Below are 144179 nucleotides of genomic sequence, written 5' to 3' on the forward strand. Positions count from 1 at the left end.
GTGAATGTGGAACTATGTAAGCTCAAGGATGTTTATGAGAAATCGCTCCTTCGGTCGTCTTATCACATTGATGCACCGCTGCTAGATATTCAACAGGGCTGTGATAATTTTAAAGGTCAAGGTCAACATCCAGTGACATATCGCTAGTTCATTGGTACGCTACTATGTAGAGCAGGTTAGAATAACAATAAAATGAACAGCATTTTTGTGCTCTGAAGCCCAAAGCACACGCTGTGTTGAATGTTACAAGCCAACCATAGAGGATGACAAGCGTTTATCACATCTGTATGACGTGTACAACATTTTACTTTAACGCTATTGTGGTTGCTCAGAGTATGCTAATATTTCATTCTGTGTAGCCCATCATGTAATTACACTGTTTGAATAGACATGTAATTCACACAAGTTGTGTCAAAACCACACATAGATCTGCAACTGTCATTACCTCACTATGACAGCTTGGCTTTCTGTGTATTAGTAAAGCCCCCTGGTTTTAGTTTTACCTAAAAATTATTTCAAAACAAAGAAAAAAAATGTTCTTACCAGTCAAACATCAAGGTTCCTGTATGTGTCTGGCTGTGCTGTAAAACTCACTGTGCTGTTATGTGTCAGTGACTCCTGTTGAAACAGTGAACCAGCCTTTTTCACTGCCTGTGACCAAAACACTCACTCAGGCCCACTGGGGTTCAGTCATATTTGGGTCAGAAGAACACGTGGGGCCAAGCGTCAGTATTAATGTGGTGCAGGTGACCCATGTATTCACCCATATTTTGCCACAATATCTACAATGAGAAAAACACTATCAAGTGAACCTCAGATCTACTGTTGGTGTATTTTGGCATATCACAGGGCTGATGCAATTTTTGTAGAATTTAATATAAGAGAAGAAACGACAAACACACTTAGAACAAGATGTCACTTTAACCTAATAACAAAGGAAAACACAAAAAAGAGAATATAATAAGGAAGGGAATGTGGAGGATTTTTCAGAAAATTATTTTGCTGTGCCAACCTTGATTTTTTTTTTTTTTTTTTAATTCCAGATCCATTGGTTCTTTTAAGGTAATTCTATGCAACATAGATGTGTTTGAATGCATTTGTTTTTGAATTAAATGTTATATCTGTAGTCTAAAATATGTCTTATTGAAAAATAACTTTAATTTGTACATCATTGAAAGAAAATATTAAAATATATTGATTTTTTACTGATTTTAATATATATTGATGTTAACAGCTGTTAACATCTACATGGAGCTTGTGCACTTTATTATTACATTGTTTATTTTCTTGTCCCATTTTAACTGTCATGACATACAAGATTATGTGTTTTGTGTTTCTGCACTGAAATGAACTGAATCATGGTGTATGTGGTGGCAGAAAATATTGTGGTGTGCATTTTGTATCTATGTGGCAAAAGAAAAACATGCAGACACGTTGGGGTTCCTAAACACAATGCACAATCTGGGGAAAAATCACCTCACTACATCGTGCTCATAGTCTACTTAACAGTCTGTGTACAAAGTACAGTAAATAAGACATATTCCCTAAAATGCTCAGTCATGACTGTTTATCCCCTGGTGTTTCATTAGACTTCCCTCAAGCTAAATACTGTTTGTTCGGATCAGCTGTTGCCTGTATTTGTGAAATCATCCATTTGTCGTTGTTCTGAGGGGTGTGAATGTGACTCAAGTCCTTTGACGTGTACATAAAGTGTTTATTTTCTACAAAGACTGAATGTTTCTATTGTCTGAAGTATGAGCATGTGAGTGTCGAAAAAAAATCACAAAAGACTTCTAAATGTACAGCAATGCGTGTCTATAGTTAAGGGGATTTGATTGTGTAATCAAAACGTGTGCTGTCAACCAATGACTATCTGTGCAACCACGTCCCGTAAACGGCTGAAACAACATAAAGGGGAAAAAAAAATCTATTCAACTTCAATAGTTGTCTGAGACTTTATGTTTTGGATGTTGCATGTTTTGTTGATGGTTTGTCAGTATATTTTGCCTACAGATTATGTTTAAAAAGAGAATATGTATAGATTTATCTGTATGCTGACTGTAAAGAAATATGCTTGTAAAATTGTCTTGTTTTTCACTCCGTGTAAAAACAAAGAATCTAATGTTATGGTTTTGTGGTTGTACACAGGATGTGTTGAGATATTATGCAAATTGTGCTGTAAAAAATCAGCTGTTTCCCCTGAGTCTAAAGAATAAATATTAAGAAGAGCCTATATTACATATGCAGAGTTGAGCTTGGTCTTGTTTTGAATTATAAAAAACAAAAAAACATTTTTTCCCTCTTGTATAAGAACTTAACAGTTTTTAAGTGATAATGAGCAGACATTTTGACTTCTCATAAGATGAAAAGCAACAAAGCAGTGCACACTGTTGTCAGTCACAGTGTCATTCTTGATACTACCACCAGATAGTGCCAAAGTGATAGATTTTCAAATCCTACAAATTATGGTTTTACTTTACATACTTTTGAAAGTAACCCATCCACAACACTTACTCACTTACTTACTTTCTGAGTAGTTTAATCATCACTTATTAATTAAGTCTGCTAAAGGACAAGTGCATTTCATTTTTGATCCTCTGCTTTGCAAGTGTCCACTGATGTGAAGTATGTACAAGTAGACAGTTAAGCACCAACAACTGCAAAAATGCACTGACTTGAAAACATGGATGTATTAGAAGAGCTGCATAGCAAATGGCCAGAACCAGCCTTGCTGCCAATTTTGTGGTGCTGTCCATAAGGTGCCACACATAATAACTTTTTTAAATCGAATTATGATTTATTCTCAGTAATACTGTAGAAATGTTTTTTCTCTTTTTGTTTTTTAGTTTTGTCTTTTAATTTTCTCTTTTGGGTGAAATTATCCTGTATATCACTATCTCTATCTGCTTTAACTAAAAAGACAAAATATTTATTACCTTGCATGCTTTTCTTTTTATTTAATTTATAGTCAGTGCATTTACTATTTAATATGAGCATTAGGAGCATGGCATGTCAATGTCAAAGACTTCATTTGTACTGTGCAATAACCATCATCATATCCATCATGCCTTTGATGGTTCATTCAGCTGTAATGTGATCACATGGCCTCTCAGAGGCAGTGTTGACTAAAACTAACATCTTGGATTGAGCAGCTGGACTGTTATAAAGAAGAGTTTCCTGGTTTTGACGGAAGTGGATGGTGATATCCTGACCTCTTTAAATATAACACTCATAATAAGAAAAGTAGACCTTAAGGTGTTTCTTTAGGAAATACCAACATGAATCAAAAGTTATTTTTTGACTGAGACATGTAATCTACATACACAACGGTTTAAGACTTAAATTGTTTAGCCACAAGCCACGCAAGCAAGTCAAGACAAAATCAGACAAAAAAACTCAAAACCAACGAGAAACTGACCACTGCAAAAAAAAAGGAAATCATTATTTGTAAATTGAAGCCTTTTGAAACTAACGCTAACCATTTTTTTCTGCAGATTTGAAATTTTATAAACTTGAACATTATAAAATATATATATTAACAATAAGTTAAATGCAAGTCATAAAATTGCATGGTGGATTGATGCAAAAGTTTTTAGTAATTAGCAAACTATCTAGCAATTAGACCCTATTATTGTGCAGCATTGTTATAAAATCTTGACCCCACCTGGAGTCAAGATCCTAGGGGCCAGTAAAAAGACATGAATGATGGACCATTCCTCCTCCTGAAACAATCTGCAGGTGACAGTGGTGGTAGGGTACATTCAATGGGCCCCCATCAGCAGAGAACAACGATGCATGCTTGGTAAAAAGGCTATATCCCCAATTAAAATTAACATTTTATAAAGGGACTCAGAATATATGGAAAACAACACCTCTGTATTAAAAAATGATTTACTTTTTAAACATTTATTTTGAAAACATCTCTAATAAAATACAGGGTACCATTTTAAATGTTTATTTCTCAAACACATCTGTAGTAAAAACATGGAACTTTTAACATTATGAGAATTAGCTGTTTTGAGTAGTCTTGTCAGGCAAGCGAGAAGCAAGATTGGGAAATAAAAGGAAAATTCTTTTGGCTGTGACTTTGTATCAGCTGATGCAGTTGTCACTGGCAATGTAGCATTTACTTGTTTTGAGGAGTTTTGTCAGCTTTGGGAAGACTGTGTCCACATCTTTTTCTTTAAGATGCATAAGCATTGCTTGGGCATTGCTGGTAGGGTGAGCATAAGAAGTGGAACACCACTCAAAAGGCTCTCTTCCAGATTCCATACCAGTTTCATGACAGGATTTTTAAAATGTTTTAACGTGCCTAGGCAGAGGTTTAAGTTCTATTGGGCATCCCCCTAATTGCTAATGGCTAATGCAAAAGTACCTTTACCTCTCTCATCTCCTCCCTTGCTGCCTCTAGCTGCATTTTGCAGATCCCTTTGTATTGTCTTCAATTTTCTGTCTCTTCTTAGGATTCTGTAATCATAGAGTACCCAATGTTAACCTCCCTTTCTACAAGTGCCAGTTAATCCAAGCTAAAGGGTTGTAAACACATTTTGAATAAAGAATACTATAACGATTTCCTTAAAGATTAAAGACTAAAGACTACATCACAAGGTTGATTTCCAGTTTGTACCAAATATTTCGTATAGAAGTGGCCATTTATGTATCTAGCTAGCTAGCTACTGTCTATCTAGCATATTGTTTAGCATGTTATACAGCTTTGGAAGGGTTTAAATATAAATCCAACTTAGAAGATACGTTCTACATACATTAGTAATGCATCCTTTAAAAAAAATTAATCCATACACTTGTTTTAATTGCAAAAAACCCTTTTTATGTGACCTACCTTACAAATTGTACTAGTATTGAGGTTATGGCCTAAACTGCACTGACCCAAACATTCTAAAGGGGGTGTGAATGAGAAAACTAGTGAGTAGTACTGAAGCAAAATCATATGAATGGAATAATGTCAGCTACAACAACTACAACATGTTTTTAAGGGTGTTTTATTTTGGTTAGCCTACATAAAGGAAACATTCATTTCTACCATAATGGCCAGTCTACTCCATCGTAAGGGCATCTTACAGGGCAAAGTATCTCATGTTATTCACTGGAAGTGCACCCTATAGGGCACTTTTTTCATTTAAAGGGCACCCAATTCTGCTCTTCAGTATATTAGGGGAACCCTAATTGCACCCATACAGAACTTCCAGCTCACCCCATTACGGCAACCTATAGGGCACTGCATTACATTCTCTTCATTTAAAGGGCACATCATGTTTTCTCACTTCTGGGGGCACCAATATTTTATCATACTGTGTTCCTCTAGGGAACTGGGGGTGGGGGGTAATGTAATGGGTCTGTTGATCTGTTAGTCTGTTGAATATGCTGCTGCCTGTCTGCCAACCAAAATTGGAGATCCTTAATTTTCCTTTATTACATGCTTTATCCAGAAAGGCCAATACCCACCAGGGTTAGACACTTAAAATACAAAGGGATAAACAATAATATGCTTGCAGTTCCTTTTTTTTTTAAATTTCATTTTATTTTGTGTACAACATGTACTGCACGACTGACAGTACTGGCAACTTCAATAGGACTTGTAATCAGAAAAAACATAATGACCACATATTCAAAGGATCTTTTATGAACAACCACCAAACTTAGATATCTAATGGAGTCTATAGCCCCTCTTCCTTTGTACCAAACTGAATTCATTATTTTATCTAATTGACAGTAACACATTTTAATACAAAGATTTTTAAATAACACTGGTGAGTGGGATTTCAGAGATGAGAGTGGGTGTTCAGTGCATAGTAGATAGTTTATGATATGTTTGGAATGATATTTTCCATTGCTTGTTCATGAAACAGTATGTTCAAATATGAATACATACTGTATAAGTACAACATACTGTATTTGTGTGTGGATATGGACATGTTTTATATTTTGTTTATGTTTGTAAAATGCCATGGATTACAATATTGTTATTGTACCTGCACCCTGCCTATACAGAAAAAGAAGAACAAACATGTTAAAGAACATGTGATAGCACAATTTGATGTGATAGCACACCTGGTTCACATCAAGGACCCCCAAACTGAGACAAATTAGACCATGGACCTCCATTTGATAAGATTTTTGCTTTTAGTTGTTTAATTACAGAAAGTGTATGAAACCCACGACCAAAAATAGTCATACTTTCTGTCATTGTTGTTACTTATGGATGGAATTATAGTGAAAATAAGTCATTCCCCTTTTTGCTCGAGACACCTGGATCCTCCTCAAGGACCCCTGGTGGTCCCCAGACCCCACTTTGAGAAACACTGCTCTGTTCTTGTGATTTTAAAGCATTGCCTCCAGATGGCAGTATCTTCTACCAAATAATCTCAAACTTTACTGATCTGTAACTAGTGGTGCTTTTACACATTATTGCATTAAGATCAATCATTACCAAAGACGGTTATCTCTAAAAGTGTTTCTCTTTTCTGAGGTCAAGATTAGCCTGTTAGACTGATATTATTATGTTTTTAAACATATTGAAACTTATTGTACGGGGAATTCCCATTTAAGAGTCAACAAACAAAGTTAATATTATGTAAAAAGTATAGCTGTTACATCATGAGCTTTAGTTTACTACAACTAAAATGAATGATCTAATAGTTGACAATTGCAGTGTCCAATGTAACTATATAGGCTCTCTGAGATATACAAGTATTGTCAATGATCTCAGGTTTAGACAAAAATATACTGTCTGTCTGTCTGTCTGACAGATGCCATTAGTTTTTATTGTGGACTTTTTCTAATCTATTTCTTAGACTCTGTGAAGAGAGATGTTGTTGGAGTGTAGCAGTGCAGGCATTAGTCTGACACCTCTTCCTATTCAGGATGTAGTGTGAGATGTTCCCAATTATTTATTTTTTTAAGTACTGAATGGAGATGTCTTCAGAGGAAGCCTCCACCTCTTCATCCTCTCCACACTGCTCCTTGCTATTATAGTCCTCCACTCCACCGCCACCTCTTCAGTTCTCACCATTCACTTACTTTTTCTCCATCCCTTCCCAGCAGGACTGGTGCATTGTCTTCCTTTGCTTGGGGAAATGAGTGTGAGAAAGGTAGTGAAGGGATGAAAATAGACGAGAAACTGAGGGAGGGAGCAAGCAACAGTGCAGTACAGTGAGAGTGTTGGGTGAGGTGGAGATGGGAGAGACAAAGAGAAGAAGGGGGGAAAAAGGAGGAGGGGAGCGTGAGAGGACGCGAGAGATGGTGTGTGGTTGCCAAGCAACGATTGGTAACCAAATCCCCAAGCATCCTGCTTATGCTGCCCTACCCTCCCTCCAGGCCTGAATCACACACACACACACACACACACACACACACACACACACACACACACACACACACACACACACACATACACACACACACACACACAGTAGGTGTGTGTTCTCACTTGTTATTCAATTATTCAATCAAAATGTTGATGCTATTTTGATTTAAAAATGCTAACAAAAACTGTGTGATTTGATATCAGATTGTGATGCAAGAGCTTGTATATATACAGTACATTCATGTTAGAATGCACAGCAGATAGCTGCAAATGCAATCTTATAAAACAGGTACTTGATTGATGGCACTGAGATTTATTGGGCTTTCACTGTTCTTGCTCATAAGATTTTACACTGTATGTGTGAAATCGATAGATCTGTCACTCTAGCACTGATTCCCATGTGGGACAGTTTCTCTGCTTGCTGCCACTCATGCAACCATGAAGGATGACTGATAGTCACTGGCAAAGATGGTGCTATCAAAGCCAGTAAATTCTTCCATCCCTGCAGGTTGTAGGCATTGAAAGGTTGTAGGGCATTTTAAAGAGCCAGACCTGCATCTGTATTCAGTGTGCGTGCACTTGTGTGTGTGTGTGTGTGTGGTACCTGTTGTCAGACCCTCCTTTTAGCAGGTGTTTCTTTATAGGGAAATGAGTTGTTTCTCCCAAAATGCAATGCTGTACACCTAAAAGAAACAGTGATGATTTTTGAACCAAAAACAAATATCAAAATTTCTTTTTAAATATATGACAGACATTTTTAACATTTGGTATATTTTGTTCCACCAACACTATTGGATGATATATAATATAAAGTCACTAATGAGCATCACACAGAAGTCCCACTGACAATATTTGAGGAGCATATGTTATTTTTTTCCCATTAGATTGAAAAGGGGGGGGGGGGGGGGGGGGGGGGGGGGGGGCAGAGAGAGAGAGAGACAGAGAGAGAGACAGAGATAGGGGGGGGGAGAGAGAGAGAGAGAGAGAGAGAGAGAGAGAGAGAGAGACTGAAATATCCAGCTCCAGTACCTGTTAGAGCGCTGGATGGCCGAGTGATCAGATTAGAGGTGTCAGGGTTCGTTAATCTGTAAGGGAGGGACAGACTGCCACTCACGCTGGTTCCGCAAACCGCTCCCATTCACCGGCGGCGGCAAAGGGGAGAGGAGCACATTTGGTGTTGACGCGCGTCGGGGAATTTCCCCCCATTTACAATGGATACCTGCAGGGTACGAGCCTGGGTGTTTCTAGTCCTGTTATGGCAGGACGGGTCTCTGGCATCGCAGTTTCCGACACAGCTCATGTAAGTATGGCTCCTATAATCCTATTTCGAGCACTTACTGTTACCTGTTTGTTTCAAGTGCTCGTCGTTTAGAGATAGTTATTATAAAGTGCAGTTACCCATTTAATGTGTGTGTGTGTTTGTGTGTGTGTGTGTGTGTGTGTGTGTGTAGTCCATAGCCTAAAATACGTGCACGCTTGGGGGGTGTGAGAGTGGGGTGGGCTGGTCGTTTCATTCATGCACCGGTGGTCATCTTGAGGAAAACACGTTTGGCGGTAGACAATATTTCAGCGTTCCTCTGGCTGCTCGCCTCCAGGCGGTGATTAATGTAGGTTACCATAATCAGCAGTTTGTCGCCTGGATGACTGTAGCCACGGAGCGCCGTGACAAGTTGTTGAGGAGTTACAGTGGTTTTCGTCTGGCCCTGTTCCTGTATGTAAAATGACAAAAGTTGCCCCTTGAGAGTTTGAAAAGAGCTAATCTGATTTAATAGTATCCTCTCCCTTCTTGGGACATAATCTAAAATAAAAATAATAATAACTCTATCGTTATGCAGAATAATGAGTTCCTCTACATTTTGAAGGTCAGTCCATATAAAGTTTTCTGAATCTGGGACCGTACAGAATTGAGGCCCAACCAGTATTTTTTTTTTTTTGGCCATATAAATTCGAAGTATAGCCTATTCACATGTAATGTCAGACTTGGAGTCATAGGTGAAAAATAACTTTAACAGCACCAGAAAAAGATTTAAATTGTTGTCTACAATTAATCTGAGAATTAAAAGACCTGTCAATCAATTTGGGAGTGACATCAGGTTTTATATTCTTTTTATTCCTGAGAATAATAACATGCCCGTTTATTGGATCAGTGGATGTGATGCAGATAACCACAAATAAATCTTTTATTATATTCATTTATTTAACCAGTAAGTCTCTTGAGATGTTTTTTTTTTTGTTTTTTTTTACAAGCAAGACCTAAGAGTAAAATGGTGAAAATACTAATTTGTTTGTTCTGATACCAGTTAAGTCTGCATGCTATCACATTTTAACACTATTTAGCTTAACACTAGATAACCTGTAACACTATTTTCACTTTTATTTATTAATTTATTTATTTTTACTTAAATTAAGAATTTGGTCATCAAGACCAGAATATTGGCATCTGTGAGACATTTCTAATATTTTGTCCACCCCATTCATGTACTGAGGGTAGACTACATATTAGAAATGCCTCTCAGTATAATGCAGTATAATTTCAAGCACTAACAGAATTCAGTTTTCTTGCTGATATTTGAACCCTGAAGTTACAAGTCACCAAGTCAACCCAAAGAGTGACCACTGCAGGTTGGATTGCCACAGCAGAAAACATATTTTTTTAGGCTGCCCTTTTGAATATGTCACACAATTAGTGACAGCAAAAATACCTGCATTTGTGCAACTTAAGCTACTCAACAGCTAACAGCCCCTTGTACTGAATCTGTTGGATGCTCAGTGTTAATTTGTGAAAGAGTGAGTCCAAAATGCATTCATCATTTTCCAAGTAAAATTGATTCACAAGGTATATACAGTGTACAATTAAGGGAATCTATAGGTTGTTGCATCAAGGCCTTAAATGTCTATTTTGGATTCAAGGGCTAGAAAACCTTGTAGGCCCTGCATCCATTCTGATTACATGTTATACTGGAAGCTGACAGTCTGCTTTGAGTTTGCTATAGTGATGGTGACCATTCAATATCGCCATCTTTATATTTCCATGGCCTCTTTTCTTTTTTGAAAGGTTGCTGAATTCAATTTCTATTAGGAGTGGGGGATGTTATGGAGGCCTCTTCTTTTGAATTCACAGCAGAGGAAAATCTACAGCCTGGATCATCTACCAGATGGTCCTCTCAAACATCTTTTTTCTCATCACTGTTGGAGTCCAGAAAAAAAAAGCATCTTGTCGAAAAAATATTCCCGAACTTATTGTTGAGAATATCAATAATGAGTAACAAGCAGTAAATATAAATATAAGCAATACATTACATGATTGCGTCCAAATTTATCCTTTAAGATATCTTTTAAGCTAGATAGTCCTCAACGATAAGAACGGAATATACTAATCATGGCTGTAATGTGTGTGTGTGTGTGTGTGTGGAAAATGTGTTTTGACTCATTTGGAGTGTTCATGATGATGAGAAGCAATGTTTGAACACAGACTAGAAAATAAGCCAAAAGAGATTAAAATGAACTGGATGAAACGCTCCATCCATCAAGTGCATTCTTACACTGATCAAATGGATGGCGAGAAAAATACCGATTAATGGTAATTTTGAAAACTGAAATAAGCTGCTTTTGTTTCTCTTTATCATCATATAGCTCTGTTGTTGTGGTAACCATTCTGAAGATGAAACACTTTCCACTACCTTAGATGTCTAGAGCAACATTTCAAAGTGAATAAAAAACAAGAATGGGACAAAACCCTTCCTTGAAAGTAAAACACCTTATCATGTGGATTTTTCTTTTGAACTTATAATCATGTTGGCTGTGCCAGAGATATTTCAGATAATTCTGCACTGCAGTTGCATCATTAATCATTCATTAATCAATTATATTTTCACTACAGATCATCAGCAAGCCTACCTGAATTACAAATTTATGCTGATTATTGTTTTAAGACAGACAGAGGATGCTGGGTTAGTCAGAGCTTGATCCAAAAGCCCTCCAGTTCATATCAAAGCACTTTTTAGTATCTGGGCCAGGCTGAAGAAGGACTGAATTGGCCACTTGGGTGTTAGTGTAAAGGCTACAGAACATGAGCAGAGCACTGCTGGTTGTTGTGGTGCATTACTGTTGGTGTTTTCATGCCTCATTCTGGATTGGACTGCTTCTGTCTTTACCTCTGTAATGAGTAATTAGATAAACTATGCGCCAGCTCATTACTCTCTCTAGTTCCAAAGTGATGGCATCATAACATCTGTCTCTCTCTTTCTTGTATTGTCTCTCCACGCCTATCTTTCTGGTTTGCTCCCATTTGCTCTTCCTGTGTCTGAAAAACAATGTAGGGCAGTGTCTGACCCAGTTGCCTTTTGTATGCATGTGTGTGTGTATGTGTGTGTGTGTTTAATTATCCAGTGTTGTACCAGAGGCTGCAGTAATCAAAGCCCAGCAACCAGAGCAGAAAAAAAATTGCCACCTCAGCTTAACAACAATTACTTTATTACTGTTTAGGCATCTCTGAAAAGCCATGTTATTTTAGCCATAGATAAATAATGATAACAAATGATGTGACATTAGCAGCAGTATACTTCACCTAACTTGTGTTTGTATGGAAACATCTAGAAGGATTGCAGAAGGTGAGCAGGCCTTACCTCATGGTATTTATGAAGCCTTGCCACTAAACTAGGTTGGGACCTCAAGGGATGGTTGAAAATGGATTATTTAAGGACTAGGAATTAATGTGCAGACATTTTCCATGCCTACATCTGATCGTCTAATGCTTATTTAACAAGAGGATTTGACTACGAATATTCATATAAAGCAACAGGCTTACGGCTTTGGGGAGTAGTGGCATAGCTCTCTATTTTATGGCCCTTTACTGTATGTAATGAGCCAAGTGAGCACTTTACAGACAAGACTTCTTTGTCTGCATATTGTAGTGTTCTGCATTTGCACGCACAGACACGCACAGACAGCAAACACACGTACACACAAGGAATTCAGGATCGTTTAAGGTTCGTAAGCTGAGCCATCCTGCTGCTTAGACATAGTAATTAAGCATTTGACAAAATTCCCTAAATAGATTCAGAAAAAACAAGTGCACAGAAAAAAGTACATGTCATCCATACTCGACGTGCAGACGAACACATACTGCACCACAGCGGTGTCTCATCTATTTGTCAGCACCTGAGAGTTTTTTTTATAGAGATTTACACTGGTAGCTGTAGATTTCACAGAATCGAAACTCCGGAGAGATGGCACTCTGAATGTCAAATCCCTGGAAGCACAAACACATACACGCACACATACACACATACACATAAACTCTAACTCAGAATTGACTTGTCAATGCTTCAGGCTTTAATAGCTCAGGGGTCCAAGGTCCACTAAAATACCTTACAACCAGTTTACTGTTAGTAGATTTGGGGATGAGGAAGTGTGGGACAAAGGACGGGATCAAGAGAAGAGAACGTAAAAGGAGAGAAATGAGTGAAAGAGAGGAGAGAAGAGGAAAAGAAAAGAAAGGTGTAAGAGATGACTGTAGTATACCAGTAAGCAGAAAAGAAAATGGAAGACTCATGGAAGATGGTGTGGCATCAGTCCAGTTGTGTCCTTTCCCTCAACCTGTTTTATGTTGGTTGTTTACTGCATCTTGTTTCAGTAACAATATGAAGGAAGAACTGCGGTAACTGATTTATATTGTGTGGTGGTCTCTCAACACATTACTGTTAACATTTACATTACCAGTGAGTATAACATGTTATTATAATATATTTAAAATAATTTAAAATTTGTCCCTGTACTATATCATACTTAACATAGTATGTTAACATTGAGGGGATTTGACTGATTGTGTTGCTCTCAAATGCTCATTGTATAGAGATAACTGTGTTAAATATGTTAACAGGCTAAAGATAAGATTAATGTACAGTACATGATAAGTATCGCAAAGATAAATGTACAGTAGAGCTGCAATGCTTAGTTCAATTAGTCAGTCCTCAGAAATTATGTACAACCATCACCAGACTGAAAAGACTTTTTGTACTGACAGTCATGGTTCCCAGATTGTTTATCCTAATGCTTTTAGGATAAACGATCTTAGGGAAACGATCCCCCCCCCCCCCCTCAGGATCTTAGGGATTCATATCAAAAATGTGATTTATTTAATGTATTTATGTAAAGAAATGAATATTGGCCGACATGTTATCAGATTTTTTTAAAACTCTCAAAGTTTATTAGCAACAGCCTCAGAAATCTGTCCAACCAAATGAAAAACAAATCTCAGGCTGCTCTTGTGGTTGCCAATTACCTGTTTGCCAGATCATGGTCATCCAACACCACTGGTTCCTTTTTATCTATTGGCAGCTGAAAGATGAGTACCCAAAAAAATACCATTTGGTGGCTCTAAATCACTGCAGCATACAGTGCAGTCGCTGGACATCTATGTTAGTTTTCCTTCACGTAGCCATAAGGCTCAGTCTGCAGTGCTGTCCACAACCCCTAAACCATCTGGCTTTGGGAATTAAGGGATAGCAGCTGAATTATGTCTGACCCTGCTCTAATATCTCCACCTACCCTCTCTTTTCCTAAACAATTTAACTGTGCTATCCCTTCTGGTATTCCCTCTGTTGCAAAGTTTCTCATCTTTCTCCCCTAGCATACTTGCTCTGAATTTTCTCCATACACTATGGATTTTGTGTTCTCGCTGCATCTTTCCTATTTCTTTTCTTGCTTCTTGATCTTCTGTACCTTTCTCTCCTTGTTTGCATCTTACCTCCTCCCTCTGCTGTATTGAGGGTAGATGTTTTGCACACATACTGTAACTTGCATGACACTCATTACACTCCTGCAATGACAGTTTTTTGGGGATATTTTTTTGGGTGTGCATAACTGTTTTTCTGTCGTTTATTCCAGTGTTTATATGCGAGTATATATTTGCAATTAGGGAGTATCACAGCTAGGTCTGTGTTACTGTGAATGCATGACAATGAGAGCATCTGTATCCCTTGCCAACCTGTTATCAATCTCATACAATATTAATGGCACTGTCTCAGGGTGTGTGTGTGTTTGTGTGTCTGTATGTGTGCATGCGTGGCAGCATATATGGTGATTTAATGCATCCACACGCACACAAGTATTTTGCTCCGGGAAGCCTCTCATACCAGGTGCACCTCTAGATGAGTCTGATTATTCGAACAAGTCACCGTGTCACTCAATGCATAATGCCTTAGGTCTTTGCCGTTCTCATCTAGCCTATCTTTATGCATGCCACTGTGTTCAGGAGGCATGGAGTTATAGTTTATGTCAGTATGATTGAGATAAGACAATATGATTGGAGGAGGATGAGAAAAAGGCTTATATCCATTGTGTGGCACCAGTAGGCTGGACCTGAATTCCCTGGAGCTCTTTCATATACAGAGAAGCACTTTGGTCCTGGCCACCTCCCACCTCTCGCTTGGCCACTCACATCACCGTCACCAGTCACAACACCAGCTGACACTTATCTGATTGGTTGACTGACTTCATGTTTGAACTCTCAGAAAGTAATCGTATTGGTTGACACCCAGTGACACGTGTTTGATTAGATGACATTGTATTTGTTCCCGGTGATTCCGGTTTGATTGGCTGACATTTTGCTTGACCTATCAGAGTGATTCTCTCTGGCCTTGTTTGTTTTGACGCCGTGTGACTGGATGGCCTTGTTAGATGATAGATGTAAGATAACTTGATTGACAGTTTAATTGCACTGTGAAATGCCTGTGATGTCTCTTCTAAACTGGTTACATCTGAGTTACAAGATTGGTTGTGTGTACTGCTTTGTCCCGTAGGATTAAAGAATGGGTTGATCAGATGCAGAAAGAGCTCGTCACCCTGGCAGACACAGCGACAGCTGGGAAGAGTCTCAATCAGGTATACACCCCTAAACATTACACACACATGCACAAAAATAGAGAACAATCCAAATTTAACGCAGCTATGGATCCCCTACATATCATGACATCAAGAAAGTTGTACTATCTCTTGTTTTCGGTTTCTATTAATTATTGTCAAGCAGAATTCTGCTTTTGAGTAAACTAAAAGAAATAAATGTCTGACACATCAGCATTATATCATCAATTACATGTGTGATTGTATGCAATCATTACTCTCTCTGTCTAGATTTTTCTGAGAAACCAACACCGGTACACTGTGGAGCAAAATGACGCAGAGGAGCTGGTGGCCAGAGCAGCCAGGAACATTGAACAGCTGCTGCGGAAGAGGTCTGCTGCCTTGGAGGTAAGACTCGCCACACTCAGAGGAACCAACTGTCAGTATGTAATTTTATGTAGGTTTTAAAGCTGTACAGGACTAAATCTTTTACTAACAAGGGCTACGACAGAGAAACGTTTTCCATCTGCTTCTTACTTAGACATTGTAGATTCGAGTTTGTATATAAAATAACCCAAGTATATATGGTGAACCATGTGTTCAGTTTAATTATAGTAATACTGTAGGTATTTGTGAAATGTTGACATTTGTGACATTTAATCTGACAAATTTAGTAGATGTATTAACATTATACATTAATATAAACACACATATTGATGAAATAAGTTGCCATGGTAACTTTTTTATTGAAAAAGAACAAGCTTAGTGCATTTAGTTTATACATGAATTTTGGTCGACAGACTACAATAACTGGATTTTGCATGTTTGATGGTATTGATGAGCATTCCAACCATGAGGCTCCTGGGCAGAATGAAAAGGGTAAAAGGAGATTTAAATGTTCAAACTTTCCACCAGAAATATGCCTGTTGTTCTTGGCAGTTTGACTGACAAAAAAGGACAGATCTAGACTGAACCCACAATGCTGAGCTGAACACTGATAGTTTTGTGTTATTGAGAAGATCAAATGAGAGGCATGTTCTGATACTGAAATCTAGGAAAAGCATTGAGATTTAATCCTTTTTAAAAATCTTTTAATTTTGTCTTTTCTAAATATGTATTTAAGATGCAAATATACCACTCAATCTGGAATAATCATTGCTACATTCAGATGTATGATCTTGAGTGGAATATTATTTAGATATGTTATGAACTTTAAAGTGCTTAATAAGAACGAGCAACATTATTTTTATAAATCCCCCTATATGCCAAATTGAACTATAAAAGTTGATAGAAAATAGTAATTATATAATGTATAATTATAATTATAATACATTTATGTAAACAGTAGCATCTTGTTACAGTTGCATTACCATCTGGCCATTTATTTATTTATTTAATCATTTGTCTGGTTTCACACTAGTTTACCAAGTGTGATTGTTGCGGATTTTATACTTTTCCAGGTGCAATCATCCTTTAAATGGAGCATGTCAGATTCAAAACATTTTAATAATCCTCTGGCAACAGGATCTCTGGTCCTCCTCCAAAAGGCTTCCTGTGTGGTAAACAAATATTAGGGATTTGCTGACATCTGCCCAGAATCTGCACAATTCTGAGGGGTTTACAGGCTGCACTGCTACCTTGTTGACATAAGCCATTACCTGAATGTTGTGTATTATTTGCCAAATTGTGGCCATTCTGTAACAGCACACTAATACTTTAGCGGTATGGTGATAAGTATAGGATAGATCTACATATTTACATATATACTTGTGTACAAAAGAGCAGAAAGCAGGGACTGAGTTTTTTCTGCAGGATTCAATGTGATAATTAGAGCTTTGACCCTGGGGAGTTTCTCTCTTTCTACCCCTCTGTATACCCCCCTGTTTTTTTACTCAGAACTGGGTCAGAGATGCTCATCTATATTGGGAGTTTGAACTGTTTTTATACATTCAGAGGGAGTTCATAACACCCTTTACCCTGCCTTTATAAGGCATCACCATTGTTGTCTTATTAGTAATGGAGAGGGAGTATTTATGAGCGTTCATAAACATATCTCCTGCCAAGTGTCTGCCTTGTTGCTGTTAAGTAAACATGCTAGTGTTCTTATCATTTTTCCAAGTACTAGTGCATTAAGATGCGTAAGCAGCAAGGAGAAAATTGGCTCCAGTGCATTATCCAAGTGATAGAAGAGAGAGGTGGTTAAAAGGTTGAGGTGCATTCATGTGTGTGTGTGTGTGTGTGTGCGTGCTAAGGGTAGGTGGTATATGAATTGTGGGGGGGTCATGATAGCCTGATGCTCACAATCCATCCAGCCTCCGGACATCGATCACTTCTCACTCTTTATTGCTTCTTTGTGTCTCATCCTCCCCTACGAGTAACCTCAAGGCACACTGATATTGGATTGTCTGTTCTAAGATGTGTGATTGGGGAGATAAATGGATGAATGGATGATGGGAAAGAAGAGCAAATGAATGAATATGATGGATGCATGAATTGATGGACAGATAGACTAAGCAGATAAAGATGGCTGTACGGGATGGTACAGTGAGAGCAGCTGTGAGAAAAAAAATAATGATTTGTTTGCTCTTGGTTTCCTATTTTGAGTGTTATTTCAGGTAAACAACAAAGTAGAATGACAACAAACACCAAATCAGAACTTTACACAGTACACTGTCCCAATAGAGGTTGTGCTTTGAGGTGAATTTTGCTGACAAGTCTTCTAAGTTAAACTTGGCTGTAAAGTTTATCAGACATAAAAAAGGAAGGGGATCTCTATTGCAGTTGGGAGTTCCTTTCTTGTTCAATGCCTTTGATATAAGGTTGGAAATGACTCTCAACGTCAGTATAATTGGAGATTGCCCAAGGCACTTGAGCCACTTTCGGTTAGTTGTCAACTGCTTTCAAACTTTCATCCTCCCTTTGCCTTTCTGTCTTCTCTCTCCCTTCCTCTCCGTCTCTCCGTCTCTGATCTCTAACTCTGCATGATGGATGACCTTTGAAAGGCCACAGTTTACCTAGCCACAGGTGTGCGAAACAAGTGTGTGTCTACTCATGCTTCCATAAATAAGTGTGTGGCAGAGTGTAACATGCATTATTAATGAGTACTTGGCTGCACACTGTTGGGCGAGATCACTTTGTCAAAGGTTTTACAATGTATACTCTGACTTGATATCAACAGGACACTGGGGTTGGGCAGTCGTTTCTATTTTCATATCGTCCAATTGTGGTTACTCGAGGTCGCTGATAGGTGATCCGATCGCCAGGGGATAGCAGGAGTAGGAGGGGGTGGGGGAAGGAGTTACGTCACAGCGCACGTCTGTGTATCTGTACTTGGTGTGACAATATCACACCATCATGTTCCATTTAACATTATTATCTTATCTTTAATATCAGAATCCAATTCACATCCATAATGTTCACCACTCTTATGGATCGCAGAGCGAAGTTTTGGTGAGCAGGCATATGGAGAACAGAGATGCAGGGTGTCAGACGGTAGGGCAAAGATTCTAGAGTTTGTTTTTTTTTTGCCATTGGAATTGGTCCAGTATTGAACGAGATCGCTCCAGCCAGCAGCCGCGAAACAGGCTGCAATGTAATCCTTGGGGGCAATTGTGTCCGTCAAAGTAGATACGTCCACTAAAAGTGCTTGTTTTGCCACTGACGGGCTTAGACTGTCATTATAAGTGTCTGACAACAAAGGTAAACACAGGAAGTAGCCACTTGTAGCAGCATTATGTCTAACTGCATAGGGATCTATACAGTGCTGTGTACACCCATACACACACGTAAACACATACATGAACATATGCTTGTTTATTAGTTTAGTAGTTGACCACATAGTGAAAGTGTGTGAAGTGCCTGAGGCTAGATCCAATCATTTCAATGCTTGTCTCCCTCCTCCATCACTGGGCTGTTCTCTCTTTGTCTTGCTGTCTGTGTACACTGTAATTAAAAACTTAATTATTGATGCTGCAGAACTGTTAAGGCAAAAGTGGAACTGATAAAATACAGAGGACAGACACGCACACGCACGCTTACACATTAAGTTATTATCCACAGTCCACCTTTCTTTCTTACTTACAACCAGAGGCCACATGTCAGCTGCAGCTGTTGTCTTTTGTTTGAACAATCTGCATGAGGTGAGTGTGTGTATACAGTATGTGTGCCTCTGTGCAATTCATTCTCCTGAGGTGAAGGGCTCTGTGCGGTGACTAATGAGCCAGTCTACAACATTACTTAGAGTAATACCTCAACCAGCACTACTAAAACTCTACAGGACACAGGTGGCCCAATGTGCCTGTGTATATGTAACTTGGTTTCTGTCTGTATCTATATGTGTGCAGGTTAAAGTGTGTTTTCAAAATCACATTTCCTCCTTTTCCACAACTGACATAATGATTACTGCCATGCAATTTAAGCTCATTTTTGAAAATTATTTGAATGATAGACTTTCATGATGCTGTCATTTGTTCTTTTGCTGGATGTAATCATTGTTGCAATGGAAAAAATGGTTATGTGAGTACTATTACTTAATAATGCCAGACTTCCACAAATAGATGCTTTGGTGATGTTTCCTATTAGATTAAATACAATGACAGCAGGAACTTGTTTTTGTGTGTGTTTGTGTATGTAGTACCAGACACTCTTTCCCCAGAAACTAGAAAGGTAAATGTAAAAAATATTCCAAACATACTTAGTCACATGAATTTGGCTAAAGAAAACGTCTGTGTCTACTGTACTTTCTGAAAGAGGAAACTATAGTTTTTACAAGCACCCTTTAAGCCTATGGGGAGAGTGTTTAATACAATCAAGCATTCATGAATATTGAAACCAATACATAAAAATCCCACACATACATTATCATATAGCTTGCTTATAGCTTCAGCTGCTGTACTCATCATCATGCCCTCAACATCATCAACAATAAACTATACTAAAAATTACTTACTAACAGTTATACTACTAACAATTAGTAAAAGTCACCATGGCTAAACAATTTTTATAAAGTATGCTAGATGATTAAGGGATTCGACTGTTAGTCACAGTTTTGACCTCTTTCCAAAAACTCATTATAACTGTGACTTTGAAATCCTGACAAGTGTATCTGCCCTCATAGTAGTCTCATTTATTTAAAATGCAGTGTGGTGCATATGTATTTTTAGCAATGGTAGATTTTTATGCCCAAGTGCCTTACTTCAGCATCAACCCACAACAAAAACGCTTTCACTGCAATGTTGAGTTCAGCCACATGTTTATGAACATTATACAGTCTGTCATAGGCACAGCATAGTTTCCCTCTATGTTGTCCTTTTTTCACTTTACTCAAGGTAACATCTCTAGGAATTTCTATGCTATTTAAAAGACGATCAGTATGTCTGGCATACTTGTGTAAAGTGTTGACATTATCACCTTCAGTAGATAATGCAGGTAAGGTTTCAACATTCACAGTCATTGCAACAGGTTTATGGTGCCCTTTCTGTAATAGATCTCAGTATTAACAAGTATAGCATGTGCATCAGATATACATGATCAGGCATGATATTATGTCACAGGCTTTACTGATATACAACATGTTAAACTGTTTGCATACAACATTTTACTCATGTTGTTTACTGATGTGACTCAGGTCATTTTACTCTCACTGCAAAATTTTGCAGTTTTCTGAAATCCACCATTAGATTAACACATATTTTGTCATTATCCTTAACAAATGAGTCAATAAAAGTTCATCTATTATACACCCTTCTGTCACAGATATACCCAATGTCAATGCAATTTGATCATACTTAATATTTATAAATATTGTCAGTAAGAACAGCTGATTCTCCAGCTCCATTAAACATTTTGTGTAATGACTTTAGGCTCACAGGATCTTGCTTGGCAAACATGTTTCTTGGATGCATATGTTGTCACAGTCACCAATAAGCCCTTCACAAAGAAACTTGTTTTAGTACCAACACTGTGCCCTACATGCACATCATATGACACAACCAGAATCATATTTGTCATCTTCCATCAGATTGCATGGCATTATTAGTATTCTATTCTTTCTTAGCCTTCTCGCAGCAATTTTCAACATTTACATGTGTTGCAGTTCCATGTAAACAACCCAATATGGCGTAGAGTAATTATTCCATCTCTATAAAAGAAGCATTTTTTGAAGAATTACATGAATTAGCTTAAATTTTGATGCACTGTAGGCTCCCTTCTTCATGATTCATAAATGCATGTGCTTGTCAGACACCAATTGCCTTTCAGAACACAAGATTCAGCAATCTTCTCTTTCAAATTGTACCCACGACTACAATATCCTCTAGTTATATTTATAATGTCATCATCTTCAAGATTCCCTATGTCATGTCTCATAACAGTTCCGTTATCCAGTTGCCTTTATTTAGAGGCGTGTGTTAAGTGTCCTGTGTGTTCTTTGTGCATGTGTTTAATGGAGTCTTTGTGCCCCAGGTGTTGAGCCATATTTTTATTAATCTGTCTCCTGCTGTCACGATGTTACAATAATGAGCACAAGATGTGACATTATGATGTTTTCATGTGTGTGTGTCTGTGTGTGTGCCAGTGTAACGCAGTAATGAGCAGAGGCTATGATACGATCAGAGATATTCCAGTCTCCAGAGCAGATGTTACTCAACCTCCCATCTCCGCTCTGATCATATTAAGCAGACAAGAGGTGTCTGTGTCTCTGTGTGTGTGTGTGTGTGCTTGCATTCGTGTTTTTTGTGTGTGACAGACAGAAAGAGAGAGAGACAGGGAGTGGGAGGGAACGGTGCAGATGGGGAATTCTAACTAGACTTATGGTAGGCTAGGGACAGGCGTCTAATACGTTCATTGAGAAGAAATCCAAACTGGATTGGTGGATCACAACATGCTCGCTTTAACATCTGAATATTTGGTTTGGAGACAGTTAAGACCCTTGACTGTGAAGAGATGTCATCTTCATATCTAATAACAACTGGCATTAATGAAATGTGTGACAAGCAGCACTTTTCAGAATCAATATGTGTATCATTATCAAGTTGATTGTGATACTGTTATAATTACAATAATCTTAATCTGACAAGATAATTAGTAGCCTCTATCGCACAGCATTTTGAGATACAGTAGCGTCACATGAACGTTGTTGCCTCTTGACACTGTTGCTACTACACTTCCATCATTACTCTCGCTAGAAAAACAGCACTCAGACTTCCAGTGAAATCTGATCAGGTGACACACTATATAAAATCTCTGATGTGGACAGTACGAGATATACACATCCCTGAGATACACGCATGAGAGCAAAAGAGCCAAAGAGAGCGAATGAGACAGGGAGCAGCTGTAGATTTACTGTTCCCATCGGAGGGTTTGGCCTCTGAGAGAAGCCATGTGGAGCAGCACAGCTCTCCCCTGGGCTCTCACAGCTGCAGATACCTCTGCTCTTTCTTTCTGTCTCATGCTCACTTTCTCTACTTAGTCATCTCACCTCCCTTTCCTTCGATCCTTGCATCTCTCCCTTTCTGTGTTCTTCTTTCTCCAGCCCATACTGTATCTCTCCTGTGTCAAGCTCCTGGCTTCTTGCCACAGTTCTCTGTCAGACTGGAATTTGAAATCAACCTTACTTTATCTCATCTGACCCCTGCTTCTCTCGTATCATGCTCCTTCCTTTGTCTCCCTCAGTGCAACTCTCCTTTTTACCTTTCTGTGCTCTTTTGTATTGCTCCTCTGTAAACCTTCCTCCTGTCTCCTTCTGTCCTTTTATTTGTCTCTCTGTCCATCTCCTCATTCTCCATGTCTTGTCTCTCTTAAGTCCCCTCTTGTTCCTTACTCCTCTTTTCCTTTTTATCTTTTTTTTTCTTCTGCTATCCCTGTTTACATACACCCACAATATATTTATTAGATATGCACACAGGAAGGTGCAGTTGTTTGTCCTTTTCCCAGGAAACAAACTAATGTATTGTCAGATAATGTCTCCACCATTCTTTACTGAACTAACTCCCCCCCATCCATCCCCACGTCTATCTCTTCATCATTCCACTGCTTATTCTCATAAGCTAAGTTTTAATGAGAACTTCGAACACTGTGATCATGCTGACTCTGAATATTGTTTTTTCTCTCTTTGGACTGTCCTCTCCGTTAATCCATCTGCTCATAATTTATGTCTTTCCCTCTTTTCAGACTCCTCTCTATTCCGCTTCTCATACTGACCCTCAGCGCCTCCCTTATTTTTACTTTCTTGCCGTCCCTTTGAGTTGGGACTCATTACAACAAATAGATAACATTCATGAATGTGGACATGTTGTCAGAAACGAGGAAGGGAGAACTAAGAGAGGATATGGGTGTTAATGATCTTTTACACCCTTACTACTCTTGTGAGTATTGCTTTGTTGTCTGAAGGAGAAAGCAGTTGTGCTCTGAATGGCCCATTGATTTCAGGCATGTGGAGCCTTTAGACACACACATACACAAACGCACGTGCACACACATGGGGAGTCTGGGAGGCTCTATGAGGTTTAGCAGAGCCTGTCTCATCTTCCCTGTCTATCCTTTAAGCTGTGCTCTTCTTTCTCACTAAATGCATGGCGGGCTGCTGGGCTGCCCTGGCAGAATGACAACTAAGACTGGTGAGAGCAGGGCAGAAATATCTCACTGTGGGGCTAGCAGGTAGGATTCTAGTGCAATCCAACACTCAGGGCATCTCAAGTCATTTCTGTGCTCTCAATTGCTGCAGCGAAATGATCTAATCAATTTGCCTGAAGTGAGAAATACTATGTGCCCGATTTGGCTACTGGATTATTGATAGGCACAACAGTTGCTGCAGTCATCATTAGGCCGTTTTTATGTTCAACTGGGATTAAGATATAGCTAACCAACGATGCTGCCCTCGGACAGTATTGAACATTTTTGCCTCATAGTATTAGATTTTATGATTCTTATGAATTTCTTCTCCTCTTTGGTCTTTTTTTCTCACTGAACCGCCTCATTCCTTCAACCACTCTGCCTCCCTACTTCCATAGATTTAAATCCCAGTCTCCTCGTGTTCATGCATCCCTCTTCCCCCATTAAGGCTGCAGGGGAGCAGTGGCTCTCCTTAGGTCTCCAGTGGTCATCCGGTGACAGAGTGGACTCATTATGGTGTGGAGCCAAGGTATCTATACTACAATAAGTGAGAGGGAGACTAATGAGCAGTTAGATCAAGCACGCTACAGGGAGTGTGTTACACACTCCCATTAACTAAACCGCTGTAGTGCTAAATTTGTGTGTTTCGACAGAGCAACGTTGGCTTCTAATCAACTGGCGAAGACGACAACTTGCAGTACCTCTGTAATGAACTGTTATGCCAGTTTAGAGTGGTTAGCTGTCACTCAGGGTGCGGTCTCATCAAATGAAGACTCTGTAGTTTACGGCAGATTTGATTGTGGTGTTGCTTTCTTTGGGTAGCCTGACAACCTCTGTGTGTGTATGTGTTTGATAAAGAGAGATATAGAGAGGGATACCGAGAAAAAGAGAGAAAAAGAGAAGGGTAATTAGGTATCTTTCCTCACACACCCCTCCTCACCCTCCCCCACATCTCCCAGAGGGGAGAGAAGCCTCGTCAAAGCCCTGTCATGAATTTTTAACAACCCTGTCGGTCTGCTCTCTTAGGAGGTGTGTGTGTGAGTGTGTGCGGATTTGCATGCGTATGTTTATATATATAGTAGGTGAGAGAAGGGTATTTTGACACATATGCACTGTAGACCTATATTCTCCATTAGTGTCACACAAATTGCCAGAGTATGATGCAAGATGTATCGCGTGTTGAACAGATGTTGCTTATATTCATGTATCATATAGCATACAACATCGTGCTGAGAGGGAATTCCAGGACCAAAGGAGAAATCTTCAATCAATATATTGTGGTCATGCACCTCAGTACAGTATGTGTGTGTTTTCTAGATGCATTTGCCATGATTCTAAACATATACATTTAGAACACTGAACATATTTTGAGAGATGGTTTTTGAGATTTGAGATGATAGAACTCAGATAGCTCAACTCATGTCATGTTCACTTAACATGATGTGACGTTACATTGACATTAGCTGACATTTGACATCAACCTAATGACAAGACATCCAGCACTTGGCCTTTTCAGCATGGATATGAACTGCTGCTACCATTCCCCCTCAGGTGGCACATTATTATAATAAATCTTTTTTTTTTTTTTTTTTTTTTTTTTCATGAAACACTTATGGAATGAAGAACCAGCTTTTTGGGTGTATTTTCTGCTGAAGTGTCACTGAATTGAATTATTATTAAGGAGGAATGGGTTTTTATAGGACTACCAAGTTCCACCTTGGTTCTCCTCGTATATTGTATTCTTAGAGCCTCTGTATACACTGTAAAACAATTTACTGATACTCGGTTTTGCAGGGTTAGCTCTTACTCATGCAAAGGTACCAATAACATTATATGGCTCCAATTAATTGTGAAATTGTTATAAGAGCTGTGGATTCAGATGTAAATCTCCAGATGGAAACACCGAGATAGTCAAAACATCATCAATGTCTGGTGGAAGAGAGCATCAGCAGCATCAAGCATTTGATGAACACAATTCATAAATGGAAAACATATGATTTAGTACATTATGCAGTGATGGAGTGTGTTATTTTTGAATATGATGAACACGGTGCGTAATAAATTCATGATCACTATTCTGTGTTTGTGTGTGTGTATGTGTTTATGGCTTGAATGGGGTGTATATTTAGCTGCTGACAGCCAGTGCAGAGGAGGTGGAGACGGGTCTGGAATAGAGCCCGAGACTGGAGGCCAAAGGGATGGGGCTGTTGATCAAGAATGGAACCATTGCCGACAGCAGACACATGGTCACAGACACACACATACACTTACATATCCCACACTCAGTATCAGCACAGAATCACATCTACTATAAGCACCTCATCCAGTTATTACTCATGCACAGATCAATGCCTGATGTTTTACTTTCCTACTTGCACAGGCTAACAGATGGATATCAGAGGAAGATTTGGCTGTGAATACAGATTATTTTCATAATCTGCAATTGCCATCATCAATTTAAAATACATCCCTACGTGGAGTGAGTTGCTCGGTGCTAGTGTTGTATCCTTGCTGCTGTGGAGGAAACCAGTTTGTCAGGATTTATTAAAGGGCAGTCCTTTCCTCGACAGGGTTGTCATTACCCAGTAAAGTCCAAACAGGGCAAGCAAGGGCCAGGCTAGGCTGTGGTTTGATCAGTGTGGATTTGCCTGGGTGAGCACAAACACAGCATTGTGCAATATAGTGCTTGTTTTGGTTTGGCCTCTCTGCCTGTTGCCTGTCGTATGATTTCACTGTTGTGACTTTTTCCATCTAGCTGTACAAGGTGTTAGTTGTGACACTGTGAGGTAGATGTACGCAGTAAAGGTTTCTCCCTCTTTCTCTCTGTGTCATTGTGTTCTTGTTAGTGTTGCTCTTGTTATTTTCCCTCAAAGAAAAGAAAGAGGATGGATTCAAACTGTGAAATATCATAATGAATGACTGTATTGTGTAATTGGAAAGCTATGTCTTAATGCTCACACAGTTTTAAGTGGAATTCCAAACTCATGATGTTTCAACAATAGATATATAGTGTACTTTCTGAGCATCCACAGAGTGGTTAAGGACGATATTTTGTTCCCAGTGTGATACATTGTGCTGTTTGGTTTGTGTTTGACCTTTTTTGTGTTCTGCACAGTGTCTTTATTGCCTCTACTATGTCCTCAATTTGTGAAAGAAAATTTTAGTGCAATAACCACTCATACTATTCTCTTTTTCCCTGTAACTTCTCATTGTCAGTGTGTCTATGTGTGTGCATGTTAGAGAGATGTGCGAGGTTAATTACATTTATATCCCCCTGTTATTTAGTAGTATCCGATTTGATTGACAGCCTCTCAGTTGGTAATCCATTTGCTCTTGACTTTATTCAGTGATCTGCTATTTCTTACACTGCTGACCCCCCCTCATCCCTTTTTTTTCCTCTTCATTTATCTCTCTCTATCTCATGCTCTCTCACACACATACACATACTCATACTACTCTCCCACAGTAAAAACCTTTTCATTCTGACATTATGACACTCTGTGGTGTGGCCTTTAGCAGATAGTGCTGTAAGACCTTGATAGCCCTGTGGTTTGAGCTCTGTGAGTGAGATCATAATAATTTCTCTGTCTCTGCGATGTTCTCCATCATGCTTTTTAACGTACTCTCTTTTGCTCAGGTTTTCTATAATTAGACTGACGCTGTGAAGGTGGCATACCTTGCAGTTTTCAATCTAAATCCCTGTCATAATTCACTCCCCAGAAACTGGCTACAGCTGCTGAGAACTTCCAGATGGAGCATCAGTGGAGAGACGAGTTTGAGGTAACAGAGGGACAGGAAAATACAGACACATACATACAGCACAAACACTAACAGGAATACATGAACAAATGCTTGTATTAAATATGTGTGAGTTTTATATGTGTGTTATATACCCTATGTGAGTTTGGACTCAAGAAAGCACTAGGAGATACGCAGACAAACGTGCATAAATGGTCACAAATGAAGTCTGGATTTACAGGCTATAAATTCTATTCATTATAAATAGGTTTAATCTGTTTGCATCTGTGTGTCATTGGCAGTGATTACAGTTCCATTAGTAAATAGGTTTATTGCACATTATACACAGCGTTATGACGCATTATGCCTCTCATTCCAGATGACAGATACCCTCCTGCTTTCCAAGAACCACAGCGGCAGGCAATTATAACACACAGTAAAGCAGTGGTCAGGAAAAATACTCGTCAGAGAGACAGTTATATACAGTATGTGTCTCAGGTGTGAATTACCATACAGCTTTCTCAATAGCCGGAAAATGCTTCCCTTGAGCCTTGCAAATGGCTGTAGGCACACAGACACAGATGTAAAAAGAGGAGCGTTTTGCACACTCAGCTTTACTCATACACTATTCATTCAAGTGGTAGCACAGACTAGAGTCTTCATTAACATAAAACTGGAGAATTAACTAATGGAGAACTGTTTAGAAACGGATTAAGCATTTTATGATGACATAAATATTACGCTTCTTTGTGCAACACCCTAGAGCATCCGCAGAGTCATATTGGTGCTTATGTATGACTTGTTTACAGGATGATGAAATCGCCTACTACAACGCAAAGGACAATGTGAGTGTGTTTTTTTTTTTTTCACCTTCCACCTATTTGCTCTCTTTCTGTTTAAGCTCCTGCAAACACACAGGTCACACTTAGATATGGGCCAGTAATATGGCTTTGCTACATGGCGCCCTTTCTTTCTTGTCCTCCCTTTCACCTTCTTATCTTTCCTACTCTCCTCCATTTTACTTCTTCTATTCACCACATTCATGTCTTTTTTTTCTTTTTTTTTTCATTTTGCCACAGCCCCTTTTCTGCAATCCCTCCTCTTTTGCCTCCTCTCCACGCTTTTCTTCCTGTGTAGCTTCCTCTCCTTCATCCCTCCTCCCACCCTCTCTCTCAGGTGAAGAGGTTTCTGCCATGTTTCTCCTCTAATTGACAGATGAGATGTATGAGCTGGCTACACTGTTGCTTTATTAGGAAGCAACTGTTCGCACACTCTCTCCCTCCCCCTCTTGCTTTCTCTCTCTTCACCTCACTATCCTCACTGCCTCTCTACCCCGCATTCTTTCCTCCATATCTCATCATGCTTTTCTCCATATATCTCCTTGTCTGTATTGCTCTCATTGATGTAAATTGGTGAATGCATAGAGTTATAAATATCCACAAGGGGCATAGACAATCTGGCTGTCTCCTGCTACTCCTCCCAAGAGAAGATGATAAGAAGGGGAAAAAGCAAGATATCATCAAGCATAGAGTCGATGATGCTATATTTTCTTTGCTGGGAGGGTACGAAAAGTGCAGCAATGACAATATCATGTCAGACAGGGGTTGATGAGGATATATAGTAAGACTGTCATTAAGGTTGTCTAAATGAACCTACAAATTGTTTCAAGCATACAATGATGCTTCAACACATAGAGTAACGAGGTTTTATGATGTCTTAAACCTACGGTCAGCACTACTGTCTGCATCTTGATTTTTTTCCCCCCAGCTGGATGCAAATGAGACAGACGGAAGAAAATACAGGCTTCGACCAGACTTTAAGGAGGACCCATCGTTTAAACGTTTGACCGACCACAACCACACGGCTGTCCACATCCCCACTGACATCTATGATGGCTGTGAGTACATACACACACACACACACACACACACACACACATACTCAAGTGGTAACCATGGATACAACTGACACACCAACCTTTTATGAAATGTTGTTTACAGATGGTGCCTCTAGCAAATTTGCCCATGGCTAAATAATGGCTTAAAAAAAATGATACAGCATAATAAGATCTTCTCCTGTACTCTACTTTCTCTTGGCCAAGCCGTGTGTCCTTGGGATGTAAATGAACTGCAGGTCATGTAACTGAAATGGATCAATGTGTGTTTCCGCCTTTGTCTGAACAAACGTCAAAACATGAGTGTTGCGAGGCATTCATTTACATTCTTTTAAATGTTGAAATGTTTTTATAAGGAGTCTTTTGATTCCTATCAAGGTGCTCTGAGGTTTTTGAATCAATAGTTATGAAACACATAATACAGTCATAAATCAAAGGCTTGATCTAGTCTGTCCCACAAATGTAGTGATCTCACATAATACTATACATGACTACGTTGTAGTCTACATAATATATGTTCCTACAATAGAAAATTGAAGTTTTATTAAAAAATGTGTCATTCTTTAATCAACTCACATAAAAAAACAATGTTTCCCCTACAGTATATCCCTGGTTATGATTATAAAACAGCAATATCAACTAATCAATGTCCTTTTTTCCATTTTTACAACCACGTAAGGGTCATTTCACTGTACTGTTATAAAACAGAATCTGGGCCATTATCTGTTTAATGGCTCATTGGCCCTTATGTCAGTTGCTCTTGAAGAATTATTGGACTTATGGCTCGTGTCTTATGTAAAACAATTTAAGATCTTAATGAAGCATATGTGCATCTGTGACAGGGTGGATTTGTGTCTGTTTGTTATGAAAGTACATTTCTGATCATTTCATCATCATGTGGTGACATTTACCTTGAGTGATTCAGAATAATTGGATCCCCTAGAGTCCCTCTGACATTAGCACAGCTCAAGTTGAATGTCAATGACTTAAGGATGGTCTGTTGAATATCTTAACTGTCTCCTGAATTATGAATTATATTTGAATGGCTTTCTTTTCCTTTATTTTTACATTTTTACATTGAGGACGCTCTTATAAAGTGTGACTTATAATAGGTAAAACCTTCAGTGCCTTGCTCAAGGATACTTCATCGGGACGCATAGTTCATGATGAGTTTTTAGACACAAGTCCAATTACAGGATCATTTCTCCAACCACTAGGTGTCACTGTTCCTGCTTCCTGCATGTTTATTTTTATCTGTGTCTATGTGTGAGATATACAGCACATGAGACTGTGTATCTGTGTGACCGTGTGTGTGTGTGTTTGCATTCAGTAATCATCATGCAGTGAGATGTGGTGCGTCAGCAGTGACTTGAAGGGACAGCAGAATGGAGTGACTTCCACAGCAGGGCTCGCGGCCTGCTGTGGAACCGTCTGGCCCCAAGGTTACGCACCTCACCTTTCCACTGACCCCAGACACAGGGGCAAAAATGAGGGATGGGAATGGGCACACGCTGTTGTCAGACTCTGTTATCTATAAAAGTTCAAGCCCCATTTATTAGCATGCTTTTGAACCCGTTGTGACTTTGTCATTTTTTTTCCTGAGACACCTCTCTGGCCATAATCTGGGCTGGGTGCCATGACTCCTCACACTCCCTTTCTCTCAAGGATGCTGTTTATTGGTAGCCAGTAATGAGTATGCATAGATAGTCTGAACTGCTGGGACCTATCCAGGGCTGAAGTCTGATCTGAATGAGATGAAAGCAACTGTATGTGTGTGTGTGTGTGTGTGTGTGTGTGTGTGTGTGTGTGTGTGTGTGTGAAGACCCAAAGCTAGTGGTGCACTCACATTGTGGAAACCAATCTGTTCTGGAGACTGAAAAGCCAGTTCCTGCAAGTTTATTTTTAGGGTTGAGACTTTGAAGATTGAGGTTAGAATTAGTTAGGCTAGAGTTGGAGTAAGGTTTAAGATTAGGAATGTAGTTCTGATGGAAAAGGGTTAGAGAATGAATCTAGTCAAGTCCCCACATGAATAGCTAGAAAAATGTGTGCGTCTTTGTGCACAGGCTCATACACCGTATACGATATGAGAACCCATGCAAGAGTATGTATTTTGTATGCCTGGAAAAAAAAAGAGACAGAGGATTCATACGTTATTGAGGTTTCAACTCTCCAATTTGATCTCCACCCTATAAATGTTCCAGGAATAGCCTTTGCTCAGCTGGAGAAAATTGGATTTTCTGGGTAAAGTGGGAGGCAAGTTTATGAAATCACCTTCTATAGGCAGCAGCATATCACGTGTGTAAGCTTGGATAGGAAATAGACGTTCAGGTGACAGAAAGATCACAACAGCCACATTTGTTGGTCAAGTGAAGGACAAAGGGCATGAGAAAGAGAGGGAGAGAAAGAGTTTGAGATATAGAAAAGAAAATGGTTGAATTCATGGTGTTTGCCTCTTAACCAAGACAGAATTTCTGGATACAGTGCTGACAATTCATGTATGCAATATGTATGATACCCTAGACAGAGCTTTGGACAGAGCCAGACTAGCTGTTCTCCCCTGTTTCTGTCTTTGTGGTAAACTATCTGGCTGCTGGCTCCATAGCTACATAGTTTTTGTCCAACTTGACCTAATAGAAATATATGAAATGACCACAACTTCTTCTTAACACAACATTGCTGGCATGTAATTTTAACACATTACGTGCCACCACCATGTAAGGTGGTGTTAAGAGGTCGTGGTCATTTCATGTATTTCTGTTAGATCAGGTTGTCTTATTTCAAGCTGTGAAAAATAATGCTCTCTTTAATGTTCAAGGAAATCTAAATCATGTTTGTTAGTGATTTCAATTGCACCCCTGATATCCCACTGAGATTAAGTCATCACTGGGTATAAATTCAGCATGGCATCAAAGCCATGCAGAGTGCAGCCAGGGAATTCATTAGTGTCAGTGGCAATATGGGTGACTAGAGGATATTGTACCCCTTATGAAGCAGCAGAGGAGTTTATTTTATCTGATATTATGACTAATCCAGGAGCACTCAAAACCACTGGAAACACTGATATATTAGTGACTTGTAAGCTTCTGATTTGTTTGTTTCACACAGAATTTCACTTTGTCCAATTGTAGTAAGTGCAGTATAGCCTATATCTGTCTGTGTATCCAGACATGTATCGAACTACCAGTTTACCTACTTCGTTAGATAGTTATCTACCTACCTGTCTATCTTCATCACTTTTCACTCAAAAATCACATAAAGTTTATAATTTTACTCATTATCTAACATGGGCTATGGTGCTATTTTCTCTCCCTGTTCCCTTTAAAATTCTACACTTAATGAGGGAAGCACATTACTGTGCACACACACCACATACTCTCTCTCTCTCTTTCCATAATAAAAAAACATGCACTCCTGGCAACTGAGGCTTCATTAACTCTCCCCTCTAGAGGCATGCATGCAAATGAACAGTGTTTGCTTTGCACATCAATGAACCACGTCACACTCAATACAGGATACCAATCTATCTCACACACATGCATGCTTACTCACGCACACACGCACATACAGATGTATTAAGTCGCATACAAGTGCACAGACACACGCACACAGTACTGGAATAGTGTAAAGTAAGAGAAGAAGGAAGGAGGGAAAAAAAGAAGAGCAGAGAAGACAGACGGGGAGCAGCAAGAGCTGTGTCTCCATCCATCACAGTGAGTGTTATGTGGCTCTGAGCTGTCTAGGTGCTGTGTCATTACATCCATAACGCCTGTTGCCTCCCACAACACATACTATCAATCACACACATACACACATACAAACACACACACAGAGGTTAACAGGTGTTTCAGTTCAATTAAACTGTGTTTAATATTTTTGTCAGTATAAAACCATAAATTGCCAGAATACCATTCCTCAGTATTTGCTACTAAATACGAGCATCGGCTGGGTGTGCTGACCTAATATTTGATCATGTATCCCACTAGGCGAGTGGGCTGACACTGAGCAGGCCTGTGTGTGAATCTTAATGAAAGTGTTAATCTAGGATGTCCTCGTGTCTTACTCTGGTTACCTTCACCGCTATGTCCCCTGGTCACTGTTGGAGAATAAACATGGACATTTCACATTGTCTTTGGAAAATCAAAAATCTGAATGATATACTATATTTTTTTGTGCCAGTGTGTCTCAAACGTGTCTGTCTTTCTGGTATATGTTGTCTTTTGACATGTATGTGTTTTGTGGGTATTTGTTGTGATATCTAGCCACCATTGTGTTGAATGAGCTGAACTGGACGGAGGCGTTGGAGGATGTGTTTAAAAGGAACAGAGAGGATGACCCGACCCTTCTCTGGCAGGTGTTTGGTAGTGCTACAGGCCTGGCTCGCTACTACCCAGGTAAAAAAAAAAAAAATAGAAAAAATGCCCAACATTTAACACAGAGGAAAGACCCTGGTAAATTATTTTGCCTCCTATGATATATGTATATGTGCATTACACTGAATCAGTCTATCAAATTGGAGATGCACTCATCAGAAGATTATTATTCAGTTGATTGAATTACACACAGTCAGGGAATACATTCACGAGTTTGCTTTGTTCTCCCATCACTGGGCAAATAAATTCAATAGATAATCTCCATTACTCAACTTGCACTGATTTTATATGTGGTTCCATAGATGGTGTCATAGTATCTTTAACTGCATTGCTTTAGAGCTGCTTTCTATCATGAGAGTTCTCTCTGCCAAGTTATTTCTATTTATGAGATTCCCTGTCATCATTGACTCTATATAGCTTTATGGGAAAAAGTTCATGTCTAATATTCATGATTTTTCATTGGCCCTGATTTTATTCCTCTTTGTTCCTTTTTTTTAATACTTAGCATGCATGATAGGCAGTCACACTCTCATACTTGCTTGCTTTCATGACACCCCTCACTAATGGCAAACAGATAGAAAGCAACTGATTATTGTCAAAGCAAGTGAATTCAGTGCTGTAGCCTACTCTTTGCATCTCAGATGAATATTTTATCTTATTTCCCTGCTGTTTACGTTAATGAATAATTTTAGCTAGCATAAAGCATGTTATAGTGTGGATGGTGCAAAAATGTAGGATTCTAGCCAACATCATTATGGCACATATGTAAGGGTTTTTTTTTAAATATATATCTTTCAGAAATGTGCCCTTTTTAAATATATATCTCAATGATGGACAGTGACCTCACACCACTGAGCTGAATACTGTATGAGGCTGCTTTGCCAGATATTTGCAATCACAGTTTTACAGTCAGAAGTGTCATAAATAAAACCATAATAGGTTAATTAGTGATTTATTCCCTATGACTATGTGGGGGTTATAATCAACACAAATCTAATCTCCCCCTAAAGCGTCTCCCTGGATGGATGCTCGCAAGACTCCCAGTAAAATTGACCTGTATGACGTACGCAGGAGACCATGGTAAGAAAGCTTTTATTCAATATAATAATATATTTGGAAAATAGTGTATTAATATTGAGATATTAATTTCAGCACTGTATGTAACACTCCAGAAATATGACCAAAAGTAATGTTTTAAAGAAATCATCCTCTCCAACTTGGATAAAACTGTTATCTCAAAGTATATAATTATGTAAATCATTGACATATAACATATTTTTATTTCATTCATTAACATCCACCTAGGTACATCCAAGGAGCTGCCTCGCCCAAAGACATGCTAATCCTTGTAGACGCGTGAGTTTCTTGATAACTTCATTGATCCATAACCTTCTCATATCAGTCATGATTTCCCCTGATTATAATGCATGCCTTTCTAGATTTGCCAAATAATGTAATGTATTTCCCGAGGCAGCAGCATTTCTAATTACAGCAAGTCAAATCTCTCAGGACAAGAATAAGCAGACAGATTGGTATTGTGGTTTTGTGAGAAGAAGCCATGTATTTCTTTTTCTTGCAGGAGTGGGAGTGTGTCTGGCTTGACTCTCAAACTGATCAGGACCTCCGTCAGTGAGATGCTGGAAACACTGTCTGATGACGACTATGTCAATGTAGTTTATGTGAGTTTTATTAAAGCCTCCACTTGTTAAGCCCTGGGTGGTATTTTTGTGCAAGGTGATGGGGGGAATGATGCACGTTGAGAACAGGGACAGAGAGTGACGCACATGAGAACAGGGACAGAGAGAAGACGCACATTTACACACATTCAGATACATTTGAATGAAGACACACATATAGACATTACAAACATGCCCACACATTCACACACACACACACACACACACACACACACACACACACAGACACACACACACACACACACACACACACACACAAGAGACAGAGAGATGGATGACAAGTAATGAAATATGGATTTCTCCCAGGTCTGGCCACCCTGAAACATGCCTTTAATGAAATACCCACTGCTCTATTTGGTGTACAAGATTAAAACTCGGCACTACATGCCCTCACCCCACCTCCTTACCCGTGTATGTGTGTGTGCACTGTTCCTAAAGGAATTAAAGCTGCACCTCTGACTGGAGTGAACTCTAGGAAACACTCATTCATCACCCTCTTGATCTCTCCATCACTTTTTCCTTGCATCATTGAGTCACACTATTTCTCTCAGCATTTCACCCAATACCTCCATTCATCTCTTTGTGTCAATGAATGATCTCCCTGTACACTGTACGCCTCTCCTCTTCAACCACAACTTTCTTCTTTTCTTTGCTCCCACTTTCTTTCCCCTTCATTTTTACTTTCCTCATCCACCAATCACTCCCATCGTTCTTCTCCATCCACTTTTTCATTCTCTGGCCATCTATTCTTGGTCCTTCCAGGCTTGTGATTACACTCAGAGAGAACCAGTCAGGAGACTGCTTGATGTGTAGATGGGTGCCTGTGGAGGTGTTCATTGAGATAGGTCTTTATAGAGATTGGAGCTGCCTTCGTTCTCCTTGCACAAAGATAGCCATTCAGACTCTGTTTCCTCTCCCTGGGGGACTCTTTGTCTTGGAGAGAATGTATTCTGTTTCACTGTGGACTTGTGATTCTGCAAAGATGTGCAATTATTGGAATCTGTCAGGGAGTTCAGTGCGTGTGTGTGTCTGAGAAAGTGAGACAGAATGAGAGAAAGATTGGTTCAAAGAGTGAAGTCCAAGTGTTTGATTTTTTTCTACTGTCCTCTAAAACTTAAAGTCTGTGGAAAGCAATGATAAATACGTGTTCTGAGTTTGTCACACCACAGAAAAATGTGTAATTAACCACCCAGCCAAATTTGAATGATTAAAAAAATCACAAAGTATATAAAATTAGGTTTCAAAATCATGGAAAAATAAGCAGTATTCTCTACTCTGAAATGCTGGGGGCATGTCCACTCAAAGTACGGCCCAAATGAACAGCCTCTGAGTGAACAACGCTCATACCAAACTCTTGTAGAAAAATACACAATTTAAAATTGGCCTTATTTGTAGGTGCAAGGCAAGTAACATGGATGATATTTTAGGAAGTGTTTACTTTGGCACATATTTTGTAGGTAAATATGGACTTATTTCAGTAAAAATGTAACTTAAATGACTTGTTAAATGCACAATATGTAATTTCTGCCGCTAGGGGTCCCTCAAAAAAATAACAAAAGACGGAGTTTGATGATGTTGTGAATTAGCGTGGGATCATGGGAGTTGTTTTCTTCATTGTTAAACAACCAGCTTCTCCCAGTTAAGATTCCTTCAGTATTCATCGTGCAGGAGGTTTTTACCAGAAGCCGAATTATCCACAGAGGTCTCTTCCTCCTTATCATCTTGTGTGCATGTACTCTTTGGTAGAGGGGGTATGACGACATTGACAGGAGTTCAAATGAAACGGACCATAATCTTGTTCAAAACTATGGATTTCTTTGGGTTTGAAAATAGTTGGAAACATTTGAGATAATATAAGTACACAACTCAACAGAATATATGAAACATTCCTAGTCATTTTTAGACATTTTAATGTAGGATAGTTACATATTATAGCTTTAACAAGCAATCCATTACCAATCATTATTATGTTAAATTGTCATTTTTTTCAATGGAGTTCGGTGCACTTAACATCATACTTCTCTGCTGGAAAGTCCTTGGTGGCTTCATTGTGGCCATCAGCCTTGTAGCAATTGTCTCTCACACTGCAAATCCTCTGCCTCTGGCCGGGGCCCTCCCAGCCACACAGCCGGTGCTAAAGAGGAAGCCGCTGGTAGCACCACCTGTCAATGAATGCTTCAGCTGGATTTGAAATAATTCCTTGAGCGCTAATGTTGACCGAAAATGACCCAATTCACCAGTAACAGTGGATTATCTGAAGTGAGTCCCAGTTGTCCCCGATGAAAGTTTGTAAAACTACCTGCTGTAAAAATAATAACTATGAGTATGTGCGCTCTAGTGTTTATATAGTGGCGGCATGGTCATGCTAGAAACAACTCTATGTCATTGAGCGACCATTTCAGGCCCACCCAAAAAATCCTGAACACAGAAATGGTGAAAAACCGTAGTTCACTGTCTTTTCAAATGTTTTCAGCATTTATTTTCTAACATGTAAAATGTGTTTAAAAAAAAAACAACCCTGATTTTCCTTTTCACGGATGGCAATGGGTGTGATGCAGTAATGAAGTGAAGAAGATGCAAGGCCGTGGATGTGTTAAGGTGCTGTTCAGGATCATTTATTACAATTTGGCTCTTATTTTTATAGTTTCAACCATCATTTTTAATATTTTGTACTCACCAAATTACAGTATAACTGCAGAGATCTGGCGACACGGTGTCACCACTACAACAGTCAGACGGGATAAGAAACATTAGCAGCCAGTCAGATGATCAGATGGATTGTAAATAAGCAGTTTAGTCACATTATCTAAATTACATGTACCCAAAATGTTTGTAGTGATCCCTCACTAGACAGGAAAACTACTGTATGTGCACACAAAACTATGACTAGTACAGTAGGTCAGTTGGGGTCATATTTTAATGTTCGCCTCATCTTTTACAAATAAGTTTGACTGGCCTAGAGTTCTGTTTACAACCTGTATGATCGTCTGATTGCTCGTTTGTCTTGCTCAATCGTGACTTCTTTTTAGTGATGTTGCTGCATTTCCAGATCTCAGTAATCAACTTGGTGACCACAGTGTTATAATTACCAGTCAGCCCCTTATTTCCCTTCATCCTGCCACTTAATGTATCAACCAGCAAACTGTAAATCAGTGGTGGCCAATTTTTTCTCTACCACACCAAAACTCATTATTCTTGCTCTCTGTCGCCTTCTCTCCATATCTGTTTCTTTCTGTCATTGACTCACTTACTCATACACACCCACATGCATGCACGCATATTGCCCTATGTATGGCCCTGAGGGTATTGTAACTTGACACTAAATCATTAATCTCTGATATTGCCCATAAATCCTTCCTCATTAACAGTAGCCCAGGGACTAAGTTGGCATTTGGTCATAGAAGATGCTCACACACTTCCTCAGCAGCTGTGGTAGGTCAGAGGAATGCTGATGGCTGTTCCTTCCCGTTCCTTATTTCTTTCCCAGTCTGTCCTCATCCTCTGTATATTTTCGCCTGCTTTTGTTTTCTCTCTTTTCCTCACCCTCCTACCTCCAATGAACCTCCATCACTTTTATCCAGCCTGTTCAGCCGTGTTAGCCGGTGTCAGTGCTGTTAGCCAGCATCAGTCCAGTGGGCAAGTCAGAGTGCCAAGCCAGAGTAGCAGAATGTCCAGGGGGATTAAGGCTTGAAGATTAGCCTTCTCTCTTGTGTCATCACTAATCCATTCCCAAGGCCTGGACCATCACACACACACACACACACACACACACACACACACACACAGAGACACACACACACACACACACACATACACCTTTCCCTAAAACACTTTATTTGATCTTACATGACAATTTGTGTTTTTCAGCAATGATATATGTTTTTCTTCATTTTTGACATAATGATCTCATCTACAGAAATAGTACCTTTCCAATCAGTATAATGATTGATGTGTCACATATGTGAGCTCATTATTTTCTATACTAGATACACGACCTCACTTTCCTACTTTTAAATCCTATATTCACACCCTCTCTGTTGTCTTTTTCTGTCCTTTTCCTTTCGCTTTCTGCTTGTCAACCTCCCACATTCCTGTCTCACCTTACTCACTTCTTCTCCTTTTAATAGATTATGTGATAAAAGATCCCTGTCTGCTCTATGTGGGCAATTATGTGAACCTCCACTATGTTTGTGTGCGTGCACACGCGTATGGGTTCGCGTGTGTTTATGTGCTGTCGCCTTGATTCTATCTTTTTGTCAAACCGCAGCCATTATAATATTACCTTTTAGTCCAATAAAGATGTGTATGTCCGTTATTGTCAATCTAAAAGGAATTTCAAGGCCGTCAGGCTCATTGGAAACACACACACGCACACTCCTCCACACACACACACACGCGGTCCGGGGTCTCTTTTGCCTCCCGGCTTGTCTGTGTAGATCAGTGTTTTCAGCCTCCCTATTGGCCATCTCACAGAGACACATTGATTAGTTGAGATTGATGAGGTGCAGTATTGTTTTAGAAGAGTTCTGCAACACAATAGATGTGCTGGTTTCAACCCTGCTGTCCCATGTCCTTCATACACAAATATTATATATTCTATTCTATAATTTATTCCAAAAAATTGTACTTATTGTTATTGTGAGCACTTTGAATATGTCCTTTCTGTTCACTCACTTCAGATATTTAATGATGAAAATATGGACCATCAGTTTGACTTGAAGCACAAGTTGGTATAGAAAAAGACAGACTTTCTGTGTTGGATGGAGTGTGTGTGTGTGTGTGTGTGTGTGTGTGTGTGTGTGTGTGTATGCTGCAGGGTGAAAATGAGGAGCTCTCACCTTTAAAAAAAAGAAGTGTTGCTGCCTAACTTCATTCTTATATAGCAGAATCTTGTTTCCATGGGTACCAAATCGTTGAGCTCCGAGGATGTGAAGCAATTAGTGGAGCTTGATGAATGTGTCTGTTTACCACTGCCTGATAACAGCCAAGGCCAGGTGGGAGTGTGTGTGTGTGTGTATGTGAGTGTGTATGCACGTGCGCTGCATCTTTTTATCATTCGTTACATATGCTCACGTTGTAATTGTATGAATAATTTGTAGGCCATAACTCCTTGCCTCTGTTTACCAGTTTAACACCAGGGTGAAGAAGACGGCATGTTTCGAACATCTGGTACAAGCCAACGTGAGGAACAAGAAGTTGCTGAAGGATGCTGTGCAGAACATCACAGCCAAAGGAATCACAAACTACACAAAAGGCTTTGAGTTTGCTTTTGAGCAGCTCTCTGCGGTAAGATTTTTCAGTTTCACATTTTTGTTAATGAAAACATCCTATCATGTCTCACTTAAGTGCAACTCAGAGCACAAGAGGCTTAAAACAAGTTTTGAATGAATGATACCTGTGATGATGCCATATTTTCAGCAGCAACAGAGTATTGTCTTTTACTGCCATCTGCTGGTAGAATGTGTTACTACTCTTGAACTGTCCAGACAATGACAAATATTTAATTGTTACAGATGAATGACCTCCCATGACAACCCGTTATCATTAAGTGAGGTTATATAACAGTACTGCTTTAAGTAGTGTATGTGATAAACTTTGAATTTGGTCTTGTTCATATATTTTATATAACTTTACAGATACAGTAGGTTAGATATATGTTGCTTATTTAGGTATGATTTGATAAGAGCTGTCAACAAGACTGAAAGGCTTGCTTGTTGTTGTTGCTCCAATGTTCATACTGTCCCAAATTTAGATTATGCTGGACTGAAACAAACAATTGTGGCACCAAAGGAAAGGCCGCTGGCTCATTCACATCAAAAGGTTTCATCCCTCGGGAGCATGAATGTGTTTGAGAAGTTTCATGGCAGGCTGCTGATTAAATTATGTGCAGTGTTTGTATTTTGAGCTGATGGTGGCATGAAAGGAAACCAAAATAATTATGATTTATTGACTGCGAACCATGCATATGCACATATTTTATGGGATTCTGCTGTGGATATTAATGTGAGATATGAACCAGAGGTTGATCAAGTAGTTTTTACCTGATGATGGCTCTAGATGAAGTCATGAAGCGTGCCAAAGTTTATTACAGTGTGAACAGTTATTGCTTTCTCAGCCAAAATGTTGGATGGACCAGCAGACTGACCAAAAGTGTCCTAATTATGCCTACTTGCTGTAATGGGGATTAAAAAAAACTACACAAGATCCTCATGTTTTTCCTTTTACTAGACTAATGTGAGCAGAGCAAACTGCAATAAGATCATTATGCTGTTTACTGATGGAGGAGAAGAAAGAGCTCAGGCCATACTGGAGAAATACAATGCTGACAAAAAGGTAAAAAATACACTTACAAAAACACACAGAGCGTATGATACTGCAGTGTGAATCGTTTGCTTTTTATCTTTATGTGCTTTTCTGTGCTTCCATTGAAGTTTTTGTCAGACTCAGCTTTTTGGAGTTCCCTTTGGGTTGAAACTTCCATGTGCATATCCTCCAAAGGTTTATGCAGATGGAAGGCACATTAGGTTTTCTGCACTTTGTGCGAAACAAAGACCCACTCACATATGCACACACACAGTCTGAAAGTCTGAAATTCACAGCAAGGTTGAGCAATTTTTGTTTTCTTATTTTTAGATTGAAAATGTGTCACACATTTCACCTGTGATAGCTCAAATGTTTATTCTAGTTCATTTGAAATATTATGACAGTAATATTAGACATATTTGAAGAATACCATTTTATATATTGTTTTATGTAAATTATATGAAAATCATTCAATACATTTACATTAATTGTCTGCTTAACATAATCTCAGACATCAGTGTATAATAACAATATATTAAGGAAAAGACGATTATCAGTTAACTTAAAAAGAGAGAAAAGAGAAATGAGATCAAGGTAAATGTTAGTTATCGTACCAGAATTATAAAGAATCTTTTTTTAACATTGTACCGGGTTTTGTCACAAAAACTAAAGTTGAATATGTTTTGATGTCCCAGGTGAGGATCTTCACCTTTTCAGTTGGACAGCACAACTATGATAAAGGACCCATTCAATGGATGGCCTGCTCCAACAAAGGTGCAGCACAGAACACAACACACATCAGAACTGAGTATTGTCGTCAGTTTGTTACGATTTCTGTATGAGATAAAAATGCTCAACAGTACACCAGGTCTCTGTACTGATTTCAAATACATTTTATACTTTGTTTCAACCTACTCGGGTGGTCTAAGGGTGGTATAAAACAATACATAAAGTGAAAGGATGTTTAGAGACGGCAGGGTGGTTAAGTGATAATGAACACTTTATCATCTGTCTGTTGTAATGTCCTTGGCCAAATGTTGGAAATTTTAGCAGCTTAAACAGCAGTAACTGCAACCCTCCTGTGGTGTAGTGCAAGCAGAGAGAACGTTTTATGCTGCCATTTGGTGCTTCCTTTATGTACTGTATAGTTGTTATCTACTGCCTCCTGAAGGTTTTGTGTCTGATAATTTATCCAGGTTACTTCTATGAGATTCCTTCCATCGGAGCCATCAGAATAAACACACAGGTGATGATGAAACATGAATTGTTATTTTCCTCATTCATAAAGGATGCATTTTGTCTACATGGAAACATAAATCTGGGTAGTGACTTGGTGTTGTTTGTCCAATTTAGGAGTACCTGGATGTCCTGGGGAGACCCATGGTTCTGGCAGACAAGCAGGCCAAACAAGTCCAGTGGACTAATGTATACCTTGATGCTCTGGTATGACATTTTTGTGTCCTATAATCCACTTTACAATTTCATTGACATGTAATGTGTTCACTCCACACAGAAATATTGCTCTTTTTATCCTTATTTTAATATGTTAAGGTTTCTTGAGTTGAAGAGTGTGTTTGCTTGTGCCTCTATCAGGAACTGGGTTTGGTCATCACTGGAACACTTCCTGTCTTCAATAAAACCAAGACCAAAGATGACAGGAATGGCGAGGTGCAGTGAATGAATGCATGGACACGGGATGGGTGTGGTTAGCAGTAGGAGCAGATGAATATATGTTCCTTATCCTTTTTCTCCCATATTGTGTCTCTCAGCACCAGAATCAGTTGATTCTTGGCGTAATGGGGATTGACGTGTCTCTGGATGACATCAAGAAGCTCACACCACGTTTCACAGTGAGTTTAACACCCATATGTGATATCATGCACAAATACATTTAATCAAACCGAGTCTTGTGACTTGCTCAGTTGTGAAGTAATGCGGAGATTTCCCTCTGGAGCAATTAGTGAGAGATGGGACTCAGTTCGACATGTTGTTCTTTTTTAATGTGTCTATAAAATCATCCACAAATAAAAATATCCTTGTCATCAATTACAGCCCCTTTGTTGAATCTTATACTCTAAGGGCCTTGTTTTCCACACTTTTTAACAGCCAGTTGTCTTTCCATTCTACTGAACATGTACTGGCATCATTTGGTTTTTTGGACATGAAGATTGAATTTCCCTCTGCTCTGTTCTTTGCATAAGATTGGTCCAAATGGATACTACTTTGCCATTGATCCCAATGGATACGTCCTGCTGCACCCCAATCTCCAGCCAAAGGTATGGCATCTGGCACTGTGCATCACTTTATGTGGCTCAGCAGGTCCATGTCTCAAAGAATTATATTATATTCTGACTATTCCATGGTTACATAATAACTGCTTGCACTGAGTGAATGATATGCGGGCTAGCAGATGGTGCCAGCTCTTTTCAAACTTTTCTATGTGCCATCACCTCATCAATCTTCATGAAGGGAATTCATTATGAGTATGTGTATGAGTATGACTTGATATCATCAGTCCTCAGATGTTGGCTAGAAGGTCACTCATTACCATGTGAGATAAAATAGATATGTAGACTTGGCAGCACACTGGTATATATGTTTAAAAATGAAGGATAAAAGCAGTCACTGTAGAGATAATGGGTTTTAAAGTGAAAGTAGATCCCAGCCTTTAATTTAATTTGTCCCACCATGGAATATATCATGTTACTGCTATTTGTATTTTCTCACTTACGCAGATTAAGTTTTTTAAGATAAAAATTGTAATATGAACCTGTTAAGGTTTGCTTTAACTGTACATTTAGCTTACCAATTCAACATTAACCTTTTTGTTTTTATTATAAAAAAGTGTGCTCAAAAGGCTCAAAGTTGAATTTTTTTATGTGAACACTCTCACAGAAGGAAATATCCAACACTCCCATCTTGAGCTCAAGTGGTAAAATGTCACTTATAATACCGACCTTGGTATGGCCTGTCTTGACCTGCCAAAGACTTTAAGTATTCTCACAACTCCTCAAATAAATGCAGCAAGACTTGTAGCCACTGGCAGGCATTAAGTTGCAACCCACTAGAAATTAGCCATGACCCCACAAGAGGTTCCAATCCACCTTTCAGTAAACCACACTGCAGCTCTCTACCTTCAGCCTCAGGCAACACAGGCTCAACAGTGGCCATGTGCTGCCCAGGACTGAGTTCTGTGTTTGTGGTCATGCTGTTCATAGAGGCACCTCCCTGGATCTGAAACAGTGGATGCTTGGGGACACAAACCCATTTAGCAAACCACAATTCTCCACACTCTAAATTCATGAAGACAAACACTTATGGGTTCAGTTATTTCAGTCATTAGTTGGATAGTTTTTATTGGCATGTCAATTCACATGTTGTTAAAGCACAAACTGCAGTATTACTATAGGCTCCTGGAATTAACATGGAGTGACAAATTGGTCTATAAACAAGAAAAAAAATAGGCATCCAATATCTTTTTAAAGGTATTTTTGTCTATTTGTTTATGTCCCTTGTTTTCACATTTAATACAAAGTAAGAGATAATGCAAAGTTGCATATTTTTTTCTTTCTATCCCCTGGAATAAAGGGGATTTCCCTCTCATTTTTTGTCCCTACCTTTTCACCCAGACTGGAACACTTAACTCTGGTTAAAGCTGTGTGTGTGTGTGTGTGTGCGAGAGAGAGAGAGAGAGAGAGAGAGCGAGCAGTATATGTAGAAATACTTTTCAAAATGGCTGTTCAGTTGCAGCTGGAAGTGTCACAATGCACTGTATTTATTACAATAAAAATCCTATTTTTTCTTTAGTGGACTTTTATGATCGTGACTATGCTATGCTTTAACAAAGCCCCACCCCCACATTGTGACATTTTACAGACTTTCAAATGCATCACTACGCATTTTTCTATAATTTTCCTAGAAAAGGATCCGTAGCAGGAAGCTCAGACTCAATAATAAGTATGCTGTCACTTTTCATGAGGTGAGAAAAAGTAGAGGTACTGTAGATTGCAGAGGTAGTTACTAACAGTAGTCATGTAGAGTTTTTATATTGTAGTCTCATAGATATCATTTTAAACACATATATGGTAGCACTCATCCTAGATAACCATCACTTTTTACAGGAGATATTATGGATCCTGTATGTGATGTATGTCCCTCTGTCTGAATTCCTCCAGACTATAGTGATGGTGCTTTTTTCTGTTGCCTGATCATGGAAAATTTTACAGATGTGTGTGTATTTTTTCTAATTGTGCACATGCATTTGTGGGAGCAAGTTTTGTGCCTGTGACAGATTTATAACAGAGAATAAATAAGACAAATCCTGGTGATATGTCAGTCACCACAACTCAACTAGTACGTCAATGATTCTTTATGGTCTGAAAGAGGATTTTTGATTAATTAAAATAGAAATATACAAATGGCACAACTAATATGAAGAATTATACTGTATAAACTAATAAAGTGGTTGTTTTTTGAGTTGTAGTTTTGTAGAGAAAATACTGCCCCCCAGAGTTGTTGTCCATAGTTCTACAGATATTTACCTTCATTTTTGCCTCATTTTCCAAGTAAATGCTTCAAGCTGCACTTGGACTTTAAAATTTAGTTAACATAAGTGGATTGCAGAGAAAAAGACAAAGAGGTCACTGTTACATTGTGTTAAGAGTATGCTTTGTAGCTACTATTATTGTAGCTATTACTGAATGTGACTTCAGGTTCCCTCTCAAATTAGTACACAATGCAATGTCAGTTGACAGAAACCTTAGCCTTAAGTGCTATATTACAGACACACAAACACAGGCATTGTCAAATTTATCCAAGTTTAATGTAGCATTCAAGAAAGACAACATGTCTGTTGTTATTATGTCCCCATCAGCTGTCAGAAATCTGTGTGTGTAAGGCTTGGAGGGTGGCCTGACAATCACTCACTGCCTCATTGAATCAGCCAAATGGGAGATGGTGTGCATACTGATGGTGACCGTGGGTCCTCTGAACATTTCCCTTGTCTCTCTTTTTCTCACACTCAGTAGTGGCCCTTTCTGTATTTTATTATGTTTGTACGTATTACATATTTATCACAGAACTCTCCCCAGTTGCTGTTTTTTTTTTTGTTGTTTTTATTCCTCACTGTAGCTCATCTCAACAAATCTCGCAGTGACATACAGTATTCTCTCATTCTTTCTTCTTAATCTGGATGCTCTCGTCTTCTCACTCCTTACTTCTCATTTGATATTTTTTAATGTTGCTGTTCACTCCATCCGGTGTTCCACTTTTCATTCTTTTCATATTCTCTCCTGTCTGTCATTCTTGTGTATGTTTGATGTTTCATTCTGTATCACCCAGTGTTATACCTCTTGATCTTTTATTCTTTCTTTTCTCATTTTCATGTTTGAGATGCATCATCTTCCTTTGCTGCTCCATTTCATTTCTCTTACCGTCAAATGTAAGGAACTCAGCTCATGCTATTTGATTGATTGATTATTTCATTTGATGCTTTCCTTGTCTTCCTTTAAAGCAATGCATTGATTCATTGATTTTCAGAGACACAAAAACAAGAAACTATGCAGAAAACACTGGATCAACACCAGTGTGCTCTTACTGTGTCACCCCACATTTTGAGTCATAGAGTGAACAAATGCTGTGGAGGACAGGCTAGTATCACATTCCATGTACTGCTGTTTTATAGAGAAGCACTAGATTACTGCTACCATTTTATACCACCATAAAGCCACTCAGACGTATAGGGTTTTTAAGAGAGGACATTAATAGGGTCCAGTGTCACTTTGTATCAAATCTGATTCAGCTGTGTCTGGTGTCACAGATATGTTGTCAAAACGCTGCCATATGGTACCCTCTATTATTTAGGCTCTGGATTTCATTAGATTCGTGTGTTCAGGAAAATGATTTACATTGCTCCTGAATAGAATACAAAAGAACATTGTGGCTCAAATAATTAATGTCTACTATATGCTCATTTAATGAAATGGCTGTACTGAGATGCAGAGTGATATTCCTCTCTGTGGCTTATTGCCATGGTAAGAACCAATCTCTGAAAAACAACTGTAAAATGCTGTACTGTGTTTTATAACATTTTACTGTATCAACTCAGCACGCTTTAGATAGACTGATATGAATGCGGGTTATTACACAATAAAAATTGCTTCCAGCCAAAATGACTGCAATAAATGTAAATCATCCTTACTCAGGATATAAGCCCAAAATAAAGGGTTTTTTGTTTTTGATACTGTAATATGTCATTAGGTTTGTTTGTGTATAGTATGTTGTAACTAATTTATATACTGAAATCCTTTCCACAGAATCCTAAATTCCAGGAGCCTGTCACCCTAGACTTTCTGGATGCTGAGCTGGAGAATGACATCAAAGTGGAGGTACAGTATGCGGATACATGGAAATACCCCTACCATACACAATAACACACACACACACACACACTCAAGCAAAGGCACAGATTTGGATATGCGAATAGACAGAAATCCAGTTGCCAGATGTCTCATGTCTCCTCATAAAACTATCACTATCAGTCCGCGTGTGTGATTTACTTACTGTCCCTAACTTTTTAGTATGAGGTTATGAATGTTTTCAGATCAGTACATACTCAGTGAATCAGATACTGTCTGTGTCTCCCTGTAGATCAGGAGAATGATGATTGATGGCGAGACAGGTGAACGCACCATTCAGACTCTGGTGAAAACTCAGGATGAGGTAAGAGAAAATACAGGGGGCTTAATGTCTTACACACTACAGTATGTGAGGGGCTTACAAACTGCAAGAGCCTTAAATTTGTTGTGTGCGATTTTTCTGTCACCCTGCTTTTGTTGTCCAACTGCATGTTCTGAAGTAATGCTGCGGATATGTTTTCTCAGGTGTTTATAATAGATAATATGATAGATAACTGACATAATATCTGTTAAATATATTTATAGATCCCGTGTAAGAATGGAAAAAGTGAGACTTATGTTACAGTCATACCAACACACTGTTATGATTGTTAGCAGCAGTTAGTTTAAGTACTTAAAGTTTGACATTTGTCTGGTAAACGTGATAAAATCTTGAGCCTTGACTATTACATTTGAAGCTCATTGTTTTTGCCTTTTTTCTACAGATTTTACCAGAAATGTTTCTAAAAAATGCAGACCTTATACTTTCCACTTGTATTTAATGCTCCTACATATTCAAAGTTGCTGTATTTCCTGCTGTAAGAAGACATTGTTCACTGTTGTTTGCAGTAATTCAAGTCCTCTTGCAGAACGGATAGCTTATAATTTATCTACTAATACAAAGTGAGCAAAACACAAATAAGTTGCTGATCATTTTAAACTAAATAATGATATATTACCAGATTTTTGTAACAATAAAAACAATCGTAGTTACATTACAATAACATACATAACAATTCTGAATGTCTGTGTGTATCATCTTTGGCAGAGATACATAGATCGGGGAGTTAGAACCTACACGTGGGCGCCTGTCAATGGGACAGATTACAGGTGAGACATCCCAGCAACACTTGACCATAAGCAGCATTTGTTTATGGTTCATTATGTTGTCTCTGTGTCACTAAAGACTACATTCACTGCCACTAACTACTGAGAGCTCTCTAGCTGATGGAGGACACTACTTAAGCCAACAGGGGTCACTCTCTAGTCTCTAACATCGGGCTGTCCTTGGTTGATGGGAAATACATTTAAGAGATCATTGCTCAGGTTTCACTGAAAATACAGAAAAGTATGCCTTTCTGGAAAAACAAAAACCTGAATTAGTTGTGTATTTTTGCTCTTTATTAATGGGACTTCCCTATTACCATATGCAACTGAAGAATTTAGAGGCACTTCACAGAACATTTTAGGACGCGCTGTGTGCTTTGAATAACTTTTCAATCAGAACTTTAATGAGTTTTAGTTTCCCCAAACAAATCATTAACTCAAATGAACTTCAGCCAAACAAAGTTCTATCATCAACAATCTGACTGTGATTATTTTTTTCTGCAGCCTGGCCCTTGTTCTGCCTAAGTACAGTGAACACTTCATTCAAGCTAAACTGGGGGATGACATGAAACAAGCCATGTGTGAGTATAGCATACGCCCTTATGCTGACATACAGTAAACAACGTGCAAACAAATCAGATTTCATTTTACCGCTGCCTTCCAAGCATAATTTCTGTGGGTCACACTCTCGAGTATCTCCACTTGCTTTGTATTACTCGGTCCTAGCAGGAATCACAACCACTCCTTTGTATGTGCTGCTCAGATCAGCAGATCCCTACGGTGCTTTTCTTTTGTAGTGTAACCCGCTGGTCAGTCGCCCCGCACTCCCACACACACTCATCCACATGCTTTCCCTCTCCCAGACCCAGCTCAAGCACTGGCTCTTTTGATCTTGCCTACATTTTGCTCGTCTCTCTCTCTCTTCTTTACTCCCCTCTTTAGTCCCTCCTCCTGGCTTAGGAGAAGACGAAACCTCCCTCACCTCCTCTCCCTGCTCATTATCGCCTCTTCTACCAAACATTTTTTTTTCTTCTTCTTCTGAACTCCACCCTTTCTACTATGTTTTAGTTTCCATTCTATCTCTCTGCCTCCCTGTTTTAAGTCTGTCTTTTCTTTTCTAAAATTTCCCCAAGCAGGGCTGCAACTAATGATTATTTTCATTATCAGTTAACCTGACAATTACTTTTTCTGTTGATCCACTAATCGATTTATCAACTAATCATTGCAGCTCTAATCCAAAGCAGACAGACTTCTTTCTGGATTTTTATCTCTGTGTATCTCTCTGTTTTTTTCTACATCTCTATCTAATCTGTAAATCTGTCGTCACCTCTTTGTCTTTCTTCCTCTGAATACACCTCACCCCTCCCTGCTGTTTTTTGAGCTTACATTGTTTTCTCTGTCTGTGCTCCCAAGGCTGTCTCGCTGTATGACACACTCTGGCTGCTTCTCCTAACAACTCAGAATATAGCTAATAGTTGCTTATAAATCACAAGGACAAAGTGCATTCATATATGCACACACTGTATGTACAATAGTCACTCTTTGCTACAATTCTTTATATTTTGATTCTAATGCAAGTGATTCTCTCCTGTCCTGCTCCTCCTCTGGAATTTTAAAGCTTCTACTTGGGGCAAGTAATCACTATTCTGTGTGCTCTGTCTTCCTTTTGCCATCCTCCACTGCATAATTTGTTTGCATGCTTACATTTCATACCATATTTAGTGAACGTGATGATGGATGGATAGATGGATGGATGGATGACTGTGGAGTATGAAGGCTTAATGATGATTTTATAGATGTATAGGTGGATGGTTGCTTTGATCAAGGGATATAATTAGTAGAAAAACACTGGATTCAGCACATAACCATCTGGCTTTAGTGGATTTTTCATCACTTTGATGTGACGCCACAAAGCATAAACGGCTAATGGTGCAGTTATTTCTACAGATGAGATTTTGACTGAGTGTTTTGGCCTCTGTATCACTCCCTCTCTGCCATAACGAGTCTGTCACCGTGCCATAAAGGCTGTCAGAACGTTTACAGGCCTGTTAAAGAAAGTAACACACCATGCCTTGCTGCCACAGACCAGTCCGATAGGGAGTTTGGGACTCTAAAGTTCTCTGTACAGCCATCTAAAGTTTCACACTGGAGCCAGACCACCAATACCTTGATCCATCTTGCCACTTCCCTGCAGTAGGTGGTTCCTGCAGCCACTTGTCCTCGGAATACATTAGGGAGGGTCCCTAGCCAAGACTGTGATGGATGAACATTTGTTCGTATAGGAAGAATGCTGTATGTGTTGAATAGATGACCTAATACTGGCGTTGAAGAGATGGTGACAGGGATGTAAAGAGCAAGAAAGAATGAAAAAAATGTACAGTGTGGAAGGCAATTGGACAAAAAGACACCCTGCCCAGTCTATAGAGACAGAGGGACAATGAATCTGCCTGTTATGTTTTATGTGACGGACATTGTTTCATCCTGCACCAAATTTCCATGACCCCACCGAAACTCAGTGCTCGGTAATTGTTTTTGCAGACTGCACCACACGACTCAATATATTTTAAAGGCAATGTCCGAAATGTCTTCATTTTAAGAGACCAGTGAATGATGGCAATCGACGCCTGTCATGCCATTTATGAGATAAGAATAACCAGACAGTATTTTAAATGAAGTCCAGAGCAAGGACAGACAACGCATAGAAGAGGAAGAAATGTTCTTTGTTTATGACGGAGTTTTTATGTTATTTCCTTGCATGCTTCTCTTCTGGTCATGTAATGTTCTGCATTTTTAAAAAAAGAACACTCAGTCTTTTTTATACATTTAATGTTTGTCTGTTAGATCTAATTCTCTCTCACTGCTGTGTAGCATTGTTTACCTGCTGTGGGAAATATTTACAATTTTCAGCATATTTTCCAAGGAATGACATCGTTTGTCAGATTATGAATGCATTTTTATCACTCTTTGTCTTTCCTACTTTCTCTTTTCCTCCTCTGTTTCTCCTTGGGGTCAAAACAGGGCAAGAAGGCAAGTATTTCTCAGTCAGTTATTCTCCCATGGCTCCCCTCTGCACCTCTATCCACACTCTCTAACTTAATCCATCACCTCATATCTGTCTTATATTTCATGTGTCTTTGTGTGTATGCATGTGGGCCTGTTCGCTAGAGAATGTATACTGGTTCCATGTATCACCTACCAGCATTTCAAAAAAAAAAAAAAAAAAAAATTATACGAGCATCCACTTGTCAAGGATATCTGGATTCGTGTAGTCCTCTCACATCACAAACACCAGTACATTTACACCTTTTCATTAATAGAGCTCACACCGTTAAGCATCTAATCTTCTTACCGTGACCATTTAATGTGAAACACTTCAGCATCTGTTAAAGTTTAAAGCTAAGGCAGGTGTTTTTGTGTTTTCAAAAGCGATGGAAACCATACAGCTGGAGAGATTTGATGAGTTTGGTTACACCTACATCGCTCCAAGGTGAGTGATCTCGATGCTCCTGCAAAATCCACTTTAACTGTACAGGAACAAACAAGAGGCTGAGAGTGAAACTGATCAATACTGTTTCTTCAGGGACTACTGCAAAGAGCTGAAGTTATCACTCAACAACACCCAGTTTCTCCTCGACTTCAACCAGTACATTGATAGGAACACTCCAGATGCATGTGAGTCATGCATCTTTTTCCACTGTTTCCACTTTTCACTTATTGTGATGTCAGTATTGTGTGTATTCGTATGAGTATTATAATACCACTGATCCACTCAATGTCATCTAAATCAATATACTGTACAGTGTGTTTCATTGCTATGTTGCAGCAATGAGAGTGGAAATCTGTAAGTATGTATACATGCATGGTATGTTTTCCTGTTAGTCATAGTGGAATTTTCCACTCTGATATTACAATGGTCAGCATCTGAAGGTCAGAGCATGACTTCTGGTCATTAGATTATGATGGTCTAAGCAGGGTGACATCAGCCTGATCGACTGAGTTTCCTAGAAGCCTAATGCTGTCATGCCATACAATGACTCATGATACTTGATTTGTCATCATCTAATGGATCTCACCCTACAGTATGGCTTACCACCATCATCCAGCTAATGGATCTAGGTATCCTTGATCCATTTCATCCCAAGGTCAAGTCACATGCTCAGGAATTCATGCCCATGTTGCTGCTGTTTGCACAATAGGTTTTCAAAATGCTGTGAAGTCTTGAGTTTTTGTGAAAAGTTCTGGACATGATTTAAAACTACACTCAAGGGAAGCTGTATTGAAACTGTGTGGATTCTTTCAAACCTGTGCTCATATTACTCAGTTTTTTAAATTTCCATGACAATAGGGTTTGAACTCAATACCTTGGCATCATCTCGCTCCTACAGCAGCCAGTCCTTCACAAAGCACTTCCTGCTATCTGATTGTCGGTCACTAAGAGAGGACCTACAAAAACATGTCTCTCTGCTGGATGATATACTGACAAGTACCATGAGATCATTTTTGTGTTTTTTTGCTAATTTATTCAGGGAAAGGACTTGGCTCAACTCACCTACTTTTTTTCAGGCTCCTGACTTTCACCTTTATACAGTCAGTCACTACTCTTACTGTTAGCCAGTAAACAGATCTACTAGAAAAATGCTTGGTTAAGTGCATTGCTCAGTGGCACTTAAACAGTAACTCTTGTGCGAGCCAAAAGCATTAAGCGGCTATAATCAATATTTTCTATACTAACAACAACAACATATGAAATGTCAATGTATAATGTGAGAGGTGTTACTCATAGTGATGAACCTACAGAAAATTATCACCCAACTCAGCTCATTGTTTAGCTGTCTGGACTGCAACTTTACTATTTTGATTCACTCACTGCTCTCATAGTGTCGTTTTCAACCGCAGCAGGCAGTTGTTAGTAGCAAAATAGTTCTAAAAACTCACTGTAGACTACCTGCACAGCACCAAACAGCAAACAGACACAGTTGGCGACTAGCTAGTGAACATTGTGGAGCATTTAGCAGCTAAAGAGCCCCCCAGGAGTTAGTAGAGAGCAAAAACAGAGCTGAAGGAGAGTGAATATTGGACTTAGATTCACCAGGTGGCCAGAAACACGACTCCAAATGCTCCATAACTGCTGGATGGATAAGCAGCTGTTTGCTAACAAGTTCGTCATATCAACTTAAAGGAGCAGTGTGTAGAATTTAGTGGCATCTAGTGTTACGGAGTTGGCAGAAATGGAATATAATATTTTTAAGTATGTTTTCATTAGTGTATAATCACCTGAAAATAAGAATTGTTGTGTTTTTTTCTTACCTTAGAATGAGCCCTTTGTATCTACATAGGGAGCGGGTCCTCTTCCTCAGAGCCCACCGTCTTGCACCACCATGACTTTACAGTAGCCCCGAACAGACAAACCAAACACTGACTTTAGAGAGGGCCTTTCACAAGTTTCGCATATTTCGTGGCCAGCGTAGGTTCTCCTGCACACTTGGAAAGGGAGGGGGAGGGGTATTCAGTTGGTTGCAATCTGCAACTTCACCACTAGATGCGCTAAATCCTACGCACTTGTCCTTTAAAAGGTGATGATGATATGTCAGTGTTGTTTCTTATTTTCACTGCTCCCAAGTGGCCAAACAACAGTTACAGGTTTAACTAGGGTTTAATTAAATTCCTCTGCCTAGATTTGTCAACAAGGCACTGGGTTAGACTGTCATTTCTGCCATTACCATATTTTCCTACTAAGCACTGTTACTGTAGAAATGTAATGTCCGCAATATGTAAAATATATCTTGTCTTCAATCCGTAGGTAATGTGTCCCTTGTGAGTCGACTAATCCTGGATGCCGGTCTGACAGCTGAACTGGTTAAACTTTGGAACGAGCAGACAGTGTGAGTGCCAAACCTTTCTGCTCTTCTCTGATTTATGCAATTCAAAGATGTCATCTTCTTTTTTGCTGTGCAGTTTTTAACTCTACTTGTTAAGTATTTCTTCTTAAATGAAAATCTGTGTTGCATGTGTACACTACTGCTCTGCACTACTATAACAGATGCTTATTTCACGCACAATTTATTGACTAACTGAACCCAAGTTTTCTTTCTTTCTTTTGTTACTCTGGATGATTTGATCACGCCTAACTAGTGAAACACGATGAAAGCACAAAATGCTTATCACACACAAACATATTGAGCTCTGCCAAGACATGCTGTTTCGAGAGGAAAATAAAATAATGACATCAGTGTGTTTGCTTTCATGGTATGCCCACTTGTCTGACACACTCCGCAGGGTATCTGTTTAACATTAGAACGTATAGAGAGACAAGTGACTCTGGTAATAAAACAATTTGTGTCATGTCTGCAGCTTGGTCTCATGGTTCATAAACACTTTTTTTCCAATATTCGTCAGTGTGAGTGACTTTGATGTGTGACTGGCTTGTGTTTCCCATATTCTCAGGGATGGGATCGTGGCCAGATTTGTAGCCACAGATGGAGGAATCACACGAGTCTATCCAAGAAGGTACTCTCCCCGCTTCTTCCCAGTTTCATTAGCGTCACTTCTGGCATTGTGAAACAACACAGCAAGCTTTGCCCAAATATCTGGTGGTGTAAATGTGTGAAATGAAAATGGATACACACTGTAATACTCTTAAGTTGAGCTCTTTTGGCTGCTTTCTCACCTGCTCCACTGGGTTATTTTCCAGAACATGGAGGATTATACACTTTGAGCTGAACTCCCAGAGCTTGCCAGGCCAGTATAGGACATGGGTCAAATCCACACATCCAGCAGCCAAATGCAGCTCATTTTCCTCTATTTCTTCACTGCTACTCTTGTCTGCACTACATTTGGGGGTTCTTCTTAGTCCCAATATAACATTCCAACTGAAGATGAATGCGTATTCCCACTGACTATAAAACATGAAATACAGTCAGTTATTGTTTTTACTGGATCATGCCCTTGTCATATATCAGTTGCTTTGGGTGTGACTCATATTTTGATGACTAACATTTGGCTTACAGATTAAAATTTAAATTGTTCAGATAGATCAAACGTATTTGCTATGTGTTTTATGCCTATAATGGTCCATATATTACATTATGTGACTATATTAATGTTTTCAGTGCCGGGGAAGAATGGGGTGAGAGTCCTGAGACATATGAGTCCAGCTTCTACAAGAGGACCCTGGACAATGAAATTTATATTTTCACCGCTCCATCTTTCAACAGTAAGAACTGAATATGTGTATGTCTGCGTACTTCTTTTTTCTTAAGATATGTTTTGGGGCATGTATTTGCCTTTAATGGAGAGCTGATAGTGGAGGATCAGACAGGAAACAAGGAGAGAGAGAGAGAGAGAAAGGTATGACATGCAGCAAGGCTCCTAAGCTGTAGTCAAACCAGGAACGCTCCGTTTATGTGGCATGCACTGTAACAATTCGGCTACCAAGGCGCTCCAGTCTGTGCATTTCTGTTCACGTGTGCATCTTCAGTGTGGTCTGGCACTGAGCCTATCCCGCTCTCTGTCTTTGGACGTCATCCCAACCCTACTGGCAAAGATTACACTCACAGGCCTCTGATATCAGTCTCTTTATCCTTCTCCTTTTCCCGCTGTGTCTTTCAGCACTCATCCCAACTCTCCCTCCCTCCTGCCCCGTATACTTCCTTACTTACTTATCTCCACTGATCTCTCTAACAGACATCAGGACAGGCAAACGTCAGTGTAATGTAGTGCTGCTTACAGCTGCATTTGACTGGATTAACACATGTACTGGCTTCACAGGCTCCACTCCAGTCACATAAATTACAAGCAGCTAAAAATGTATGGAATTTCCACAACGGATAGTGATTATTCCAATTTTAAACTCTGATTCACATTCTCTGCCATGTACTTTTAAACATGGTTTCAGTTAAATTGCCCATGATTACAGTTTCTCATCCTTTGTGTATCTTTCCTCAATTGCAGCAGAGAGCAGAGAGCCTGTTTCTGATTCAGGTATCCTAGTGAGCAAAGCAGTGGATCTCACTATTGATGAAGTCACGCTCAAACCAGCAGGTCAGTCTTGCTAATATCAGATCGATTGCTTCTTGTGATGCAACACAAGTGAAAATGACTCAATAGCTATTCATTAAAGTTGTCTATTTTCTGCATCTGTTTTGTTCTGCAGTGGTGGGAGTGAAACTCAATGTGTCATTCTGGATGAACAGTTTCATGAATGCTACACTGAAACTGAATGTAAGTTGGATTTTTAAAATGTATTTGTATTTTACATACTTTTTTTCCCTTCAGCCATTTGTCTGCAACACTGATTTCGTATTGGGTCCATTTTTCCTTTTAGTGCAAAGATGAGATCTGTGGCTGTTTGAGGAATGATAAGGTACAGCAATGCAATATATAAAAATGTTTCAAATACAATGAAAAACAAATTACTCTATCTCATCTGAGTTAAAACCATGCTAAGACCTTTGCTTACAATGCATTTATCATCACTTGAAGCATGAATAGTATCCTTTTTTTAAAATATTGACAGATTATGTTCTTGTATCACATCATTACCACCACCAGCAAAACTTATTGCATTTTGAAAGTGTTTATCTTTTCACCCTGCAGCATGTAGATTGTGTGATCTTGGACGATGGTGGATTTCTTCTCATGTCCAATCAGGAGGAGTATATTACCCTTGTGAGTTACCATCAACTTTTAACTTTACCTTATTGCAGTGGTACAGTAACACCCCTGTAAACAGATTTAATTTTTATTAGCTATTAACAATACTGGGGAAAATACTAATTAAACAAGCCAAGGTGAATTTAATTGAAATGCCAAAAGCATTCAATTTAGCCAGACAGCCTTGCTAGCATCAGTGTACTTGTGTTTATTTATTGTGCACATATATGTCCCATGTATTTGGGGCATGTTGTCTATTCCCAAATCGTCAATAAGCAGTAAATCATCACACAGTAAAACAGCTGTTGTCACATAGTGAGAAAAGGTGAAATAAAGACTTTGCCAGCATTCATATTTCATACTTTTCTCTACCTCTCTATATACCCAGCTACTCTAACATTTTTCACAGGAATCCATCAATCTAATATAGAGGTCAAATAAAGGGCTTATGACTCAGCTAAGTTATGGGGATGGCCTGTTTGCTCTGGGCTGTTTCAAAGCCCCTGTAGGACAGAATACATCTACTGTATGTCTCCAGTAAAGTAAAGCACTACCCACTGGAGGAGGATCAAAGGGAAGGTTCTGTTGGGTTTTAGTCAGTCATGGAAGCTGAGGTGAAGTGAATCCCCTGTGTATGAAGTCAGCTCAGCTCTGCTGTTAACTCCACTATTACAGGCTGCTATAGGCCCCTGTGTGTCTGTGGTAGAATACACAATGGGTTTGGAAACATTTAATGTCAGTCAAGACAGGACATCTGCTTTCTTTGATCCATGACACTGTCATGATGTCTGGTGTACAGTTTATGGTCTTGAAGCATTTGAATAAGCACCCCCCTATGTCTTTTTCACATTTTGTGATACATTTGGTATCCCTTGGGATTATGCAGAATTTGTTGGCTGTCTTTGTGTCGTTATCAAACAAAGGCTATGAATTGTAATCCTAGCTGTATGATAACAGCCACAGCCCTTTATCAGGACTCTAAAGGCTAAACTCCTCCATTTTACATTTCATCTTTGCATATCATCTTATCAGACATGTTCATACACCATATATGCTCAATCAATTAGAATGAGCTTATTTATCACTATGAAGGATGCCTCTACAAAAGGAGACCAATCATCCCAAATGCTCATCCACCTGGTTTTCAGGTACTTGTGAAACTACAGAGTGACCTGTTCTGACTGTCATCATATTATTATGTGACTGTGTCATCCTTAAACTGGTCTCTAGGCTCAGGAAGCAAAGTCCAACAACAACACCTGCTGTGACACTGACAGGAACATAACATCAAACCACCACTTTCCATCCAACCAGACTGGAGTGCAAAAGGGCACGGCAGTAGCACACTCCATGTCATAAGTGAGAGATGAAGAGATGACAGTTACCTGTTTGAAGGGGCTGTCTAAATACAGCTGAGCTGAGCATGTAGATACAAATTTCCAGTGAACTGATCCACAATGATAAAAGGCTAAGACTATAAAGCACTGTCATAGAAAAGTGTATAGCTGTATGTTTTTGTTTTAAGTTTTACACTGCTTTTGTATTGTGTGTGTGTGTGCATGTGTGTATGTACTTGTCTAGATAGGTCAGTTCTTTGGCGAGGTGGATCCTGTGCTGATGAACAACCTGGTCAACACCTCGCTGTACTCCTACAACAAGACCTATGACTACCAGTCTGTCTGTGACCCGGAGAAAGACAGCAAGGCTGCAGCAGGACCCCGCTCTGTCTATGTGGTGAGATCCTCACTTTCACAAGCTGTCAGACAATACAGTCACTTCCCTCATATAATTACTGTTTACACACTTCAGCATTTATATTTACTCTCTCTTTATTCTGTGCGTTGGTTTTGGTTCCAAACTATATTTATTCCTGGGTCTAGTTGGCTCTAATAATATGATTCTGAATGTTTGCTTTTTGTTTTCTTAGTTAATTACAGCAATATAAGATTCGCCAAGTAAAAAAATGACGACTCGTACCTAAATTGTCTCTTTTCCACTTCTACCTTCTGTATTTCGGATTGTAAAAAACTCCTTTTACTCCTCTTTACTTTTCCTGTCCTTCTCCAGCCTACCATAGCAGACTTGCTCAGTATTGGCTGGTGGGCCTCCAGTGCTGCCTGGTGAGCGTGTGTGTGTGTGCAGTGTTTTGTTTTTTTACACCTTTTGTGTTTTTGTGTGTGTTATAGAGTGGGAGTACATTTGTACTTAAGGGTAGGAGTTTGTATGGGAGTGGACTTGTATGTTGTCACGGTATGAAATTGGCTGGGTCAGTGTGGGACAAGGGCAGTTACACAACATGATACTGAAACCCTTTGTATTACTGTCCAACTGCAATGTAATCTATTTTAAATTAGAATGACTGATATTTCCCATGAAATTTACATCATCAGTGACTGTAGTCTATGACAGATGTGTGGCTGTGTTAGACATTGTCTGGTTGCTTACTGTAAATGAATAAAAGATGATCTATTGACTCATACATGTGACTCAGCTTATTCGTTCTCCTTGTCTAGGTCAATACTCCAGCAGCTGTTCTTTGGTCTAATGTTTCCCAACCTTCTAGAGGCAGGTGAGTATCAAAAGCTGTGATAGCATAAAATGCGTATTCCTTCAGCAACACTTGGATGAGAAAAGCAATTACTTTATTGGATCAATTTTACTCCCACCACCTCCTCACTCATCCTTTCATGTATTTGTCTTTATTAAACCTTTCTCTTATTTGCAGTGGAGTCAGCAGATGAGGACATACCAGATGCCATGTTTAAAGAAAGCTGTATCACAGAGCAGACTCAGTACTTCTTTGACAATGATGAAAGATCCTACTCAGGTGTTCTGGACTGTGGAAACTGTTCTAGGTATGTGTGTTTGTTTATGAGTATACTGTATGTGCTCCCATACCAGTGGTCATGTGCATTCACACTATAAATGGGGTATATTATTAAAGATTTTCCACCTCTTATCTTCTTCCTGGACATCCTTCTGTTTAATAGTCTGTGGGGATTGGTTGGGAATAGTGTTAGTTTCCTGGCCTCTCTCTGTTTTTCAGAGTGATTTCAGGCAGCTGTTTTCTGATGAGCCCTGATCAGACACAGATTACCTTGATCTGTCAGTGACCGGAATTGCAGAGGGAAGCACAAGAGCTCTTTTATCTGTTTTTTTCATCCTTCGGTCTCTGGCTGTACTTCAAACTCTCTAATACACACATTCACGGACCACTGCACATTTACTTTGCTCTAACCTCCTTTTGTGTCAATTTTGGCTGTCTGAGGGGGTTAAATATGGCTGTAATTACTGGGTGTTATGAGTCCCACGTGTCTGGTGCTTTACTCCCCGATGTTAACCACTGTAGACACAGAAACTTTCATGACTACCATAAAAAGCCAATCCCAACAGGGGAGAAGAAGCATGAAAATGTATGTATATGCATAAGTGCACAAATATCTCTATGTATTTAAGTATATATAAGTTTTTATATGTAAATGTCATCTATCATATGGGACTAATGATTGTTTGCATGTAAATAGCCACTGCATATTATACTTACAGAACATATGAAGTATATTATGACTACAGACTCTATAGACTATATATTTATTTACATGTGTGTGGCTATGTATGCTTTCTAGGATGTATCGCGCTGAGAAGCTGCCAAACACTAACCTAGTGTTCCTGATCACTGATGCCAGGGCAACATGTTTGTCCTGTGACCCCAAACCGCTACGACAGGCTGAACAACCCTGTATCCTTTCACTCAACTCGTTAAAATCGAACATAGAGTTACACTTCCTTTTTACTCTCCAGCCCTCCATCCATCACCCATATGACAGCAGAGCTTTAAACTCTGAATACAAGGACACACACCTAAGCAGTTTGCAGTAGGTCCCCCCAGAATGTTCACGGGTGAACAGTAAACCAGATGCACAGCATATGAAAGCCTGTCTCACGTTACTTCAAGATTAGATTTCTTTGTTTCTGGGGCTGCATGCGGCCATCAGGTTGAATTAAGGTTAAGAGGTGCATTTGCGTGTATGCTTTATGTATGTGTGTATATGTAATCAGGATATCTGTTTGACAGATGTGTCTTGAATGTAGCTTCCTGCTGGTGTAACAGTAAAGGTGTCATCATCAGGTCGTCATGGGGTCACCACAGGGACCACTAGTTGCTAATAAGACCCACCCAACCCACACACACACACACACACACACACACAAATGTACACAGATAAAATACACACACATGTTACCGTACCACATGTATAATATGGCTTAATGACAAATTCAAATGTCCATAAAGTAGCATGTGTAGTTGTTTCTGGGACTGACTCTCCGAAATCTTTAATTTTAAGCTCTCGTAGGTGTAATAGAGGATCACCAGATGTCTGAAAAAAAAAATATCAGGGGATCTGTAGCCAAGGTTGATGAGTTCGAACTTCATAAGTCTTTTTGGCAGTGAAAATGAGTCAGTTCATGATTTAGTTTTTATTGTTAAAAGTGTTAAATGTTCACTGTTGATGGTAAATCACATTTTCCTGAGAGTTTCTGTTCAGCTGAAGGTCCAGATCCATGTGAGCTGGCTCAGAATCCCAGATACCGCAAAGGGCCGGATGTGTGTTTTGACAACAATGAAAACGTAAGACACAACCACACAAGAGCCTTTGTGCAGAGAATATTGCTGGAAACAGCTCTATTAGTGAGGCGTCACAGTTGGCCTCTGTCTAATTTCTGTCAGTTTCATCTGCATTGTGCTTTCTGCAAAGATTCAAAGTGTTGTTGTCTGCCTGCTCTTTTCAGTCTAATCACTTGTTTTGTTCTCTTTATGTATTTACTATAACAGTTATTTTTATTCAATTAATTTTGCATGCAATTATCCTTGCTTTGTTTATCTTTCTCTTGCCTTATATAATCATTTACTCATCATCTGACACTCTTGTTTTATGATTCTGCATCCCAATGGCTGCTGCTCTTGTCCATCTTGGTAGGATGAGCCCTTGTGCCCAATCAGCAGAGGTTCTGCATTGAGCCCCACACCCCTCTGCTTGTTTCTGCTGCTGAGTTCAGGGTTAGTGTGCCCATAAAGGTTATGTAATATCTTCTGGGTGGTATCAGGGTCTTTATCAATTTAACCTATTATACACCTATTCAAGGTCTGCCCTTCCAGGTATTGTGGACTCCAGACCCTAATCAACCTAAACATGATATTATGGGCATGAGAACCAACAGATGATGCCCCTGTGCACAACTATAATCTCATTCATCTGCCAGGGTGCTGACCTCAGGCAGGAACAATGTAACTCAGACTTTCAGCGCACCATGGGAATGTCTAGACTGTATGAATTTATTAGTTCAGTCATACATTTTAGAAATCTGTGAGTGAGCACATTTTGCTGTGTCACAATGGATCTTCTTTGGCTGCCTTCTCCCTCTCTGTCAGGTTCAGATGTAAGTTGTAGTCCAAGTTTTATACAATCAAGTGTTCCGCTAAGATTGATGTTTTCAGATCAAACTTGCATATTTTTGTGGTAATTCATGGTGATTTGTATACATATAGAAATATAAATGATGTATTGACAAATGGAAATGTTTTTGTCACATAATTTGTATTTAATAGTTGATCATTGACAATCACAAGTCTGAAAGCTTTAAAAGCGCACAGCTGATCATGGGAGGAGCCTAAATAAGCCACAAGGCGGAACGCTTTATACCCTCACAGATTTATTTATATACAACTGATGTAATATACAGTCTGAAGACACTCTAGACATTCCTGGTGTTATGGCTGTTGACAAAGGCTAATCCACCTGAATAAGTCTCTCACAAATATTTATGCATCATGGACATACTACACATTGTTTATATATTTTAGGTTGCATTTACCATTTTTGATTTTCTTCATGCACATTGAAATAATCTGAGATGGAAATAACCCAGTAGATTGACTAAAACTTAAATTGTGATAACAAAAAGTTGGGAATGTATTTCACTGTTGCATGTTTATCTCCCTAACAGAATGCTACATCTCTTTGGCATATTTTTTCTCTCTTCTCTTCTCTTTTTTTTTTTCTTACCCCAACAGATGGAGTCCAGATTGAATCTTGGCAGTAAAAAGTGTTGAATGAGATTGATATAATAGCATCACACCACCACCATTCAATAATAGCAGTACAAAACTGTTTAAATATGTCTGCAGCCAGCATCATTTTATTTAGAATTGCTTAATGCGTTGTCAACTAAACATAGTTCAGAAGTTTGGAAGAACACTTGGCTGTATTTTGCCTCGAACTGAGAAGCCTTTTAGGATTTCAGGGATTGCAATTCAATATGCATCATGTAGATTCCCTCGAAAAAGATCTAATGGAAGTTCATGTATTGTACCATGTTAGATAAATCAATGAAACAAAGGAGCAAGGTGGAGAAATCATGTGTGAGATCATTGCATCACCACCCAACTTTGAACAGTTTATAAGACGTCTAAATATTTGGAAAACATATTTCCCATATCTCTGTGAACTCAGCCTTTCATTGTGTTGAAAAGGCGTAGATCATACACAGAACAAGCCACTAATTCAAGTGCATGTATGTTTAGATTGCTGAGAGGGTGTGCTGGGAAGAAAAGGGAAGGGGAGGAATGACTGAGGAAGTAGATGAACAGAGTAAAAGTAGGCCGCATCCCTTTTCCCTTTTCCTCTTTCCATCTGTCCCAATACTTTTGGCTCAGCTCCTCATAGGAAGAGTTTGTGTCCAGGCCAGTCCATTTTGTCACTGAGGTAAACAGAGGAACTGCCACATGGCTTTCCTGCCCTTTGAATACAGAAGACTCCCACCTTCTTCTCTTAGGCCTTTGGCATGCACGGATATCCTAAATACTCCCATCAAACACAAAACAAGCAGGCATACTGTGGCAGGCAGGTGCATGTGCATACACACACATGCACGAAATGCAGAATGAGGTCTGTAACACCTCTATAGGGAATTTGATATTATGGGTAGTGTTTTAAGTATACACTATGACTCCATACGATGCAATATGACAATGAAATGGTCATTATTGTTAGAGGTAGAGGTGCTGATAATGGTGGTAGTTGTATGACTGCTACTGGAAGTAGTTGAAGAGTTTATTGACATAATGTGTATCTAATTTATTGACAACTGATTTGTCCAACAGGAGGATGATTCTGATTGTGGAGGAGGGACTTGCCTAAGCCCATGTCTTTGGCCAATGCTTGGGCTCCAACTGCTGCTGCTGTGGCTCATCACATCTTTACAACATTCATGACCCCTACACATACCCACACACCCATACACACACACACACACACACACACACAAACTGATCGTCATCTCATTTCACAAGAGTCCAGAAGACACAGCGGTTATGCCATCCAGGATGTACGCAGAATAGTTGCAACAAGACATGTTTTTTTCTTATGACAATATCAGCATTTTCATTTTCCAATGCCAAAGGGTGCTCATTCACTTCCTCCTTGTCATTTTCAAAAATAGAGACACATTTACTGTGCTCAGCTGCACTCATTCCCATGATATACTCCTTAATACTCTCCTATGGTGCAAGAGTAAGAGCTAACCAAACCCTTTAATTCTGCCTCATTATTTTCTCTGATTTGTTTCGCGGAAGTTGAAGAGTTGTCCCACTATGCCAACTGAATATCATTCAAATACTGTATGTTCACTGACAGCGTTGATTTGTGTAGTTGTCGATATTGTTTGTTGCTTATTATATTTATTGCGTATGAATCATTATGCTGTAATGATTGTTTATTTCAGCAACCAGTGCAAATATGGAGAATATCCCTTTTTCTTTGAGTGTTTTTAAATGTACTGTACCTTTTTAATTTTTTTTTTTGTATTCAAAATCGACTAGCATTTCGTGACTAGCTAGGTGTTGTATTGTAGCAGCATGTGCTCAGTACAGAGCTAAAGACAACACCAGTATTCTGACACCAAAGCTCCACACAGTACCAAGGACCACAGATACACACACTCACACACCTACCACAGAGAATCTGCTGGATAGTTTATTTTAAGAAATTCCTCAGATGTGGGTGTACATCAGTATTCAAGTTACGGTGTTAGATAGATAGATACCTTAGATACCTCACTGAGAGTTAAGTGAGGTCAGAGAGCATCCATATAAATTCAATTATATTAGGATATTACAATTTCAAATATGTTTGTACTTGGTCTGACAGCTTTGGTTGTCCTTAATTTGATGCATCAAACTCCCAGTGCCTACATAGTAGCTCAAACAGTCTGTTATTTGAATGAAGAAATGCATCAGAGTCGTATTCTTACCATGCTTCTATGCTAATGCTTGCTGCAGTATTGATGAGAGAGGGTAGCCCTTGCAGTAACACGTTGTAAAATGGGCCAAATCTGCTGCAGTTACTCTAATTTATGTGGCCCAGACAACAATAGAAACAATCAGTGATTCTGATCATGAGAGAGGAATATCATTTTTCTCTATGGTCAAAATAAACATAAACCAGACTTGAGCTTGTGTTCCAACACTTCTCTTTATTAGTCCTGTTTCTGTTCCCTTTCTGGATCACCAGACTCAGGAGCCAAGATGACTTGTGAATGAGATCAGCATATCAAAATGACTGTTTCTTTGTTTTCCTCTCCTTGCTGTTCTCCTCCTTAGGCTTGTTTCCTCTTTGTGTTGCTCTATAAGTGCTGTGAAGCAGACGCTGAAGGCTCAGTGTCGAAAACGCTGCAATGTCATGGGATGAGCTTGTTCTGTGTTCGAACGCTGTCTACGCCTATAGTCAGCATCAGGGCTCGCTGGAGAGGACTTTTTGAGGTTACACTACTACCAATGATAATTTTGCATAGCCTTACTTTTCCATTAGTCATAAAGATCACATGGTGCATGTCTTGTGAGTTTTGATTTCATCTGTTTATTTAAAGTTGAGTTCTCTCCAACTCGCCTTCATGGTGACCTACTGGTGTTGAGTGTTCAGGTTATGCCTGTCTATCAAAGTCGCGTGTTGACTTGTGTTTTACCCCGGGGGTTCCATGTCTATGTGCAGGCATGTGCGTGTTTCCCCGATATCTGATTGTGCTTTAATACTGTACATGAATTACTCTTTTGTGGAACTTGACTAGCCTGAATACATTTTGTATACATTTGTACACTAATACTATTTACTGTATAAAAGAGAAAATGATAGAAAAGAAAAATGTTTATAATATGGTGTTGATTATTGTGCAAATATAATATATTCACAATAAAAGTGTTGTATTGTTATGACCTGAGCTGCTCCTTTTTATTCTGTCACATCTGGCCAGTTGCTTTAACTCCACTGGGAGCGACCAAAATATATCATCCTTCCTGCAGGAAGAGACGACAGCTGAAAAAGGGAAGAACATCTGCATCTCTGTTTGACTGTGTTTGTGTGCGTCTAACACCTTATAAAAAGAAGATAGTGAGGGGAATTTCTACCTCATGTAAAAGCCCTGCACATTTTGATAGCTTCTTTGATGCCTGGTAATTTCAAATCACTTTTTTAAAATTTGGATTAAGGAGTTATTTAACACCAGGCTGAAGAGCAGTGTTTCATTCTGGTTGAAATCTGTTTGACGCCTGACTGGCACCAAACAGGCGCACCACTGATAGCTGTCATTTGTGATGGGTGTAGTTAGATGTTTGCTATGTTGCATCTGGAACCACGCCCAGCAATGATGTCACAGTGTACTGACACACCCTTTGGACTAAGGGACAGCTGACCACTGGAGGTCCACAAAAACAAGATGTTCAGGGGGTGTTAAGTTACCCTTTAAAGTTGAGCATTCGTAAACTTGATTTACTTACTGCTGAGTTCATGAAAAAGTTTTAAATGTATTTCGTTTCACTTTGAGTTTTGTGGAAATGTTTCCAGCTGCAAAGAAGTTGATGATTTTATTAATTTTTTTCCTATTTAATATACATTTTAATATCGTTTAATGAGCTTAAGTCATCATGAAACAAGATTTATTTCAGCATAAAAACACTCTTAGCGAACCATGGGTGCAGTACATACATTAATCTAATGTACAGTTGAAATGGCCACAGAGGAGCTGATTGCTCTTTAAAAAAAAAAACTGTGATCTAGTTATTTCCTGTTTGCTGAGTTCCTCCTCCTCCATCCTGAGTACAAACACACATGCGTTTAACATCACTCTCAGAGTGAGAAGAACAACAGAAGCTCCTTCCAAATGAAAAGCTTCACTGTATGTATTATGACACGCGGCAAAGTGTGTCTCAGTGGCCCCCGACTGAGAAATCATGTTTCTAATTTTGTGATGCCTCCAGCAACATTATTGACACAGACAGCTTTGCCATCTCTTGCCCAGAGCAGCAGTGGAAAGCCAGATGCTAACACCAGAGTTAAAGTGTTGCACACATGTGTGGTTTACTTGATGGTATTTGTGTTTATCTGATGGTAATCTAAGAATCTATATGGCCACAGTTTGGGGTGGAGAGTCTAAAGATGTTTGTTTTTCTTGGAAATGTGTCAAACTGGGAGGTCTGTTTGCTATATAATGACAATTTAGAAGGGAGGTTGTAATGGGATACTCTGGTAAATGGGAACGAGGTCATACCTTTTAACATGCCATGCTTAAGAAGTTACAGACGCAGAAAAAAAAAATCTATCGTCTTACTTTTCCTTCATTAGATAGATGACAGTCAAAAGTGATAGGATGGTCAGTGAGAGGGGCTGACATGCAATAAAGGTTGCACACCAGAATAATAGTGGGATTGCAGTTATGGCATGTGTTTTAGACTGCTGGCAGAAAAAAAAAAACAAGTCCATATTTTGGCCATGTTATTTGTTTGGAAAATAAAGTTGAACATTGAAACCATTATCTACTCTGTCCATAATAAACATTCTTTCTTTCTTTTTTTGCAGAGCTATTTTCTGGTTTAACTTACCCAACTTGTAGTGTTGCAAATGTGTGCACATGCAGATTTACAATTTAATGGATGGTTGTAATATATATTTTGAGTACATTCACCTTTATTTTAAAGGACCAGTGTGTAGGATTTAGTGGCATCTAGCGGTGAAGTTGCAGATTGCAACAAACTGAATACCCCTCCCCCTCCCAAGCGTGTAGGGGAACCTATGGTGGCCACTAAAAACAGGAAAGGCCCTCTCTAGAGCCAGTGTTTGATTTGTCCGTTCTGGGCTACTGTAAGGTGCAACATGGCGAACTCCATGGAAGGGGACCCACTACCTATGTAGATATAAAGGGCTCATTCTAAGGTAACGGAAACACAACAATTCTTATTTTCAGGTGATTATACACTAATTAAAACATACTTATGAATATTATATTCCATTTCAGCCAAGTCCGTTCTGCTAGATGCCACTAAATTCTACACACCACACCTTTAACATTCAAATGAATGCTTTAGATAATTAGGCTAAACTGTATTTGTTTAAAATATGTCTGATCAGAAAATTCCTTTCTGAATTGTTCTTTTTAATCAAGATGTTGAGGCAATTGTTCTTGTATTGTTCTGATGTCAAACAGAACAATGGCTTATACAACAGAGACATTTTCCTTTGAGTGACGGGTTGTTTTCTTTTAAAGACCACTTTTAAAACAGTTTTGGTGTTGTTCTTCCCCAGCAGCTTTTCTTTTTACCTGCTGATCCAATACAAATATTTCTGCAGATCACCATTATTGTTAGGTTCCCCAAGGAAAAGCATTTCACCCAATTTAAAGCCTTCAAAGCTGGAACTGCGTGACTCATTGTTGAACAAGTCAAAGTCTGAGAGTGCCTTTTTGGGTTTGTTCCACTAATTGCAGGAAGTGACACATGAGATTGATGCTACATCAACAACATGACCTGTGACTGGATCAGCAAGGATCAGCATGTCATTAGTGACTCCTCTAAAGTTCATTAACACTATTTTGATAGTAATACAACATCCATTTGCGTAGGCTTTTACCAGCTAATGATATTTTTGGTACAGTATTACAACTCAGCACTAAGTTTAGCCTCAACACTCTCAGCAGCCTCTGGTTCATGACACCCACGGGGCAATCAACCCATGTCTGAATAAACTTCCCTGAATCTGGTAACTATGATGTGGTTTACATTAGCTGAAACATTTTTAATTGGCACCATTTGTTTTGTTTGTTTTGGGGTTTTTTTGTGATTATGAAAAAAAGTGTACAATTCCTGTAAGCAGCAATAGAGAGGTCACAGTTTTTCCGTCATCATAAAACACACAAGGGCAGGGTCATCAGGGTCACTAGTTCTGTAGTGTAGCTCTGACATCCCGTAAAAAGTCTAAACCGATCCCTTACTGTGCATTGAAGACTTCCAGTACTGTCAACAGCTGCTGCCTGACTGATTGCTTGGTACAGCTACTGCGTACTAACCTTTATGAGACTCACTCTTTGTCCCTAGACTTGGATCAAACAGTATTTGTAGATAAATCATTCTGTTTTTCCTAACCATTATGGGACTGCAAATGGGTTTTGGAAAATACAGTCAACGTCGAACAAGTTGTTAATCACAGAAAAGGATGCTAAATAGGCTTCAGATATTTTCCTGTGATTGTTCAAACTTTTTGGCACCTGTTCTTACAAACCCCCACCCAATCTGGCAGTAACATAGGTCAAAGAAAACCTTAAAATATATTTGAAAGATACTGAGAGAAAGATGGTGTTAGACAAACTGAGGGTTAGAAAGAACACCAAAAACACCCACTTGGCAAAGTTTATCAGGAAATGCCACAGGTTTTTATTCCAAACCTATAAACATGACCACACACTTGTCTGTTCCTAGTACCTTGGTCTCTCTCTCTCTCTCTCTCTCTCTCTCTCTCTCTCTCTCTTTCTCTCTTCTTCTCTCAGTTCGCAAGCATGTTGTGCACGCTCAGTGTGATTGGCAGGCGTAACACTGGAAACTTCTGTCCAGGTGAATTGTCTCAATGGGGCACATTCCATTCCAGCACAGATTGGGCTTGATTTGTGGATTTTCTCTGTGTTTAGAGTGGGGCCTAACATACATTAACTGGTAACATGAGGTGTTAGATTTTAAGGGGCACACACACACATTCACCAAGGTTAAAGAGGATACATGGGATCACTCCCTTTATTAAAACATTTTTTTAATATGACGTTAAAGACATAAGGTGCTTTATGCAGCGACAGTAGAGCAGGCCAAGGTAATACAGTAACTTCTAATAAGGCATACTCTAAAAAGGGTTTAAAAGTTGTGAGTAATAGTTGGTTTGATAGATTGTAACTCATCAATCAATACCTTATGGATTAGTAATAGTCCATTCATTTTAAAAAATCCATTGTGAAAAGTCTGGTCAGTACAATGTACTTCCTAAATTTTTTAAAAAGAGTGTCTTCAAACAAGGGTCACAAGTTTCTAATGACCCAATCAGGTCAGCAGTTATAATCATTATTAAGTTAATACAGAGTGAATACAGTTATTGCTCTACAATAATTCATAAAGTGAATGAAATTGCAAGCTCAAAAGAAAAAGTTGGAGGAAGATAATACACAATATGCAAAGAGATTTTGACAACCTGGCAACTCAAATGTTCTTACTAATAGTTTATTACTTATTTATTAAGTATTAATACATGATTCATTAACATCAATAAAGACATTAATCAACTTACATATGCTGACACAAAGCATTTATTTGTTTCATTTTTGTTTTTTTACACATTTATGCTCATATATGTGGTCACAAGACAAACAAAATAAAAGTGAGAAAATTAGCTATACATTGATAAAAACAGACACACAAAAGACGGGAAGTAAAAAAGAGTCTCCTGGTTTGTGTTGCACACAATTTGGTGAGAGTTGTCCCAGTGGTAACTTTGCTGTGCAGGCCCTAAGAAGGGTGGAGAGTTAAAACTTTAGCAGCTGGCTCCTAAAGACCTCATAGAACATGCCTGCATGTATGGATGTTTGTTCTTGTGTGTGGTCATGCTTCAAGTTACCTGTGTGCGTGTCTGGCAAATCACTCAGGTGGGCTCTGAAGACCCAGGCTACATGCTGCACCGCCCGCTATGCCATGTTCACCATCAGTGCGTTAATTACACGTATGAGGTCTGACACAGACACATGTGGGATGAAATGTACCTGCTGCCCCAGAGCAGCGTTTTTTTTCCCCCTCTGTTCTTTAATTTTACCGACCACCCTCCTTCCCCTGTGTGTCTCCAGTTCTGCGTGAGTCATGCGGGGGTAAATTAGCAGTGAGCAGTAGACAAGACAAGCTGACTGTTAGCAGATGTGCAAGAAATGAGGAAACACAGGTTTAGGCACTATTTTAAGACCTGTTCTCCCCTTTCCCCTTGTCCTCAGGCTGTGTTTGGTTTCCTATATTGCCTGTATGTTGTGACCATGCGGTAGTTATTCCTTTGTAGTGATAGATGCTTGGATTTTTACAAGGTGTTTAACATGACGCCAAATTCCAAGTTTTGGATTTTAGGTAAATTTTAAGTAATTTACACATGCATTTCAAAATCTTATGAAAAGGTCCCAAAGGGAGGTACTAGACTGCCTTCGATATGCTATTGATTTTTCTCTCAGATAATTCGCTCTCTGAGAGCAAAGAACTGTTTTTGTCATTGTCAGCCATATTAAAACTTACTTCATCAATCACAGAAAGCAAAGTTTCATTAATCAATTACCTCTGATAGGCTGAATCATGTATGAGTCTTGAATTACATGTGATTTTACTTTTGACTAATGGAGCGTTTGTGCATAAAACTTACAGTCACTTGCGTACTTGCAGTCACTTTCTCATTGAAGTTACAAATATAAAAGAAATAATTCTTATTACGCTGAGACAAATTAACTCTCTCACCAGTTCACTTCAACAGTACAAGTCCCTTCACAATACGCAAACCCTTTTCAGCCTTTTGTTTGTCCCCCCTCTTGTGTTTATGGGTGTTGATGTGAACGTTTGAGGCAGAACTTTAGAACAATTCATGGACAAAATGGCCTGGTGAGTTTGTATATCCACACAAACCATAACTGTTTAAATTACACATCCTTTAACATGGTACACATAAAGTGTCACCCACATCTCACACGCACTCCATTGTGACAGCCCTTTGACGGTATATGTCAGTTACTCAGGAGTGTACAGCGCTGAAACAAACTGGAAAATACACACAAATAGGTCATGTTTACGTGCATAACCTACAGTATATTGTAAAGGAATGACTAATGGTGATTGTTTTGCTTTCAGATAAAATTGTTTATTTGTGAGACAAAGATCACATGTAATTCAAGACTCATACGTGATTCAGCCTATCAGAGGTGATTGATTAATGAAACTTTGCTTTCTGTGATTGATGAAGTAAGTTTTAATATGGCTGACAATGACAAAAACAGTTCTTTGCTCTCAGAGAGCGAATTATCTGAGAGAAAAATCAATAGCATATCGAGTGGTTTATAACTCTTATCATCCTCTGATCCTTTTTAAAGCTATTTTTGGGTAATGTGTGTGTGTTTGTGTGGTGAGTCAGTCTGCTAATGTGCATGATAATGAACTGCTGTGTTAAAACTCCAGTTTTGCATCACTGTCTCCTGCCTACCCTCCAGCTTTTTTACATTGGCGCAATCGGAAAAATCAAATGGAAATGTGAGTTGATGGCAAACCACAGGGCTACAAATGAAAAATATTCTGGTTATACACATGTTTTATCTGAGAAGCTGTATTTTTAAACTGTTTGTACGGACAGATCGTGTGTACTCGTAGTTTATTTGTGTTACCCGTAACTGTCAGCAGATCTCAATTAGAGCAGTGACTACAATCGCATGCCCTGACAACAGGAAGTGTGTGTTTGTTTAAAGGAGGATCTCTTGACACATGTATCTGTGTTTACAGCGTCTAGGCCTACCACTGTCATCACTAACCCACACACACACACACACACACACGCAAACACCCTTAAATGTCTTTCTTTTCTCATTAGAGTGAAATACCTGAGCCACCTCTTCTCTGCACACTTCTTCCACTTCCTCAATTTAAGCCTTTTTCCACTCTCCTTATCTCTCTCTGTCTCCCACAAACTATCACACTGTCTGTCCCTTATTCCTGTCATCCATATCACCCCCTTCTCTTCCCATTTTCCATTTCACTCCGTCTTTTGTACATAAGGTCATATGGCTGAAATCTGGAAGAGAAGCTGGAACCATTAGAGGTCACAATGAGGTCCAACTAATTTGCTGCAGATGAAAACTCTCCCATATGGACACACACACACACACACACACACACACACACACACACACACACACACACACACACACACACACACACACAAAAATAACTGTATACAACACATGACTCACACAATGCACATAAAACTTCCAAACAAATCTGCAGGAAGTCTATTAATACTCCACACACTCCACAAATATGCACACAGGCAGAACAGCCTTCACTGCACTGGTCTGTATTGTATTGTACCTCCTTGCTACAGTAAATCCATTTTTCTCACATCACTCTTCTTTTTCACTTTCAACTTATTCATTCTCCATATCATCTCCATCTCCCACTGAACTTCCTCCCTCCATTACCAGCTGCATGAAGATATAAGTTTCTGGCAATAACCAGCCACAGATGTGAGGAGTCTTGAATGGTGACGGAACTCATATGTGTGAGCAGTTGGCTACTGGGTCTCTCTAATTTCCATCTTCTAGCAGAAGCCCGTGGCTCACAGATGCAGTGGAAACACCCACTGGATTCTTGCTAGGAGAGTCAGTAATGAGATTGTGGTGATGAGGGCTTTTCGTTGCGAGCTCAAATTGGTGAAGGTTACTCAGTCATCTGCTGCTCGTTATGTATGCGTGTTTGTGAATGTGCATGTGCGTGCACGTGAGGAGAAAGACAGAAAGGAGAGAGCGTCGATGCATGTTGTGCCTATGTGACACAGTGGTTGCGCTGCATGCATATTTGCATGAAGGAAGGTAGAGAAAGAGGAGGAAAAGAGAGAAACAGAGAGACTCGTGCTGCGCTCCAGTGAAAGTATCTGACTCATGGCTGATTGTTTATTATTGCGAATGACTCTGTGGTCCTCTCAGGAAGCCGCAGGAGCATTACTCACTGAACCAGAGAGAAGATAGAGATGGAGTCTGTCTCCTCCTACATATTTATCCATCTCTTCAACTGTTTTGTTTTGGGCCTATGTTGTGAGTTTAAAGAAAATACTGGGAATCCCCATGATGCAGTAACTCACAATGTGCACTGTGATAACTATGATTTCTATTTACTGCGCATCTCAACGGACTGCCACTGGAGGACTGGAAGCATTGCCCTGTGGCTGGAGATCTTCAGAGAAAATGCAAAGGCCAGCTAAGTGTCACATCTCCTATCTCATGCTGTCATCGCTGGAAAAAGAGATGACACGCAGGAGATGGATTGGGATGTCTTGTCCTCATCCACCCCCCACCAGTAACTTCACTTCTTATCTGACACAAGTGGGAAGAAGGTCAAAAGTCAAAGTCAAACAAAACAAAGACAAAGACAGAGAAAAAAAGATGAACCACAAGTTGCTTATATAGGGTGTGAACGGTCTGAACACACAATAGGTAATGACGCACACAGAGTGACACAAAGATCACATTCTGATAAAAAAATTTTAAGATGATTTATCTATATTCAACACTGTCATTAAAGCTTTGGGAATATAAACGTGATATTCTGGCCAATTAAAAACACTGTATTGAAAATTAAAGAGAGGGAGAGAGAGAGAGAGAGAGAGAGAGAGAGAGAGAGAGAGAGAGAGAGAGAGAGAGAGAGAGAAATCAAGTCATACACACGCACAGAGAGAAGGGGAGGGAGGGAGGGAGGCGAGGAAGTACTTAGAGAGGAGACGCATCATCTGTGCAGTGGTGAAAGCAACATCTCTTGGTTTGCAGTCCGACCGCTCAGCAAACAGCATTTCCGATTTGTCTCTGAAACTGTTGCTCTGTAACGCGGCGATGTGGATTTACAAGATTATTTTCGCACTCTTCGTTATTTCTTGTTCTGGTAAGTTTGGCGAAAACTATTTACAACTGCTTGGTTTCGCTCCCTGCCGTGTGCCACCGGGCTGGAGCTGGTGTGTCTCTTACTACAAGGCACTAGGGTTTGCGCTCCGTGCAAAACAGACTGTCAAACACGAGTTAAGAGTGGCTTTACTGATCTGACTGTATAAGCTCCTGTTGCATGCAATAATCTGCCAATATTCCTATAGGCTACATAATTAGCCATACCACTGTAAAGTTTACTTATTGTGATAGCATATTTGCATCCTCTTATAAAATATTAAGTTTTCGCAGGTGATTGGAACAAGACTAATGTAAGTGCTTCTTAGCGTGAGAGCGCATGAGAATATTTCTTTAGTTGGCCACCTCTACAATGTAAAACGATGCATTTTTGATAAGAACCATTACTGAGGATCTAGCAGGCGTTCTTTCATCTGAACTCTTGCTGTAGTATCGTTGCAACGTCTCCGTGCCAGAGCGCATTACAGCGCACAGGGACGCATTAACACGTAAAGGCTATCTGATCACGAGATAAATAAATTCTATGATAAAGTGATTAGATATGACCGACAGTCGCCCAGAATGATCCCATATTAAAATCAAATTAGTGATTCAGTCATCCCAGAGTCCTAACAGAGTGGGATTTCGCGGCTCATTGCTCCTAGGCACTCAGGCAGAGAGAAACTGCCTGGCCGGAGGACCCAAGTTGAGGATCGGACAATGATGCCTCTGGTATTCTGCGATCCTCAGGTTGCTCACTGCATCAGCAAACACCAAAGTGATGATTATTAAACCCCAGCTCGATGATCTGTCTGTTGTTAATATGATAGTTCCAGGAGCTTTACACACACATTTCCAACAGAAACACCGTGTGTCTGTCATGAAAGCTCTTGAATTTAGACCGAGGCAGAGAGTTGGAATAGGTAGGGAGATGAGGAGGCATGAGTTTTCTCTCTAACTAGCTCTGATTTTGCAGAGGTATAGAGGACCTGCCAACAACAGAGGCAACATACAGACACTGTGCTGATTCCCCCCGCTGTGTGTGCGTGTGTGCGTGTGTGTGTGTGTGTGTGTGTGTCAGCCTTGGTTTCTTTGGAGGCAGTGATAAATGACTGTGCATCCTATTAGGTACTGTAGATTAATAACAGTTAAAGTAGACTAATTCACACATTGTAATGCTGTTGCCCAGGTGTTCTCAGTCAAGCTGGGCTCATTAGCAGATTATCCACCTCTTAGACCACAAAGAAGGACAGTGTGTTCATGTGCCTGTTTGTTAATGAAATTATGAATATTGTAGACAGTAATATTAATAATGATAATAATAGTAAACCTTTCATAGCACCTTACAAGTGATAAAATGTGTCTTACATTAAAGGAAAATAGTGTAGATATTGGGTAAAATACAATAAAATAAAACACACAGTAAGCAGACTTACCTGTTGTAATGAAGATAGTATACATAATTATCATCAGAGTCATAGGTCTTATGGCAGAGTATTATTAGACACCACAACATCTCAGGTTGGGTCCTTACAACAGCTTGTGTCCTGCTTAAAGAAGCCTTAAACATGACAAACCACAAATCATCAGCTAAATATCTGAAATGTTAAATAAATATTAATAATAAATATATGTGATTGTATCAGAGGGCAGAAGAAATGCGCTCCAGGACTACCAGAAGACTGATGGTGTACGACTGGTTGTCGTGTCTCCGGACTCTTCCCACCTGACTAAAAGCAGGAAGCTCAGTGTGGCCAAGTGTGCCAAAGCCTGCAGCCGCAACAAAAGAGTCCCCTTTACCTGCAGGTAAGTCTGCTCTTGATGGGATTTACCTTTCAGATGTAACTCTTCGACAATATGGATACCTGTCCTTACACAGAGTGTGAAGTTGTGGTTCCTCAAGTTTTGTAATCTTCAATTATGGTTTACACAGGTATTGTTGCCTTTCTGGTTTAGCAGGCCTCTTAGCTGCTTTGCATAGTCATGTAACAACTGTGTTAAATGCCCTGGGACGCCCATTGCTGCAAGAAGAAAAGAAAAGTGATCATTATGTACTTCAATCTTCCCCCTTTCTCTCTGCCTTCTTTCCTTTCCTCCTTATTCTCTAGAGCATTCCTCTATGATCATAAAAACAGGAAATGCCAGTGGCTGTCATTCGACAAGAACTCACCAGGAACTCAGATGCAACAGGACTTCAACTACCAACTCTATCAAAAGAAAGGTGCCCTCGACTGTTCTACCTTTTCTCTCTACCAGCTGATACTAAAGTGGTGTCTCTTCTTGTCACCATCACTCCATCAGAAAAAAGAAACTTCTCTACATTGTCTCATTTCCAATCAGCAACATTACTTCAGTGCAGTCTTGTTGTAACAGAATATGTAGGAGAACTTTATGACTTTATAAATACCCATTTTTAGAGGGATTTTAGCTTTTTTTAATGATGGCATCCCTCAAGAGGAAGACGAGGAAGGGCAAGGACCAATGTCGTGTTTATTGTGTCGCAGCATATTATGGTTCATTTTCTGTCATTAAGCAGTGTTTGTGTAAACGATGGAAACCCTTTCACCCCCACCAACCCCCCCGACTTGACTCTGACTGCCCACAACAGAAAACATGCAAGCTGTGTAGCCTATTTTACTGGATCCAAATGTTTTGCACAAGATTGGGAAAACAGATTCGGCTTTTGGCATTGTCATGTCCTTGTTGAGCTCAGCATTATGACTGAACATCTCCTTCTGTCTGTTTTCTTCATCATCCATACTGGCTCTGTATACACAACACTGCGCTCAAGTTGTTGGCTCACCTAGCTACTCTTTTTTTTTTTTTTTTTTTTTTTTTTTTTCACTGTTTCCTCATCCTCTTTCTTTTTGTCCCTCTTTCAGACTATGTCAGAGAGTGCATTGTGGGTACAGGTCAGAGCTACAGGGGGCGGAGGTCGGTGACAGTGAGCGGGATCCTGTGCCAGGCCTGGGCCTCTCCTATTCCTCATGAGCACAAGTAAGTGCTTTTCACCACAATGTCAAACAAAATTGTGTTAAAGCTGCTCCTTACTGTTAGTGTTGGCCTGTTAGTGATGCAATTAGCTAGTAGCTAGAGGCTACTCTGTATGTGTGAGTCTGTGTATATAAGTGTGATATATTAGGGGTTGATTAGCCTCCTGGGAGCAGCTATTTATCATAACTGACCTTATTGTAACGCCTTACAGAGTCACACATCATTTCCTGTTGTGACTCTACTGTTTATCTAGGTGTGTGCGCGCATCTGTCTTTGTATGTGTGTGTTTTAGTGGGATTAGGATCATATCTAATATGCGGCTTTTGGTTAAGCTCTAGGTACATCCCCCTGCTAAATTCCCAGATAAAGCACATTTTTTCAATATGCAGACATACTTTCTCATACAGCATAGCTCCCAATGGAGAAAAAAAGCCAATTAAGTGGAGTTTAAAAACAAAAGATGCTAGTAAAGCAGTGTTTCTCTATAGGATTATGAAAGTTAAATTAGCTGCTGTCAGTAATCGCCTGGTAAGCAGCAAGATAACTGCATCTGTCCTTTACTAAAATGTCTACCATAATAATAAAGCATTTGGTTTCATATTCAGTCTATTGTAGATAAAGTTTATCTTAGGTGAAAAAATATCACCATTGTGGTTTCTAAACATGACAATATGACACAAATGACTCCACCAGCAATAGGAAAACACATGATATGGTGTCTAATTACAAGGGATTCAAATCTTTTCCTTTGAAAAAAAGTTGCATTATCTTTTCTAAACATCTTTGCTAAGATAAAATAAGGACTCAGTGCTAAGCACCTTAGTCCTCACTGAAGAGGACTAAGGTGACCATACCAGTAGAATGACAAAGTTTATCATGTGTCAGATATTAATAACCATCATAGAACCTTATACATGGCACATACACCTCATCTTAGATCTTTATTATCTTTAAACCTCATGCTACCCCCTTCCATCTCCATTCCCGTCTACTCAGAAGTATAAAATGACTTTGATAGGCTTTGTAGTGAGTTGTCGCTGCAGCAGACCCATCAAAGAGGGCAGTGTACGTTTGTACCTCCAGTGAACCTGCTTTATCAGACTGCTATTAATGTCTCTGTAGATCAGGTAATTAAACCCAGGCGCTTTGTATGTTTTATCAGTCAGCTTACAGGCAAGGGGAACTCTAGCACACACACACACACATACACACACACACACAGACACACGCAAGGACAAATTGCATTTTTATCAGTGAAAGGTTTCTCCTCTTTTTTGATTGCCCAGCAAAGGCCTTCTCATTTCTGTACCTGTCATTACCCACCGCAATGAAAGTCCACTTCAGAACTTTATCTTTTCATCATCATGTGGAAAAACACAGCTTGACTCAAAGACTACACTATTGTCCATCACCACAACTTGAGACCACAGCCATGTGCGTGCCTGATGTAGAAGATATGAGTCATTTGTCAACGTGTTTACACTAAATTCAGAGCTGGCCTCATGGAAAACTAACATTGCTTCTGCATATTCTTTTTAAAATGGTGTCCTCTCCTATAGTTAAACATTATGTCATCGACAGTTCAATCCTTCAGAGTCTCCATTAATTACTTTTCATTTGATCATTTTCATTGGTCATGTACAAAGTTAGATTTCAGCCTTCAGAGTGAAGCAGCAGCTCTCTCATAAATGATTAAAAGATTTGTCATTCTGCTAGTGATTAAAAAAAGACAACAGAGACTGTGGCCTTGGTTGTTTTTCTAAAAGAAGTTGCCCTGCATGGCAGCTGAAATATTTGGCAACTGGTCTTTGTACATGTGTCTGTTTGTGTAACTGCTGCTCTGCTTCTGACAGATTCATGTCTAAGAGGTTCAGGAAGAAGGACTTAAGGGAAAACTACTGTCGCAACCCAGACAACTCCACCGTCGGACCGTGGTGCTTTACCACTGACCCCCGGCCACACCTCAGACACCAGGAGTGTGGCATACCGCAGTGTTCACAGGGTAGGCTACACACACAGACACACACCAACTATGTCTTTATGTATCTGAGCTGACATTAATCTTAAAATAATGCCCACTCCACATTGCAAATTGCCTCACCAATTGAAGCTTGATAGTCTGAAATGAGGTGCAGCAAATTAGGCAATCACATAGTGACTTGGACTAAGCAACGCTGTGATCCACTCTACATCTGTGTGTGTGTGTATAAGTGAGGGTGTACAGGTTTTCTTTATTTGCTGAGGCCAGCTGCAGCCACTTCCAGGTGTGTGGTTCAGTTTATGCTGTCATCTCTCATTCTATCAAATTCAGCTTTTGCAGATGGTTTGAACCTAAAGAGGCTGGTGTTGGAATGTTAGAGGAGATTAATGTCCGCTCCTATAGATAAACTGTAAGCTATTTTATCTAACCCTGTGGCGCACATACAGGGAAACCATTGAGTTGGAGTAATGGGTCTGTATGAATAAAACTTTGATATTTATCCGGTTGTGATGAGAGAAAAGTACTTTCCCACTGGTGTCTCAGCCTCTATGTTACATCACACAATATTACTGTCAAGCACTGATGTCTCCCTGAAGAAAGGGATGATAATGACCTCTGTTATCTAATCCCAGGAGATTCATGCTGTCAGAGGGGTTGTTTCCTCTGCATGTATGACACTGGCTCATGTTAATGAGGAACCAGGCTGTGGTTCGATAAGACAGGATGGGAATCCGTCTTGCTCTCCAGCTCACATATGGTGTCCCACTGGGTTATCACAAGTTGTACAACAGAGATAATGACTTTTTATTTTGATAAAAAAAGCCGGCACTCATTCAGAAGAAAATGACTGGAGGGCTTTCTCCAGAAATCAGTTGGTTCTAATAGGAAACATACACACAGACACACAAACATGGCGTGCGCAAGCACACATACACATGCAGCTAGTGGTATAAAATGTGCTCTGTCATGACAGCAGTGCACTGGATAAACATCTGTTTCTAATCTGCATGCTCTCTGTTGTTTACACTAGACAGTGTGTACTACTCACCATGCAACAAATGGTGCCTTCTTGACATCAAAGAGATCCCCTCCTTCATTAGTCTCACACATAATATATACCTCGATACATTAAGTATGTGTGTCTATAATTTCAGAACTTAATTAAAATCTATGAAGGATTTATGAAGGATTTTATAGCAAAATGTTGCATAACCATTTAGAGGCAGAAAATCAATCATTACATTACATGATCCACTTTGTTCAAGTTCTTTTGTTTTGGCAAACCATGGCTATACTTATAAAAGTATCATGATTTATTTTCATTTTGCTCTCTCAATCATTCGGTTTCAGAGGTTTTTCATTGGGAGTGTCTAATAGTGAAAGTCAAGCCCTTATGTTGCAATATGTCACTGATACAACAAGGAGAGGACACCTACTGACTTTTGTGCAAAACCTTCTGTTGATAATATGATTGTGTTTCTCTAAATTGTTTTCTCTCTGTTTTGTGCATGTGTGTGTCATTGCTGGATAGTTGAGTGTATGAATTGTAATGGGGAAGATTACAGAGGACCAATGGACCACACAGAGAGTGGAAGGGAATGCCAGCGCTGGGATCTGGATGAACCACACAAACACCTGTACCATCCTAAGAGGTAACACACATACACACACACACATAATCATGCACGTACACATGCATCTGCATCACACTAACTTGTGCATGCTCAATTACACTTCAGCCCACACACATGGATATACGTAAAGTTATAGCAAAAAGTATGAGAATGATTTATGTGATGATATTTTCATACAATAATTTCATGTGCTTGTGGTGCACTAACTCTGGAGATGAAGTGATTTGGAGTCAGCCAGTATGCCTTTCCCTGAAGGAATGTTATCAGAATGTTGTGCGTAATTGTGTGTTTTTAGCAGTAACTTGCTGGGAAAACTCTTCATTCTGACTTAATTGGCCAAAATTCCTTTAAGCTCTCAGTAGATTATAAAGCAGACTCTTGTCCAGCCGTGAGATAGGCTTACACCTATTTTAGGGAGGCCATATATTTTACTCTGTATTAGTATTCCTTACATGATCTTTGTTAGTGTATGTGTGTGTGTGTGCACATGTTGGCTGTGTGCGTCTGTGTATCAAGTGAGTGTTCCAGTTAGTCAGATGGCAGGTGGTCTGGATTAGTTTGGACTCGTTAACACATCCTTAATCATCCCAGTGTTTGTGTAAACGAGGTCCCAGACTGCTCATAGCGCTAATGTAATGAGAGGGTCCCACAACCTTATACTGCACGCCTGGAGGCTGGAGGCCTGGAGGGATGTGAGACTTTGGGATGACTTAGTATAGAACACCTGTAGTGGTGCAGCCTATTATCTTCCTCACTCCCCTGAGCTCTGAACAGATGCACCATTCCACTCATTAATACTTTGGTTGCGTGCAACGGTGAATTGTTTATCCACTTATACTCTTTTCTCATAAGGAAGAAAATGGAAATATTATTCTCTTTCCAGATACCTCTGGGCTTAAAGAATGATGTGACAATTGTGTTTTGTGCCACTTTTGCTAAACCTCAAGTCAGAGAGATATCCCATCACAATACGTGTGAGATAAAAGTGTGCAAAGCTTTTCGCTCTTATACGTTTTGTTTATATTCCCAGTATGTCATAATGTATGTTTGTATTAGGTATCCTGACAAGGGCCTGGATGATAACTACTGTCGGAACCCAGACGGACGCCACAGACCCTGGTGCTTTACCATGGACCCAAACACACCCTGGGAGTACTGTAACATCAAAGTTTGTGGTAAGCATGCATGAATGTTTGTTTATGTGTGTGTGTGTGTGTGTGGTTGAATGCATTACCATTTGTCGTGCATGTTAAGTGGAAATCTATGCATGTCTGTACATGAAGTGTGACTGACTGCACCAGAATTTACAACTTCCTGCATCTTATGTTTTGCCACTCCTCTCTGTCTCATTGGCTGACATTATGGAATACACACACACACACACACACACACACACACACACACACACACACACACACACGCCCAGCTCCCCTCTTAAGCTTGGCACTCTGTTATGTCTTCTCTAATAGCCAGCATGTTTATTTTTCCCCTGCACTACTGGCCTGCTGTTTATTGTTCTATGCCAGCTCTTACGTGTGGTGGTCAAACTGTCGAGAGCTCGGTTACTGGTCCACATTAACCTCTTGTTACACATACAGACACAACACCAGGGTCATACACACTACAAGCAGATCGCTTACATTACACCTCATACCAAGAATAAATAGTGATGTGTAAGAGCTAGGTGTATGTGTTGTCTCATTTAGCTGCGTGTTTTGTGTGTCTACACACTTGTAGTAAATGAGCAGATACTTTATGCTCTTAAATGACCCTGTAATCAGTGATGAGTCACTGAGACAGCCACTGTGGTCCTCGAGAACATAAAACAGAGAGTTTCTTTCTCCTGGGTCCGCGACTGGCCTGTTTGCCTGCTAGAATCATCAGCAGTCCTGGCACCATGTTTACTAGATGGCACTCCTCCATGTGGACCCAGTGATTCACTGTCCCCCCCCCCTGCTTTTTTCCCTCTAAATTTGTCTCCCACCCCCTGCACTCTCTGTCTCTCTCTCTCTCTGTCTCTCACTCTCTTTCTCTGATACGGGACTTTGTTGGGAACAGACCAAGTTTACGACCCAGTTAGTCTTAATCAAAACAAGGCAGAGAGGAGCGAGCAAGAACCAGAGACAAAGTGTTCTTTTGTCAATGCCTGCTCTTTTGTTTACTGTCACAACCAGTGCATATCTATTTTTAGACATATTGCATGGGCAGAAAATGTCTGATTCAGAATTTTCAGCTTTACACATTGTTGCATACAACCATACATTATGTTCAGGCTAATGAACTTGTGTAACTTATATGGAATGAGCAGCCTTTCCCTACAGAAAATTGGAGCAGATAAGATTTCCTGCCTTGTTTTTTCCAATTTCTGCTGTATTAGCCTCATTATACTGTGGGTCTGCTAAACTCGTAGAGGAAGCTGTTCTGTTTAAAGCAGGTGGCCAAGAGAGTGAGGAATATTTCCCCAATGCTAAGTAATTTACTATTCAATATTGTTTACATTTATTATTTATTTATTTATATTTATATATGCACTGCAACAGCTTGATAATATTCAAATAAAAAGGGAATTATCAGAGTTTTAGTTACTCTTTCTTAATACCTTAACACTTGAAGGTGGCACTACACCACTAACACCACAACACTAGCATTGTTGGGCAGATTAATTTGGGCATAGCTACTGTAGTGATCAGACCAAGTTACCAGTTTTGACAATTAGGAGATAAAATCATGCATTATGTAATTTCTACACCTGGAAACGGGACCTCAACATCACATACATGAGCAGGAGAAATAATAATAGAAACCAATCCACAATCCAAACATCAGGAAAATGGAAAAATAGCACGGTGTGATGTGAGTGTCAGACTATTGTTTATAATCCACTTCATCAAGATTTTTAGTACAGTGCCACAGTTCATCTAAAGTTTGCCTCGCTCTTACAAAGTTCTCACATCTCACACTCACCCTTTCTCTCCATCCACCATTGCAATCAGATATGGCTTTTATCCATTTCTTTGCTTTTTCCATGCAAATTGCAGCTCAAATTAGCAAGCCAAACTGTTTTTGATGGATATCCCTTTTTATTTTGGTACTAATTAGTGCGGTTTCTTATACTGACACATGACTATGATTGTAGGCTACCTGTTTTTTAGTCTTTTGTCCTCTGCGTTTACTCAGATGTTTTTTTATTCTAACAATGAAGACTAAAAGATCTTTGTATGTTGAAGGAAATAAGTCACTGAGTATGGGGATTTCAGTCATCTTAAACACCTATTCCCTGCTTAAGGTTTTCTCAGTAGTATTAATGCTGTACTTTGCTTTCACAGAAACACCTCCTAATCAAAATGTGGTGGAAACAACCGAGTGCTACCAGGGCAGAGGAGAAGGTTATAGGGGGACAGTAGATGTGACGCCCACTGGACTCACCTGCCAACGCTGGGACTCTCAGTATCCCCATAACCACACATTCATACCTCAAGCCTACCCCTGCAAGTGAGTCAGACACTCACATAAGACAGCCATCCACTCACTCACCCACCTGCACGCACTCATATCTGTGCAGATTACAGGATAAGTTTATCTGTGTTTTCCAGGGACCTGAGAGAGAACTACTGTCGGAATCCAGATGGCCAAGAATTCCCCTGGTGCTTTACTACAGACCCAAGAGTCCGCACAATGTTCTGCACCAACATCCCTCAGTGTGGCACCCAAAACAAGCCTGTCAGTGGTGAGAGACTTAACAGTTTTATTTGACACTCAAAACAGCAAGGGAAGAGCTGCTTTTCTCTACTTTTGCGAAAGAGAAATATCCTGCATTTTAAAAATTTTGTAGACCATGGAGTTCACACGAGACCCTGCAACCACATATACTGGTTTGTAACTATGTTTTCTCCGTCCCTGCGGAGAACTGTAGCTCTATAGAATTGTGGGAAGGACTGACCACCATGCCTAACATAAACGAACTCTGACAGCAGCTCAGGATTGCCAGGTCTCACTGGACAGTGAAAGATGGAGTGGAAGGATTAGTGCTGGATGGGATTCTTTCTGGGGTAGCAAGAGATTTGGAAGTAAAAAATGTAGATCTATGACTGAGTACACAAATCCAAATTTCCCAAGGGATCTTGGGGATATTTCTTTAAGATATGTGGCCTTGCATTGGGATTATAAACCTCTTTCTGAGGTTGTATTGTGGTTTACCCTCGAGGGTTGAAAACGCTTTCTATAGAAAAGAGGTGCAGGGTAACAGACAGCTTCAAAAACTTATTTATGACCAATGTTTTTTCTAAGGCACCATCGTGGATGACTTCTTTGTGTTCCCAGCCCTGCACATTCTAGATCCAGTGACAACCATGATAGCTCAGAAACTAAGGGTTGATTTCATTTTTCATCTTATAATTTACCAGTCCTCAGTCTTTACATTTACAGACTTTTGTTGTGGTCATGCAGTTTTATAGAAGCATAGCCATGTTGTGTACTGTCTGTTGTTTAAAGTCTGAAAGAAAGAATGCATGTATCATTGTATTTCCTCTGTTTTCCTTAAATTCAGACTGCTATGAAAGCTTTGGAGAGAATTACCATGGGGAGCAGTCAAGGACTAGATCAAACCTGCCCTGTGCTCCCTGGAGGGACCACAGCAACAGGTCAGCCCACTGGATCCCTGCTACTTTCTAACCTAATAACTTTCCCAAACTCCACTATGATGTACAAAACAGAACTGCACCATCAATAACTGCAGACAAGCGCCTCAGCTTAAAATAGAGATCAAGATGTCACACAGTTCTTGTACATGTGACCCCTCCAGTCTAACAGTATCTCAAACTGTAGAGGTTTTTTAGACCTTAATGGGATCAAAGCAAACCATTGATAGTGAGTAGAAAACATGCTAATTTTATGGGTGTCAATGGGGAAAAGATCGCTTGAGAGATTAGTTCTTTGAGAGATTTGCATCACTGAGAGTGTGTCTGCGTTTTTGAGAACCATGTGTGCAAACCTGAGACGTGGTGGTTAGAATTGGGAGAGGCCCTATTATTGACCTCAAGTTAAGTCTTATTGTTGTTAGCGGATAAAGTCAGGCCTTGTGTTTCTCATAGGAGAAACGGCTCCTGCGGGTGCCGTGACTAGCCTCTCCAGAACTCCTAATGGCCAGAGAAGTGTTTCCCTGAAGATGACCTAACTCAGCAAGAATGACTCCCAGTGATAACTTGACTGGGGGATATACACTTCACTCCTCACCTCTGACCCCAAATCCCTCCTTTGTAGGAACACTTCAAAGCCAATCAGTTCCACTGCTCAGCTCCCGCCCAAGGGTCAGAGGTCAGGGTTAGGGAGTCATGGAGAGAGTTGGCTGTTATGCTAGCTGCTAGAAATACAACACATACAAACGCAACTCTGGATTACTGTGATTTGGTACCCAGCATCCCCTCTCCTGTGTCTCCCTTTTCTATTACAATTCTCTACCTTATCGGTGGAGGAATTCAGTGTGGGAAGGAATTCAGTTTGTGGTTTTAAAATCCTTACGAGAATACCCTCATGTGTGGGATATGTCTGCATGAGCATGTATTAGATATGTGAGTGTAGGTGGGTGCATAGTGTCTCAGTGAGTAATTCCTCTGCAGATCACCTCCTTATCTTGTCCTGAGGGAGAGAGCCTACACAGCTGCGTAGTTTGACTGTCCAGATCCTATCTGGCTAAATTTGTTTAGCTTTTACTAATAGTTATAAATCATTGGGAAATCTTTTTTACTCTCATCAACAGCAGAATTATCTGCTTAGGTGAAAAAAAGTCTTTTTGTTTTGAAATTGTCTATGGGGCTCACAGAATGTTGATGAAAGATTAGTTATTGGATCTTTTGTCTTTGTATGTTTGTCCAGCGGCGAGAGGGGAATGCTGATGGCTGGCCTGGAAGGAAACTACTGCAGAAACCCTGATAAAGACAAACATGGCCCATGGTGTTACACCAACAATTCTGCAATACCCTGGGACTACTGCAGTGTAAAGCCATGTGAGTGCACGGGTGTGTGTACGTGCAGTACCTTCACAGACAACCCACATATAGACACACAGTTAAGGGAAAACAATGTGTGAGACAGTATGAAATTGAACGTTTGCCATATTTTGGATCTAAGACATGAGAGCAACTGTAGATTTGTTTGTACTCTGTCTGGTTGTCTCTCTCGCTCTCTCTCTCTCTGTCTCTCTCTCACACACACACACACGTACACACACACGTACACACCCAGACAGACACACTATTGGCAGAGTGTAGATCTGTCTACACTTTCAGGTCAGTGTGTGTCAGAGGAGATTCACAACTCATCAGGGAGACAGGGGAGGGCGCTTTCTAACTATTCCCACATGGACTGAGAGCCAGAGGCATCATGGCTGTGTGTGTGTGTGTGTATGTGTGTGTGTGTGTGTGTGTTTGCCTGTCTTCTATGATGAGTCTGTGTTGGTGGCACTGTATTCATATTAAAATTACATACATAGTCATGTTGCCGCTGGCAAATAAAAAATCATTTTTTTATACAAATCAGCTGCTAAATGAAAATACTTTGTTATGTTTTAGAAATCTGAATGTATTTTGGTATCATTCTTGGAACTCTGCACTAAACTGCATTAACATGCAATGATAATGTAACACTGAGAAAAAGAAAGTCATGCAGACTTTATGTTCAGTGTTGCGGATTACAGAATATAAACAAACCTCAAGAGTCTGCTAATTGATCTACATACTGTACTATAATTAATGGAACTGTAGGGATAGCTTGTATGCCCTCAAAGCCCTCAACATTTGAAGAAATGAATGCAACATGACATGAGAAATACAAGGGCCCTGGTGGTCTTGACTGTATGGCCACCATGAAATTTACACCCATGTAAAGTCTCCTCTTATCTTGTATCAGCTTATACTCCCTGATTCCTTGTTTGTCTCCTCTCCTCTCTGCAGGTGATGCTTCGCAGAACACTATTCCACTGGGTGAGTGTTTTTGTCAGCTCGTCTGTCTGTCTATGTGGCTAAGTGGCTTGTGGGCTCAAATTAGGGTCAAATGTATTGTAGCTGTGTATCACCATATCTGAATGTGTGAAAACATTTTGTATGAATACATTCAAATGTGTGAATGTGTAAAAACATTTTGATCAAATTAATACAAATGTTGGAATGTGTGAAAAATATCTGAACAAATAGATTTAATTTTTGAATCCGTAAGGAGATCTGTAACTGTGAATGACATTTTGCAAACAAATGGAAAAAAATTGCACAAAGGTTTGCAGCTACACATCAGGTTTGCAGTTACACATCTACAGCATCTGTTTGTGGGTTAAAAAAGTTCACTCAGAACTCAGTTGTATGTGTGGATCCCTAGTTTACAGTTACAAATCAAATCTACAACTACAAATCAAACCTACGAGTTCAAGCACTACTACTACTACTTTGTACCACATTTGACGCTTCCTCCTGAATAGCCAATGGGGATGCTCAGATTAACATATCATTTGACTATCCAATCAGGAATATCATTTTAGGGATGCATGATATTGGATTTTTTGCCGATATCTGACAGACAGGATTAATGTGTAGGTCTACACTCCGGAGCAGAAATTGGCGTCAATGCACCTATTATGCTGGTTGCCAACCACCATTACAAGCCAAAAAGAAGAAGTTTTTTTTTTTCAAACAGGGTGGTACATCCTGTCAGCCAAGGTGTTTCCTATCTTTGCAGCTGAACGTAGCAGCTCCTCCGCGGATTTTTTCACCCTGACGGTCATGGTGCTTCACTCAAGCTGCTTCTTAAACCTGAGCCGCAGCATGGCCGGAAGGGGAGCACAGCCAGCTAGCCTCTGCTAGCCTCCCAGCTAGCGTTAGCCCCGGCTCTCTGTGTGGATCCAAACAGAGCACTGAGCCCCAGTTTGTTATTCAGGTTAAAGTGGGAAGAAGCAGCGGGTCTGACGGGCAGCTTGGTGAAGTGAGGCCTGCAGAAGAAGTACCAGGACTGTCAGGGTGAAACAGTCCGTGGAGGAAAGGACAGTCAGGTGGCAGAGGAGAGGGCAACAAATCAGCCTCTCATAATCTGCATAAATGGCCGATGCTGATATTTCATTTTAGAGCTTTGCCATGATGTGCAGATAATATCGTGCATCCCTATATCATTTCACTATCTAATCACGGAGCCAGGGAGGCGAGCCTTTCTAGCAGATTTTTCCTGCAGTCTGCCAAGGGGTAGATCACTAGTGATGTGCAAAGCAGTTCTTTTCAGTGTACTAAATCATTAGAATCAGTTCATTTAAAAAAAAAAAAAAAATTGTTCACCAAATCATTCAGTGCTTGACCAGAGCTCGAACTGCATAGCCTCACTCACTGAGGTGACACATGGCCGAACAATGTATATTCCTCATGATCCCCTTCACTAGCGGAATTAACGGTTAAGCTAATGCCAGAGCTAACAGTTAACATCCACTCTAGAAAAGCGTCCCCTAAACCTATATTGTATGGTACTGTATTTTGAGAAGCAGCTTGTAACTCTGGTTTGAAAAGCGACACACACAGACAAAGTTTGTGCAAATTAGAATCTATGGCCTCGACCATGGATCTGAACTATCAGTAGCCTAACTGTGCCGTATATTGATGAATCCATTGCACTGTCTGTGGTGTTCATGGATACAACTGAGTTCTGAGTGAACTTTTTTCACCCACAAACAGACAGATGTGTAACTGCAGACCTTTCTTATAACTGCAAACACATTGGAAATTATTTGTGCAAATGTTTTTCATTTGTCTACAAAATGTCATGCACAGCTACAGATCTCCTTACGGATTCAAAAATGAAATCTATCAGTTTGGATATTTTTTACTGATTCAGACATGTGAATGTATTCATACAAAATGTTTTCACACATTCGGATATGGTGATACACAGCTACAATATATTTAACCCTAATTTGAGCCCAGCTATTGATCTATATTTGATAGCATCCAAGCAGTGGTGTTTTCAGAACTTGACAGAGTCCTTTTTATGTGCAGTTATTATGATATCATGGTGGCATCTGTTTCTGTGTATGTTTGTGTATACAGTGTATGTGTACGTGTTGGTCTGTCTGTGTGACTCGTTCTTCTGCATATAATAACTTGGGAACAAGAGATAACCCCTCACATACCCATGTGTTTTATGAACATAGTCAATAATTATCTTAATTAATGGCCTCATCAGCATAACTGGTTGTGTTTATATACAATGATTATTATGTTGGATCATTAGGCAGCTTAAGTGCCTCTTTTATTGCTAACGTGCAAACAATATGTCACCATTAAGTATGTTTGCATTTGTGAAAGCTCATTTATATCTTAAATAAGATTTAAATGTAGATTACATGTTATAGAGAAACATTTGATTTAAATGTATATTATATGTTATAGAGAAATATTACAATGTTTGGCTAGGTGTGTTGACGTGTCCTTGACGTGTGTATGCTTCTGCTTTTCAAGGCGAGCTGTCCTCTGTGGGATGTTTTGTCCATAAGAGAACCAGGATCGTGGGAGGAGGTCCAGTGAGAATATCAGAAGGCAGCTGGATGGTCAGCATACAGAAAGGGTACGGCAGTGTATTTAATATTCTTCACATTTTCCTCTACCTCTGGAGAAGAACAGTGGGCCATTCTGCCCAGACGGCCCTTGAATACATAAAAAAGAAATCAGTGGTATTTTTTTTCTTCCATTTTTGATTTCAAAGGAGGGTTCAAATGCTGTTTCAGAGGCCTTTCCACTCTGCTCAGAGACACACTTCCACAATATTTAGATGCAGTCTTAATGTCTTACATTTATACCCCATAGACAGCTAAGCCAAAGTAAGGCTAATTGTAAAAGAAACCATGTCCATTGATAAAGCATGGACAGTGCAGTATTGCAATAGTATTTCGTTGCAGTACATGCAATTTTGAGTCATGCAAATTCACAGAATAAATATAGTTACAGATAGTATTTCTAAAATTCTGATTCCCACTCCAAATAATGTAATAAATCAGCTCTTCAAGTCAGAATTTGAAGATATCTGATTTCAGTATGGCTGCATACACTGGCAATCTATACAGCAGTACAATAAAAGCCCTGCAATAACCTTTGTAAAATTTATGGTGCACCATTTTTGCTGAGGGTGTTTCAGAAAGTTCTGATCTAGTTTTCCTCCTCCCATGCATTTTGGGAGCAACTGGAATACTCGTACACTGTATAGCTTTTAACAATAGACAACATTATTTTATGTATTTCACAGCTGTTGATGAATCGGTTTTGTCTATGATGTGTCATGAGTGTTTTATGCTCTCTCCAGGTCTGTGCACTGGTGTGGGGGTTCACTAATACGAGAGGAGTGGGTACTCACTGACAGACAGTGCTTCTCCTCATGGTAACTTAATGTTTACATTACATTTCTTTTGCTTGCCCTGGCATTGTCAAAACATTTTCTAAACATTAATTGTATTGAATGTGTTTGTTCAGTTTGTTCTGCATATTAAAGACTATACCTAACTGACTTTTTTTTTAGCTGCTACTGTCTGTCTTGATCAGTCTGAGCTAGCTGCTCAGTGGAGAGTAATAAATGTGAAATATTTTAACCCCCTCTTGTGCCTTTCCAGTGTTCCAGACCTCAGTGAGTATCAGGTGTGGCTAGGAGTCTCTGATATTCAAGAGGGCGCTTCTGACTGGTCCAAGAGACAGGAAGTCAGCATAGATCATGTGATATGTGGCCCAGAGGGCTCCAGTTTAGCCCTCATAAGACTGTCTAAGTGAGTGAAAATTCTCAAAGATATATTGGCATATATATGTGCGTGCATGTGTGTATGTTTGTGAGATGCTGATCACCATCCATGTTCATTAAATATGTCCAGGCCTGCCCTTCCTGCAGACAATGTCCATACGATTCAGCTGCCTGTGGCTGGGTGCTCCATTCCAGATGGAACAATATGTAAAATGTATGGATGGGGAGAGACCAAAGGTACTGATATTCTATATTTTACATTCACTACAGCAGTTGTTATACATACCTAATTCCAAGGTCTCCCAGGTTTGGGATATATTGTATTTATATAGAGTTTCTCCTGCAGCAGTCCTGTATTATTCTGTATATTTGTTTTAAAATGATATAAGGTGGAGGTGCAAAAGCATATTGTAACACAGTCCTCTCTTAAATAATTGGTTATTGTATACTTTAGGCCATATGTTTCTCAACTTTGGGTCAGTACAGCTTGTTGGGTGGCTTGATATACAGAAGGGATTGGAGAAGATTGATATTTTTAATAAAAATAGAAGTTAAATGTGTGAGGACTTCTGTATAAACCATTTAGACCTCCCTCCATGCTCTTGAAAACAGACATATGCTAAATATGATATAGCACTATATTATATTTATGTTATATTACAAAATCATACACATGCCAAAAACATAGGAGTTCTACAGTGCAATGGTGGCATTTCTATTGTATATGCTACTACAGAACAGAAGCAATAAAGTGCTACCTTTAATTCTTTCAGGCACTGGCCATGATGACGTACTAAAGGCGGTTGATCTGCCCATTGTAAGTAATGAGAGGTGTAGAGACATGCACAGAGGGAGCCTCCACATCACCAACACCAAGATCTGCGCAGGAGGCAAGAGGAATGAGGGAGTGTGTGAGGTAAACTGTTACTTGTGCTCATTCTTTTACTTGTGAGGTGTGTCATTGTTTAAATATGAGGCCATAATAAGTGTTTCAGTGATCAGTCGGTAAGCTCCTCGTAAAATTCAGTCCCTGTTGGTAAACATGAACAGGCCTTTAGACCATGGGATAAAGTAATTATTCCCTGTGTGAATTTTGGGGATATTAGCGCCTTGGTTCAACACAATGCTTTCAAAGCTCAGTTTGATCTAAATCTCAAACAAATGTTCTTTGAATCTATAGGCTTAGTTTTTAGTCCAATGTAAATAGAGCAGCTGGAGACTGTTGCAATAAATTTCATCAGCCATCAAAGCCTTGGTTTTGTGGTTTCTAGCTTTGGAGAGAAGCAGTCCATGTTCACAATTGCTTGTGGTTATGTCTGTCACTAAGAACATAGACATGCATTTTGTTTTCATTTAACCCTGTCTAAAACTTCTCAACCACTGACATATAACAATGTGCTATCTATTTCTTTTTCTGCAGAGGGATTATGGCGGCCCCCTTGTGTGTCAGGATGGTGACAGTAGGGTTATTGTTGGAGTGAGTGTCCACGGCAGAGGCTGCGCTCGGGCCAACCAGCCTGGCATCTTCATCAATGTGCCCTTTTACACACAGTGGATCTACAAGGTCTTCAAGTATTACCCTAACCCGGAGGTTGTCTAGAGACTCAACAGAGAATAAAACACAAACCGGAGGACTAAATCAAACCTACAGCATCCACTTTTGTAACTCCAGCGCACTCAGGACATCTGGTTTCTATGTTGTTCATAGTGACATACATTAGCTCCACAGATCAATAAGAAACTGATCTGAGGATAAGATGAATGGATGAGAAACCACTGTAATGTAAGATTTAAACACATTAACAGATACCACACTGATTCTGAGAGTCATCGATGGTAAGAGGAGTAAAAGTGATATTGTTCAGATCTTGTATAGAAGATTAGCTCCTGAAGCAGCTAATAGCAAAAGATCGAACACAGTAAAAGTTGAATGTTACAGAAACAAACAAGGATGTCTTTGAGTTATGAGCAGACCCAGTTAGACCAGTTTAACAAAAATTTCATCATCCATGATCCGTCTTATGGTAGCAAATCCACCAGAGTGGTATGTGTGCATGTGAATACTCTTGATTCCTGGCATTACTTGAACATTTTGAACACCAAAGTGCAGTGGTTCAGCAGCTCCCTCTGTAGAGTACATCAATGGGCCACTTAGAAAACTATCCAGTGGTAGAGCAATGTTAAGGGCACTTTAACCAAGCTCCATGCATCTCCAGGGCTCAGAGTCAAAGTGGTCCTTACTGTACATAGTATTTTAATGAGTGTATTTGTGACACTCTAACGGTAATTTGGGTCTTATAGATCTATGACATGAGAAAATGAATGTCGCGGTAGGCAGATAAATGATGTACAGGTGTTATCTACGCTTCAGCTTTCAATCTGTCTCATATTGATGTCAGCTGTACGGAAACACCAATATAAACTCCACTTGCAGTATTCAATCTTTATCACAAAGCCACTGTATGTATATATATGAACATGCATATAGGATGTGCATTCTGTGTAGAAAAATTATGTATGGCAGGTAAGTTTTTATAGGATTTGAAGGAAGCAAAAAATGTAACATTCATGTGTACACTCAAACTCTTTCTATACAAAAACCTGTTATTTCCTCACACACAATTTGTCATTGTGTGTGTGTTTGGAGCTGCAACAATTAGTCGATTAATCGATTAATCCATCAACAGAAAATTAATCAGCAACTATTTTGATTATCAATTAAATGTCAGTTTAATTGTTAGTCATTTTTAAGCAAACAATGCCAATAATTTGCTGGTTATAGCTCCTCAAATACAAAGATTTGCTGGTTTTTGTCTGTTTTATATAATTGTAAATGGAATATCTTTGGGTTTTTGACTGTTGGTCGGACAAAACAAGACATTTGAAGACGTCACTTTGGGCTGTTGAAGATTACAACAAGCATTTTTGACTATTATCTGACATTTTATAGACTAAACGGTTAATTGAGAAAATAATGATTAATAGCAGCTCCATGTGTGCGCATCTGTTTTTGTAAGTTTCACTGCAGCAGTGTCTGTATGCAAGAAGAAAACTGCAGAAGGAGAGCATGTGTGTGTATGTGTTTGTGTGTGTGTGTGTTATCCTCTCCCCACACTCAGACTTTGGCAGACCTCCAATTCCCATCCACTCTGGATATTAGCATCACAAAGTCTGTCACTTCAAACTTTGTCATGGAAAAGGAAGGATGGTCTTTGTAACTGCATTGTCTGTAATGGATGCTTCACTGGGATGACTGAATGGCCCTTGAAACAAATTAACACACCTCTTTTACCGGTGTAAATGATCAAGATGGCTTTGTATTATAACTACATTATATTTGTATGAGAATGAGAAAATAGTTGTGTGTGTGTGTATGTGTGTGTTTGTGCGTACACTGAAAGATGCTGCAAGCTGCTATATTCCACAATTTGTACAGTACTGTCTTATGTTTCCGTATAATGTGCATTCACTATAAATTTTGTCATGTTATCCAATATGCTAAATGTAAAACCTTAATTTCAGCAATTATTTGAAATGTTTTTAGATGTCTGTCACTATAATAAATGTTTTTTTAATCTATTATTCTTTTTCATTTCATGTTATAAATGTCACCTTCTTTGAATTTCCTGTTTGAGTGTTCTGAATGCAAATGTGCGGAGTGTCAGCCAGTTTGCTCTTGCTTGCTGTATAATTAAGACAGGGCTGTTATGCTTGCTTACCAGAAGATGGCACCACAGTAGCATAGAGACTGCAAAGATGTTTTGGTAATCTAACTCTCTCTCTCTCTCTCTCTCTCTCTCTCTCTCTCTTTCTCACACACACACACACACACACACACACACACACACACACACACATACTTTTTCCCACATGTACTGTACAGTCACCTTCTCATCCACTTACATGCACAGACACAGTTACCTACACACACTTGTTTCAGCCTAGTAGCTGTTCCTGATCAAATACCATAACAGAGTGGCAGTATTCAGAATGACAGTATTAATATATGAGGAGTGAGAAATAGATATAAGAGGTATAAGAATGTGTGTGTGTGTGTGTGTGTGTGTGAGGGGGGTGAGAAGTGAAGTGAATGAAGGTGAAAGAGCGCAGGAGAGCAACGACTGAGAGCTGGAGATTAAACGCTGAATCCATTGATGCTGTATTAAGGAACTTATGGAGCCAGCAGAAAATACATGGGGATCGACATTTTCTGTTGCTATGCACACTATGTGCATTGTGCGCTGATGCTGACACAACACACACACACAGACACACACGGACACGGCGCGCTCTGATAACAGCTACTGTAGGGGCATCAAAGGGAGATGAAGTGTAAGAAGTTTACTTTCATCTGCAGGTCACCTGGATGGACAGAAAGACAGAAAATGTAGACAAAACAGGGAGACAGCCAGAGGGACAACTGTACACACACACACACACACACACACACAAAGTGCTTTCACGCTGGCATGAACATCCCTGACACAAGCCATGTTCTCTGGATCATTAGTCTCATGTATGCCGTAGATCTCATGGTGCACTGATTCAGGGTCAAGTCAGCCACTCAGTGTTCATGTGTGTGTGTGTGTGTGTGTGCGTGAAAGAGAGTATTAGAGAGAGAACAGACTGAGAAATGCACATTTACTCATGAATCCAAAGGCTCTGTCTTTCAGTGTGTAGCCTAATTCACCAAAATGGCTCACAAATATAAGCTGATTGGGCTTTAAATGATGCATGTGTAAGAATGACTAATATAGTAAAAACCTCTGTTATGATTAATAATCAATTTCCTAGCACCAATTTATTCTTTTAACCTTCATCAAAGCAGTCACTGGCAAATTTAGCAAAGATTAAATCTAGAAAAATAAAATGTATTTGTTGTGCTGCAGTGTGGCAGATCAGAGGAAAGAGATAATAATACATTAAATTGTTCATGGACAACTCATTGAAGTCTTTTGTAGCATCACAGTTCTGAATTTTTACTGTAGTTTCAGTATGTTTAGAGGTTGTTTTTTTTTCCCCTTCGTTTTTTTAAAACCTGTAATATGGTTTGTTATACAGAGGGGACAGAACAGCTTGTACCCATGGACTGCAAGCTCTGCTGTTCATGTACTCGGGTGCACAAACAGATCTGGTCTGAGTTGGTGTAATGGATAAATGTGGCATTTCCTGATAAATTTCAAACTAAATCTCTGGCCGGCTGGTCATTGAAATTCAAACACAGTAGCAGGGTAACCTCACATGCTGCCACAGTGGGCTGATGATTGCATGCAGAGATCTAAGTGCTACTGGTGGCATCTCAGTCCCTCTGTATGTGTGGTACATGCATGTGTGAGCGAGCGAGTGAAAGAGAGAGATTCGTTGAGAGAGAGAGGGAAAATGAGAGAGAGAGGGGCTGATTATTCCAGGGAAAAGCTTTTATAAGCCGCAGGACTCCCATTACAGATCACTGAGTTTCAGACTTAGTTAAGAATATCTTTCATAATCTAATTGAGTTGTCTTCGTAATGCCATTTAACCTCTTTTTAGGCGCTTTCTCTCGTCTCTGTGGACTCTTCAGTTTTAGGACTCTGTTGTGTGTATGTGTGTGTGTGTGTGTGTGGGCGTATTTCATTTCAAGTGTCATGTGTATGAACACAAGTCTAGGCAAAAGTGTTTGTGTGTGTGATAATAGTAAAGCTTTTAGAATGACCCTTCTCATAACAGCATTTCATCTTGTAACTTGACACAGCACTCTACCCTCACACTCGGTTTACCATCAAGGTGATTCTCACTTTTCATAGCTTCTACAGTTCAAAAAAAAAATCACCAGACAGTCAAACTACAAAGAGAGCAGACATGCATTTCTTTTTCATACACTTCAAAGAGGAAAGATTCTCTATTTGACTCTAACATCAACTACATTAAACTGTAGCCTTTCTCTTTCTCTTTCTCTACACATGTATATGGAATTTTCCCACTGTTTAAAGTGTATTTTCAGACTGTTGCCCCCTTTATTAAGGTTCCTACCAACTTACAAAATATGATTTTATTGAGCTTGCCAGAAATTGTAACTCAGGGAAGCACAATGAAGCACAGCACTCATGAAATTAACTGTCCATATCAAACCAAATGTTCAATAAACTTCTCGACTGCAGGAGACCAACTGATGAAGTGACTGACTGACGTATCATTGTACAAATGCTCATGTGTGAGATGAGGCATGTAGCAAGCAAGCTCTATAAAATGCATGACAAATCATCCTTAATCCGGTGTGGTGAAATGAACTCCTTTTGGCTGTATTTTTCCAGCATGATCTTGTTGTGCTTTTACCTTGTGTGGTTTAAATTATTCCCCAGTTGGGTTATCAGTGACATCCACAGCATGTTTGTATGTTTTTTTCTTAAAGCTCCTCTGATTCATATTTTAATATTAACAATGGATGAAATTACTAATGTGAAAGGAGTCACCTGTAGTGACAAACCTAGAGAATTATCACCTGACTCTGCAGTTCACACTCAGCTCAGTGTTTCAGAGTCTTTAAGCTCAGTGTTTTGCTTTTACAGCACACAAATGTCTATAGACACTCATGTGGTTTCTCGTGTTTTTCCAAAGGAATTGTTTTGCCAGTTTTATGCCAGAATATCTGATATTCACTGTCTAGTTGACTAAAATGTTTTACTTGCAGAAAAATGCAGTGCAGAAAAAGTTTGACAAGGGATGAAAGGCAGCAAGAAGAAATAGAAAGCACAAGAAAGAGTGCATTATATCTGCAAAGACTAAAGGTGAGCAATAATGTGTTTACAACAACTGCATGTGTAGTCACAAACATTAAACTTCCATTATATTTGTGGATGCACACGTTTTTCAATATCGTAGCAGCTTATTTTCTAATCATACAACTAGATTGAATCAGGTTTGCCAAGTCCCTGTTTTATATTTATTTGGAAATCCAATTTTTAATCTCATCACAGCTCAACTCTCAGTCCCAGTCTTGATTGATCTTTCAGGAACAGTAATAGGTTACCTCAGTGTGGCGTTATCCCTGAAGTTTAGAAAAGCTAACTTGTGTCCAGAAAATCTCTACTTCATATATCTGGATTTAGAAAATCTGGCAGAAAGAAGTGTAAGTAAAGTGCTTTATATTTGCTCAGCAACTGCTTTGCAAACTCACTGGAGAAAAGCAGTTAATCCCCAACTGTTCAAATGAAGCTGCTCATCGGCTAACAAATTGACATTTTATTCATACTGGTCAGCAAGCAGGGGTGAAAACATATAAAACCCTGGACTTACACTTTATTTTTCATAACACATCTAGTTAAATAAAGGATTTTCTTTCTAATGCCTAGAACTTGGAATGAAATGTTTGGTCCTGGGTCGTATTTTTACCACTGCACACAGAATTTTGGTTGTCAAACTCAGCTAATTTAGTCTCACAAAACCTTGCCTGCAGTTCAATCTGCACCTTTTTTCATGACATCTCAAGGTCTGGATCAATGGGTGCATTAAATCAGTTGCTGTGGCAGTGGCTGTGTTGATATTAATCATTAGTTATTCGATCAGGGCCCCAGGAGGCAGCATGACAGACTGAGAGACAGACAGGTAGGGAGGCAGGCAGACATACAGCAGGGTGAATCATCTGAGGTGGGGGAAAGATGGGGGACATTAAACAGCATAGTCTGGGAGATCACTGAGTCTCAAAGTGACAACCAACTTCCAAGTTTATGCCCGGAAGTCTTTTTCACATAAAAAATTACTTTCCAAATGGAAAACTTGATACATTTTTGATTTGATGATGATGAGATTCTTCCTGACTGCTGCACACTGGTGAAAAATTGATTTGGTGAGGAAATACATATAAATAAACATACAGATACAATATTGTACTTATATCATACATGTTTATATGTGGATTTTCTTGTTTGCTACTAACATGCCTTGTACTGCAGCTGCTTGTGTGCTTTCTTTCATTGTTTAAACTTTAATGGCACACAGCCATATACTATTCTAATACCACATTATTTGTGTTTGATTTAGTGATGTCTGCTGGGACATCATACTACCAACACTGTCTTTCATGTAACTTCTCATACAAGGCTTTGTCAAATGATATATTCTGCATAATTTTACCCATTACGCTGTAAAGTGCATTTTTTTTAAAGGAAGTGATCAGCTTTTCTAACCCATTTTTGTCTGTCAATCTGTCTGACAGTCTTTCTGCCTCTTTCCCTTTCACCTTGCCACTATCTGCCTGAGTCTTTCTATCAGAGACACAGGGATGTTTTATCTGGGTAAAGTACACCACAGTGCAGTAATATCTCCTGAGACAGCCAGGAAGCTGATAGGTATCACTCTACAAACAGGCTGTTCCTCCCAGGACTCTACACAGAGATAATGTGCTGCTTTCTCTTCCTCCTATTTTCTCTCCTGTCTGTCTCTGTCTTAGACTGTCTTTTCCCTTTTTTTCCTCTGTCTCTCTCCGCCTCTCTCTGTCTATGTCTTTCTCTCTCTGTCTCTCTCTTTCGATCTATCTCTCTCCGTCAGAATGATCTCATGGGGATAGAGGTGTGTTACCTCTCCCTGTTGGAGATTCTGCAGATATTAGCCTTCTGTGTTCCGTCTAACCCAGGATGGAATTAGAAACACCACCCCCTGTGTAAGCGAGACGTTAGTGCTGCATTCAGGTCCAGTGAAATTGCGCTGGTGCGGGTATAAGTGCGTTTGCGTCTGTGTGCATTTGTGTTGGGTGCCAGCTGTCCTGCAGTGTGTGTGTGTCTAGTGCGTCACCCTGCTTTCTTCGGCCCAGGTTCCTAGTGGTGTTCGGCATATGGTAACCATGGGATACAGGCTACAGATAAGGCTATGTATGCCACCAACTACCCTTTGACGTCAAAGACCTCCTCTCCTCTCCTCTCCTCTCCTCACCTCACATACTTAATAAGATTTTACATCTTTTTATCATTCTTGGATTAGACTCGATGCTTGAGAACATTAATTCCTTTTCATTTGGTGTACCTAAAAAAAATGTATGTCATGTATTTGAATCAAATCTAATTTGAAACTGAATTATATTACTCAGCTACATATATGTGCAAATACGTGTGTGTGCTTGCAAATTTGTGAGTATATGTTCTCACTGGACACATTTTGAACTCTATTCACTAATCGTTCCTTTTAGATAAGGTCAAAGAGTGCTGGCCCAGCACTGCCCTTTGAATTGGCTCACGGCAACACACTTAAAGTAATTTGTGTTCTGCTCATTTATCGAACGGTGGCACAGAAACCACTTCCTCTTGTTCCCCTCTCTCCTCTCTCTCTGTCTTTGGCTCTAACTGAACCCCTTAGCCCTTATGAATAATGTTGGTTGGTGACCTTTGAACTTCAGAAAAGAGAGGAGTGCTCTGTGACGACGGTGTCTCCTCCCTCACACTACTATAAGCCCAAGACCAACCACTCTGACAGGGTCAGAGTAAACTGCTGGGCTAAAAGACTGCCTGAAGGGCTGAAAGAAAGACAAAAACATAACTGCAGGGTCTCGTGGTCAGATGGCTACATGCTCAGAGAAGGCAAAGGGGACAAGCTATGGATCCAACTGCTCAAAGCCATTATGCACCTTGTCTATCCCCACGGCCTCAGCAAAAATGAGCTGAATGATTTTAGCTGTTAATATGATAATCAATTATACATGTGTCAGAACTAATGGCCTCAGCCAACACAAAAGGACATCAATGTTGAACTGAAAGACCAAAGGAATTATTAGAGGAAGCATTATTTCCCTAGGATACTAGAGAGGATTAAACTCCAGGGCTGGTGGGAGACTGGAATTGTTTTTCCTCTCCCTGGGGTTATCTCAGGTAACAACTATTCAAGTATTATTAAAGAGCTAAAAATGGCCCATACAGTTATAGCAACCTGAATTCAGGTGCCAAGGGGTATTTGCCTGTGTGGGCAGTGTGTGTGTGTGTGTGTGTGTGTGTGTGTGGATACGCCATGATTGTGCATGTGCCTTTGCATGGATGTGTGAGAATGCCCTTGGAGACTTGTGTGTGTGTGTGTGTGTGTGTGTGTGTGTGTGTGTGTGTGTGTGTGTGTGTGTGTGTGTGTGTGGTGATGTGTGTGCTGACGGAGGCAGTTCGAAGCTGGGATATGTGTCTAAGAAGAAAGCAGGGTGAGAAGACCTCCTTAAATGTGCACAGCACTGCAGAAAACAACTTTGGCATTTGTGCTGGAGCACTGCAAATAAGCACCCGATAAGTAGGTCTATTTTGTCACTGCAAACGCCGCACATATTCCAGTGTTGAGCAGTATTTTTCAATGCTATGTTGTTTGTTGTGAATTCGGAACAAGCAATCTGCTCCAAATGTGGTTTGTGTCTGTCACAGCACATGTTATCAAATCAAGTCTTTTATCTCACACTCTGCAGTTTCTCCACAAGTTTTCCTAATCTTATTACTGCACCACTTCTTTATGTCTGAAATGCATGAGCAGGAGGTGACAGACATGTGCGTAAGCACACAGCCAGACACACTCACACATAGACCACATGTACTAAGCGGCAGTTTCAGCAGTACTCCACTACAGGGCATGAACATCCAGAATGCCTCCCTTCATGTGGATTGACCTCCTTCTTTTTCTCTCTATGCTCTACTCTCTCTATTATCAGCCTCCACTTCCATCCAGCCATTCAGTCTTTCATTATAGCATGCACTGTGCTCTCCTTAAATGTAAACAAGATTTAATGTCTTTTTATGTATGTTCATGTGTGGTTGTACAGAGAGGCAGAGTGTTCTGGACATGGAGAAAATCAGGTCAATCACCAATACTGCTCATTATCCTGTACTATAATGGCAGACATCCACAGAGATGGGTGACATTTATTGCTACTCTGATGATAGTTAGCCAGCACAGCAGCTGTGTCTTTGATTCTGGTGAAGCCTGTATGATCTATTAAATGTCTCTCATATCAAAGGTTGTGCCCTTGTGTATATACAGTAACACAACTGTAAGTATATTTCACAGCTTGTTATGTCACAAATGTGCAACAAGATGGCTGCCTCTGCCTGATAACCTCTCCTCTTCGTCAGCAATTTTGTTCTTGGTGACCAGAGAGAGGGAGAGAGAGAGTGAAAGTAATCTGCTTCCATGTTGTTTAATCAACACAAAGACGAACACGACAGTCAGCATAATGGTGTCAGCCACTGAGCTCATCCATATCAAAACTGACTTGCAATCAATAGAAACTTTGATTAAAGTATTCCTGCAATGTCCAGCTCAGCTGTGCTCCAGATTACCTGACATCCGAATTGACTCAACAGAGGAACTAAGACTAGATGATGGTCCTGGATCTTCTCGCAGCCTTACAATCTGGTCTTAAGTGGTAAAGGGAAAGAGAAGATATCCCCCTGTTCGACCCCTTTTCAACCCCTCATTTTCTCTGCTAGCAGCTAGTAGTGCTAGCGACCAAATCACACCATCAAGAGGAAACGTCCTGTCTCCACTTCTTCGTCCAGCGGGATAGGCTCTCCACCTAACCCCAGAACATCCCCAGTTAGACTATTCTGACCCTAGGCCCAGCACAACACCTCAACAGCACACTCCTGCACCTCTGTCCTCTCAGCCTGCATCTGCCCTATTACCCTCTCCCGTAGGCGTTGAGGGGCCTGGTATCGCTGTTAATGACAGTTGCTGTTAATCATACTAGCTACCTTGCCAGCTATGATGGGGGATGTCCAACCTGAGATTCTTGTGATCGGTGATTCTATCATCAGATTAGGTTTGTTTGCATTACCTACTGTTCCTCTGGATTTAAAGTATCTGATGCCATTGAACAGGTTCCTGCTATCCTAGATCTTTACCCCTCTGTCCACACTGTTACTGTGCATGTTGGAGCTAATGATGTAATGTCTAGTAATTGATCAAACTTCAGTCTGACTTTGTGTCTCTGACAACAACTATAGAGAGCCTTGGGAAAAACTGTATTCTGTCTGGCCCCATTCCATCCTCAGCATATGGTTCGGAGGAATTTAGTTGCCTCTTTATTCTGCATTGCTGGTTACAGAACCTCTGTATTGCTACTGGATATGGATTCATAAGCAATTTTGATTTGTTCTGGCTCAGGGAGGACCTGTACAAAAAAGATGGTATTCATCCAAATGGACTGGGGGTAAAGCAACTGACTTCAGACTGTATTAATTTTATAGCATCGCTGGCCTGACAATTACCTACATCTGAAAACAGTCTGTCAAATCGTTGTGTTGTCTCCTTTCCCCCTCATATATCTGAATCTGTGCCTTCTGCCTCTCTGAGATCCAATCTTGTTGTTATAATATAATATAATCTATATATGTTTCAGACTAGAAAAGGCTTAGGACTGATTCATTTGAATATTAGAAGTCTACTCCATCATCAGAAACTTGATCACTTGAATATATTAGTCTCTCAAGAAGATCCAGATATTCTGGCTCTTTCAAAAACATGGCTTAAGAATAGCATTAGTGACTCTGAAGTGGCCTCAAATGATTATAATCTTTTTAGAATTGACAGAATTGGAAGGGGCGGTGGGGTGGCCATTTACGTCAAATCCTGTTTCTATCCCATGTACATGCTGTTACCATGCCAACATGTTTTGAATTCATTGCCCTAAAGATAAATAGTGGGTCTAATAATTCCATTGTTGTAAGTGGGATTTATAGACCTCCTTTAGCTGATGCTAGTTTTATTGATTATTTGGCAGAGTTACTCTCTCAGAACACTAACTCGGAAATTATAGTTTTGGGAGATTTTAATATTGATTGGTTGACTGTTGCTTCTGATAATTTAAAGGAGGTTTCATCTAGCCTCGATTTATCTCAATTGATCAATGAACCCACCAGGCCTCATCTGAAGAACCCTTAAAGATCTATTCTAATCGATTTAATTTTTTTCTATCAGATGTGACAAAATCATTGCAAGTGGTGTTTTCGACTTAGAGATTAGTGATCATTGTCCTATTGCAGGTATTAGGAACACACACTTGAAGAGAACTTTATCAAAAATTACAGTTAAGAGAAATGTAAGAAACTTTAATGAAGAAGCTTTTCTAAATGACCTCTATGATAGTGACATTGATCTTACATCTGGGGTTCCTGATGTGTTTTTAATTAGCTTTAGATTATTTTTACATAAATGTTCCTTTCTGTCAATGTAAATAAGCATACACCTTTTAACATGATTAGAGTGGAACATAGATCTAGTCCATGGTTTTCCCCTGAACTATCAACCTTATTCATGTCAAGAAACAAAGCTTGAGCCTTGATAGATGCACTTAAGAGGCATCCCACTGGGTTTCATTTTAGAAAGATTAGAAATAAATGCACGTCCCTTGTGAGAAAAGCTAAACCTGATTATTATTTAAACTTGGTCTCTAGCTCTTATTCAAACCTTGCAAAATTTTGGAAGGTGTTAAAATCTAATAAAAGCAATTCTGCTGCATCCCTACTACTCATATGAAGTTTGATGATTGCTTAGTATATGACCATAGTGAGATCTGTTCTGCCAAGACAGTTTGCAGAAACTGGTCACATTTTTGAGGATGGATAGTGGATCCCCTCCTACTAACACTGACCATCTTTTTATTAATCATGATTATGTACCTACTCCAAATCATACCTCTCCGTTTATTCTAGATCCTCTCTCTCTCGGCGTAGTTACTTATGTTCTTCAAACCAGTGATCTCAAGAAATCTACTGGTGAAGACAATTTGGTTCCTTTTTTCTTAATTTTTCTGCTCTACTAATTGCTGAGCAAATAACTCACAATTTTAACCTCTCTGTTTCTTCTGGTGTAGTTCCCAGAGTTTGGAAAACTGCTCATGTCGCCCCCCTGCATAAGGGTGGAGAAAGGAGTGATCCAAATAACTATAGACCAATATCCAAATTGTCTTGTTTAGCTAAAATTCTAGAGTCACTTGTAAATTGCCAACTTAAGGAATTTCTCACCACAAACTCTGTAGTGAGCCCACATCAATCTGGGTTCAAGCCTTGTTGCGCTGTTTTTGCCTTCACTTTGGTTGTGATTGACACTGTCAATGCCTTGGATGAGAGAAAAGTTTTACCGATAACTAAGGGTGTTCCACAAGGTTCAATTCTGGGTCCAGTTCTTTTTACAATTTATATTGATAATATTTTTATCTTTAACTGCCATGCACATTTATACATGGATGATACAATATTGTATTGCATTGCCAACTCGGCTCAGCTAGCTGTGGAGAACCTGCAACATTCCTTTGACGTTCTCCAAGCTGCACTTAATGATCTTAAACTTGTATTGAATGCACGATATTCACTGCTTGGTTATTGGTCCTTGACCACAGGGTGGTACCCCGTGATTATTAATTCATATTAATAATTTTATTGACTTTTAATAATTAATAATTATCTTTGATAATTATTAACTTGCTAATAACCAAATCTGCTCCTTATTGAGTCCCAACACATTGAACAAGACTTTTTTAAATGACTAAAATGTTACAATTTACTTTCATGAACTGAAAACACACTGAAATAGCGGCAGCTATGCCTATACTCTGTGAATCTGGGGTTATGTCATGGTTACGTATTGTTATCAATGTTGTCGCTGTGGTAACAACTTGTCAATCACAAGGGAGCCACACCCTAAAGCATACACTGCTTAATTGTCTATTTCACTTTAAATTGGACCATATTTTACAAAATGAATCATGTTGTATTGAAGAAGAATTGAAACTAGAGATGGAGACCATAAATTCACTGAAGTATTCCTGCACATTCAAAATGTGTACTGGGGTAATAAATAAAGTAAGGAGTAGGGTCATTTTCTCATAGACTTCCATACAATCGGACTTCTTTTTGCAACCAGTGGAGTCGCCCCCTGCTGGCCATTAGAAAGAATGCAGGTTTAAGGCACTTCGGCATTGGCTTCATTTTTCAGACTGGGAGCTACCAGCTTGGTATTACTTGACAGTTCTTGTCGTTCTTCTCCGACCCGTTCCCTGGCGAGCGACACTGAGTTCACCTGAAGTTCGCTGCACTCTGTGAAATCTTGTCTGTTGGCGTTTGTGTTGCGATTAGCCTGCCAGGCTGCAGAAAGATGCAGGCCCTTGAGTGCTTGACTGCATTCCAAATTAGTCTCCTCTGTGTTACATTTTACCCCCACTCCCTCTCTACTCCACTCCCTCTTACAACGTTAGTTCTGGTTCCATTTTTTAGTGTTTATTGAGTGTTTGTTTGTGAGAGGGTCTTTTTGCCCCCATTGAGACTGTCAGTTTAGTTCATACTACTGATGGATTGGAAAAATGCCCAGTTATTTATCTCACTCAGGAAATGGGTGGGGAGAATACAGGAGAGATAAGCAAACATTGCTTAGACCTATAAATTTTCATGCAGATCAGATCTGTGTGGATGTTATCTCTGAAAAGGAATAAATGACTGCATCTTTATTTATTCTGCATCGTTTATTCAGCATCATTCAGTGAGTCCTGATGCCTGCTGTATAAACTGCATACATAACCAAATGTGAGCCACCACTTTAGAACGTTTCCATAGTTGGGCAATCTACAGGAAGACACAAAGTGCTTCATAGGCCATTGTGTAAACATATTGCACCTACAGGACACCTAGACACACACGGCCATCTGGCTGATGAGCAATCCTAACAAGCAGTCGCCAACACCACCAGCCATGCTGAAAAGTGGAAAGGTGAAGACTTTGTTATTATACTGTACACCCCAGTAAGATTGTACACTTCTTTTCAACCACAAAGCATTTCTAGTGTGAAAACATGAACAGAAGTCTAACAGGTCTCATCACCTAGACCTGGTTGATGAGAAATCTAGTAGTCCAATGTATAGTCTGAAAAAAACAACTAAAAGGATGGCGAAAGATTAAAAAAACTTTTTGCAAGTAGAAGTAAACAAAGGAAAGCCAAGTGGATTGCACTCTCACACCAGCCGGAGGGTCCAGGCAAACCATCTAATTGACATGAGTGACTCTTTGCTTGGACAGAGATCCCCTGTGTCACTGAAACAAACAGTTTCTCTAAGCATCCTAAAGAGTCTGACTGTCTCACATAGCATGCTCTACACTGCTTATCTGTCATTTTAAGGTCAAGTGTGGTTATGCAGAGATGTAATGTTCCCAAAATCCATTTTTAGAAAAGACATTTTAGAAACACAGCTCAAACATCACAAGAACCTTTATCACAGCCTCTTGGAGTAAAAGAAAAACATTTCCAGCACGTCCTTGTCAAACTGCTTTTGCTACTTCAGACTGTACACAAAAGCTAAAAGTAAAATGTTAATATGACAGATGTGATTCACTTAGATGTCATCCTCTGATGCATTACCTGTAATGTTCCTGAAATATTCTAGTCTATGTGATTCTGAAGGCAGCTATGCCCTCTACTTGTCCTTTGAGTCACTTTCTTGCATTAGCCTCTTGTGTGTGTGCAAGTGTATTCGTGCATGTTTGTATGTCTTTATCTTTGTAGTCTATTGTTTGGGATTTGGGGGTTCTCTCAGTTCATGTTTATTGTAAGATTGCTAGAGGACTTGCACTGGCCCACTTCTCCCCTCGGACCATCCTGCACCCTGTTGACCATTTGCTTAAGATCTTTCATGTTGTGTATGTCTCTGCCTCTCTGTCAAAATAAGCGAGTGCACTTACCCAACAAGTTATAACGTAATGTGTTATACGATATCTGTAAAAAAACAAAAATCCCACTTAAAATGCATCTGACCTTCAAAAAAGAGGGAGAAGAAGATGGTTATGCAGGAGGTGAAGCGAATGAGAGAGTGAGATCCATTTTTATAGCTAAGTTAAAATAAGGGCATATAGAGCTGATGTGTAAATCTTCAGCAGTAACACATACATCTGTTTAGGTTAAGTAATAGTCAGACATCACGGAAAAAGTTCAGAAAAACATTGCATCTTTCTTTTGAGCCGATAAATACAGCAGGTACAGAGTCTCTCACATGAAAGGTTAACTTATGATGTGAAGTGAAATAAAAGACTGAAATGTTTGATGGCCCAAATGGAACTAACTATTAAATTGAGGAAATCTGGAGTGAGACTAAACCAGCACCCTCACACACACACACACACACACACACCATACTGTCATCTGTGTCAGCCCTCGGGGCAGTGTGATTATGGATACGGGGGTTGGCTGCAGTGGTTGCCTAGTAACAGTGTGGTTGATCCAGGGGGTGTGTGTATGCTGGGGTGTGGTTGTGTGGTCGGGGCAAGCTGAGGTTCAGGTCATCAAGATACTGTATCAGTCAGTTCTTGTCAATTACCTCTAATCTGTGCTTCAGCACTCTGTAATGTGAACATTTCTACTGAATCACAGAACATGATTGAAATTTGTGGGAAATGAATTAGTTTTCTTTGATTTGGTCACATCAATGAAGGACATTAAATCTTTCTAACAGAGCATCAAAAATATTACATTCTACAAACGTAGGCCATGCTTACTGTTAATGATATCCATTCATCATATGATCATCGACTTAAAAGTATGAGCTGTATTGATTGATGTCTTTCAGTTTAAATCAACTTGCACAAAAGTCAATACATCACGCTTATGCTTCTAAACCTAGGATGCACAATTATCCTTAGTCAATAAATCACCTCTCAAACATTACAGTTCTAATTAATTTAGCAAAATAAACATGCAGAAGTTCACAATTGAAATGCAATGTAAAGGCACAAAATATAAATGTACATATTCAATACAAATACAATACAAAGAATAGTGAACGAATAGCTTGAAATCTAATTAAACAATTACCCATGGCAACTAAGATTAATTTCTACCAAAATGCTGTTCCTCTAGAAAACAACAATAGCACTAATAACCATAACAGATCAACAGCAAGTAATGAATCAGGTAATCGAACAGGCGAACACCTCAATCAGCGACTGTATTATCTTGACTTGCTCTGAAGAAAAGGTCAGTGACATTTAAATTGCTTGGCTGAAAAACAGAAAAAAGAAAAATAGTGATTTACATAACATCTAATTTAATCTATACTGTACGTGTTTTTTAAAGTTTGTGTTTTTTTTGTCACACGCGTGCTTGGCTTTGAACTAATGATAAGCTGAGAAGTGTTTTTCAATAAAGCCAGATAACAGCAACAATAATACTATTGACAATACTGTATATTCTGATGCAACTGATTTGCATCTCTAACACAAAGTCTGAATATTGGCTTTAGGAGCATGATTCAGTCATGCATATTGATGGATGACAATAATAATCTTGCTAATTCTGCTTTGTGAAATACTCCCTTGGGGATGTTTTTTGTTTTGGATAAGTGTGGTTTTTCTGGATAGGTGTAGTGTTTTGCTCTTGTATGCTATTTTAGCTTTGATTACTTCATGATCCTGTGTAAAATAATCTACACAGGTTTGACTGCTGATCTTTGACATTCTGCAAACCTAAAATTTGCATGTACATGATCAAGTTGATTATGGTATGCCTTTCAACCCTATGAAAACTATAAAAGAGTAGTGCTAATTCCCTCTTCTTCAGCAACTCCAATATATGGACAAATGGCTCTACAATGTCAGGATTGGAAAGATCTGATGGATGTCCTGCTCTCCCTGGATGGATCGTTTGGTGCCTTTATCTTGGACTCTATTCACTGGTGCTAGAGGCTAGAGCTGGATTCACCACAGCTGTGGCAGTACCTTCCCCTCACAGTGAGGCCTCCTACCTCCTCTAGTGCAATAAAATCCCAAAATCACATGGCATCAGTGAAGAGTAGAGAGAGGTGCTGGATCCCGTATTTGGCAGTGCTTCCCTCTATGGTTTCAGTCCACATCTGGTTGAGTGAAATCAGTCCCACCAGCCCACTCTGATGGTGATGAAGGTAACAAAGATGATGGCCATGACAACCATGAGGGCCTATGGATCAGAATCCTGCACCAGGTCAGGTACCCGATGAGTAACCCACAAAAAGTATATGTAAACAGCCACTGGTAAAAATGAACAAAATGCAGACGGGCAGTGGGTGAAATTAACAGGAGAACAAAAAAATAAAACAAAAAGAAAATTAGGCAGCAGTTTTTTAAACATCTAAACCAGCTGAATCTTATTATAGCTTTTGATAGCTGCAAACTAGCTACATCATCATAAACCACATCAACAGCCGCAGGAGTGTAGGTGCTGTGTCAGTCGACAGATACTTTTCCAAGAACACAACTCTAAAATTACCAAAACAGGAGGATAAAGAGGCCATAACCCAGTTAGTGGTAAAGTGCGCTGTTGTGTGTTGTATATTCTAATTTAAGCAATGTGATCAGACATCCATTCAGCCTAAGGCTGTTTATAAAATGTTAAATTAAAGCACTCTAAAGTGAGTGACTATTATGTTGCTATGTCTATGTCTTTACTTACAGGTTTGGGTCGGGTAGCAGGACTTATATTTACGGGTGGGTCTGGATTTGATTTAGAGATAATTGTAGGTAAAGGGTCAGTTCCAGTATGGAGCTTTGCAGGTGTTGGGAGGGTGAAGGTGTGCAAAATTGGACCCATGCAGGACTCTTCTATGGATCTCAACACCTCCTCACTTACCTTTCTGGTGCAGATAGCCTGCACATTTAGTCATTCTCTAGAAGCCCCTTCACTATGTCAGCATTGGCGTCAGTGCCACCCCCACTTACTTTCACTTGGTTTGAATGTGTTATAAAAATAAGTGATGCACTATCTCTGACTAAAAGAGCTAGATTCCTGCTCTCTCGTCTGCCCCCTAACAATATCCTCTAACTGGGAGAGTTATGATTCAGCTGGGGACTCTATGACTCATGATTTCAATCATCAAATGTCACAGGGTAGCCCTACAAGAGAACATAGCTGTTATGAAGGTCTGACTACTCTTGATGTGGTTATCACAGTTGCCTGATAGTGTGACCTGTGGTTCGTTAATCCCACCTTGCTAAAAATAATCTTATTTTCCTGTGAAGTGGTTCATATAAAAGCATCCTCTAAATGGCTTGCATTATCACAATCATCCAATCTTTTCTTACCTTCCTTTGTTTGTGGATGGTGAAGACAACACATAAAGAAGTGTTTGTTTTCTATGATCAAACAGATTATTCTTTAACAAGTAATAGCTACAAAACATCTTCAGATATCAAAAATATTAAGCATGTCTACACAAATTATTCAAAGCAGTGCGTGCAGCCTGTGATTTTTGTTAAGTAAATTTTGAGATGCTGAAAAGGCACCAGGATCTGTGTGACTACACTCAAGGTTTGTCTGTACCTAGAAAACTAGGTACAGGCTGATCTATATGTCCTTCACTCTGTCTGGTCTTGTGTGTGAGTGAGCGTGTGTGTGCACAAGGAGTGTGTCTAACTCAAAAGCCTATTGACCTAAAGCTGTTGTAAATATTGTCTATGTCCTTTAGTGTTTGTGGTTGTGGAATTGTTTGTGTTTGAGTGTGTGTGTGTGTGTGTGTGTGTGAGTGTCATTGGCAGCGGTCATGTCAGAGAGGTGATCTTTATCTACTTGTGTGTCTGCTAACTGGGTCTCTGTTTCTGTGTCACAATTCAAGATAGTGCCTATCTGAGTCAAGAGAGACAATGTGGCTTAGACTGCATTTATAGATTAGAGAAAAGAAGACACTCTCATCAAGATTTATACATTTATGTAAGCCAACACTTAACCTTATTATGTTTGACATGACAAAACCGGGGCCTAGGGCCTAGGAGAAACATTTTGGAGTTCATGGTCCAGACAGAACATCACAACAGTGACGCTGCTCTCAGATTGAAGAGTTGTCCCAGACGCACACATTCACAATCAACAACCCGATAATGAAAGCAGCACTCTCTTGCGGGAGGTGTGCCTGTGCGTGTCTTTGACGCAGGAACTCTTACAGTATGCACGCAGGGGTTCTTGTTAGTAGTAATTAAAAATTATGAGTGTGTGAGTGGCAGTAATGACTAGCCTACAAACATGGATGTGCTATTAGGCCACCAAATGACCAAATGAACTACAATGTCAATACAGATACAACCATCAGCCTCTTGTTGCTACAGTGTTATAATAATAAGCATGTTACAACTATATTAAAGAGACAGCAAGCTGCCCTGTCTCCATCAAGTGGATGCTGACTGGATCTCAATGACCAATGTGTCTCATTATTATTCATAAGCAGAGAGGTCAGCTGGGGCCATCAAGCATTATTGTGAAATAGATAGTGAGAGTGGGTGGAGGGACAAAGAGAGTGAATGTTTTGAATGAAACACAAAAGCTAAATTGCAGCTGAGCCTTAGAGTCTGGTGACTCAGCAGGAGAGAAACGAGCAGGGGAGTAAGACAAGGAGAGTAAAAGAGAGGGGGGAGGAAGGTGGGAGGATGGGGGTGAGGTGGGGGAGGAGCATCAAATATGGACTTTTTAGAAATACAGGTACCAGCTTTTCCTTTGGGCAGCAGTACTTTTTTAATAGATCCAAATGAAGAGAACAAGCAATCAAATACGGAAAAAGTAACAGTACACATGGAGAGGTTCCTTTCCAACCAGTGTACTGTTAGATTACTGGAAAATGTGATGTGGAAAATGTTTTCTGTATTTGTTCACTTATCACCATTTTATTCATGTCAGCTTGCAAATATCTGAAATTGTTCAGACTGACTATTAATGGGATCCAAACAAAGATTGGACATAGCACAGTTATTATATAGTTTTTCCCAATAAACAGCCCAAACAAACTCATCCAGATGTGGCACAGATAAAGGGTCAGGCACAAAGCTTGGTTAAGATGATTAAAAATGTCCCCCTTGTTCTTACCTGTTAACAGCTAGATTTACAGTGCAGCAGGCATGCAAAGTAAGGTGAAGACAACTCATCAAGTGTTAATTAAATCTACAAGCAGAAGAAAATTACAGTAAATATTTAATTTGATGCATATCTTAGTATGCAGGACAAATCAATATGAACCAGAAAGCAATGCCTCCAGTAGCAGAGTCAGATAATGATATGTAGAGTAGACTTGATTGGAAAGTAGTGTGTATCAAAGTTGCTAGGTCACATGATTTTAGTACATAAGGTCAGGTTGCTTTAAAACATTCTGCAGATTTTAGAGATCAAGCTTAGAGTGTCGACCTGGAGGTGAATGTGTATAAAATGTATTCCCATTACATACAACTAACTGACAATGATACGAATGAGCTCATGCATAGTCCAGTTTCATGCTGATCACCAAATGTGCCATCTCACTGATATCTATAAGTAAGTTTTACTGAAACAATGCAGAGATTTAGATGTAGTTCATTTGGAGATAACTGTAGGATTACACTGACTTTGCCACAAAAGTCAAATTTAAAATTTCCAAACAGCAAATCATCTTGCAAATCAATTGCTTCAGTTTGTTCATTAGAAAGTTTAACCCATACCAACTGCAGTATCACAGAAGTGTGTTAACACTACAAATGATCTCTTGCATGACAGGATCTTCAGCATACTTGATAATTATGCAAGTCAGGTTACACTGGTTGCTACTTTATGTTTATTCTTTCTCTCTTTTTCCATCACAAGTAGGTTACCATTATGGTAACTGTGATAATTATTTTAGAGTTGATGTAATTTACATAATTTTATGTCTATTGTATTATTGTAGTCTATTTAATAAATGTGTAATTTGGAGTAAATGTGCAAGTGTGTCTCTTTTAATTAACACTGTTTTCCAATACCCTTGCATCTAACATAACTCTGCTGTAGAGGTAAAGCTCTTTCCAATAAGTGTTTACATTATAATGGATGCAAATGTGGTTAAATGCATTTCCGAGTTTGATTTTTTTTTTTTATTACTGTGTCAGTCTCATAGTCATTGACATGGAAGGAGAAGACAGAAGAGGGATATGACTTATTTTAAAAGTAATGCAATGTAAGTGCACTTTTGCTGGACTCATGTAGAATGGTTGAAATATACACGTAAGTACATTAGCTCTAGTAAGTGATTACAACTAGCCGATTATGTAATACTATTTACTGTAACCATGGAAAAAAATTGTTACATTGCTGTTTTTAAACAGACTCTGGGGTAAACACCTATACTCAACTTTTCTTTCCTATACACTTGGAGTAAAATATTACTTTAAAATACTTTTTTAACATTCTGTGAGCTCAACTTGACATCCAATGTACTGTGGTAGCTAGAAGAGCACCATACGGTAAAATGTCCTGGTATCACTTGATGTGTGAGTGTGTGTCTAGGTGCGAATGTATGTGTGTGTGTGTGAGAGAGAGAAAGAGAGAGAGATACTATACGACTATAACTTGGGAAAATTTGGCCACTTGGTTGGACAAATAGCACTTTATGCCTCACCATGATATATACGTGATATATGGGTAAGAGTTACTTTGTGCTCTCCCATCTCTCTCTGTCTCACTCTCTCTCTCTCTTTCTTAGTGATCGTGACTGTACTGACAAAAGCTCTCATCTGGGGAAGTTGGTTGCTCTCCATGTGCAGACACCCTGGTTGCCGGGGAAACCAGTCTAAAGTTGTGAGCAAGAGGTGGCGCAGGCCTCTGCAGTGCAGCAGAAAAACAGCAGCATAAGCCTGAACTTGGAGTGACTGCGTACACAGCAGCACTCATCACGATACACACCGTCACACACTTCTCCAAACTCTACGTCTCTCCTTCCCACTCTCTGCCTCACCTGAAGAAAACATACACTCAACAGCTCTATTTGGCACGTGGGTGGGTTTCACTGTGGCGGGAGCTGTTTGCTGGTTATCATCAACAAGTCACTTGGAAATCGGAGTGAGAGGAACTCCTAGAGTAAACACTTGATGATCACTCTTCAGTGTGTAGCTGGAGAGAAAAAATGTGCTATTACTGTACACAAGAGCTAAGCCAGACAAAACCTGACAAACATACAGGAGACCAGATGAATATATTTATCCAAGGAAAACTGAGAACCTCACTGGAGCAATTAAGAGTTGTTTGCTTTGCCAAAGGGCACCTTAATTGTCAATGCTCCTGGATCACATTTCTTCACACTTTCAAGGGATTCAAATCATGGTTCCTGAAAAGTGTTCAAAAAGCTGATTTATAGAAAGACATTTCTACAATATTATGTATAAGTGAAGACATTTTAAGACCTTAAAGGAATAGTTTGACATTTTGGGAAATATTCTCATTTGCTTTCTTGCTGAGAGTTAGATGAGAAAATACCACTCATATATCTGTCTGTTAAAAATGAAGCCAGGAGATATTAGCTTCTGGAAACTGTGGAAAACAGCTATCTTGGCTCTGTCCAAGAGTAAAAAAGGGTATTTACTAAAAACCATGTTACATCTTGTGTGCTCAATCCTTACAAAAATACCTGTGTAAAAATGACAGGTTGAGGTTTTTCAGGGGGGTTATGTGCTGGAATATATCTGGAGTGTCTCCTTACTCGTTGCCTGGCAACTTCAAAGTGACAACAAGACTCCAGGAAGTCACTGCACCCTGCCAAAATGTCAAACTAGTCCTTTAAGGGCACATTTTCTGCTCGCTGCCCTCTGTTGTTACTGAAACCAGAATATCTACCTTATTGTCTTCCCAAAAATGACAAAGGGTCATCTTAAAGTTTCCCACTACTCAAAAATATGTTTTGCTTCTAGTTCCTCTACTTGGTTGTTTGATATTCACTGTGCAGAATGTCAAATGTGCGGAGTTTGACACTCAAAGACTCATCTGCTTAAAGTTTCCCTGTGCTCGCCATAACCCCAGCCCTAACCCTAACCCTAACCCTAACCCTAACTTTGTGAGCACGATTTGTGATATCACAACTAGTTTGGAGCCAACTGTGGTCCAGTATGCAACAAACATAAGTGTGATGTGGAAACTTGAAGCCTCCAGTGCTCATACACTGAGAATGGCATTTTCAGTGAAGTAGGAGACATCTTGTGCCTAGCAGTTGAACCTTTGAAGTTACAAATTTGAATATTCATAGAGTCTGTATTTTTCAATAAGGCAGAATAGAGTAGATTTTAAAGATTTTTAATGAGGTACTGATTTTTTTGTGGAAAAAAAAGATATTTGACACAAAATATTATTGAAAGCAGAGTATTTCACAATTTTTACCGTGCTGAATGTGTGTAACAAATATTTGTTTTATCGATTCTCTTTACCATCCATCCGCAGATTCTTTAAAGCCACATTTTTGTATTCGAGGATTTTGCAGTGTATTCTTCTATCTTAGACATTACCACTTACAGTTAAAATACTATATACATGCACACAAACATACAATTAAACTGTACTGTAAATCTGAATGCAGACAGAGTTGATATTTGTTGTCTCTTCACTGCTCACATCACCAAGCTCAGCACGGTAGAGATGGCATAGAATCAGAAGTAACAGGTGGGTGTTGGGATGAAGGTGGGATTTATGAATAATGACCAGCAGCAGCAAAGTTAGAAGCAGTATACAATCTGAGCATTCAATCAGCAGCATAAGTGTTCCAAATAAGTGAGTGAGCAGTGAATATCAGCTGAACAGTCTGCCTTATTACCAGTTATCATTGTTGCAGTGTTTGTTTTCCGAAAGTGTTGCTGTCCAATTCCAGTTGTCTGCCTTAACTGGTATCACGGGCTTTGATCCATTTATTGTTGTTTGATTGGGGAAACTGAACCTTGTTTGTCTCAGTTTCACAGTCTTTAAAAAAAAAATCACATTTCCTCACAGACTTTGATTGCAGTAATAATTTAATAGAATCGTATTTAATTACATGCTATAAACAGCCTCATGTGTGAAAAGTAAAAATGTGACTGTCTCACTCATAAATTCAGCCAGATGAGTCTAACAATCTTGTGCAGTCATGATGAATCTAAATGTCCTACTTGGTATTTTCTTAGGTTTCCAGGTAAACTTTATAGCTTCTTGAAAGGTAATGTACTCCAACTAATTGAGGCAAAGTCTGTCTCTATATGGAGAAAAGTACTACTCCTGTATGCAGCGGTTCCACCAACTGGTTTCATAATGTGGTACATAATGTGCTCGTCACACCAGCCAGTGTCCACAGTCTTTTTGTCAGTTTCATATTTTATTTGGAAGTTACTGTCTGCAATGGGGAGAGAAAAAAAAAAATCATTGGAGGAGTCATCGTCTGTCCTATAGCAGTGCATCCATGGTGATGCCCAAGACCCTATTAGGAACCAGAGAATCTAAAAAAAGCATTTTAGTTACAGCGGCTATAGAGACGTGTCAGCTAATAAAGACCTCTTCTCCTCTCCTTTCCTTTCCTTTCCTTCCTTTCCTTTCTTTCAGATTTCTCCTCCCTGTGTGTGTGAGTGTGTGTGTGCGTGTGCGTGTGTGTGAGGGAGTGTACACACGGGTCTATATAATGCTGACGGGCAGAATGAGATCAGAGGGAAGCTCAGAAAATGAGCGAAGGAGAGACAGAAAGGAAGAGAGGGGGAGAGGATGCAGGGAGGCTGGGTCGCCTGTCAGTCAGAGCCCCAGCCTTATCATTTACAAAAAGACAAAAAGAACGAGAGAGAAAGTGAGTGTGTGTGTGTGTGTGTGTGTGTGTGCGTGCGTGCGTGTGTGTGCGTAAGTAGGTGAAAGGAAAATTAATAACATGAAAACTGAGTTACATCTAAATTAAGTCTATTTGTCAGCAAATGCCAGTCATTGTATGTGGCCCCTGGAATTGTTATTGTGAGGAGTGTTGCCCTGCATATTTTAGCTGAGATTGATATTGTTTGCGGTGACTGAGATACATGAGCCTTGTTAGCAAGGTCGTCTACATGGTGTCTAAGGTTTGCCTCCCTCTCTCCCTCTCTGTCTTTATGTGATCATTTTGCACAAGAGAGAGGAACAAAAATCAGAAATAAAAGAAAACTAGAGGTGTGATAAGATAAGAGCTGCTCTAAGCTGGCGTTAATAAGTTGGTTGTGTGCTTTGATTAATGGATCAGGAAACTCAGACATGTATCAGCACATTTTATTAAAGAGGAACAGTCACTTCACGATGCTGTTTGTACCTTCTGAAACACAAGTTCAACTCTCATGCAAGGCGGCACGCTCTGGTAGCCTACTGATTAAGACGTATGCCACATTATGGCAATGTCCGCGGGTCGAATCCAGCAGCAGATCTTTGTTGCATGTCACCCTCTATCTCTCTCTCCCTTCATTTCCTTTTCACTGTCCCTATAAGTAAAGGCATAAAATTCCCCCCCCCCCCCCCCCCCCCCCACCACCACCACCACCACCTTACAAAATCTCTCTAGTGCCTAGCTCCTGTTAGCAACTGTCGTCTTTCTACTAAAGGTGGTTTGTGGCCTAAGCAGGACATGAGTGGCCGTCCTTGACCTTTTCTTGCCTATTAACATCCTCTCCTCCTCCCATTAAGGGCAGGGGAACAAGATGGAAGAAAGGGCAGCTCAGGGGAAGACAGGTTGAGGTGTGGGTGGGTGAATGGGAGAGAGAATCGATGTGTGTGTGTGAATGTGTGTGTGTGTGTGGGTCCTGCTGATCAGCAGTGTTCACTCTGTAGGAGTCCAAAGTGAACAGCGTTGCCTTCAGGAGTAGAGTAATATATTCAGCTGATGAGCTCTGCTGTGCACTGTAAAGTGTTCCCTCCAACGTGCTTTTGCGAGCTCTCCCAGGGTGCTACATGAATAAACACTCTCAGGGCTCCCATGACTCTTCCTTCCAGAAGCTGAATATTTTATACAATGTTTTATTTTTATTTTTTATTTTTTGGTTGGGGGGGTGGTGTTGGGGGGCGTTAAAATGCTAATCCAATCAGCTACAGTTTTAGAACAATAAATATTGAACATAGTAACTCATTCTGAATAAGTGGGTGAATTGTGTGTTAGCTGTGTGGATGTTGTGTGTGAGAGAAAGACAGACAGACAGACAGAGGCGGGTACAAAGGGCTGGCTGTTTTTCATGGGCTGGTCCTTATTTCCTGAATGTGGCAAGCAACAACTTGGAATATCAATGATGCTTGATTCCCCACAGCAAAGACTGCAAAGAGAATGAGTTTGTGTGTGTGTGTGTGTGTGTGTGTGTATATATACATATATATGTGTGTGTGTGTATGCATGTGTGTGTAGCATACTGTACATTATTCAGCTCTAGCCTGCAGTCTCTGCCCAGCTGCTGCCAGAGGCCAAACACCAGTTTACACTCTATAAACAAAATAACAAAACATACACACTCTTGCTTGTGGTGAGCTGTTAAATTGGATTGAGACTACAAACTGATCAAAGCAGTTTGTTGCAGGATTGATGCTACCAGGAGTCCTAACCTGCTTATAAGAAACCTTCCCAAACCCAACCCCCTCACTCCACCCCCTTCTCCCCAAACACACACACACAAAACACACACTGTTTTCTAGAATGTTCTTTTCAGGACTGTGTTGGAGTGTGATTCATACACTGTCTGAGCAAAGGCTCATAGAGCTAAACAAAGAGGTGGAGAGTCTGACTGTATGTGTGTGGTGTGTTTGTGTGTGTGTGCAAGCTGATGTCTGACAGCTTGGGTATGTGTAGGCTTTTGGCTCCATACAATGGTGTTCCTGATAGATTTTGTTTACATCTATTAGGTTGTCTGATGAGATTCTCTGCTTTTTCAAAAGTTCGAGAATCCAATGGTATTTATATCACATGGATATTAAGTATATTAAAGGGGGAATGTGATGCACATTTCCAGGTCTATATTTGTTACAATGTTACAGTTTCATTTAGCAGATGCTTTTATCCAAAGTAACATACACAAGAGTTAATACAACACAAACAAGGATCTAGTCAGGAGAGAACAGCACGAGTAAGTGCCATAAAGCTAACTTCATGTCCGATAGGAGGTACGTGCCAACAGACAGTGCATAGAGGCAATGCATACAGCATTTTCCCTGCCTATCTCACTCAAAGGCAGGCCGCCTTTGTATTACTGGCCACTGCCTTTCTTGAAAATTCCGGGATGTGATGTTGATGGACGGGAAAAGGCGCAACTCAACTGTGTGCAGTGCAACAGCCGGACAGTGCACAGCACGCACACACTAGAGTTATCTTGTAGTTTATCTTCAAAAAAGGCAGAGGTTGCAAGCATGTTTTGATTTAAGGACTATATAATTACCTTTGCGAGATGAACGTGAAGTATATTGTGAACTTTCTACACCGTCACTCAGAGACTAACATTAGCGGAGCGGAGCAGCAAACTCCAGCAGTAACAAACAAGACCAGCTGACCAACACACATTGCAGCATTAAACAATGTAAACCAAGTCTGAGGTGAAGAAAATAACTTGGTGCTCAGTCTGTTTCACCTCAAAAACCCTGCACCCACTCAGCGTCTTGGACAACGATGTCTTTCCCCAGAGCTAACGGTGCAGCAGAGAGGCTGCTGGAGACATGACGTTAATAACAACACAGCGGAGCACTCTGTCTCCCCCTCAGTTTGCTATTCTCACACAGGCAGGAGACTGCAATATGCTTTCAAATTAATTAATTCATTAATTCTTGCAGTTAACTTTTTAAAATATAAACAGACTGTGGACAATTTATCTTATCTGCCAGTTCTGTTTCATATTGTATTTCAGTGGAATAATGACACCAGAGAAAGGTTTGGCACACAGTATACTGGAGCAAGAGACTGAAAATAGTGCCTCCTTTTCTATTCATTCAATTGAGAATCTGTTTTAAATTGAGCATCGATTCTGAATCAAATCGGCACCCAAGTATTGTATATAGTATTGTAGTAGTATAGTATCGAGGGATAAGCATATAGTCTTAGGCTTACAAAATAGGCACCCTCATTTGTCACAAACTTTTATTTTTCATCTTTTTGTTCCATCTTGGTATAAAATTTAATTCCCATTTTTTCACTTCGGTGCACAACACTTTAAAGGTGCATGATTGCACACACAAACTGTGTGCCACTTTGGCACCTTTGTCTCGAAAAAATCCCGGGAAAACCCTGGCATAGAGTGTATAAAAGCAGATAATAGATTTTTGCTATTTGTTTTTTTTAATTCTGCAACTCAATCGGAATATCTTTGCATGATTTACAGTTCAAAAACTCCTTATTTATCTTATAATGGCCCTTTATGCAGCTCCTCAGTTCAGCCTCTGTCTGAAATAGGCTGTTTTGGCCCCTGTCTCTTTAAGCCTTCCTCCCAATGAGGCCACTCTCTTCTGATTGGCCAGCTGCAGTTTCAGAGGATACATAAACAAACAGTAGCAGTAGGGTTTCTTTTTCTCATTCTTTACTCAAAAATGGAAACTTCTCAAATACATCCTTACATGTTTGATCCCAAATCCAATCCAAAATATGAACAACCATAGAACAACCTTAGCAACATACAGAACAGACGGCCGTTGTGTGGGCATGCGTGAACAATCTGACATCATCACAAGAAGGAAGTGGTGGTAATGTTGCAAACAAAGTCCTGGCTTTTGGCTTGCAGGGAGCATTTTTAAATACTTCAAGTTTTGGACCTTTAACCATGTTTAACACAGACATTCAACATCATAACAGTATAAAAATAACAGAAAATCACAAAAAGCATGATACATCTCCTTTGAAGGCTAAAATAAGATCAGCCTCTGGTATAAATACACTCTCCATTTTTAACACACAAACCAGCCTACAGATATAGGTATACCTATTATACACACACAGTACATAGTCTCTCTTTTGTTCATGAAAAATACACCGTGACCCAAGCAATATTATCATGAAGATGGCAAGTCTTATCTCTGCCTGCCCACCCAGACAGCTGTTTTCATCTCAGCACTTATCATGTAAGTTGCTATTAGGACTATTCTGGTGAAGATTCCTCAAGCCCACATACAGTACATAATGATGACACAGAGTACTGGATATACTGTATAATTTTATAACAGTCTCTGAAGTGATGCCATTGGCCTGATTTCCAGTCTAATTCTAACAGGCCCGAGCCAGCTCCTCCCCAGAGAAACCTGGCCAGATCAACCATGAGAGCATGAGCGACAGAGTTAGCCTCTGTGGCATACTGTACTGTATGATTCACTGCTAAAGACTCCAGCTCTGCTACACAGGCTTAGGAATAATATCAGTGTGTAGTGACACTTGACATATTTTCAGCTTAATGATTCAAAACTTCTATGCAAACAGTGAGGGCAAAACAAGTCACATTCCTTATGCACAGTGATTCAGAGCAATAGAGACCATGGGGACCTGAGGAAACTCATGAAAAGAGAGAATGAGAGGTGAGGTATGATGGAAAAGCCGTTTGTCCATTTGTGGTCGACATACTTTAAAAATAGGCTGTGTTAAAAACAACCCTGTCTCCCAGAAATCTGGAAATTATGTTTAGATATTAATAGCAAATAGCAAATAGATTTTGAAAGAAATGCTCATTAACAAATCTGGCACATAGCAAAATACTGATACTGAAGATATTAGTACAATGTTCACTGATAATGTATTGAATGTGTTTTTCTATATCAGTTCATAGCAAGTAAAGCTTGATTTAACTTTTCATGGTTATGTTTAGGCACTCACAGCAGGTTAAGTTAAGGTTAAAGCACACTCCAGTAGCCTTCAAATAACCACATCCCTGTTTCGATTCCCTGGTTTCCTAAACCTAACATGCATTATTCAGGATGCAAACCCGTTTCCAGTGTGCTAAATATGCCCACCATCCACCCCAACCACCTGACTATGGCTTGCATGTGGTACAAAAATCACTAGCACTTCCAACACACAAAAGTTTAAAGTGAACATAATGCAGAAAGCAATTACGGTAAAACAAATTTATATTATATAAAACATCATTTTTAGGGACAGCGTTGGTTAGTAAATGGCACAAGCTTTTGTACACCAGGTCCCTTGAGGTCTTAACACTTGCTCACCATCTCTTACTACCAAGGGGAGGTTCGGTGTCTGTATGCTCTCACCTATTACTTCACCTTGTGGAAGGACTGGTCCCCAAATAATTATTGGCCACAGGGTGATGATTAACTCATTTCAGCTTTGTCACCTCCAGGATCGCCCATGTATCCTCCCACACTTGTTCCAGCTTTGCCTCATTTCAGCACTCCTTGAGTACATTGCGATTTCCATAGAAACCTTGAATACGTCACACAGTTGTTCCAGATAATGGTAAGTAATGAAAAATGAGTAACTGTATTCGAGTAAGATCTCAAGCACTGATCAATTTATACTGTTCTTGGATCATAGCCTGCACGGACTAACGCTTTTAACATCTGTTTGGCAGTCAAGAGATTGGCTAAAGACATTGTATTAATGTGATACTTGATGTACAAAGTTTGGGACCAATACAAAATAACAGTCATTGTTATCTGTTTCTCTGATTTTCACAGGAAAATACCTACAGCAGATGTTTTTAAAAGGAACACATTGGTTTCTCAACAAATGTTCTCCTACTTTTTATGTCCTAATGCATTCACAAGTTGTTTCCTATTGCAAGATGTGCTGACTGCTTTAAGTTTAAGCAATGTCCTTTTGCAACTTTCAATAGAAAGTGAAAAGAAAAGTTGGGAGAAAATGCAAATAAGTTCCTGATTCCTTCAATTATTTACAGTATTCAGTGAATTAAAAAGAGTGGTTGCATTGCTATGGAGCCCCCAAAAGGTCACATCAGATATTTTATTTTTGCTAAACTCTTTTTGCATTACTCCATAAAATAGCTTTTGCATTACCTTGCAATAACATTTTTGTTTACCTCACAATATGTTCTGTATTTCACTACAATAACTTTTTGCATTCCCCTTGATCCCTAGTAAAAGTTATTATGTTAGGCCTGTCCTTGAAAGAGTTACACTCTGCCAGTTTAGGGTAACTCTGCAGATATTACATGAAGGAGAGATGATCTGACATTTAATACATTTATTGCTTGTTACCCCTTTCAAAGGGCTGAGCTCTGGTGGTATACAGGCTGCCACCACATCTGTAGCGACTCTGCCTGGCTGTGGCGGTTGAAACTGCGGTTATAGTTATTGATGGGGCTCTGGCTGCAGTTGGAGTTGTGTCTATGAGGCTATGCATATGGCTACAGTAGCTGCACTGTGGTTACTCTTTTCTGTTTCTATTAAGATTAGCGGAGAAAGCGTCATTAAGCAGGACACTCAGGATTTGAACCTGGTGATTCTATCTGATATGACAGATGTGTTATCATACATCACAGGAGTTCAAGAATAGCTTCATCACAACGCTCAGCCAGCACAGCCATGTTACTTTACTGTGCACACACAATCCCTGCAAGTTAGGTGCACCCATTACTAACAAATGTTTCACACAGCCTTTTTCATCGTAACAATCAGCCCCAGGTATAGTCATAATCACAGCAACAGCAACAGCCAAAGCTATAGCCATCCTGTGGCTAAAGTCATAATCACAGTTACGGCCATGGCAGCAGCCGGTCATAACACAGTGTAAAGAACTAGTTTAACTAGTCTCTGCTCATCTTCTGTCGTCACAACCAGCGGCTGTAACTGATACATAATACATAATACATATTATAATACTGCTCAGCCTTCCTCTATGGATCAGAGAGAATGCAAAACAATGTGAGGGAATGCAAAATTTATTACGAAGTAACACAAAACTTATCTCTAAAAAAAAAAAAAATTCCCACCATAACCTTTCAGGGCTTTGTACATTGCAAATTATATTTTTAAATCTTATTTTTACACATATTTTAATATTTAAAATAAACTTATGACTTCTTTTTTTTTTAAGAAAACTGAAAATAATGAACCCTGTCTGCAGTAGGCTGGGAGTGACTGCAAGCTACTAATAACTTCTCCTTGAGCATGGAAGTAAATATACAAACACACAGACATTCATACACACACATGCAAATGTGCCCAACATGGCATCAGTAAAGGAAAGTGAGATAGTATGTAGCCAGCAGTGATGTGTATGTTTAATGCAATGTACTGAGTGTTTACCACCCAGAGACATTTGGTTTTGACATCTGATTCTGCAACTTAGACCACTGCATTAACACACTGGTACACACTGCACCCCGATGCCTCTATTTAAAGGCATGATCTATTGCCATGTAATATCCAGGTGATATGTTATGGAAAATTCCAAGAAGTTACATTTTTTGAAAAGTTTCCTATCTGGACTGTCAAAGAAACTCAAGAACACTGACTGTTCTGTCAATTAAAGCCAGTGCCCAGGCACCCACCCACACACACGCGCACACACACACATCATTCTTTCCTTAATTCTCACTCTCTCTCTGCTCAGTGTTAGACAGATGCGTCAGTGGGACAATAATGGAGCGCAGAGGCTTATGAGTGAGTCCTGAGATGACAGAGAGCCTGGCGTCCCCAATTCCCCCTCTACTGCACCATGGCTCTTTGTCACGGTATAATCCTTCCTCACTCGCTGAGAGGCCAAGAAGGAGATTCACAGAGAGGGAGAGGCAAAGAGAAGACGATGAATAAAGAAAACATATTTAACACATATATAGTTAGAACTGATCAACAAATGGTAAAGGTAGTTAAAGAGGACCTATGATGCTCATTTCCAGCTCTAAATTTTTATTTTTGGACTCAACTAGAGTAGCTTTGCATGATTCACGGTTCCAAAAAATTCCTTATTTATCTTATATGGACCCTTTATGCAGCCCCTCAGTTCAGCGTCTGTCTCTTTAAAGTCTGTTTTAGCTCCTGTCTCCTTAAGGCCCCCCTCCAAATGAGCCTATTCTTTTCTGATTGGCCAGCTTAACGTATCAGAGTCGTGTTAAGTTTCTGCCAATGCAAACCCAACACTTCCTGCTTCATAGCTTTAAATTAAAAGCTTCTAAATAATATGACTAAATAATGGGAGACCTTTATTGTGAAGAATTTAAAGGAAATGAAACGTGTTCCTCACTGAATTAGCGGAGCTTCGTTAGCGGCGCTAAAAATGTGATTCTTGGACAGAATCCAAATTGAAGAAGAGAGATGTATACAACACTTTATGTCAAATTGAACTTTAGTAACCCTGTGTTGGCCAATCAGATCACTCCTTTTCCATCAGAAGTCCCGCCTTTCAGTTGAACTCTTTGACCTAGCTGTCATCCAATCAGGTCGCTCTACGTAACCGGCTCCCACCTTCCTGTTCCCCGCCTCCCGCCCAATCAGATCATTCCACATCACCAGTTCCCCCTTTTGTCGGTTGAAATGGAAAGCAAGGAGTGGTCTTGAACAGTGGTCTCTGCTGCTTTGATGCTTTTGCAACTTTGTATCATGCAAACTTTCTAGCCAACCACCCAACCCACCTTCTCATAACATGAAAGTCAGCTCATATACATGTCATGACCTACGTCACTTTCCCTATGATACATATTGTAGAAATGTTGATATGCTACATATTAAACATATTGAAACATAGCGATTCAACATATCTGTTGATTGTAGAAACATATAATGCATTTATTCATTTATAATATATTTTATTCTGGCGACTGGGTTGGATCACCAGATTTTGCCGTGACTTACAGTATTATCCTCTGTCTGCACAGTTTGTGATATTTTGTTTTTCATCTTGGTTTTGTTCTAAAAAAAGTGTTATTTTACAGACGCAGATTCATCTAACAGAGATGGTGACTGAATTACCTGAGACTGATTATGGTGAGTACCTTTTTTAATCAGTTTTTAAGCAGTATACAGTGTAAATGCAGCCCGCTGTAAATATTGTGTCTTTATATATTTTATTCAGGCTCCGTGCATTTTTATATATCTAATTTATTGTAAATCCGATTTTATGAGTTTACTTTCCTTTAGGTTTAACCCAACTTCTCTCTGTCATATCACACAACAGAGGTATTGGCTGATCTGAAACGCTACTTTGAGCCTGAAAGTAGCCCCACATCTCCAGACCAATGCGTTCGGGTTCCCGTCAACCCCATGGTAACTCAACCCACTGAATCTCCAAAGCAACCGGAAAGCTCCTTTGTAACTCAGAGGAAAAGACATCCAGTACCTGTAACTCAACCCGATGAATCTCCAAAGCCACTGGTCAGCTCCTTTGTATCTCAGCAGGGATGCCACCTGACTTTACAGAGAGACCCCAACAGCAGCAGCTCTGAGTCTTCTACAGAGAGTTCACACAATTCTGGAGCAAATACTACTTCAGGCAGATGGAGTAAATCTTAAAAATGTTTAAAAAGTCTGTAAGCATCACATAGACACCCACACCCACACCCACACACAAACACAGGATGGATTCAGTGATTAGGGTCCCCCATGCAAAACTCTGTCTTGCTTATTTTTCAGCCTTTGCTACCTATTCCATCTTGGGAATGTTGCTAGTGGTGCTGTTAGAAGTACTCTTTCTTAAGTAAAACTATTATCGTGCAGTAAAAAATCCTGCAATCACATTTGACTTTGAATTGGAGAGGTGTTCAATACACATAAATATGGGTGACAAATTAAAGGAAAAACCAACATAAAGTGTCTTAGTAACATGTTGGGCCACCATGTGCCACCAGAACAGCTTCAATGCACCTTGGCATTGATTCTACAAGTCTCTGAACTCTACTGGTGGGATGAACAACATTCTTCCAAAGGATATTCCCTCATTTGGTGTTTTGATGATGGCGATGGAGGGCGCTGTCTAACACGTCAGTCCAAAATTTCCCATAGGAAATTCCACATTTCACATCATTTTCATACTCATCAAACCATTCAATGACCCCTCTGAACTGGGGCATTGTCGTCCTGGAAGAGACCACTCCCATCAGGATAGAAATGTTTCATCATAGGATAAAGGTGATCACTCAGAACAACTTTGTATTGATTTGTATTTGTATTGATTTGCATTTTATCCTTCCCTCTAAGGGGTGCACACAAACCATGCCAGGAAAATGCTCCCCACAGCATAACAGAGCCACCAGATACCCTCACTGTAGAGGTCAAGCATTTAGACCTGTGCAGGTTTTATCTTTATATGCAACACAATGTACTTGACTTTATTTAACATCTGTTCAAGGTCTTGCTTTTAATTCTAATGATAAAGCTGTAAAGTTTAATCAATAATAATGCCTCATATTCTGTTAGCCCTATATTTGTGAGTAAAATCTGAAACTGCAACCTATTTATTTAAAACTGTAAAGTTTAATCAATAGTAATGACTCATATTCCATTTGTTGTATTTTGTAATTTGTTTTGTGTTTACAGTGCTTTCCTCTGAAGTATACAGATGCAAATTTTTAAGTGCTTAGGACCTTAATTCAGGGAGTTAGATTAGTAACATAATTCAATATTACTCATATCACAGTATCATAATTAATTTATAGCTGATGGGTCCTTTTAGTTAATGGTAAAGTCCACCCAGACAGAGGTCTCATAATTTATTGTGAATGACAACCTTTGTCTCTGTGACACACACATACACAGAGTTCAACAGAGTGATCCGCACACTTAATAGCTCCCATTTAAAGGACTTTTTATTTTCTGTATCCTTTGATCCAGCACCCATCCTATTGGGTGTTGGGATGTGCGTGTCTTTCTTATCATTTCTTACACACACACACACACACACACACACACACACACACACACAAAACCTCTCTGCTTCACTCTCTCTCTCTCTCCTGAGGGAGCAGGAGGCAGTCAAATAGGTTGTGATGCAAAAGGTGCTGCCGGAGGACGCAGGACTAGCTCTTTCTGATGAATGAATCATGTGGACAACCAACGTCTTTTGGAATTATAGGCTTTAACAGACCCTTGAACGCTATCAGCAACGCTGTTGAATGCCTCACTGAACTTGACCATTCACAAACTGTGGAATGTACGCAGAGCGATTCAGACCTCTTGAGCGAATAAATAATGCTGTAGATTGATTAACGGTACCCTCTGCATCCGGCAGTCAACAGCAAGGGGAAAATTTAGATCAGAAAGAATCCTTGCAACATGTGCAGATTGTAAATCAGATAGAGCTCTCAGATGCTGCCATTCAGTCAATACAGCGAGGGGTGAATCACACAGAATCCTTGCAACAAGTTCAAAATGTCAATAATTGTCAATAAGTGTCGCGTTCCTGATTGCGGGTCATTTTTGTCACAAATTTCCTACCTCCTAAAAGCATAGCAATACCTTCACCCGACGATTACAGGCACCAATTCGCATACTGGGTATCCCATACTGACAGTGTCTTCATTCAACATGCTTTAAATGTGGGGGAAAAACAGCTAGGGCACTACTTTGTAGATGGTGATGATGAAATCAAAGGTGTGAAATATGTGTGGGAGTTTCTGGGATGTTTTTACCACGGCTGTCCATCTTGTTTTCAGCCTCATGACACCTGTCCACTGACAGACCATTTGAAGAGTTGCACGCAGCCTCTGAGGAGAAATTACAGATGTTACAGTCTGTTCATGGCATCAAAGTGATCGTCATGTGAGAGCATATAGTAGGTGAATGGAGATGAAAAAATCCCATCAGGGGTTGAAGGATTTTCTGAAGCAATATAACACTCCTCAACCTCTGTCACCTTGCAATGCTTTGTACGGCAGTAGGACGTGCCCCATGAGGCTGAGGTACACGGTGGCTCCAAATGAAATTGTACAGTAGCGAGATGTGGCATAAAATAATCTACAAAGATTTCAAAGATCCTCAAAGCTACTTTGGGTTAAACAGGGCCGTTGTCTACCTGCCTCTGGAGTTATTTTTTAGCTCTGGTAACCAGTAGCTCTGGTTCAGTGAAGTCACGGCGATTTATGTATCGTACCCCTGGAATAACGTATTTATTGCGGCTTTCACCCCAGCCTCCAGGCGTCTAAAGTTGTACAGTTATTTGGAACAGCTGTGAGACAAGATTCTCTACTGTGACCCAGACAGCCTGATCTATGTCACGAAAGAGGGGGAGACTCGGCTCAAATTGGGAAATTTTTTGAGAGATCTGACACACGAGTTGGGGGGGCGGGTGATACCATACAGGAATTTACAGCGGTGGGGCCCAAAAGTTATGGTTATTCAACTAAAAACAAATGAGTCATGCTGCACGTGAAGGGCATTACTCAGACATACGAATGCTGCGTACAGGTCAACTTTAATAGTGTCATAGAGCTGGTGGAGGACTACGTGCAAAACTCTGAGGAGGGCATCATTGAAACCCCTCAGCACAACATTGTGTGTGATAAAAAGTTTTTTTTTTTCTTAAAAACTCATCATTTCAGAAAAAGTGGTGTATGATAAGAGATACCTGCTAACCCACAGTTGAACACAGTCATTGAGAAAATGTCACATCTTCATGTTGCTGTGGAAAATGATTTTGATCCTAGACCGCAAGAGCCCTTTTCATGTCAGATTGAAAATATGTTTTGGAAAACTGAACACATGATGGATGTACTAGCTAATAATGTTGCATGGATCTACACTTCATTTCAACCCATGTATGCTGAACAGCAAAAGAAGAATAAAAAGATGAAATTTATTGAAGGACTACCTGATTCTTTTGAAGATGAAAACGTTTTTTCCACCTTATCAAAATCACTTGATTATTCTGGCCGACGTAATTTTTCAAGCCTCCGACCAGTATTCAGGATTTTCACAGAATACAGGCACCACAGGATCAAGAGTGTCATGATGCTGACACAAAATGTTTTTCACCAAGGTAAACATAGTCGTACCATCAGTTTGAACAGTAATTACCTGGTGTTGTTTGAAAACCTTTGAGACAGTTTACAGATGAATATATTAGCTCAACAAATTTTCCCGGCACAAAAAAAGAAAGTTTTGAAGATACTACAAAAGATCCTCACAGTTATTTAATCATTGAACTCACCCCTACCTGCCCAGAGCAATACAGATGAAGATTGGGAGTACTACTCAATCAGTGGCTGGTCATCTATATACCTCAAACGAAATAAGTCAGCAGCAGCAACATGTCGGTGCATTTAAGAAGGAACGCTCCTTTACTACAAGCTTTGTGTCACGCCTTGCCTCGGAAACGTAGATATCCTAAACCATTGCTCCTCGAACTTTCTCCAGTCTCTGTTCAAGCTCACTTTAAATCATTCTTTTACCTCTACTTTCAGCAGTTGTTCCTATCTTTGGACAGCTTCTAGGAGGACTCATTGAAACCCAATTCAGAAAGAAAAAAATGGCTCCAAAAGATGTTTTTAGTGTCACCTCATCAGTTAAACCATCTGAGTTAGACGGCAGCCTCTGCTGCCAATGGCAGAGAACCTATAATATGTATGGCTGAGAATGATTTGGATGTAAAAATGAACCCTATAGTAAATGAACCGGGGTTGAACACCCATGAAAAAATTAAAAAATACAATGCTCTGCTGCAAAGATACCTCGCCCTGATCAAACAAGGGGAGAAAGAGGAGCGTTGTATTAACCTGACTCTACCTGAAGACTCTGAAATGCAAGGCAAGGAAGAGGCGGGGGTGGAGATGGGGAAAGGAGGAGAACTGGTTGAAACGGTGAATGAGGTACTACAAAGCCTTCCTGCGTGTGACCATAAAAATGCAGAGTATATCATGAGCAAATTAGCCAAGAGCTGTGGCAGATGGACTCCCAAGGGTGAATTTCTTTATAAGGGAAAGATTGTGAAAGGTTCACATATGATAGATTTATTTAAAAATCTGTCCGTCTCTTATAAAAATCATTCACTCTACCACCTACAGGTTGGGTGGTTTTTTTTAAATACTCTGATGGAACTCAACATCCTTTATCCTCGGTGAGTAACCCTCAAGCTCGCGATCAATATTGTCGACTCAAATGAAAGGAGTGTGTGAAGGAGAACAAGAGTGGCCAAAGGAGGAGGAGGAGGAGGGGTTAGCCTTGCCGGTAAAGATGGGAAAAACAAAGTGGAAAAAACAAATCTTTGTGCTGGATTGAGGAGGAGAAGGGGGGGTCCGCTACGCCATTCAAGACAGTAAAGAAAACAAAAAAAACACAATTTAACATGCTGGATCGTTTTTTACCCCTAATTAAAAAAGAAAGAAATATATGTACGCACATTCAGTTGACAATAAAGATTTATTTAAAACTGTTCTTTTGTCTCCAGACCATTCTTTATTTCTCTTTCAAGTGGTAACAATCTTTGAACATTAAAAGAACGGACAGTGTGGTGAAAAGATCAGGATCTTTGATTCCTTAGACAATGTTGATATTTTTTCATACACATCATCATCTTGATACAAAGATAGCACGCTTTTAAAAGATAGCCCACAGGCCCTGTGGCATGAATAATAAAAGCAGTGCTGACTGCATGCTGTAGATAGGATGTGTTGAAGCTGTCAGTTGTGGTACAAAATGGACCCACACTGGTTTTAAAAAAATTGTAAGATGCTTTTAGGGTAATGCATAAAATTGAGGGGAATGTAAATGAGTTAAAAAAGGAGGCTTTCCCATCTTCCTCAAGAGTTAGCACTAGCCAGTGCTCTCCGGGCGTGCTGACGACTGTGTAGGTGGGACACAGTCCTAAACGACTGCCGCAGTAAAGGCAACTGGTCTGTGGCACACATGCCGCAAAACACATCTCCCAATAAATGACGTGTGAGACCTTCCAATTGGTGATTATTCATTTTTCTCAGATGCTCAGAGGTAAATCTTTTAAGATGTCTCCCGCAGCCATAAACATATTGTTAAATTGCGACTGGAAAGCTTTGGTGGAAACCTATCTGCCGTCTTGACATAGGGCCAAGTAATCCACAACATTGTGGATAAAACAGAAGTTTGACATCACTTTTTCCTGTGAAGGCTTTGTGGTTATGAATACCTAAAATGATATAGTATTTTGGAATCATTCCCAGGAAGAGATTCTTTTGGTTACATATTCAGGAATTCTCTGGAATGGAGTAAGTTTTGCTGGTTAAAGTGTAGGGAGTGTTGCCCCTCAGTAAGGCCACAAAGTGACCTTAATGAACGGCAGGGGAAACGGTCAGTTTCTTGACAAACAGAGAAGCTTCCTGTATTTTTAATTGGTCAGCTTAATTCTCGAATCCACAGAGTTCAAAAGAAGTATCTCGCTGAAAAATATGTTGGTGTGGAGAGGACTCAATAGGTGAACCTCTTTAGAATTAGCGCTGAAGTGAGCTCTTTGAACTAACCCTCTGTTAGGACCGTTACTAGTCACTACAGAGTCTATCAAACCGGCCATGTTTTTGTAAAATAACTTGGTGCTGAACTGACCTTTTAGCAAATCTTCTCAAAAGTTTAGCAGGGTCTCGATCATAGCTCTGTAGGGGTGAGCGGCGCTGGATTGCAATATCAGTCTATCCCCCAAAATAATGCTGCTTTGACTGAAAATTGTATTCAGAGGATAATTGATGAGACCCACGGAGACATCATCATCCAGGTTCATACCGTCCATCTTGGTAATTTTCATTTGGAAGTGTAGCAAGGTGTCATTCAGATCCAAATATTTTTCACCGTCTCCAGGAATAAAAGACTCAATGGGCCCATCGTCAGTAAAGACTGAAAAAGGTAAAATTTCTGTGTAGAGCTTTTCATCAATAGACAGCTGTGTCATGGGATTTGAAAATAAATCCAGCTCCGCCATAGTGCATTTGGCTGATTTGTGATGTAAAACAGCCCTCCTCTCTGTTCTAAAATATATCTCCGGACCTTGCTATGGAGCTCCAGGTGGACGTCCTTACTTTAGGATTGCTTCTCCCAACTGATTTTCTCTTTTCAGAGCGCCAGCGTTTTTTGGAACCCCCTGAAACACACTGCCCTGGAGGTTTCTTCCACGCTCTTCTGGCCAGAACCATAATACTGCCAGATCCTTCTTGAGACCCCCAGTCCAGTTGAGTTATTTTACCAATGGCATGGCTTAACACCTCTGAGGTGAAGTTTTTGGCGGCCGATTTAAGATGAGGCTTACCGATGGCAAAACCTTTTTTTTTTTAAATCAAAGGTACTATACTAAATAATTTTGAAAATATAGACCCTACTCCTCTCCTGTACCTGACGGATGAGCATAAAAACCAGGGACAGTGCCGCCTACTTGATTTTCATAACTCACAAAATGGTGAGGATTGCCCCTCTGTTGCATCTGCATCATTTTTTCACAGAGGAGGCAAAGTGTTTTGAAAGTCTAAAATGGAGCTTCACAATAGTCCTCCCAAAGGTAAAGTTAACCGGTGTTTTGGTCTGTTTTAATTTTGATATGAATGTTTTCAATGTGTTTCTTCACCACAGGTGGATAGTAGGTGGGGTTAAAATACTGCGTGACTACATTGCCGTACATCCCTCGTATATCAACGGTTCTCAAGAGCGGTGTGTCATCGCTTACCAACTGATGACGTACCACATCGCTATAGCAGTTTAGCTGATAAACCCCCGCCTTTATATCCACCGGGTATGGAGCCATCCTTACCTCAAATGTGAACCATTCTCCCAGTTCCAACCCCATCATGTAAGCCACAGGCAGAAAAAAAACATAGATGATATTGACTGTCCACCTGAAATTCAAATCTCTTTTGAATGGCACTAAAGAGTAAAAAAACATCTGATCCAATTCTTACTTGAGCTGATTCAGGTTGGCATAATAGCCTCCCTGAGCCTGGGTTGTTGGGTTTTTTCCTCCATTCAAAGTAGGCTGATGGTATGAACTCCATCAAGGCTACCTGCCACAGACCCTATGAAACGATATGTTGTGCAACATCAATGGAAGCAGATGGTTCCTCTTCCATCTGTACAATGGTTCTGAGGTTGTTTATTGCCAACAGATTTATCACCGCCCAATCCCTTGAGGTGAGCGTTGCCTTCGCCATGAGGTGTCTGAAACTTTCCCCTTCCTCCAACTGAAGCACAGTTCATTTGCACTGTAGTTGAGCACATACCCCCAGACTACTCCTGATTCTAAAGTTAATCTCTCCTGAAGCACCTCGCAGCGGCATCTGCACCTGGCACAAATACAACATTAGTTTCTCGGGAGCTGTCAATGAGTGATTCTTGATAGCAGATCACGGACGTCTCACGAAATCGGTGGCTCTCTTGGTCATGTTTAATTTTGTTTTTTTCTTTTTTTCCCGATGTTTCAGACTAGAATATTCTCCTTTTATTATGTCTTCCAACACTGTTTCCATTCATTTAGCACATTCTCTATGCCATTGGTTCAGGCTAACGCCTGCCCTTCTGTATTTATTGGCTCAGGTTAGCCCCACCCACTTCTTCTCATTGGTCGAGGGGTGGGGAACAGGAAGGAGAGAGATGGTGACATGGAACAATCTGATTGGTTGGGGGGTGGGGAACAGGAAGGCAGGAACCAGTAATGTACAACGATGTGATTGGATGACTGCTAGGTAAAAGAGTTCAACTGGAAGGCAGGACTACCGGTGGAAAAGGAGTGATCTGATTCAATGATGTGGGGTTACTGAAGTTCAACCTGTCAACTTGACGTAAAGCGTTGTATATTTCTCTTTAAAGGCATTTAGAAACTGTGCATGAGAGACTGAGAGAGAGCAAGGGACAGCGACCAGAGAGTCAGTCAGTGGCCATTGTGTGTGGGTAGAAGAAGAACAAAAAAAGAGAGAGGGAGGGAGTTAAAATGAAAATAAGAAAGAGTATAAGACTAAGGCAATTAGCTCATTTGAGTTGACAGAGCCAAACCAGAGTGTTTGGAAGTGATAAGGTAGCAAATGTGCAGCACAAGCAGAAGCCAAAACAACTGCATCTTTTCATCCCCTTATTAATACCACTGGCATGTCATTGAACACTCTTGTTTCCAACTTAGTCATTTCTAAGCAAACACACATACACACACACTGTGGCCTGGAGCACATTTGCTGGTGCTAATGGTCTGCGTAATTCAAACACAACAGAATTAGTGTTGGAATAAAAACACTTTTATGCCCCCCATGTTTACCAGCAGTTTATTTCCAAGCTGATAGTTTGAATTTGTGAGAGTGATTTGGAGGGTAATCTTCTGTGTATTAAGATGAATAGTTCTTGTAAGCACACATAATTATCCACCATACAGTATAAAACGTGCGCTTACTTGTAGCCTCTCATTCATAATTTTCTATGCTGTGAACAAACTGAACTTCAATGTGTAGTCAGTAACACAATGTGCATAATTGCCATTTATCATGCATTCATTTCCCGACAGACTCTATGATTGAGTGTTTTTATTGGCTCACTGAAAAAACATATAGGCCAAAACATACAAACAAACACACAAACACAAACAACACGTGTTTGTACTGCACAATGCAGATACACATTTTTTTTCTGTTGCCATACTTACTGAACAAGTAACTGAACGTTGCAGGTTGTGAGTTGAGTTTACATGAAGAATATGTTGGAATGATTGAAAACAGAATGACACTGACCCTGTGCTAAACTGTGTCCCTGTACAGTTGCTCCATACCTCTTTCAGATACAGCGCAGTGTGTCATATTCTGAGCATCAAGCCGCTGATACTATTCACACATGATCTGCTGTCAAGGCAGCGCATCAAATCCAACAGCTGTCAAAGTATAACAACAAACAAAAACAACAGTTCTCTGTAGCATACTGGCTGAGTAATCTGCTAGCTAGTTTATTGAAATAGTTTGTAGAAGGTCAGAGATGTACAGCACAGTTCTCTGGAGCTGCATTCAACAAAGGACAGCCTTAACAAAGCCTAGATTCATCATTACAGTTTTTTCCTCTATAAATTTTCTTCTGCTTTATCCTGTCTTTAAAAAATAAAATAATGGGTCAGGTCATGCAGTCCAGGTGAGTCCATGAAAAGACATTCATGTTTTCATGGACTTCTGCACTGCTCCTGAAAAAAAGCAGGAGTACACGGTAAAGGCGTCAAAATTATAGGATACGTGTGCCTGTCAACAGCTTGTCAAAGCAAGTCTCAGCATTGGGTGTTTGATCAGCAGAAGTTGTGTGAACAGACAAACAGACGTGAGTTGCTCCTTGACGCACTGATGCAACATGGTGTTCGTTATACAAAAGCAATGTTAATAAACAGTAGCTTATCTCATTGTTATCAAGGGGAAATGACTCTGCCTATCAGCTATGGTTTCTTAGTGGCATTATTAAAATGTAATGCATTAAAAAAAAAAAAAGCATTTGTTTACAAGGTAAATTTTGCAGGTTATCCCATGTGACCGCAGGAAGGCGAGAGTAAAGTATTGCATTTGATGATTATTTAATACAACTCAACTCTAAAACCTCAAATAACAGCCTTTGTCTACCTCTGCTGAAGAAAGAGACAGGCTGTTCTATATCTTGCATTTCACCTGTTTTATGAGGATATGTGATCATATTTTAGTAAGAAGCCCTCAACGTTATTGCATCTACTCCCATTTGCTTTGCCAGTTTGTTTTTGCTCATGTTCATTGCTCATGCAAACTCATCACTTGCTCCATCTGTTTGATATTAAAATCATTCCAGTGGTTCAGGGGGTGTAATCCCTTATCTTTGAGACTTTTAAAATGAAATATCTGTAAGGAGTGTTGTTTTTCATTCACAGCAACTTAACACCAATAAAGTATAAAGCAAAGTTCAACTGAGCTGAATTAATGAATCAGTGTATTATATGGTACCTTGTGTAAAAAGGGTAAACAGAGTGGTGAATATTATGACAGTGTGGTTTTATTAATGAAATTTATGTGTTGTGGAAATCTGGAAATTTACCATATAAGCTATTATTGGTGAAACGTATCTGGTTATTTTGTGAGTATTGGCTTTGTTTGGGAATTCATGTTAGTCAATGTTTCCTATCCAAAATCACTCACTCATAACCCTCTCACACATCAGCTATGTTGAGCCCCATTTCACCTGGGTGTGTGTAAGTATGTGACTGTAAAACAGCATGAAGCCAGAAAAGACTAGCTGCACAGACATAGTTGGACCCTGCAGATAGATCCAATTTGATGCAGGCTTCGCCAGAAATATTTTCAAGAAAATGTCTAAATGTCTTTTGCAAGAAAAGAAGAGTAAAACAACAGCCATTACTCAGCTGAAAAATTGTAAAGTTTGAAAATTACCTTAATCCATTGTTTAAAGCTACATTTTTTGAAACTGCTGACACTCACATACCCTGGTGAGTAATTTGAATATAATCTTCCACCTTGACGGAATTGAGGATTTTATCTTAATTGATACTTGAGGAAAAAATAATTGTTTTAATATAAAAACAAGGATCCCTCCATGCATCTATTCATTCTCTCCCTTTTTTTCTAATTGGGATGGGGTTGGGGTGCCTGAGTCTATCCCAGTATTCACTGGGTTGCGGCACTGAAACATCTTGAAGAGGTTGCTGTTCGCAGGGCTAACTCACACACAAACGCATTCACACTCACATTCACACCCAACAGTAATTGAGATTCAGCAGTTCACATGCTCAGCGTCTGTTTTACTGTAAAAGTAAACTGAAGCACCCAAAGGAAATAGCTCTCACACAGAAATTACATGAGCATTTAATACAATACAAACAGTTTTGCTGTGAGGAGATTGTAAATGCAATAATTTCCATTGTTTCAGTACTGGAAAATATTTAACTGCTAAAATTCCACTATTTATTTTTAACACTAGAACTGCAACGGGATACAATTTACATGTGGCAGTTTTTTAGTTGTCCATTACAATATTTTAATAAAATATTCATGTCCCCCAGTCTTTGACTTTTCCTCAAATAATGTTGTGTAGCACCCCTGATTGTTGAAAATAGTTAAGATGAATCCAGATTAAAAACACGGGCAATTATACCTTTAACCACCACCGGGTAAAATTTACTCTTATATGAAAGGCATTTATTTCTGCATGGTTTGTGTTTAAAAATCTAACTTGCTAGGCAACGACATGCATTGGAGTGCATGATCTGACAACCATGTTAAGTCACAATAAAATTATAAAAAGAGCAGAGGAGAATGACCTACAAAAACTTTTTTCTTTTTTCTGTTCAAAGTGTGTTTGAGGGACACATATAATCAGATGTGTTCAAATGAAGATGATTCAGCTGACTCACATTCATTGATTGTAAAACTTTTTCTTAGTTAATTGATAAGTCATTCATTTTTGTTTTGCCATGTTACCATTTATTGTTTTCAGGCTATTTAACCTAATTTGCCTGTTGCTTTACTCTGTTTTCATGACTGAATATATTTTTGCATTATGATGTTATTAAATTAAAAAAAGCTTCAGTGGTTATCCCAAGTTTCTTGGTGATGTTCTCTATTCACACATTGTTTAAATGCCGAAATTAATAATTGATTAGGTGAAATTGTGCGCTTGACTGCGACATTAAATCACCTGCAAGTGCGGTGGTTGTTTATTGTTATTATTATGGCTTATTATTGTCCATTTTGGGTATTTAGGCTACTTTGGTAATTTAAATAGCATGGGTTATCTCATAATGACAATTCAATGAAAACATGGTGCAGTAGTATACAGTAGTGGAAGACCAAGATTCAGGCAGTCACTGCGAGTTTGTCACTAAACTCACATCCATACTCCTCTCACTGCAAAAAAAAAAAAAAAAAAGAAAAGAAAAGAAAAAGGTGGTGTTCACAAAGCGAAACCATGGCAGTAGTTCCTAATCTGCAAAAGGTCAACAGGTCAAAAAACAAAGTGACAAACGTCAGAGTCAGACAAGAATTGCATTGACCGAAATGCAATCTTGGAATCCATCTGCTTTTTTTTTTGCATATCTGTTTATAGAGATTAGCCAAAATGTCATCCAGAACATCTCAAGTTGCTAATCGGACGGTAAACAACGACCAGCACACGGAAAAGGAAGTCTTGGCCCATTTATCCATATATCCGCTGGCTACATCGGAAGCTCCAAAATATTGGCCATTGCCCCCAGAGGCTAAATCTCATCAGACAGATAGCCAATGGATTTCGAGATTTAATTACTGGCAGCCATCAAACTGCATTTTCCACGTTGTGTTAAGATAATATGAATCGTATTGTAGTGGGATGTATTCACATGTTGGGTTGCCTGTTACCGTGGCTTGAGTTGTAACCCCATGCCGAGGTGAGACCCTTACCTGTTGCTGATCATTCTTTTAGTGAGTAATGCTAGCTGTTGACAACAACATTTAGCACTGCTGTGGGTTCAGATGTTTTCAGTCACAGTAATCAGATTAGCCATATGGACATCAACAGATGTCAAAACAGTAAAACAAAGACTGCATAGCCTAACAGAGCACATGTAATATACTGTAGACCTAACTGAGTCATACTGTAAGGCAGTAGCATCAGCAAACAGCCTTACCTTTATCCATGATTCTTCTATGATGTTGCACCCGAAAAAGCTTCATCAAACAACATCCGTTTTGCGTGCCATGCAGATGGACAGTGCATTTTAGGAGCTAGCCCTGCTGGAGTTTAATGCATAGCCTGTTGCACTTATATGTTGCAAACATTTAATTCAAACAGGTAATTGAATATTTTATAATTATTTTTTTACCCATATTAGAATCATAGCTTAAATGTTCTATTTAAAAATTCACAGCCATAGTATAGCATTTCATATGTACCATTGTTTTCCTCTAAAGTCTACGGTCAATAAAATACTCTGTATTTCAGACAAAAATGCAATGTTTGCTAGAAGAGATGTTAACATTAATTATGTTTTCATGTTCTGGAAACATCCGATTGTGATGTCATCTATGCTAGGCCAATCACCTACATGAATAAGAAAACTGTACCACCATACATACTATACACAATAAAATAAATGAAATGGGTACTACTACATTTAGGTCTTAATGGTGGAGTTTCCCTTTTAGATGATATTGAGTTGTGAAAAATTTTGTCATGTAACAATACATTGCCTTTGCAGCTTTGCTTTGTGTGATTCGTGGAACAGCATTAATGATTACTTTTTCCTTTTTCACATCACTCTCTTCTATTCAATTCACTTCAATTCAATTCAGTTCAGTTCAATAGGCTTTATTGGCATGACATTTGACATGTGTTGCCAAAGCACAATTACGATTATGAAAGATTATGAAAGACAATGTCACTGACAATCTCCTCTATCTGCCACAGCATGGATTCAACTCATACCAGCCAGTGAATAAGCCCATTGAGCTTTATTTGGAGTGGCTGTCTAACCAAGGTCCTCAAAGTAAATATGAATACAGTACATTGTGTCAGGGTCACAGTAAGCTCCCTATTCACACAGCTCCATGTCTGCCACAATTTCCTCAACAGCCAATCACCATTGCAATGGAATCCAGGGAAACCATAGCAACCCTTAGGCCTTGGATGTTATTGGCAGGGTCAATGGAATGAAAGAAAAAAGAGACGGAAGTCAAGTTTAAAGAAAAACCAACTGAATCTATGCAACTGCCAAAACTGCCGCCGAGCTGTGAAGATTTGACAGTGAGCCTGTTGATGAACCTACTGTGAGCTCAAATAGACACTGTTTTAATGGCTCATTGGCTTGATGCAGCTCACAAAGTCCCTATATACTGTTTAAAATTTTACTGAGTAATCTGTCTGTGTGTCTCTCTCTCACTCCCTCAAAATGTCTTACAGTAGTTGGTTGGTGGGGATCATCTTTCTCACTCTGAGAGGAGATTGGTGCCAGGTATGTGAATGATCTGAGTGATATTTGAATATCTGTTGTATTTGTATTATGTATTTGTGTCCTTCCCCAAACAGAAATACAATCTATGATAAACTTTTGTAAAGTGCTGGTTGAAATGCTGCGTTTCATTTAACTAAAAAGGTGTCAACTTCAGGAATTAGACATAATAACACAAACACCTGTTTTATATAATAGAGTTGAATACAACAACACCACAAACTGCAACCTCACAACTTACAGTAGAGTTCAATTCACCATATATGTGACAGGCACAACAAAATATTAAACACTTAAAGCACCTGAATGTGGTTTCAAATTTGAAGCATTTCTCTATTACATTAAATATTTGCGACTTAATAAGCGACAAAAAGAAAAAAAAAAAACATCCTGAGTCATGAATTAGGGTTAAACACTCAAAAACTCTGC

General features: G+C 39.6%; 2 protein-coding genes across 2 annotated transcripts; both read left to right on the plus strand.

The window, feature by feature from the left end:
- Positions 1–8372: 8372 nt before the first annotated feature.
- Positions 8373–67139, plus strand: LOC121896653 (voltage-dependent calcium channel subunit alpha-2/delta-1). Its single transcript, XM_042410556.1, has 39 exons — positions 8373–8624; positions 15127–15208; positions 15458–15574; positions 27497–27556; positions 28324–28359; positions 29282–29411; positions 33668–33799; positions 34789–34858; positions 35084–35134; positions 35358–35457; positions 40603–40761; positions 41704–41808; positions 42474–42552; positions 42975–43024; positions 43132–43221; positions 43372–43446; positions 43548–43628; positions 43980–44054; positions 48093–48164; positions 48427–48498; positions 49222–49283; positions 49785–49861; positions 52707–52767; positions 52861–52952; positions 55081–55162; positions 55725–55787; positions 56390–56493; positions 57231–57320; positions 57433–57500; positions 57604–57642; positions 57876–57947; positions 59514–59666; positions 60000–60052; positions 60446–60501; positions 60658–60787; positions 61559–61671; positions 62480–62562; positions 62912–62991; positions 65095–67139. Exons 1-39 carry the CDS (start codon positions 8536–8538, stop codon positions 65129–65131), a joined length of 3240 nt encoding a protein of 1079 aa, XP_042266490.1. The 5' UTR covers positions 8373–8535; the 3' UTR covers positions 65132–67139.
- Positions 67140–75783: 8644 nt separating this feature from the next.
- LOC121896717 (hepatocyte growth factor) lies at positions 75784–96850 on the plus strand. Its single transcript, XM_042410652.1, has 18 exons — positions 75784–75954; positions 77597–77756; positions 78059–78171; positions 78833–78947; positions 80798–80946; positions 82457–82577; positions 83616–83734; positions 85886–86051; positions 86153–86286; positions 87106–87199; positions 88431–88561; positions 89507–89536; positions 92042–92147; positions 92880–92954; positions 93184–93333; positions 93436–93542; positions 94079–94221; positions 94726–96850. The coding sequence occupies exons 1-18, from the start codon at positions 75906–75908 to the stop codon at positions 94903–94905; spliced, it is 2142 nt and encodes a 713-aa protein (XP_042266586.1). The 5' UTR covers positions 75784–75905; the 3' UTR covers positions 94906–96850.
- The last annotated feature ends 47329 nt before the right edge of the window (positions 96851–144179 follow it).

This window comes from Thunnus maccoyii, chromosome 5, assembly GCF_910596095.1.
Source record: "Thunnus maccoyii chromosome 5, fThuMac1.1, whole genome shotgun sequence".
Taxonomy (NCBI): domain Eukaryota; kingdom Metazoa; phylum Chordata; class Actinopteri; order Scombriformes; family Scombridae; genus Thunnus; species Thunnus maccoyii.

Coding starts and splice junctions, on each gene's coding strand:
- LOC121896717 (XM_042410652.1), top strand. CDS start 75,906: ATGTGGATTTACAAGATTATTTTCGCACTCTTCGTTATTTCTTGTTCT. Junction 86,052..86,152: donor CCTCAAGCCTACCCCTGCAA/GTGAGTCAGACA, acceptor TGTGTTTTCCAG/GGACCTGAGAGAGAACTACT. Junction 86,287..87,105: donor CCAAAACAAGCCTGTCAGTG/GTGAGAGACTTA, acceptor CCTTAAATTCAG/ACTGCTATGAAAGCTTTGGA.
- LOC121896653 (XM_042410556.1), top strand. CDS start 8,536: ATGGATACCTGCAGGGTACGAGCCTGGGTGTTTCTAGTCCTGTTATGG. Junction 15,209..15,457: donor CTGGGAAGAGTCTCAATCAG/GTATACACCCCT, acceptor CTCTCTGTCTAG/ATTTTTCTGAGAAACCAACA. Junction 28,360..29,281: donor ACTACAACGCAAAGGACAAT/GTGAGTGTGTTT, acceptor TTTTCCCCCCAG/CTGGATGCAAATGAGACAGA.